The 138291-nt window shown below is 37.7% G+C and overlaps 16 protein-coding genes and 1 long non-coding RNA gene across 20 annotated transcripts in view; 9 read left to right on the plus strand and 8 right to left on the minus strand.

Annotated features, from left to right (window-relative positions):
* Positions 1–16230: 16230 nt before the first annotated feature.
* Positions 16231–23999, minus strand: LOC116287885 (uncharacterized). The gene is made up of 6 exons (XM_031694592.2): positions 23694–23999; positions 20939–21185; positions 19836–20036; positions 18829–18973; positions 17962–18056; positions 16231–17406 (listed from the first exon to the last, which is right to left on the minus strand). Exons 1-6 carry the CDS (start codon positions 23960–23962, stop codon positions 17308–17310), a joined length of 1056 nt encoding a protein of 351 aa, XP_031550452.2. The 5' UTR covers positions 23963–23999; the 3' UTR covers positions 16231–17307.
* Positions 24000–26327: 2328 nt separating this feature from the next.
* On the minus strand, positions 26328–34864 carry LOC116287880 (glutathione hydrolase 1 proenzyme). Its single transcript, XM_089025590.1, has 9 exons — positions 34797–34864; positions 32829–32911; positions 31116–31561; positions 30648–30846; positions 29826–30130; positions 29554–29690; positions 28750–28937; positions 27864–28104; positions 26328–26639 (listed from the first exon to the last, which is right to left on the minus strand). Exons 1-9 carry the CDS (start codon positions 34854–34856, stop codon positions 26373–26375), a joined length of 1926 nt encoding a protein of 641 aa, XP_088881716.1. The 5' UTR covers positions 34857–34864; the 3' UTR covers positions 26328–26372.
* A 1959-nt stretch (positions 34865–36823) lies between these two features.
* LOC116287875 (gametogenetin-binding protein 2) lies at positions 36824–47534 on the minus strand. Its single transcript, XM_089025591.1, has 16 exons — positions 47262–47534; positions 47055–47129; positions 46603–46712; positions 45614–45690; positions 44930–44996; positions 44115–44165; positions 43531–43578; positions 43398–43446; positions 42929–42990; positions 42244–42324; positions 41711–41833; positions 41338–41383; positions 40648–40776; positions 39307–39900; positions 38717–38824; positions 36824–37911 (listed from the first exon to the last, which is right to left on the minus strand). Exons 1-16 carry the CDS (start codon positions 47349–47351, stop codon positions 37714–37716), a joined length of 1908 nt encoding a protein of 635 aa, XP_088881717.1. The 5' UTR covers positions 47352–47534; the 3' UTR covers positions 36824–37713.
* A 1613-nt stretch (positions 47535–49147) lies between these two features.
* On the plus strand, positions 49148–51555 carry LOC116287897 (cytochrome P450 1A1-like). The gene has a single exon (XM_031694602.2). It carries the CDS (start codon positions 49506–49508, stop codon positions 51090–51092), a length of 1587 nt encoding a protein of 528 aa, XP_031550462.2. The 5' UTR covers positions 49148–49505; the 3' UTR covers positions 51093–51555.
* A 2726-nt stretch (positions 51556–54281) lies between these two features.
* LOC116287888 (ubiquitin carboxyl-terminal hydrolase 30-like) lies at positions 54282–61584 on the minus strand. The gene is made up of 12 exons (XM_089025592.1): positions 61414–61584; positions 60669–60727; positions 60330–60438; positions 59601–59701; positions 59006–59056; positions 58484–58531; positions 58055–58100; positions 57890–57978; positions 57252–57311; positions 56620–56769; positions 55891–56186; positions 54282–55457 (listed from the first exon to the last, which is right to left on the minus strand). Exons 1-12 carry the CDS (start codon positions 61517–61519, stop codon positions 55181–55183), a joined length of 1392 nt encoding a protein of 463 aa, XP_088881718.1. The 5' UTR covers positions 61520–61584; the 3' UTR covers positions 54282–55180.
* Positions 61585–62009: 425 nt separating this feature from the next.
* On the plus strand, positions 62010–65264 carry LOC116287887 (PRKR-interacting protein 1 homolog). Its single transcript, XM_031694594.2, has 6 exons — positions 62010–62136; positions 62280–62358; positions 63302–63402; positions 64157–64242; positions 64539–64600; positions 64825–65264. The coding sequence occupies exons 1-6, from the start codon at positions 62014–62016 to the stop codon at positions 64914–64916; spliced, it is 543 nt and encodes a 180-aa protein (XP_031550454.2). The 5' UTR covers positions 62010–62013; the 3' UTR covers positions 64917–65264.
* Positions 65265–65443: 179 nt separating this feature from the next.
* LOC116287896 (complement component 1 Q subcomponent-binding protein, mitochondrial) lies at positions 65444–71879 on the minus strand. Its single transcript, XM_031694601.2, has 7 exons — positions 71574–71879; positions 71051–71139; positions 70485–70537; positions 69971–70076; positions 67874–67918; positions 67010–67183; positions 65444–66483 (listed from the first exon to the last, which is right to left on the minus strand). Exons 1-7 carry the CDS (start codon positions 71779–71781, stop codon positions 66334–66336), a joined length of 825 nt encoding a protein of 274 aa, XP_031550461.2. The 5' UTR covers positions 71782–71879; the 3' UTR covers positions 65444–66333.
* A 560-nt stretch (positions 71880–72439) lies between these two features.
* On the plus strand, positions 72440–80082 carry LOC116287876 (serine/threonine-protein phosphatase PP1-gamma catalytic subunit A). The gene is made up of 8 exons (XM_031694582.2): positions 72440–72657; positions 72752–72883; positions 72989–73219; positions 73399–73503; positions 73609–73680; positions 76587–76738; positions 77325–77459; positions 77985–80082. Exons 1-8 carry the CDS (start codon positions 72603–72605, stop codon positions 78087–78089), a joined length of 987 nt encoding a protein of 328 aa, XP_031550442.1. The 5' UTR covers positions 72440–72602; the 3' UTR covers positions 78090–80082.
* A 659-nt stretch (positions 80083–80741) lies between these two features.
* Positions 80742–92273, minus strand: LOC116287886 (uncharacterized). Its single transcript, XM_031694593.2, has 13 exons — positions 92041–92273; positions 91570–91965; positions 89705–89848; positions 89356–89429; positions 89146–89226; positions 88661–88885; positions 87958–88033; positions 87313–87456; positions 86510–86678; positions 84817–85588; positions 83868–84342; positions 83404–83579; positions 80742–82428 (listed from the first exon to the last, which is right to left on the minus strand). Exons 1-13 carry the CDS (start codon positions 92057–92059, stop codon positions 82294–82296), a joined length of 2886 nt encoding a protein of 961 aa, XP_031550453.2. The 5' UTR covers positions 92060–92273; the 3' UTR covers positions 80742–82293.
* A 259-nt stretch (positions 92274–92532) lies between these two features.
* Positions 92533–96128, plus strand: LOC116287879 (2-methoxy-6-polyprenyl-1,4-benzoquinol methylase, mitochondrial). The gene is made up of 7 exons (XM_031694585.2): positions 92533–92708; positions 92971–93120; positions 94263–94421; positions 94806–94912; positions 95056–95144; positions 95215–95326; positions 95462–96128. Exons 1-7 carry the CDS (start codon positions 92615–92617, stop codon positions 95561–95563), a joined length of 813 nt encoding a protein of 270 aa, XP_031550445.2. The 5' UTR covers positions 92533–92614; the 3' UTR covers positions 95564–96128.
* Positions 96129–96271: 143 nt separating this feature from the next.
* On the minus strand, positions 96272–97085 carry LOC116287878 (dynein light chain LC6, flagellar outer arm). Its single transcript, XM_031694584.2, has 2 exons — positions 96934–97085; positions 96272–96781 (listed from the first exon to the last, which is right to left on the minus strand). Exon 2 carries the CDS (start codon positions 96779–96781, stop codon positions 96512–96514), a length of 270 nt encoding a protein of 89 aa, XP_031550444.2. The 5' UTR covers positions 96934–97085; the 3' UTR covers positions 96272–96511.
* A 2280-nt stretch (positions 97086–99365) lies between these two features.
* On the plus strand, positions 99366–102162 carry LOC116287873 (serine/arginine-rich splicing factor 1B). 3 transcript variants are annotated; one of them, XR_016118993.1, is made up of 5 exons: positions 99366–99642; positions 100051–100414; positions 100492–100655; positions 100966–101131; positions 101656–102162. XR_016118993.1 is itself a non-coding variant. In XM_089025593.1 (3 exons), the coding sequence occupies exons 1-3, from the start codon at positions 99470–99472 to the stop codon at positions 100720–100722; spliced, it is 768 nt and encodes a 255-aa protein (XP_088881719.1). In that variant the 5' UTR covers positions 99366–99469; the 3' UTR covers positions 100723–102162. The 3 variants fall into 3 exon arrangements, 1 of the variants encoding a protein (XP_088881719.1); XR_004196122.2 differs by having other exon boundaries at positions 100492–101131; XM_089025593.1 differs by having other exon boundaries at positions 100492–102162.
* Positions 102163–102557: 395 nt separating this feature from the next.
* LOC116287872 (serine/threonine/tyrosine-interacting-like protein 1) lies at positions 102558–107246 on the plus strand. Its single transcript, XM_031694579.2, has 10 exons — positions 102558–102714; positions 102814–102862; positions 102946–103007; positions 103121–103220; positions 103858–103929; positions 104521–104588; positions 105152–105297; positions 105892–106019; positions 106496–106611; positions 107023–107246. The coding sequence occupies exons 1-10, from the start codon at positions 102655–102657 to the stop codon at positions 107152–107154; spliced, it is 933 nt and encodes a 310-aa protein (XP_031550439.2). The 5' UTR covers positions 102558–102654; the 3' UTR covers positions 107155–107246.
* LOC116287874 (uncharacterized) lies at positions 104646–107768 on the minus strand. The gene is made up of 3 exons (XR_016118994.1): positions 107722–107768; positions 105172–105213; positions 104646–104897 (listed from the first exon to the last, which is right to left on the minus strand). It is a non-coding gene; the product is annotated as an uncharacterized LOC116287874 (long non-coding RNA).
* Positions 107769–107843: 75 nt separating this feature from the next.
* Positions 107844–114043, plus strand: LOC116287870 (malate dehydrogenase, mitochondrial). Its single transcript, XM_031694578.2, has 14 exons — positions 107844–108007; positions 108143–108263; positions 108483–108523; positions 108868–108958; positions 109724–109793; positions 110156–110195; positions 110498–110562; positions 110801–110861; positions 110956–111033; positions 111164–111262; positions 111605–111655; positions 112220–112321; positions 112959–113027; positions 113846–114043. The coding sequence occupies exons 1-14, from the start codon at positions 107927–107929 to the stop codon at positions 113900–113902; spliced, it is 1026 nt and encodes a 341-aa protein (XP_031550438.2). The 5' UTR covers positions 107844–107926; the 3' UTR covers positions 113903–114043.
* Positions 114044–115815: 1772 nt separating this feature from the next.
* LOC116287877 (uncharacterized) lies at positions 115816–125725 on the plus strand. 2 transcript variants are annotated; one of them, XM_089025594.1, is made up of 13 exons: positions 115816–116077; positions 116304–116395; positions 116580–116653; positions 116825–116917; positions 117423–117651; positions 117806–117902; positions 119105–119224; positions 119699–119883; positions 120035–120146; positions 120650–121026; positions 121802–122042; positions 122903–124672; positions 124828–125725. In XM_089025594.1, exons 1-13 carry the CDS (start codon positions 115987–115989, stop codon positions 125016–125018), a joined length of 3672 nt encoding a protein of 1223 aa, XP_088881720.1. In that variant the 5' UTR covers positions 115816–115986; the 3' UTR covers positions 125019–125725. The 2 variants fall into 2 exon arrangements, with proteins under 2 accessions (XP_088881720.1, XP_088881721.1); XM_089025595.1 differs by having other exon boundaries at positions 119702–119883.
* A 4510-nt stretch (positions 125726–130235) lies between these two features.
* The window catches only part of LOC116287864 (serine/threonine-protein kinase NLK), a 9975-nt gene continuing 1919 nt past the window's right edge, over positions 130236–138291 (plus strand). The window contains exons 1-14 of the mRNA XM_031694569.2: positions 130236–131203; positions 131281–131410; positions 131566–131621; positions 133142–133248; positions 134471–134556; positions 134908–134970; positions 135270–135333; positions 135405–135487; positions 135835–135942; positions 136141–136227; positions 136351–136474; positions 136893–136967; positions 137047–137137; positions 137373–138291. The exon at positions 137373–138291 is cut by the window's right edge and continues 1919 nt beyond it. Of these exons, the coding sequence (XP_031550429.2) occupies positions 131037–131203; positions 131281–131410; positions 131566–131621; positions 133142–133248; positions 134471–134556; positions 134908–134970; positions 135270–135333; positions 135405–135487; positions 135835–135942; positions 136141–136227; positions 136351–136474; positions 136893–136967; positions 137047–137137; positions 137373–137424 (1293 nt within the window). The 5' untranslated portion in view covers positions 130236–131036 and the 3' untranslated portion in view covers positions 137425–138291. The remainder of the gene's footprint in view (positions 131204–131280; positions 131411–131565; positions 131622–133141; positions 133249–134470; positions 134557–134907; positions 134971–135269; positions 135334–135404; positions 135488–135834; positions 135943–136140; positions 136228–136350; positions 136475–136892; positions 136968–137046; positions 137138–137372) is intronic.

Here is a 138291-nt window from a genome sequence, read left to right on the forward strand (position 1 = left end):
GGTGCCATAAACCCATTTCTACTATGACTGCCCTACCCCTGATACCAAATTATCAAGGCGGCGCGAATACTATCTTTACTTATCCCCAGTCGAGGACGCCTCGGGCGCCCGACGACGATAAGCCACCAGTAATACACAAGGATAAGATTAACCCTTCATCTTCTTCAGGAGTACCACTCCAATAGCGACGACCAAGATCCAAATGTTATTCCCCACGAACTTTAACAGTTCGCCGCCGGCCCTAAGTGCCAAGGAAACGACCGAACCCAGCAGCCCAGGAAGACCGGCTGCCATCTTTTTTCCCAAGTCCGTCAGCCCATTGCCTAATTTCTTTACGCCCGCGCCCGTAGCCTTAAGCGTGGATAGGATAACTCCTACTACGCTCGAAATAGCGACCGCAAATGCCAGTGGAACGCCATACTTCAAAAGGGCTCTTTTTACCTTTTCCTTGGTGGTAAGCCCCAATTCTCTTTCCAGGTTGTCCTTTTGCGCCTGTAATTCCGCAACTCTCTCCTGAAGGGCTTCTAATTCCCTTTGGGCAGCCTCCCTTTCTTCTTCGGTACGAGTTAGGTCCGCAATTATTTCCTGCTTTTCGGATATGTTTTTTTCCAGGTCTTCGATGGCCTGAGTTTTTTGCTGGATTTGCTCTTCTTTAATGTTGATTTCAGTAACTAACTGCCGCCGCTCCACCAAAGAACCCTCTATGGTGGTTTGTAATTTCCTAACTTCCTCCTGACTCATGTTTAGGTCCTGCAGAGCAAGGCGAAAAGCCTGTCGAGCTGTATCCCTTTCATCTAAAGCCTTTTCGGCTTCTCGTTTAATTTGCAGTATGCTTTCGTCTTTACTTTGACCCAGCCGCAACAATTGTTTTTTATAGCTTGACTCCCTTTCCTTTAGCGTTTTTTCTAACGCCGCCGTCGGAGCATGTGATTTCTTAGCCTCCTCCAACTCCCTTTCTGCTTTATCCCGATCACGTAAAGCCTGATCTAAGTGTTTCGTCATTTCTTCCATTCTTACGTCTCGTTGACTAAACTTCTTCTCAGCATTAGCAAGTAGTCGACTTTGCTTTTCGTACGCCGCCTCTTTTTCTTCCAGCGCCTTTTGCAGTTCGATAGCGCGCCTTTCTAGCGCAACCTTTTCATTCAGGGTTTGCAACCTTTCTAACATGCTCCTAGTAGCCTGCTGAAAGCCTTTTAATCTTGAGACGTCGCCCCTAACGTTGCCCTCCTCATCAAAGAGGGGTTGCGGTTTTGTCCAGCGGTCTTTGTCGGGAAATCTTAAGTCTTGGACGCTTATGAGGACTTTGTTTCCCTTTTCCGTAAGCTTTACGTCGTCAGCATCAAAGTTGTCGTAGCGCTGCGTTAGCTCTTGCATTGCCCACTCTACGGTTTCCCGCGCGGCTGCTTCGTCTGTGTTTTGAAGTTCCAAGTACTCGGGGACGGGGCTGCCGCGGTTCCTTGATTGCCACATGCGATTCAAGGCTGCCTTGAAGCTTTTCCACCTATTGCCATACTTGCTTATCAAGGCCATGTCGTAAAGCAAAGGCTTTGCCCCCGCGTTTTTAGTCCATTCATCAAATTCTTCATCGTTAATATCGACTTGGCCTTCTTCGGTAAGGGGGTCAAAATCCGTTCCTTCTACTTCCATTATATATGATAAGCTCAAAGTTAAATCCCAACGTATTACCTAAGCAGGTTGGCGGGCTGAAAGCGGAACGCACCTTTCACCGGGTCACCTTTACCCCTTCTAGCGCTAAGCCAGGGGAAACCCTGTATGTGGGCGTTCCCCGCCTAACGGATAACCTAGTATTGGTTCCTGGCACCCTGGCTTTAAGGTTCGACCTAGCGGTACAGTCAAGCCCCACAGATGAAAGGATTATCGTTAACAACGTGGGTCGCAACATTGTTTCTAAGATGCGCGTAAAGTTCGCCGGGGAATCCTTGCTGGACTTAAATAGGTACGATCTGTATACCACGTACAAAGACTTATGGTTGACAGCCTTTGACCGCGCGCAAAGGATAGAACAAGGAATTGGTAGTGTCATTCTACGTAAGGTTCGCACACCTACGAAAACGCAACCTACTGACGGCAGCGGAGAAACCGCAGTGGCAGACGCAAAGCGAATAAAGACAGCCTATGGTAGTAAGTATGTCATACCATTAGACTTTGAAGTAATCACGAATCACGGTGTCTATTACCCAAGACAGCTTGCCGAACTGCAGTTTGAAGTAACTTTAGCAGATGCTAATAACATCATTGGTGGGCTAAGCACTGCACTTACCACAACAACCCCATACTCTATTACCAACTTAGAATTACAGTACGAAACGGTGTACAGCGAAGAGCTGGCCCGTAGCGCTGGCATGGAGTACAGCTCTGGCAAGGCATTCCTTTACGACCACGTAGTGATGTATAAGACGTTTAGCTTCTTGGATAAGACGGATGAGGTTATCAACCAAAGCATTAACCTCCCCCGAAGAAGTCTCACGGGGTTGATGCTGGTGTTTGCCAAACCCTACGAAGCCGGTAAGCGCGACTCCGAGGCCTTTCACAACCCCAACATTACTAACGTGGGGGTCAACATAAACGGCGTTCCAAACAAGGTCTACTCCCAGGGGATAAAGCCCGCAGACGTGTACAGAGAGGCCATGCGCAAGTTTGGCGACCAAATTAGCCCTGAGGAATTCTTTAAGGACAAATATGCGCTGTGGATTGACATGCGCACCATTAACGACGAAGACCTACATGGTCAAGGCCTCCGTCTAGTAAATACGCAGGATGGCATAACATTGGAGATCAAACGCACCAAGAATGCCTCCGCGGGCGACGGTGATAAAATAAACTGCTACGTCTTCGTCGTGTCTGACGCGCAGTTAAGCGTAGAAATGAACCAATTGAAAAGCGTTGCCTACTAGGACGGCTGAGGAATGAAGTCGTCAATGTTAAAATATTTCTTGAATATACAATGCTTCGCGTATTTGAAAGCAACGGTACGAAACTGCAAGTCGTGCAAGGCGATAAATTGTACTTCAAAGCAAAGGAAGTAGCGGCCGCATTGGGCTACGAACGCCCAAAAGATGCAATTAAGGTGCACGTTCGCGATAAATACAAGGTAAGGCTTAGCGAACTTAGAATGGAGGTGAATCGCCTCCCTTCCAATTCACACCCACATTCCCTGTATGTGAACGAATCCGGATTGTATCAGTTGATATTCTCCTCGAAGATGGCAAAGGCAGAAGAATTCCAAGATTGGGTCCTCGAAGAAGTCCTACCCGCGTTGAGAAAGACGGGTAAATATGCGATGAACAAGCGCTTCGACGGTCCAAACAAGTTAGTATTCAAGATCGAAAATGAAGCCGACCTACACGCGAAGGTAGTCGACTACATACGTAGGTTTTACCCCGATTTCATCATAGCGCCGGGTCTTGGCGACCTTCAAGATTCAGACAGCAAGCGAATAACCTGCTGGCGAAAAGGCTACCAAGCCGGTCAACCCGACCTCTTAATCCTAAATGCGCATAAGAAATACCGCGGGTTGTGTATTGAGTTGAAAACCCCAAAAGGAAACGGCGTCTTATCCGCGAAGCAATCTAAGAAAATCTCACAGCTTGACGTAAATGGTTACCTAACGATGGTTAGCAACGATTACGACATCATCTGCCGTGCCCTGATGGATTACGCGGATGGCATTCGTATTCCCTGTAAGGGCTGTGTAAAGCGGTTTAAGTCCTACGCCACTTTGAAAACGCACCTAAAGATATTCCATAGGTATAATGAAGCTCAGCTTGACTCACTGGCGTGATCTCGTCCACGGCAAAGCATACGAAATAAAAAATTACGTCGTCTTCGAAGACATCGACCGTTTACGGTTAGTCCTCAAAGACTTAGAAGGCAAGGAATATTCCCTTTGGGCGCCGGATTGCGTGCGGTACGTAATTCAGGGCGAGGAATTCACCCACTTACGCAGCTATGGTAAGGTAAATGGCCGATGGAAGTTTGACATTGAAAGAACAGTCACTCCATCTCCTCTTTGTAGTTAAGCGCGTCTGCTAAAGTCCGCTGCGCTTTAGGATCCGCGGAGCACCAATGCCCCACAAAGGATCCTTCGGAGAATACCCTGTCGCAATGAAGGCAGGTGTATTTTTTTACGCGGCGGCTTACGAGGGGTAATGCAGTCGGCAGGTAGTTCGCAAGTAATACAGTCCATATATTGAAAGGGTAATTAGAATGCCTCCCAGAAAGGCAGCTGCGCTAGCATATACCTTTAAAAGGGGTCCTTATTTTTATTTATTATTATTAGATTATGCAAGCGCCCTTAAAAGGGGTCTTTATTTTTATTTATTATTATTAAATATCCTTAATTCATTATTATCGAATATTCTTAATAATAATAAATAAAAATAAGAACGGGATTTGAGACTCTTTGCACAAACCCTACTTTACTATCTTAGGTCCTTTCTAACTTCTACGGGCTTTCCTTGCCGCCTCATTGCCGGCATGCCAGGCCTCAAAGCGATCTAAGTACTCCTTAAAGCCGCCTTGGCCGTCATAGAGACACTGCCAAACATGTTGGTCACTTCTTTGACAGCCGCAGCGCTCACAAGTTGCCTCCCAATATTCTCTATCCTCCCACCTTACGCCTTCGACGCAGTCAAACTCCGCAAAGCGCTGGTCAATTTCCTTCTTCCGGCGCGTTAACTTCCTTTGGGTTTCCTTTGGGCAACATCGTGCAGCAACGTCGCCGTGTTCCTCACAGGCTACGCTCAGTAGGTCGTAATTGCCGCGGCATCGATGTCGATGCCATTCGTCGTTCTTGTCCTCCTCGCAGCGCTCACATACGTTCTTTAGGCAAACGCGGTTATCCACGTGGTAATCCAACATTTGCGCGCTGCTAAAGAGTCGATTACACTCCTTACAACGCCTTTCGCGTGCCTTCTTAGCGCATACCTTCTTTTCCAGGTGGTATTTTAACATTTGCTTGCTGCGGAACTCCTTGTTACACCGCTCACACTCCATATATAATAAGGATTTAATAACCCTTATATGGGATACCGCATAAAGTCCTTAATGGACTCTTTTGCCCCGGATACTATTTCAAAGAGTGTCTCAGAATGTTGACGTTTAGGTTAAATCTTTGTTAAGGATACCTGGAAACTATTTCAAAGAGTGTCTTAGAATGTTGACAATAAGGTTAAATCTTTGTTAAGTATATGTGGAAAGCCCGTAAGGATTAGTAGGCGGCTTAAAATAGTAAAGTAGGGTTCGTGCAAAGAGTCTCAAATCCCATTCTTATTTTTATTTATTATTATTAAGAATAATTAAGGATATTTAATAATAATAAATAAAAATAAGAACCCCTTTGAAGGGCACGTCTTAACAAAGATTTAACCTAAGCGTCAACATTCTGAGGCATTTTTTGGAATAGTTTCCACATATACTTAACAAAGATTTAACCTTATTGTCAACATTCTGAGACACTCTTTGAAATAGTTTCCAGGCATCCTTAACAAAGATTTAACCTTATTGTCAACATTCTACAGGGGATATCGCATGAAGTCCTTAACGGACTCCTTAGCCCACGTTGCCATCGTTATCAGCGCGCCAAACCGTTCTGCACGCTTCAGACCGCACATTTCATCGTACAACTCCTGCACGCGCTCTTTTAACCGGTCTATCTCCTCCCTTTGCATTTCTATGGTGTCTCTTTTATCTTTTGCGTCGGTGGCAATCCTTCTAACTACGTCCACTGGGTCCATCGTATATATAATGGATCCGAACCATATTCCCTGCAATGCTCTGATAGTAGGACCCACCGGCTGCGGAAAGACCCAGTTCGTCGTGGAGCAGCTATTAGGACCCTTTAGATACCGCTTCGACTACATAGTGCTATTATGCCCCACCTACGTGAATAACCGCACCTGGACGGGCATAGGAGTGAAAGATGACGACTTCTTTATAGATATCTTAGACCCTAACGAGTTATCCAGCCATTTGAAGTTCTGGCATAAGCAATTCCCTAAAGATACGCAGACGCTCCTCATATTGGATGACATTGCCTGCGGGGACGACGTAAAAAAGCGCACCTCCGAGCTCGTTAAGCTCGCCTTCAGCGGTAGACACGACAATATCAGCGTTTGGTTGCTTTCCCAGCAGCTTACCAGTGTCTCTAAGCCCTTCAGGGAAAACATAGGTTCACTTGTCGTATTTTATACTCCGAGCAAGTCTGACCTGGAAACCATCTTAAGCGACTACGGCGGTGAGATATCCAAGGAACAGTTACACGAATACATGCGGCATTTAAAAACGCACCAACATTCCAAGATGATCTTCTCTTTGAGGTTTCCGTATTCCATTAACATATATGGACATTGAGCAGCTCTTAGATGAAGTCCCCGCGCAGTTAGACGAAAGTAACCTTAAGGAACAACTTAACATCCTTGTGTCTTCGGGGAAGTGTAAAGAAATGATAGGCAAGGAACTTACCCATGAGCAAGTTAATAAGTTGTCAGAAGAGGAAGTTAAGAAGTTCCATAAGAGGTACGAGGCCGCCCTTGCAAGTAAGACCACGGACGCCGTAGCAGACTCCGCTATCCGACTTGCGACTAAATTGCTTGGACTTGCACTGCCCATAGACGACGTGGAGCAACTACAGAAGGACATAAGAGATGACTATGTCATATCCCAAGAACTTAAGATAACCTGCGGGTGGTTGTCTTTGAAGTGCGGTAAGTTAATGGCAGTCGCCTCTGCGGCACTTCACGTAGCTCAGCATGTCGACTTGAAGGAGGTACTGGTGTCTTGGAAGGACTTCAAGAAGGACAGAGAAGTCGAAAAGGTCTTCCAGGCGGCACTTGCTGAGGTACCTGATCAAGTCGCCTCAAGTACTTAGTCAAGTCGTTGTCAAGTCACCTCAAGTACTTAGTCAAGTCGTTGTCAAGTCACCTCAAGTACTTAGTCAAGTCGTTGTCAAGTCATTGCCAAGTCATTGTCAAGTCGTCATCAAGTTACTTGTCAAGTCCTTCAAGTCCCTTAATATAAGATGAGTGGCACCGAAGAACAACCACCCGTAGAAGATACCAAGATTACCAAGGCTAAATCTCCAGGCAGAGTCGCTGCCGGAAAGAAGCTCGCGGAGATGAATAAAAAGAACAAGGCAAAAAAGGAGGAAAAGGTGGAGGAAAAAGAAGAGGAATCCTTTATTAATCCTGGGTACGTCATCGGCGCGTTAGGAGTCATCATAGCTGCAGGCAGCCTTTACTTACAATGGCGGGCAGCAAAGCCAAAAGTAGAACCACCAACATATCACGCACCTGTGGAGCCGGCTGTTAGAAAAAGTAAGATCCCTGAAATGGAGTAAATTTATCACCCGCGGCGACCTAGATTTTCCTTCTCGCTTTGTAATATAATGTCAACCGCGTTATTGAAAACTGTTGAAGAAGCAGCTATCATTACTTCCATCGTTGCGGGTATTGGTTGGGTAGGTAAGAAAGTGCTCAAAGAAGACTTTACTGAAGACCCAAGCAAGAGCTTCGCTAATTTTGCTAAGATGACCGCTGCCGTAGGCGGGGCTATCATGGCAAAGAATTACCTACAGAAGGAAAAGTACATTCCTAATGTATAAATGGCTAGCTTAGTCGCAGGTGGAGTTATTGCAGCTTTAGCATTCACTGGAGCTAATTATGGTGGTCAGTATTTGGATAGATTAGTTAGAGGTGATCGCAGCGGAGATTTGGCCGCCGAAAGGAAAAGGCATGATTTAGCGCTGGAGAAATATCAGCGAGACGTGGCGGCTTGGAATGAAAAAAGACAAGCTTACAGGGATTGGTTGGACAAGAACTACCAAGACAAAATGCAGGTGGATAAGAACTTCGAAAATACAGACTACGCCTTTAAGCTCTATGCGCAAGCACACCCCGCGGCATTAACAGGGTTAAAAAGGCCTCAGTTTAAGGATTACTATCAGCCTTCTAAGAAACAAAAAGACAATGAATTGGTCTTTGTAGGAGTCGCAGGGCTGGCGGGAGGCGTAGCTTTGGCGTATCTGCTCTAACGAAGGGAACTGTGTTTCCTAAAATATATGATCGTCTTTTTGGAAAGCGATAAAAATAACTTTACCACTTATTTAAATCCCCCCATTAAAGCCCATAAGGTTCGGCTGGTTAGTTGCTCTTTGTACAATTCTTGGTATAACCTGATTAGGGGCATAGTCACTGAGCATACAGGAGGATCTAACTATCAAGCCGTATTGCTGCCCGATGGACATTATACGCCAATCACACTGGCCAAGGAATTAGCAAAACACGGTTATACTCTCACCACAGGATTGCCGCACGAAATGACCCTCAAACATAATATGTCAAATTATTCAATGACTTTTGGAAAGTCTGACCCATTGGGATCTTTATTATGTGCCTCGGGCAAGACGATTACCAACACAGCCATACCTGTGAAATGGAAAGTCGCATCCTCTTACGAAGTCTATTGCGATTTAGTCCATAGTTACGACAATGGAGGAAAGTCTTCTCTTATGTCCAAGTTTCTACCTCAGGGTAATCCATTTGACCTGGTAGAATACACTCCCATTTCTTTGAGCTATGACTTGTCTAATTTGGTAGAAAGCATAAACATCACCATTAAGGTGGACGGAAAGACGGTGGATTTTAACGGACGCAAGATCAATCTTGTCCTATCCTTCGCTTGAATCAAATTTATATAATGGGCCGCGTAGAGGATAAACTCAAGAGGATTTACTATGGGCCTGAAGGCTATTGGAAAGGAGCGTCGGCCATCAAGAAACTCGCGACCGCGGCCAGGGTATCAGATGAAACGGCTAAGAACTGGTTAAAAAAACAAACCCTCTGGCAGGTTTATCTTCCCGTGCCCAAGTACATTCCCAGGCCCAGCTTTACCGTAAATGCCCCCAATGAAGTTCATCAGGCGGATTTGCTTTTCTTACCGCATGACAAGGTGAGAAAAAAGACCTATAGGTACGCTTTGACCGTAGTTGATATCGCAAGCAGATACAAGGACGCCGAACCCATAACCAGCAAGGATTCTGGGGAAGTCGCAGAAGCCCTAGGTAGGATTTATAAGCGCGTCTTGAAATGGCCCAAGCTGCTGCAAGTGGATGCGGGGACAGAGTTTATGGGCGTGGTTACTAAGACCCTGAAAGACCACGACACCAAGATTAGGAGAGCTGAGGCAGAGTACCACAGGGGTCAGAGCATCGTCGAAAGATTCAATAAGACTCTGGCCGAGCGCCTCTTTGGGTACCAGTATTGGAAAGAGCTGGAAGATCCCTCCAAACGCAACAGGGAATGGACTCAGAGGCTCCCCCAGGTCGTCGCGGCTTTGAACAACGAGGCGGCCAGGGCTACGGGAATGAAACCCAGGGATGCCATAAAAAAGAAACACGTGGAACACAAGTCCTACGTCAGAAGTTCGAGGGCGGTCTTCCCCCATGAAAAAAAATTAGGTAATGTCACAGTCCGATATCTCTACGGACCGGGTGAATTAGAAGGAGGATCCAAAAGAGCTACGGATCCTAATTGGTCTTTGGAAACTTACCAGATCCGAAGCGTAATAGCTAAGAAGGGTCAGCCCATCTTGTATTATCTTCACGATGGCCCCACACGTGGGTTCGTCATGGAAGAACTGCTTATCGTGTGATGTCCGAATGCTATCGTATGCACTCCGTCATCACACATCCATCGCTTACCGTCAAATGCAGACAGCGACACCTTCTCCTGCGTGACGTTATGTATCTGATGACCATAGCTGCGCAGGCTGTTCATCTTATGCCGCTGTTCCTTGCGTGTTCGTAATACGTTGAGGTAGGACTCGTGCGTAATGTCCTTCTTAACCACGTACTTTTTTACGCCTTTAGCTTTCTTTTCTACGCCGTCTAACTTTAGCACGCTGTACATCTTTGGTTTCAGACCCACGTACTCTACTATGGGTTTTCCTAACATTTCGTCTTTCATCTTCCCAATTACCTTCTTATTCTTCGCAGAGTAAAGGAAGTGCTCCTTCGGGTAACCGCTGGTGTCGTACTCGTCTATGTCGGGGAGGCAGTCTTTGTAAACGTCTTCCGTTTGCACTTCTAGAATTAGGGAGTCGGTGTCTGTGTACAGGAGGCGACAGCGGTCTCCGTACTTTGGCTTAAGCTTATCGTAGTAGAACTCATACATAAGCAGCTTCGATAGATCCAGCACCGTAAAGCCTGTGTAAACGGGCTTGTTTAGTAAGAGGTTTGCCCTTTTCATGTGAATCACGTAGAAGTTCAGCATTTCTACGTATCTAACGAAGCCTGGCTGTGACACGTATGCTTCTGCTTCCTCTTTGGTGCTGACTATTTTTACGCTTACGCGCTTGCGGATGTTCTCCATTGTCTTTCCGAACACGCTGTTGTTCATCAGTTTGAAGAGGTTTTTCTCGAAGTCATTTTTCGCTGCGGTACGCTTTTGCGTGTTAAAGTCAATGTAGGGGCGCATCCAGGGTTCCTGCGTGAATTTTAGGACTCTGTGGATCTTCTCTACGCGCATTCCGTGTCGCACGTAGAACTGCAGGTTGCGGTAATGTACCACATACTTCTTCTTATCCATCAGGTTCATAGTTAGTTTCCTGTACGGTTTGTAACCAGGGCACATTTGCTTTTGCAGCGGACTTAGCTGCTTAAATGGTATCTCTATCGCTTCTGGTGCTAAGGGGAACTCATTGTGTTCGTCGTGCAGGCGCTCTGGGTACTCCAGATCCACTTCTAAAACGTAACCCTTGTCTTCCTCCTTTCCTACCTGCATGTAGAAGTCTATCGGCTTCACTGGATCCCATTCGAAGTCTCTCACAGGTAGGTACTGTGACATTGCCCAACCATAAAGGTTATTCGCATCCAGGTAGTAAATGTATGTGGTTGGTTTCTCTGGGTCGTGCTCTACTAAGGGGTTGTTTGCGCGGGCGTAACGTCGGCTGGGCCCGCATACGCCGCCACGAATACCGTCTTCCATAAACCGATACATGTCGTATTCCGTTAGGAGATCCAACTGCGCATTTGTCTTCTTTAACAAAGCACTCCAGCTGAGCCCAGGAGCCGTGTAGAAATTAGCGGGATCCAATCCGTAATATTCCATAGCCATCTTTCTGAAGCTTTGGAAAACATCTGCAAGCAGCACTACGTCAGACCTTAGGTAGATGTCGTGGTAGTCGCCCATGTTCTCACAGGAGTACTTTTCCCACACGTCTAACGCATGCTGGTACTCCTCATCCTTTATGCCGGACTCGTTTAGGGTGCTGTAGAAGCGATCTTTGGGTGGTAGGGACTCTTTGAATCGATCCCAGGAATCCATGTATTCGTATGGGTAGACTCCTTTCCTTTCCGCGCCATATTGACTGGAAATGGGAAAGTTGGTGTTATACTTTACGAGGTTTGCTAAGGAGTCCGCCATAAACTGCTGCGAATCTAAGAACTTTAGCTTACCCACAGTTACGGACATGTAGCGCTCTTTGTTGTTGGGTATGCATTTGACGTCGGAGCCGTCTGTTCCTTGTAGTAGCAAATGGGAGTCGTAACCGCGGAGGTTGTGAAAGAACACCGGAATCTCCATGTCTGGATTTACTTTGAAGTTTATATTGCATTTCCAATGAGCCGCTCCTCTGTATTTACCCGTGATGTGGCAGTGATCCCTAACCTTATCCACATAGAAATCCTCAACAAATGCTTTGTGGCAGTGAATGCAGTGCGTGGAGGGCTTTCCCGGCTTCTCACCTTTCTTAGCATACTTCCCGCATTTAAAATGAGCTTCTCCTAGATACTTTCCATCTTCATCCCACGCTTTCTTGGCTCGTCTTCCAAACTGAAGAAGCGTATGTTGGCAAATGTGGCATTTTTTTGCCTTGTTAAAAGCCTCCTGGTTCTCTTTGGTAAATTCCATCTTCTTTGGACGTCTTAATTGTTCTCTAATCTCCCCCTCCTCTTCTCGCAATGCTTCTAGAAACTCATTAGCTGCGTTCTTACCTCGGTAAATCACAGGAGGGTTTGCTTTACCGTCTGATTTGACTACTATGTAACCAAAGGAGCAGATCTCGTGTAATCCTACCTTATTCGTGGCGCCACGTTTCTGCTCTTCCTTATTTATCAACGCTTCGAAGTCTGCATATATCACGTAAGGCACTTGCATCTGCTTTTGATGGTCTGCGTATGAAAGCTCTTTGTTGGTGGGCATCTGGATCCGTTGCGCCACTTCTTCGACTCCGCGGCAGATCTCATCGTGTTTCTTTAGGGTATTTAAGGATGTAAATGACAGCAAGCAGCAGTCGCAGAAGTACTTTTTGCCTTTGTGCTTAGTATGTCTGTAGAATAGTCTGCTAATGTGTTTAACCCATGAGTAGTGTCCGCCGTGGTAGAATAAATGTACGCGCTCTCCTTTACTTTTTGACAGAACTAACGGTACTATCGTCTGCTCTCTGACTCCGTAAACGTTAATTGCTAGATCGTTTATTTCCTCAAATATGGGGATGTCTACCAACTGCATGGGAAATTCCACACCATCCCACTCTAAATCATCTGTGGGATACTTAGTTGTCCTACAGGGATCCTTCTCTGCTGGATACAGTGCAGACCTGATTGCCCACATAAAGCATCGATTGTCTTCATTCTTCACGTTTACAATAGCCTTCTTCCTTTCTACCCACGTTGGTAGCGGTACGTAACTCCCCCCTCGTATGGGTACGTACCTGGCTATACTTATCTCTATTCCTTCAACCTCCTCTACTGTCCAACCCGATCCTTCTTTCGTGTAGTTAGACAGCGACTCCATTATTGCTTCTAAGGCTTCACTGAGTGACCTATCCAGATTCGTGGATTCTAATATCACTAACGACTTTGATCGCAACATTGCTGTCGTCATTACCTCGTCTTTTGACAAACTTACTTCTACCATTATGCTCGCTTTCAGGGCTCCTAATTCTTCTATACCTTTTCGGAGAGTCCTTTTAACCTTCCTTTCTGACTGACGCCAAAACTGTCTAACGTCAATCTCACCGTTACCGGGTATTGTCACCGTGCTGAAGTTGCTTTGGGATTCCATCTATATAATAGGAAATATTTTATACCTAATACCAAGCACTTTTTAGGTCGTCGTAGTCGTACTCACAGTCCTGACAATGCCAAAACAATTTAACCTTAGTCTCAAACTTCTTACCACATCCACAATCATAACTGCTCATACACTTCGTCTTCATTTTCAAATGCTTTTTCAAATCCGCTTCTTTCTTAAAAGTTCTCTTACATTCTTCGCACTCCATATATAGACTAACATATTTAAGTGCGCTGTTGCCCTCAACCACACTTGGAGTGGGGGTCGTCCGTAGGTGGATTTTTGATACGGATCTTGCCCGTGTTGAGATTGCGCTGGAACCCCCATTCCCTATACTACTAATAGCTCATTCGAAAAAACTCCTAAAAATCTAGGTTATATCAACATTTTAGAAAAAGTTTATATTTCTAACACATGAAAAAATAGAATTTTGTAGGGATTTTTGTTCGACTTTATGAGAGTTTTTGAGAGCACCGAAACTACAAAATATGACAAATCAATGTATCTCTGTCTTTTTGTCGAAAATATCCATGTATTATTGTAGAATGATTGAAAAGCCTTCATTCGTGCAATCATATAGTCTGCAAATAACTATTATCTTATGAATCTTAATTTTTTCTAATCACTTCCGGTGGCGCAAGTTTTGCTCCAAAAGCTCGCGTGTAGGCTTCCATTAAATGCTGATTATCTCGAAAACAAGCTCGGGACACCCAATTTTTCATTCCAGATTTTGGAATCAGCATTAAATCTCAATTCGGAAAATCGAAGTTTTAAAAGAAGATTAAATTTTTTTCCAAAAGTAAACTGTCACCTTAAAACGGTTTCTTTTACATTGTTTCGTCTTTCGTATCCATTCACCCATCCAAGTATCCTTCATTCACAACTGATTCATTTACTTCAAGTCAAACTTGACCAATCAGAAAGCAACGAAAAACTTAGTTATCAGCAATCCTAGAAAACAACGATTGTGATTGGCTGAGGTCAATACGCCAATACTGATTTTTGCTCTTTCCTGATTGGTTAGTGTGTTCGCACAGTAAAAGTTTACGCGGGAACTGAAGTTTAAACATGATTTTTCAAAAATGAATTTTGTGTAAAGCCGCACTTTAAAAAGACGTTAGTAAATACACTGTGCTTTTAGAATTTGGTCGAATTTTTTTTCAATTTATAGTCATGCGTAACCAAGAAGGACAAATTTGTCTTCTTCGTTGCTTAGTTATCAGTTAGAGGCAAATCCTAGATTCACAACTGCTATGAAACTCAGAGTGGCTCGAAAGACAATGGAGATAAAGCCTTGTTAAAAAACATAGCAATTACTGGCAGAACTATACCGTATGACAAATGCATTAAGATGTTAGAAAAAAAGTAATACTTTTGATCGAGGCTTTCGCGTGACGATCACATATTGAAGTAATATATAATATATGTACTTAAGTAGTACAGTAATCTAAACGACGGATCTTATCATTTCAAGTGATGAAATATTTATTTGTAAGTGAATTTTCCATCCAAAATCATCATTCGTGTCCGAACGTACCTGGGTTCTGGTACTTTATACATTCCCCGGAAGCTTGTGAAATGGTCTTTGTAATCTCCAGGGACCCTAAAACCTATTTTGAATTGATTTTGGAACTAATTATGTGAAAATAATTTTTTGTTCATTCATTTTTACAAAGTCGTATATTTGTCAATTGTGAAACAAAACCGACCAGGTCTGGCAATAAAAACTTTTGCATGTTTCGAAAAACGCTCAATTTTACCTCAAAATTTGCATAGAATTACGAAATCTTTTGTCAGATTATAGAAAGGTAGTCAAAGTATAAGATATTAATTGGAGAAATTTTCAAAACAACGCTAATAAACGGTACTGAAAAACGAGATGCAAAGGTACGGAACTACCTTTCGTCAAAGAAAGATAGCGAACCTTTTACAAGATTTAATTTTCTATCGCTGTATCTTTTTTCAAGTGACTATGAAGAGGAATATCAAGTACAATTGGTAGTGATGAAAATTTCAGTTGTCATCGTTTTGAACAGTCATGAAAACCGGCTTCCATAGTGAAATATACTGACAAAAGGAAAGAGAAACCTGACCTTATTCTTGGAATTTATATCAAAATAATCTAAGTACTATATATTTGTAGGAAATTTCTGGTAATCTAGTTTTTGACACTTTTATTTATTGTTAACGAAAAGGATTAACATAACATTCTTAGCGACAAACTTTTGACAGACTTTGATACGTTTTGTTTTATCTAGCTTTTGTAAGTACTTATAGAACCTTATTCCGTTATACCAGCTAGCTCAAGGAAATGAGTATTGTAGCCATCAAAAAGCACTTAAACTCCAACTCCTTTATTGGAAAAAAATTAATTCTGAAAACGGTAGGAAATGGCCATTATTGGAGGCTAATTCTGACTTTGTAAGCTCAGTGTGATTTTAGTCAAAACAGTTTAAAGAAAATCCAAATATTTATCATATTTGTCATTAAGCACCAGTTGAATGAGAAGTGTTACGCGCACTAGAGCTCTAGTATACACCCGTTACGCTTTGTTTGCTATATTACCTCATTGAATCTAATCAGATTTGCTTAGCGCTAAGTCATCTTAGAAATGCATGCGGGGACACCGGCTGCATGGTTATGGGTTACCTGCTGCAAGTCTAGGTCTCTAAGAATCATTCAATAAGAGTAATGATTGCGTGATACTACATATAATCTTTTCTACTATTCTAAGTCAAATCCATGATCAATGCTGCGTTCTGATTGTATGAGCTACTACTAGGCTATAAAATATATCCTACTAGTAGCGAAAAGTGACCGCTTTGAAAACCAAAACATTAAATTTAACTTCAATTTAAAACTTGTTTGCATCTATATATTTGACGGACTAGTTGGATTTGACTAAAACAATTAGTCCTCTCGCCCTCATGGCCTATGAGTCATTGGCCCATTCGTGCTTGAGAACTAATTGCTAATTATCCTGCGAGCAGAGGTTGTTTTTCTTCCCCTCCGTAGAACTGAGCGGCAGGCTGTTTTCTTCCCCCGCTTACCTGAAGCCAGAATCTGGAGGACGGAGGGCAGAAAACTGCGCCTCTGTAAACAGGGTTATCTTTTCTTATGTACTTAGTAAGTCATACAATCAAAGTTACAATTGTTTATTTTTGAGCTAACTGGGACTAGCAGGAAGACTGATTATAGGTAGCCCCTTTCACACTCTTACTGCGCTGTTTGTACATCTTTTCATCTCTTATATTTTCCCGTCATTTTCGGAGGTTCATTCGAGGGAGGGCACATATTGACATACGGGATTCCTCGAAATCCTGTACCGAATTACCGGGGAGAGGTGGGAGAAAAACGAACTGCGGTGTAATCGCAGGGGGATTTCGCAGTCAAGATTTCGAGCGAATATCAGCAAGGCTCCGTAATCTACGGGATTTCTTGATATCATATGCTGACTGGGAAAGGTGGGAGAAAGATGAGTTGATGAGTGTAATGGCTCATCCCTTGATACAATTGATACGAGAGTCATCAGTGTTTTTTCTTATTCAAATGATTTAACGCCTTTCAGAGCCGCAAGTTGGCGTTAATTACGTCAAAAAAGAATAGATAAAAGTGATATTGAGACACGATGGTAAAAGTAATGGGGAATTTCACTACTTCTCGGAACAAATTCAGGAATTGCTTTGGTATTTTCTGGTCACATCACTTCAGATCAAAGTGTTGTTAAGGCAATTCAATCAAGCTCATAATTACTGAGTGACGTTTCTTCATCAACGTCTCTCTCACTCTGAACGGATTTTAAAAAAGTGGTTTTACTTAACCCACGTGAAATAGGTCCGAAGTCCATACGCCGATAAAAGAAATAAAAACCTTGCTTGCTGTGCTGTGTGCAGTTATAAAGCACTCGCGGATTAGCAGAACACTCGAAAAGTGTCAAGAACCACGCGTTTCACTACGTGTCATGCTTCTCTCAATACTTCTCTCGTGTTCTGACAACCCTCGCGTGCTCTATGACTGCACACAGCACGCGTGTGCGTAGTGTCATGGATCCGTGTCTATTTCTTCACTAAAATACCCATTACTCTAGCGCTTCTTGATTTTCCTTCAAAATATTTCTGGTTCTCCTGGTGATTTTGAAAGTTTAAAAACTCATTTTATCGGAACTGGATGTGGCCTTTCTTTTCAATAAGGATACCTGGCTTATAATATCAAGATTTCAAACTTTCTTTACTCCTGGTAGAACACAAAGCATTTCAAACAGCAGGTTGGCGCCATGTAGTGCTGTGATACCGTGAGGATCGTAGGGTGGGGAGACCTACGAAACAAATCACAAAGACAGGACACGTTTAACTATTTGAAGGGAATGAGGTTTGGAGACGAAGGCAAAGGGGAGGTTTGAGCGACTGCAAGGACTAGAGGGTATCATTGGTTTATACAAAAAAAAAAAAAAAATCTTAACATTTTATTGATACCGGGGTAACCTGAAACAATCAGAATCGAAATGGAATTTGGTTTGTTAGGCTTTGAAGAGGGAGGAAATAGACGAACCCCTAGGAAAATCCTCGAATAATGGTAACAAACTCTACTTGCATGTGATGTCGAGTCCACAAAGGTGAGAGGCGATTCCCTTGAAACTATGCAGGTTCAATACTTAGGCATTTTAAGTTAACAGAGGAGACACTGGAAGACACTTGATTGAACTCAAGCAAACCTTTGGACCCGAGGGAAGACTTGTGAGGGAGTCGCGCAGGCCCTAAACCGAACTCTGTGCAGAACTCTTAGCACCTCGTCTAACTACCTCATGATCATGATCATCTACTGCGTATAAAAAAGCTTACGAACGAAAGAATATAAGATATATAATATGTACCTCGACAAGATCACCTCCAACAACCTGTAATCCCTGGCAGCCACGAATAATTTCCAGTCCTTGGATGCTCGTTAAGCCGCCAATCTCAGGAGTTCCTAGCAAAAAAAAAAAAAAGAAAAAAAAAAAGACTTGAGAGTCGAAAATATATTCGAATTTGAAAAGTATGAGATTATGAGAGATTGGGACATCCTTTACACTTACTATAACGGTCCTAGAGTTGTTCTAGAGATATTTAAGAGCAAAATAATCAAAAAGAGAAATCTTGGGGTTTTTTAAAAAAATTGCGGCAGTCGGAGGGGCATTTTCAAAATTGAACACATTTGTCCAGAGATGAGGAACCATTATTTACTGCTGTGAATAGACACATTAGAGTCATCCCGGCGAGTTACGAAGTCTCAACCACGGCCCTGTTGTGCGAAGGGTGGATAGCGTTATCCGACGGATAAATCCTTATCTTATAATCCTTTTGGATAACAGCATCGACTTATAAGGATCAAAAGATAGGGATAAGGATTTGTCCGTCGAATAGCGCTATCGACCCTTTGTACAACCGGGCTCAGGTGTACGATTTTCCCGCCAAAACACGCGCGCGCACGTTTCATCTTTAGAGTTTTCCGCCACATCCACAGGATTCCCGCACGGCATGAATGAATTAAATTTTGACGCCAAGCTAAAGATGCGATGTGAAAAATAGTAACTCGTAGTCATATTCAAAGAAAAACTATGTAATAAATAAGAAATCATAATTATAATATAGGGAGGTTCAAGGTTTTTTAGTCAAAACCTTGTCCCCTCGCTACGATCCTGTGTCATTCTTTTCAATATCCTTTTGACAAAGTGAGTGAGTTAATAACGACACCAACTGACCTGTTCCCGGTGCAAAGGCAGGGTCAAGACCATCGATATCAAAAGAGATATACACGGGACCATCTCCCATCTGATCGCGCACTTCGGCCATCAGTGGTTCAAGTGACTTGTGCCAGCATTCGTTCGCCGGGACGATTCTGAATCCCTAGAAAATATAAAGCATTGAATAGACCTTCTAGTTTAGCTTCGTTGTATTTAAAGCGGGTATTTAAAGCTAATCAAAGCTACACAGAACAGAGAGAAGTCGAAACAGACGTGGAGTTCCTGAGGATCGAACTTTGGACCTCTAGCTCTGAAGGCCGCGCACTAACCAACTGAGCTACGCCTACTCCTGACCATGTGATGTTACTCTTGGTAGTTGATTCTTTCATGTGTAAATATTTTAACATGTTCGTTATAAAAGAACAATTTTCAAGGTAATGTCATGTGATCTGAATTGGTTCAACGTTTCTTTGTGCCATTTCTTAGCTAGAGGCTCTAGTTAAGGAATGGCACGTGATCTGAAATAGGGAAGCAGTACACCCAAGATTAAGAGGTCGATCCTCTCGTATTGTTAGTACCATTTTATGTGTTATTACTTGTTAGATCATCAAAACCTGCAAGGATTTCCGGTTTGTAATTGGATTTGTGCTCGTGGTTTGCCATCAGTTTTTTTGTGTGTCTGTCTTCTTATTTGCGATAAATTGCGTCACTCAGATTGTCAAAGTAGTAAGGATCCACGAGGCGTAGCTGACACCATAAACTATTCAGACACCAGCTTATTTATCAGTCCTTTTATTGACGATATAAAAATAGGCAATCAGCGCACGAAAAATGTGTATGTTATTGTAAAAAATGTCAATTGACATCGTTGTTAATGAACCCCGCATTTTTCTCATTCTTTTTGCACTATAAATGTATTCATGTTCCTGCAACCTCCATATAGAGCTGTAAACATGCTTGAGTATCTAAACCAACCAATCACAAAAGCAGTATATCTAAGCCAACCAATCAGAAAGCAGATGTACCTTGTCTATGGGATATTTATACAAATCACCATCGTACCATGGACCTCGTATTCCTATCTGGACAACACGTTTGCAGTCTAATAGACCTTCCTCAACTGCGCGATAAAATGGGCTGCCATGGAAGATTTCTTCGCCATACGCACTAGGACTGGTGTCAGAATGAGCATCCACATGTACAAGGCCAATTGGACCATACTTCTCCTAATAAGTCCAAGAATGTTATAGAAAACTATTAGAGATAATCAATAGCATTGTGACAAAAGATTAAAAAAGGTAAACAGTGAAAGAGTGCTCTCCACCACCCTCCCCTCCCCTCTCAAATTAGGTAGACTTTGATTGATTGATTGATTGATTTGCACAAGAATTAATAAGTTTACATTATGATTTACGAAAAATCACTCTTAAAAATTACAGGTCAAAGCCTACTTTTGCATTCCTTCACATTACTGTAAGTGCTGTGGTGGTTGGTTTAGCCCTGGACTTGCCATCATGTAAGTAGAGTAACTTTCTCCTGTGCTGCAAGAGTTTTTCTCTGGGTTCTCTGGTTTTCCCTTCTCAGCAAAAATCAACTTCTAATATAGTGTTTTCCACAGAAGAAGTTACAATTGTGCATCAAATTCAATGGGATCGAAATGCAAACAAGCAAAGCCAAGTGCATATAGTTCTTAATTTGTGGAAAAACTATGGTTTTACAACTGATATTTATCTTTTTTTCCTTGTAATCCAAGCCTTTGTTTACAAAGTTTGTCCACAAATCGATCCCACGATTCTTTGCGATTTGATCATGGAAGGAGGACCACAGGTTTCTTTGCAACATGCTATTAGGTGTTACCCTTGAAAAAATGAGGATGGATGGTTTATCGAAAGGAGGGCTTTAGCCACCCCACAGGGACAGATCCTGCATAAATATTAGGGGGGCTTGACCGAATTTTGCTTGACTTGTAAGTAATGGCTCATTTTACTGTAAATCCATTATTTTGATCAAATAAAATTATATATGGCTGAAGGTGGGGGGCTACAGCCCCCCCTTTGCCTTGCCCTGGATCTGCCCCTGTCCCCCTTTCTCATAATATCTACTCAAATTATGTATGCCAACTTGTTACCTTCATTGCTTGTAGGATAGGATAACTAATGGTATGATCACCACCCAAGATTAACGGTTTACATCCATTGGATATTATTTCAGCAACTTTATCTTTTATCAGTTTCACAGTTGATTTGATGCTGTAGGTGTTAACTGAGATATCACCAATATCTGCAACCATTAAAGATTCAAATGGGGCTGCTCCAGTCGCTGGATTATATGGACGAAGGAGTGAAGACTCAATTCTTATTTGACGTGGTCCAAACCTAACAACCAAAGGACAAATCAAGTTATGTACAAATTATGGTAAAACATGTAGTGGCTTTGCACCATCAGGTGATGGCAGCCATGACAGGAGGCAAGAACAATTAAATCTGGTCTCATCTAATTTGAAAGAATGAAACTAAAAAAGCCTTTTGGAGAATAAAAATTAAGACTACTTTAGAACAACTCAGATTGGGGATAATTTGGTCGGGAGTAGAAAACGAAAAACACTTTCTAGTTTGGTGTCCACTATATGACTCTCATAGAAATGATTTAAGAGAGTTCATAGAAAAAAACACCAGCATTAATTTCAACAATATGAGCGCTGACAGTCGTTTTTTGTTCTTAATCAATTCAAAATCAGTGGCTCTACAAAAAGTTATATCAGCATACATTCATCAATGTATGCTGATACGTGAAAACGAAATAAGAAAAATACCTAATACATAGTTTATATATATACCTGAGGGGGAGGGGGGTTGATAAGAGTAAGTGGAAATCCATTTATCGAAAGGAATGCCAATGTCAATAAAAGTGTAGTAAATAATGAAGGGAGTATCAACAGTTTGGGCATGGATTGCAGTGTCTATGACTATATTATGTATTATGCTTATCGTTTTTTCACAGGTTAAGTAAAACCATTCTAGAGTGATTTTACTTCATGACCCGAGAAACGAAGTTGTATAATAGACCCTTTGCATGTGATGCCAAAGGAGATCAATTTGAAGAACAAAACAATATAATTTTAATCTCCTGAGAATATTGGAACCAAGGGGATTAGTGAGCCAAAGTAAAACAGAATTGAATTAGTGTGTATCAAATTGAGCTAATCCTTGCAGTAACTTATATCAAGCAACTTATGCAGCTGCAAATTTAAAGACTCAAAAAAAATTCTGAGTAAGTAAATATTCCAAATAAAAGTCCTTAACTAGCCTTTAACTAAAGCAAACACATTAATATAGATAAGTTATAGTGCTTGGGAACGAGGTTATTCTGGGCGGAAGCCCTTGGAATAAAATTCGGAAAAAATTAATTTCCGACCTTGCTGGGAATCGAACCCACGACCTTCGGAATTGTACTACCGATGCTCTACCAGCTGAGCTAGAGGTCAGACTGAGAGCAGGTCGGGGTGAAATAGATGGTAGGTAGCGGTAAATATGATGCAAATATGAGAATATGTGGACCGCATGGCACTAATGAAATACATGAAGATATAGAAATATAGATAAGTTATAGTGCTTGGGAACGAGGTTATTCTGGGCGGAAGCCCTTGGAATTAAATTTATTCCAAGGGCTTCCGCCCGGAATAACCTCGTTCCCAAGCACTATAACTTATCTATATTTCTGTATCTTCATATAAACACATTAATAAATTAGTATTATATTGGCATTTGAGTACAAACACTAAAAGTGTGCAACATTTTCCACTATTTAGTAGTAAATAGTGCTAATTAAACAATAGAAAACGATAGTATTAGCATAATTTAGCAGTATTTAGTGGTATTTATGTTGTACACTTATAGTGTTTGTACTCTAGCTATTCATACGGTAGTATTCTATACCCGACACTAAAACATGTTCTCATTGGTTGCCGAAACATTAGAAGTCAGTCAACTGGAACGCACATGTTTCAACTCGGTGTTTACCACTTGGAAGTTCATTACGAACGTGTTTTATCGTGGAAAGAGAAAACACTCCACAGTGTCCAAACGTATTCAAATCTGCCTGTAATTCTTTCAGAAACGTTGATCCCTTGTTTAACACCATCGTTTCCAGTAAAATTGAATCGTCGTCAAATGTTAATTTTTTCAAAGTTCTGATGTGATCTTTTGAAGCATGCTCAACGGTTCCTTGCTGTTGATATCGTTTAACACTTCTTGAAACTGTTGAAGGATCTATCCTTAACCTTCGTCCAATATCTCTAATTGATGCATTCCCTGCAAGTTCAACTATTTGGTTCCTTAAATCCTGAGAGAGACTTTCCCCTTTTTTATAGCAGCGTCCAAATTGGTTGACAGAGAACATTGTTTACAGCGCGAATTCCAAGTGCCGTTGATCGAAGCGCGCCAAAACATGCGCGTTACAGCTAGTTACTGACTTCTAATGTGAGAACATGTGTCGGGTGTTGACGTTTAGGTGAAAACGACGGTAAGTAGGTTATCTACTCAAATTCAAATTTCGAGTAGTCGTCTAGTAGTCGTACCACGATAGCATAAAATAAACTATAATAAATATTTATGTGCACATGCTGATGATACATCGTTTTATCATCGTGACTAAAAAGTGAGACCACCCAAGCGAATTCGCTTCATGGTCTAGTAGTTAGGTTAGGGTTTGGGTTAGGGTTGGTGCCCAGTTCAATTCTTGGTGTTTTCACTTAATTTTTTTCTAAGTGAAGAGAACCAAAAAATTTCTAAGTCCCACTAGTGTGTTCGGAAACCTATGAACTACTTCGTTAACCCGTACACGATAAAAGTACCATTAAGTAAACGAAGTCACAGATCTCTCACCTTGTACCAACTTTATTCGATGCCCCAGTATCAAAAGGAATCCCTACGAAACAGGCATCTAGTCCCTCACACGTTTTTTCGTGCGGCAGTCTCATCATGGTAGCTATTCCACCAGCCCGTGGCATCTCGTCTGGAGTAAGTGGAAAGTTGAATTTCTTTGTCACTGGAGAACTCACTGAAATCCTTCGACAAAGATGCTTTGAAAATACAAATGATCTACTAATTGAGATAATCTTGTTCATATTCTTTGCCAACGCTAAGGAAGCCATGTTTTTTCTTTGTTTTTTAAATGGTCGTCTCGTCTAGTGTTGCGTGACGCGACGGACGTCAAAATCACATTTAATCCTAAGACAATCTCGTACACAGAGCATGCGTTTCTTCTGGCCTGCGGCGAAGAACGAGGGCTCTGGCATAATCCATTTTTTTGAGACCAGGATTTCTTGGACTTCCGGTATAACAGCGCATGCGTTCAAATACTTGCCAAAAATTAAAAATATTTTTTCCCCCAATTTTTAATTCGTGCTATAATTTTTAATTTGATTTTGAGTTCGATTTAATTTTTACTTCGCTTATTTTGATCGTTTATATCTCACTTTTCGAAAATTGCGCATGCGCCAAAATATGGATTATACCAGAGCCCTAGTTCTTCGCCGCAGGCTAGAAGAAACGAAGGCTCTGGGTACGAGATTGATCCTAAGACTCCTCTGCGCAGCCGCTTTGAGGCGCTTCCGGTTGTAGTACACTTCACTGGTTACTAGGCCCAGTCCAGTTTCTCGTGTTTATTTCGCTGCACAAAAAAGATTGGCTGGAACTGAAGATAACGGAAATAAATCAATCAATTATTCTTAATCAAATTTTAATTCATAAGATATGCAACATATAAAAAAATTAGAGACCTAGGACTGTCCATAACTAAAATGGAAACTAAAATGGATTGTTTTTTCTGCGGTCTCATAGTTAAGGTAGTTCCGGACCCTTGTTACTGCGCATCCATTTCGCGCATCTCGTTTTTTACCTTTTATTTGCGCTGTTTTGAAAATTGATTTAAATAATGTCAGAAGTTGAATCCTTTTCTATAACTTAACAAAGTATTTCGCTAATTCATGGAACTTTTAAAGAAAAAATGAAATGTTTTCAAAACATGCTTAGATTTTCATTGCCTGACTTGATCACTCTTTTGTTTCAAAACAACAAATTCATAGCTTTATAAAAATGAAGTAACAAAAAAAGAATTTGACATGTTATTCTCAAAATCAATTCGAAATACGTCTTAGATTCTCTGGAGATTACAAAGACGATTTGACATGTTTCAGACGGAGGTTAATGTACTAGAACGCAGTCCCGCGCGGACAGGATTCGTGTTTTTTGACCAAAAACTTGGATATAGTCGCTCATAGCTCGTCTATTAGTACGGTGACCCCCATTTTTTTTCTTTTCATTCGGAGCTAGATATCATATTCTTTGGATTTAGTGCGGAAAGAAAAAAATTAATAGTTAAAATTGTTATGAATTTTCAACATTTTTACAACTACACACGCATATGACTGCGCCGAATTACGAGCAATTTCGCTTCTAGAATTAACTTTTCACACTACTTGCAAAAGATTGGATGGATTTTTTATCTAGATATGTTTTCTAGACTCAACACCTATAGTTTAAAACAGTTTTCTGTTTTTCTTTGTTAAATCGATTCGAGTAATTCGAATTTATTAGAGGAGGCAGATTTTCGGCAAAAACGCGCGGAAAACTGAAAAATCCCTCCTTTTTGAAGCCTTATATCTCGATAACCAATACGGTGACCCCCTTCTCTTTTTTCATTATTTGAATACCCTAACAATGAACTTCAAATAACAGAATTTTTTTAAAAATTCATAGAAGAATTTTGAAGTTCCGGTACTACCTAAAGCATGCGTAAAAAGTCATTGGCTACCGTTAAATAATCAGTCACTTTGCTTCAAACCTGGAAAGGTGGTGTGATTATCAAAGATTTTAGCACTCAGTAACTTGCGTCGTTCAGCCCCAATGGACGCCTGCAAATGATGCTACGTTCTGCGGTTTTGCGAATATAAGATGGGGAAGGACCGCATTTCGCCTCTTCCCATCTCTTCTTAATTCGCAACACCGGAGACCTTTGAGCAGGCTAAGCACTCAGTGTCTTGCTGTCCTGTGCCTGCTCTGCATACACATTTTTTTATTTCCCACCTCTTGCTTCACCAATATCAAACAGAAGAGATAACTAGCTAAAAACTAGTGTTAGCTGCGTCGGTGTTTTCTAATGAAACAGTAATGATAAAAGGGTAAATTATACACCGTGAAAAGATGAAAAAACTTACTGACGTTTCGGACGCTAGTCGGAGTACTCCGACGAAGGACTAGCGTCCGAAACGTCAGTAAGTTTTTTCATCTTTTCACAGTGTATAATTTACCCTTTTATCATTACAATATCAAACAGTGAGTCCACCCCGTGAACAAAATACCAATATGTGAACGTTAGGATTGAATTATGTGTTACGAGGAAAAGTGTTAAAGCTAGGAAAAATCGATTCGAACATTCAAATTCCAATTGAAACTAATGCTAAATTCGAATTTGAAAATAAATTTCCAATGAAGTTCTTAAAGTATTTAAGAATACTCTAACGCAAACGGTTTATTCGTCAAAATGTAAAAACTTAAAATAAACTAAAACCCAGCAGCCCATGTGCCTTTTCTGGGGTCTCCTTTCCCATATAGCAATCCACTCTTGTCCTTAGCAACAGCCTGAACAACAGCGAAACCACTTATTTTCCTGACCGTGTGACCAAGCCTCTTTAGTCCATCGATGATGGCCTGGGGCATAGGGTATTGCTTGTCTATTCGGATGTACATGGGCATTAACTGATGGTGAAGTCTTGGATCTTCCACTGATTGGGTCAGGGTACGGTTAAACCATAGAAAATTCATTATAGCCTGTGTTGGGAATGCGACATATATAGTGTTAAGGAGTGGTATTTTTTAAGGATCAACCATGGGTTGGTAAGCACAAGTGGGGTAGCGGTAAGTTTGCTCGCCTCTGGCCTCTCGCCAATACGACCCGGGTTTCGATCCCCTCAAGGCTCGGTGTCGTATGTGAGTAGAGTTGTTTGTTGGTTCTCTCCTGTGCTTCGAGGGTTTTTCTGTGGGTTTTTTCGGTTTTCCTCCCTCTACAAAAATCAACTTCCAATTCGATCTATAATCGGTTGTCTTGGAATAGACCCTATTCGTGGTGTGACAATGTTTTCCCAATTGAACGTGACAAACCTCTAGGGGAATGAACAGCCATTGTTTTGAAACTCGTCGGGATATCATCGTTATTCCTTTCGTATCCTTTGGGATACTCATGAATTTTTCGAAGAGTAAAAGCAAAAGAAAGTGAATCCTCTGGAGGTTTGTCACGCTGAATTGGGAAAACATTGTCACACCACGAATAAGATCTATTGGGTCCTGTAAGGCTTTCCGTTGAATAAATATAAATAAATTGGTACCATATCTGCGCCCCTGAAAATATCATTCAAACAACGACAAATACATATTTACAGTGGAATCGTCTTCGCCACGAAGTCAATTTTGGCGGACGTCAAACAAGCTAACATTTTATCTTGAAAGTTTTGTGTTATCAGACGACATTGCCATGGAAACACTATGATTGACAGAAAATTGTATAAACCCGCACTTGTTCTTGAGAAGCATCAATGTCTATTTATACCACAGGGAGCCCAGCTGTACATAAACCAAATAAAACAATAAAGTATTCTGGGTTTCGTGTGTTAAGATTTGAAACCAGACGTTAATAATACGTCAAATTTCCGGTAATTGTACTACCGGTTTACCTTATATAGATGATAAAGACAAGAGTAAATTAAAAACGTCTGCGCATGCTCTGAATCCGTATAAGTAAATTTGACTTTCAAACATGCCTGATAAATTGGACTTCACAAAATGCCAAAACTTAGTGTCCATGGCTAAAACTTAACTCATATTGTGTTTGTTAATACAGTATCTTGGTCTGACAAAAGTATACTCTCGAACTTTTTTGTATACTTGGAGAAAACAAACATTTATTTTCTCACTCAGACTCTTCAAAATTCTTAGAAAACGTGCTGAAGTGCACGCATGCGCAAACGTTTTTCTCTAGTGTCGATGATAAAATCTTACCAGTGAGGTAGCAGTGGTGATTTTAGTTCCGCCGGCAGCTCCTGCAACCACTCGCACGTCGCCATTGTTGTCAACAATAATCGCAGGCGCAGACGATGACATTGGTCGTTTGCCTGGGACGATAAAATTCGCTGGAGATGGTTCAACACCGAACGCATTCTTTACTCCAGGAGTAGAGAAGTCATCCATTTCGTTATTAAAAATGATTCCAGTTCGAATTCCACGGTATCTACAGCCGAAGCTGAAACACAAAACATATCTTATGCGTGGTTTTGTGGCTTTGGGCTGGTTCATGGGTCCAACTACCCTTAGTTACCGTTGCTATGTCCAGTCAGCTCAACAAATTAGCTAGAGTATCTCAGAATACAAAACTATGATCGCAGAAAATTGGTTATAAATTATTTCAATCTTTTACTGTCTTTTGAAACAAAATTGCCTCGTAATCCTCGTAGTACTCTTTAAAACAGATACTGTGTAGTTGTTTGTGGGACAAGATTTTAATTCCACCTTAGATTCCCTAACATGACTAAAGATATTACATCTACTCTTGAGGGTGAAAGATTTGACAATTGTTTATCGGGGAATATTTACAGAGACGCGAGTCTTCGAGCCTGAGATGAATTATAGATGTTTAAGTATTTTTAACACAAGTGAATTCAATAAATAACGGAGAGTGAGATTGTTTTTTCCCCCAAATTGTATTTATCTCTGCAAGCGTCAAACATCTACAAACGAGCGTGCGCCTGCGCGTTATATTCGCCTATTTATTTACCTATAGGTGAATTTAACAGCATAAGACGGAAGGTCGTAATCAGTGAGTGCGCCGGATTTATTATTTAATTCACTTGTGTAAAAATACCAAAGACCAATTATTCCTTATACTTACTAAAGATTAATCGTTGTTGTGGCAGAAACAGCGTCCCCTTCAGGTGATATCAACGACAAGTGTGATGTGCCACCGTCACCTTTGGAATAAAAGTCCCCGTAGTATCTGTAGTCCGTGAATGTTTGATTGTCGTAAATCTTGTGGCGTAAAGCTTCTCCAAAGCTTGGGTCACTCGTGTTTCTCAATGTCTTTAAAAAAAGAAATGTTTGAATATAGATGAACAGGGACGTCCAGCGAGGGGGCGTAACACTCCCATCACGTTTTGACAAATATTTTTTCATATTTACTTTTGAGATTTAAAATAATGAACAGCTATGATCTAGTTAACGTTTAGAGTCAGCTTTTAACAGGTTATTGCAAATGGTGAAAGAACTCTGCATTTTTAAAACAACATTCAGTAGTTCAGATGACGATTGTTCACCTATTTTCATTTTCATAAGTGGACTTGAATGCGAGACTAACATGGAAATACAAAAGAAATGCCGCAAATTTCATAAAGAAAAAGTGTGATTTCTTTTGTATTTTCATGTTACCCTCACATTCGATCCTGGAGTATTTTTGAGAAGTGTTCTTTGTGAGAGAAACATGTACTTTAATAGGCAGTTTGCATGATGGCTTGGCGAGTTTTTTTCTTATTCAAATTTGTATTTCCTCATGAGAATAGTAAGACAATTGGTACCAATTAACTGAACAAAAAAAAAGTGTGCAAGGGATTGTGGTAGTGGTAGTAAATAAAGCTATAATGCAAGTAGCCTATTTTTAGCCAAAAGCAGAGCACTTGCAGTGCCTTTATTTGGTACTTACATCTGTCAAGTTCACGAAGTCTTGGTCTCCGAGTAAAGCCCGATAAGCATAAGCAAACTTAAAGGCTTCTACAATTCTGTGATAAGTTAGGATGGAACTGTTGACGTCCTTTCTGGCAGATGACGTCATATTATATCCTAATATGGTAAAATGATATTGATCGCGTTAGTTTATACAGTGAACAACATTTTGATCTGCCCTGCCCTGCCCTGCCCTGCCCTGCTCTGCTCTGCTCTGCTCTGCTTTGCTCTGCTCTGCTATTTATAGTGTACCTTTGAGTACGTTGAACACCAAGGACATGACAGCACCACTTCCAGGGGGAGGTATAGAGTGCAACTGATAATCCCCCAACGTTCCATGCAATGTCTTTCTGATCTTTACTCGATAGTTGTTCATGTCCTGTAGTGTTATGATTCCCCCTCCTGACTGCACGTCATGCACGATATCTTCTGCTAGTTTGCCCGAGTAAAAGCCTTCAGGGTCATCTCTTATGGATTCTAAGGTCTTGGCCAGTTTGGGTTGCTTTATTACTTCGCCAAGTTTTTTAAGTTCTCCGTTTTTGTTGACCAGCAGACCACTGCGATCGGGAATTAAAGGAAATGACTGAACGTATAATTGAACGTATGAATGAATGAATGAAAAGACGGACGGACGGACGGACGGACGGACGGACGGACGGACGGACGGACGGACGGACGGACGGACGGATGGATGGATGGATGGATGGATGGATGGATGGATAGATGGATGCATGCATGGATGCATGGATGAATGGATGAATGGATGCATGGATGCATGGATGCATGGATGCATGGATGCATGGATGCATGGATGCATGGATGCATGGATGCATGGATGCATGGATGCATGGATGCATGGATGCATGGATGCATGGATGCATGGATGCATGGATGCATGGATGCATGGATGCATGGATGCATGGATGCATGGATGCATGGATGCATGGATGCATGGATGCATGGATGCATGGATGCATGGATGCATGGATGCATGGATGTTTGGTAAGAAGTCTGTACATGAGTGGATAACATAAATGCTAAAACCTCGTCCATGATCATGATAATGATTATTACCTTAATCCAGGATCTTTTGTAATGTATTTCTTGACCGATGACCTGGTCATAGCATAATATGCATTGTCAGCTATTTGTATACCATTCGTTGCCAGATCGATGGATGGTTGGACGAGTTCTTTCCATGGCAGCCGGCCATATTTTTTCCAGGCAGCATAGAATCCTTTCACTTCGCCAGGAACTCCCGACGCAGATGGTCCTGAGGCAAGTAAGAAATGAAGCATCTTTTCATCAATAATTGGAAAACATTCTCTCCACAGAAAGGAAGGATTCTGTGCATATTTAGCGGCCATTGTCATCCCAAGTAGGAGGTGTGTGTGTGCACTTCCTACAACCCTACCCTAAACCAACCCCCACGACAAGTTGGCTTACTGTAGTTGTTTGAGTATCAGCTTGTTGTCCTGCATCTAATGGATGCGATTCCTTTCTACCTTGATTATGCTTTGAATATGTAAAGAGCTGGCTTACCTATTCGTGAATCAAGAGAGCTGTTAATATACATATTGATGCTGGCGTTTCCCGGCGCCTCTTCACGAAAGTCAAACACTTCGCTAGATTTGTTTTTACGATTGTACACTACCATAAATCCACCACCTCCAATCCCTGAAGAATGGATGTTCATGACACCAGTACAGAACAACGCGGCTACCGCCGAGTCTACCGCAGATCCATTCTTCTTCATGATATCTCGTCCGATCTCGGAACATTTGCCTACGTCTGCAGCTATTGCGGCTTGGCTGTAGGGTCCATCCGCGCCGGGTGGTGCGGTAGGAGGAGGCAATGGGCCAGCAGGGGATCCTGATGAGGCATCTTTCTTGGGTTCAAGTACAACGACTACCGTCACCACCACTGCAATGATAACTATGATGATGATCACTGCAATACCGATTAGTAGCCCTCTCTTTTTCCTGCTCCTGTATAAGGAAGCGGCATAACTTATCAGTTAAGAGAGAATTCTTTTCGTATTCAAGCAGTGAGCGCCAAAAACTTTTTTCTTGAAGAAAGGCTGTTGTGCAAGGCTAAAATCTTGTTATTCAGAAAGTTTAACTTGTTTGGAAGTGGAGATGACCGATGAAAGTGGAATCAAAGTGTTAACAAAAAAATTTCAAAGCAAAAATTTGATTCGAAAATGAGGTTTAGGCCTTCATTTACTTATTTCCCATATATTTTCTAGAAAAAGGACTGACAAAGCAACATTCTAACACAAATGCAACAAAACATCTTTGTACGATTGAAAATACCGCTTCAAACAGGCATTTTATGATAGTACATCAATTTCTAACTACTTAAAAAAGGTTTTGAGTGTTGACCCAAGACGAAAATTGGAATCAAAAAACTCATATGAAAGTCTAGTTTTTGGCGCTTTTTGCCATTATTGCTCATTATTGCCAAAAACATTTCCTCTTAATATGTAAAAATATCATATTCCTGCTTAGCCGGTAGTATAGGAGATTCATATAACTGAAACTAATGAGTATATGGCTAGTTGTGACTTGTCAAGCGTTATTTGTCTGACTGAATCTCTTCTTTCTGCTTATCTTTCAAGCATGGCATCGATTTGCATACATGCATCCAGAGTTCTGCGCTGCTGTTTTTAGAAGCGCATGCTCAAGGAGTCATAAAAATTGGTCATGGGTTGTAAAAATGGATAATATTTTGGTATGTTTGAGTTGGGATTAGTTTAACGCTATTTGCTCTTGTATATTTGAAAAATGAGCTTGATAAGAATAAAGCAATTATTACCACCCGTGATCTCACTTTTCGACTCCATGCACTTGGAGGAGTAGTAGCGCGGAACTCTTGTGCATATATTTCAAGAAATAAACCATTATTTTGTCTACGGCAAAGGTCGCGAAAATGGATTGTTAATCGGTCTGTGTTGTGTCGGTTGCACCACAATAATATCACTCTAAGCTGATAAACCTATGTTAAACTGATGAGCGCATTTAAACTCTTTATGAGAACATTAATCCCAGTCTGCCCAGTTATAGAATTCACGAATCTATTACGGTTATTATCATAACGGTGGGCGCGATACAAGAGACCAATATTTACGTTCCTTCATAAGAATGACGAGAACTTGATTAGACTTGTAACGTGTTGTAATGAGTACCAACTCAAAATAAACAAACATAATATGGATATATTCGTACCAGGTTTAAACTGTCTTAATCAACATACCTTCCAAATGTAAGTCCATCACTATGGTTTTTCTCTCCTTTATCGGTCTTAAGAACTTCCATATCAGCCGCGTTTAAACGAGTCTATAAACAAAGACAAATGAGCACTCAGTACACCGCAACTCAGTAACGATTCAACCCTCTAAAGCCCCTGTGATGCTACTAATCCTAAATGTCACTCCAAGATATTCGGTTACCAACGGTGCCGCAGGATTGATGAACCCCTTATGGGCCGCGGTATTTATAATCTGCTTCTCCCCTTGGGCCTGAAATTCAGGTTACGGTACTTAGAGAAAAGACTGGGTGGATGCACGCTGGCTGCTTGTCTATAACCAGTTTTACCAAGAAGAACTGAGCTTTGAGTAAGGATTTTTTTATTATTTGTACGTGGTCTTCAAAGAGATATGCATCTACGGGTGACGGAAAAACGAAGACCCGGGAAAACGAAGACGGAAGAACAGAAGACCGAAGACCCCGGAAAAACGAAGACCCCGGAAAAACGCAGACCCCGGAAAAACGAAGAAATAGTTGTTCGGAATGCTTTGCACAAGTGCATAGACTTGCGATAGTTTGAAACTATGACCAGACTTTTTTCAGTGGAAGTAGCGGGTAAAGAAAACTCATTGAAATTTAATTACTTTTGGCTGTCCGTGTGACTATCCACTAATTTAGTTAGGATTTTGTCTTCAAACTTGTCCAAACAAGAAAAAGGATTTAACATGAACTTATTTTTCAACATAGAATCTTTGAATTTCATGGACCACGAAATTCATCTGTCACCGCGGTGCATCAGGGTAAGTGGCAATGGGTCTTTCAATGCATCGTTCAAACTGATAAAGATCAACTTATGAATTAATGCCTTATGAGGTTTTTTTTCCATAATATAAATCATGTATTTTAAAAAGTTTTTTCTGGTTCTGGTTAAAGTATGAATACCGTCGGTCAATATCATATGTAAGGTTTAAACATAGTTAGGGACTGGTCATGAAGTATAGGGGGGGTGGGGGTTGGGAGCAAAATCAGAATAGAATCCGTGTTTTTGTTCTTGGCCCATTATAAAATGATGTTGAAAATCGTGATGACCAAAACCCAGTTTAGAAGCAAAATTGCAGGCCCACCCTTTTTAGTTGTCAAATTTTATCAACAGCCCACCCTTTTGAAGGAGTTCAAAATTATGTGACCCACCCCCTGATTTTGCATCCCACCCCCACCCCCCGGGTGCCGGGGGCTATGCTTCGACAAGTTTCTACCTGCAATTCAGTGTCCCGAGAACTATGAATTAAAGTGGAGACCATGGTTAATATTAACTATGTGGAGACAGAACTGTGACAGATGTCAATATATTGACTCATAGTTAATAGTAGATACGATAATAACTATGATTGAGTAGCCTTTCTCGTCTGTTTCTTCGGCGGGCTTCCGGCTTCGGAGACTGAGAGTGAGGGCGCCCAAGAAAGGGAAACAAAAGAAATACTTTGCGAAGGAGGCTATATTTTGACATGACGAATAACAAAGACTGGAAAGGTTTGGAATTTGACTGATTCATTGACTATTAAATACATTAGACCTACAAAACACATAAAGAATTTTTTGGGAAAAAATTAAAAACGAGAAAGAAAACATTATGAATGTATTACTAACTAGAGTGCATATATAACTCAAGCAAAATTGTACGAATTAGTGCAAAGTTTTGTAGGTTTACGGTCTACTGAGGTCTACTAAACTTACTAATTTGTGCCAGTTTCTGGAATTTCTTACGTTTTTCGCGGATACATTGAATGCATTCCAATGTTATCTTAATCAACGATGGGGAATGTTGTAATTTTTGCTGCGGAAACCGGAAATTGAATTATTTAGCGGTACGTAGTGCTCTCATCTCTGGGGTCTCGTGTCAGCATCACAGGTGAGTAGAGCTTGTTAGATCTCTCGCTCAAATTTGTGAACTACTGAATTTACTGTATTTCATCACCTTTCCACGCCTTGATAAAGTCCTCGATCTCTCCGCTGAAGTTGCGATCCTGTTATCCATGTCAATCTTCAATAAGCCTTTTCATAGTTTAAGAATTGATTCCACTGCGCATGCGATTTTATCCCGAATTTCTCACCTTCGTTTGTCTAAACCCTCTTTTGTTCTTAATTAAACAAAAGAAGGTGAGAAATTCGGGATAAAATCGCATGCGCAGTGGAATCAATTCTTAAACTATGAAAAGGCTTATACTGGTAGGGCATCTTGAATGACAACATCTAAGATTATAATGAAATAGAAAAGTTAACCTATGCAAGGCCTTGACAGATATGGTTCTCGTTATAGGCAGCGCAATTCCAGCACCTGTTCAAAATGTTTTTTTAATTGTATTATTATCATTTTCAATTTGCATATATTTCAAGAGGATTTGAAATGATGCAGTGCGTGTTACAGCGAATTAGGTGTTTTTCTGTGGACGTTCTTTCGTATTGAAATACGCGGGAATTCCGAAGTTAGAGCTTAAGTGTCAAATATTTACTTTAATACATCAAAAACCTCTTGAGAAGCTACACACACAAAAGGTAGGTCAAAGAGCAGTTCTTTATGACAGTAAAGTAAAAAAGAAAATAGAAAACTTACCTTAGGAAAAATTCAAACAAATGCCATAGTTAATGGAGCAGAATGGTTTGGAAACTCCATAGAACTATGCAAATACTTTTCTTGGTATGGATGCTGAACTAAGCTTCTTGTATTGCCATCTTTTCGTTTCCATTCCTAAAGCCCCGTTTACACTGGCGATTTTTGCGGCGATTTTTGCTGCAATTTTTGTGGTAATTTTCGGAAATATGAAATCTTTAGTCTCATCCTTTAAAAGAGACATTCGTCTAGGAAAATCTTGATATCCTGAAAAAAAACTTTACAAGTAAATTCTTTACCATTATTTATTAAGGACAATATCGAAAAAAAAAATCGCAGCAAAAATTGCTAGTGTAAATAGGGCTTAAGGCGGAAAGAAGATGCGCTGGCATTGCATTCGAGGAGTTTCACATCTTCCCATGAAAATGAAAGCCTACTTCTAGAATAAAAGTATTCCTTAAAGCCTGGTTTTTACTAGCGACGGAAGCAGAAGCGTAAGACGTCTTATGTTCCTGTGAAAATCAAAAAACGGAGACGTAAGCAGAAGCAGAACATCGACGGAAGCATAAGCAGAAGGAACGGAAGGTTTCCTTTTCCTTATGCTTCTGCTTCCGTCCTTACGTCGCTAGTGAAAACCAGATTCTTATGCTTACGTCGCCAACATGCAGAAGCACAAGGTGGTAAGCCAATCAAATTCTCGTACTCAGTCCTCTGCACTGGAAACTTCCTATTGTTCCTCTTATGCTTCCGCCACATTCATTTACACTAGAACATAACGATCTTATGCTTATGCTCATGCTTCTGCTTCCGTCGCTAGTGAAAACCAGCCTTAAATTTCCCTCCAAAGCAGGAATTTTTAATTATATTAAAGATTTATTACTCCAAAATAATTATCCCTTCCAGATGGAAGACAATAAAATTGCCAAGAACAGTTTTTTTTAAGTATGGCCCTGTCTAAAAAAGGAATCGAAATGTTTCCAAGATGGCAAAACTGTCAGGAAACATCGAGAAACTTGTTTACTCAACATCGGTTGGCCATGCGCACTTTCAAAATGACCCTTGACCTCCTCGTCCGCCATCTTGTTTTAACAAGATAGAGCGAGCGTTGCCAAGTAATGAAATTTTAGGAAAGTTGACTTTCGCTGCTAAAGGAAGAAACATCGGGACACATTGTTTCCAAGCGTCTTGGAAGCATAGAATGTTTCTGCCGCTCAACAGAAACATTTATTTGTAACACGCAGCAATGTTTCCCCATGATGCTAAACTTGGAAACATCGGGGAAACATGCGCGCGGTTAACATGTTTCTGCGTTTAGCCAGGGCCTACATTTCTCATTTTCGTGATCAAGTTTACCCAAACCCCTCCCGATTTCTAGCGATATCTAAAAACATCAGTTTCAAGTTTTTGATCAGTTTATTACTATTTTCCATTCTAGGGAATGGTACAACCATTCGAGAAGACTTTTGGAATCTCTAAGACTACGCGCACACACTGCACAGCGGTATCTCATCGGTGTGCTGCTGCTATATGTGTAATGTCACACATCTAATTACAATACAACTAGTTACCAAGCTACCAGCACTAAGGTAATTTTTTGACTCTGGTGAGCTTTGTCCTTTTAATCAGTATTTAGTTTTTTCAAACCCTTTTTGGTGATTAAGAACAAAATAGTTCACTCTTAAATATCGAAAATCAAATTGATGGGATATTGAATAAGACAAAAAAAAAAAAAAGAAAAAAAGAAAAAGAAAATAACTACACGAGTACAGCAAGCTGCGAAATGGTACGAACCAGTTGTGCAGGATACCATCAAAGTAAAGACAAAGCCATAAATAACTTGGTTTTCACGGGGAAAAAAGCAAGCGATGACAAAAACAACAAACTCAAGCTCAATGGAAAAAATTCGTTTTTCTTGGTTTGTGTTAACGTTTAAGTCAATGCATGACGTAAGCGAGAAGCATATGCATGACGACATCAACCAATCGGAAACACTCTGCACCAGTCCATTTTGGAATGCTCATAATTCCAAGATGACAGACCGAATGAGATAATCAATGATACTTTCTGCACATGCGCACGTTACTATACTTATGCCATTTACTTGTGAAAACCAGGCTATCAACATCAGGTAGCTGTGCTGACAACGTGCCGGGGAAAAAACCACTAATATTATTCAAAGCATTAAATCAAAACAAACGAAAATTATATTACAAAAATCAAAGTGAAGTAGCGCTATACGCATGCGTGATGATGAGATGCCACTGTGAATCCTGAAAGGTTAGAACTAATGTACTACAGCTATGTTTAACCCATTCATCTGATTCGTTACAGAGTCTGTTGCCTTCCGCGACATATTTTCGAATTTTTGCCGCAGTTTCTCCCGTAGCTCTTGCCGCTGCACTGTCACACTCCTGTGTGTGGCTTTGAACTGTAGGATATCCTGTTCTGATATACCGCTGTCATCGTCCGACGAACAGCAATGCTAAAAAATGTTCAAATATTTTATTATCAGATTGATAAATTAATAGTTAATTGACCATATATTTCAGAAGAATTTTTTGGGGGCTATTGCTTTTATTTTATTCCGCCCCCCGGGTTGAGCGAAGAACTCTCCCCCTCTCCAAAGCTTAAAATAGAGTTTTTGCACCATCACGTGTCGGCATCCATGCTTGATGGCAGGAACAGTACAATCGTTTTACATGAGAAAGAACGCAATTCCCAAGAGCAAGAGCAAAGGGATTTTATTGTTCTGCCAACTAACCACAATAAGTCCAAGCTGGTTTATGGGCGTGGGCATGTGATGGTTCAAAACCTCTATAGTCCCCTTCACAGTTTCCTACGCCATCTTGAAAGGTAACCGTGCCTGTAAAGCAAGAATGGCGGTGACCTTACAAAGATAAAGAGCTTTTTTTAACACCTTGGACAATAATTATTCACATATCCCTATCACTGCAAGCTCATCGTTCGTCTCGCTTCCATGCACAGGGACGGCTACCTTTCAAGATGTCGCAGGGAACTGTGAAGGAGACTATAGTGGCTTAGGGACGGACCATTAGATGAATAAGGGGGGTTGCGTAAATCCCCAAAAAATATTGAGCAAGAAGTTCACCTACGAAAAAAATATCGAGCAACCAGAAAAGAAAAATATCGAGCAAACAAAAAAGTGCATGCAGAGTTTGCTACGAAAAAATTAATTTTCTGCAACATAAATTTCTGCAACCTCCCTCCCTCCCCCCCACCCCGGTCATCTAATGGTTCATCCCTTACACGTATTACATGTGTATTACCTGAACACTAGAGTTAGTCCATCCCATGGATTGAAGAAGTTTCTTCTCCTCATCATCCATCCCTTCACAATCGTCCATTTGATGTTCTCCACAACCATTCGAGTGTTCCTGATATGAGAAGCACAGAACAGGACAATTAGTGTTGATCCTAGATAAGGTGGTTGGTTTTCACGTGGAGGCAAATCACCCACTCACATTGTAGAATGGACCAAATCCACTTAGGCTTAATAATAATGGAATGAAATGTTTTCTTTACTTCAAATCACGTGTCATTCCTTTGAGAAGAAGTTTTGGGGGGGGGGGGGGGGGGGGATAAAATGAAGAAGTAAAAAACAGAAAAAGATAGAAGCTTTTCTGTAAGACGAAAACTCTTGATGATCTGTACACGCAAAAATAACTTGGAATAAACTGATAATCAGTATTGTACAGATAAAAGCAGGTATAGTATAAATTCAATTAAGAAACCTTTTAATATGGGATAGTTTTTTGATTGGTTACCCCCCCCCCCCCCCCCCTCCAAGACGCAAGACATTATGGGGATGTGAAAGTAGAGAATAGTTTATTACTTGATGACGATGTTTCGTACTAACCTTCTCTTTTTCTTTCGCTCCTTTCTTCTTTTTCCCTTTCTTCTTCTTCTTGCCATTTTTATTACTCGTCGGACTAACAGACAAACAATCAGAGCAAAATTCATCTTCCTGTTCTGTCCGGGATATCTCACCAAGGTGTGTCTTATCCCCTGTACAGGTCGTCCCGTTCCGATGATCCCGCTCGCCGCACCAAGGATTCGTCTTGCCAACATAACCACAGTCTCCATTCCTGTACACCGACCACGAGTCTTGTCTTCGTTTCCTTATGCTACAGTCCATGTCCTCACAGCTACATGGAGTGTCCACGCTGTCGCCGTCATCTTCGTCCTCACAGCTTCCCTCCTGTTCATGGCTGTATATATCTTCACAGACGTCGCCATTTTCTTTGGGAAGAGCGGGCTTGCTTTCTTGTTCTTCGCTCGTTTCAGTGACTGCCTCACGAGATTCTGTCAAACACTTGCACTTTTCGATTCTCCTGGCTTTCTTCTTGAGTCGTTTTTGTTCTCGTTTGAGTTCTTTCATCCGTTCTGCTATAGATATTTCCTCGACCACTTGTTCTAGCCTGGAGATACCTAGCTTCTTCTCAACAGCAACCTGTGAGACGGTAGAAGTTGACAAGCTATTAAAAAGCCATATATTCCTGGCAGCCCCCTCCCCCCAACTTTTAATAAGCTGTCGTGGAATGACAGTCGTGACAAAATATAAGATAATTAGCTAAAATATAATATTAATATACCAAACATGAAAAAATTCCAAACATGAAAAAATTCAAAGTCTTTTGTGTCACATAGTATACAAAGTCTATTCTTAAAAAGGTTATGGGTGTCAAAGGAGATGGCGATAGGTCATTCCAAGATGGAAACGAATGGGCACACACCTAAACACGAATAAAACGTTTAAAATGGTTTCGTCGAGTAATGAACGACACTGGATTTCTTGTCTTGACACTAACTTCCATTTTCTTCACGAAAATTATAATACCAAACCCCAGTCATTCAAACTTTTTTCTAGATTTTGAGATACTGCTCAGTGGCTCTCTTATAAAGAATGAGGTAGTATTATTCGACTAATGGTGCTAATATTGATGGTTTGCTAGCATTCCCAACAGAGTCAAAAGACAAAAACATGGCGGCCATTTTGGTGCCGTTAACAATGGATGCTAATGAAAAATCTTTTGTTAAATGGTACCAACGCAATGATAACGTGCAATCGAAGAATAGTTGGCTTTGACAACAATTCAAATATTTTGTATTCTCATACTGCCCTTGGGTTTGAAATAACCTATTATCTAGTTCCTTTGGCTCCGATAACCTTTTCGAACTGCGGGTATGTCATTTTGACCTCAAAGGTTTTTCTCAAAGCATCAACACCAAGATAAAACAACATTTGCCAAGTTTGCTCCTCTGCTCTTAGCTTCTGCCACAGTCTGTGTAATCTCTCCCATAAATGAGTACCAAGACAAGTTAGAACCTGATAGGAAATAATACCCGGTTAGTGGAATGGTTAATGATGGATAACTAACTAAAATAATTCTTGGTGTACATTTGACATCATAGCCACCGTATTGGGGATCTTAATCAGCTGATAAAAGTCTTTGAATCTCATTATCTGCTCCACATAGAGGTCAAACGCTAGCCACCATGTGCTGTTAGCCAGAAAGAAATCTATTGAAAACTTCTGGATTCAGCTGATGATCATTCCACACGAGAAAGAAAATAATGTCAAGTGTAACCCAGTAATGGGTTGTCTTAAACGAAAGATTTTGTTCTTGATTTTGTTCTGTGGATCCAGGTTTACTTTGCTATTAACTGTCATTGCTAACATTTTTATACGTTACCAAAACGAGAAAAAATGACAAATAGGATGGCTACACTAAATATACGACAGTGTGATATACTACTACTCCCAGAATTCCTTGCTATCTTACTTTTACCTTAATCACTGAAATATCAAAAAACTAAAGAAATGGATAAAAGATTAGGCCTACAGCTAGTTTGGTCTAATGAGAGAGCAAGAGAGAAATGGACATACCTCTTCTTGTGCAATATCTAATGTCTTCGCATGCCTCTCCCTTCTTCTGTACAAAAACAAAATGTTTAACAGGCATTAGCAAGAATCCAATGCATAACATCCACATGATTTTATGATTATGATTACACATCGCCAGCCAGGTGATTTCGAATCTAGGAGCACAATGCTTTGTTTTTAACTCTTAATGTTTTATTTGTTACAGTGAAAATTTCTAAGTATTTTCTATTATTTCTTGTCAAAACAATATACTTTCCACCAACAAGAATGAAAAATATTATTTCCAACAGATATTTGGTGAATCCTTCTGCAGAGCACTTAATGCCAGATGGAGTTGGAATCCAGGAGTTGATTCTAAGACAAAACCATGACATACCCTCCAGCTATTTCAGGTTCTGCTCTTCCTATCAGATGAGCAATGAAATCTGTATCACACAGGACGTGGATGTGACGCTCTTGTGGACAGCTCTTTAATCCATCATACAATGTTGGGCAAAACCTATTTCAAAATCATAATGGCTTAGTAGTTAAAAATCAAGGATGGAGTAGTGATAGTGAAGTCACCCCTCACCTCTGGGGTCTCTAGTTCAATTTAAGGACTTCACATCACATGTCAATAAAATTTGTTTGGTCTCTACCTTGATCTGAATTATTATCTGGATTTTTGAATTAGCTATACAGTGACTTGGATCAGCCCAGATTTTTTTTGGAGGTTCAATAAAAACTAATCTTTGTTTAAATTTAAATCCAACTTTACCACTCTTAAATCCAACTTTACCAACTTTACCAAACAACTCTACTCACATACGATGCTGAGCCCAGGAGGGCTCGCACCTGGGTTGCATAGTTAGAGGCAAGTGAACTTATTGCTATGCCAACCTGTGCTTATAAACTAATCAATCGACATACCCTTTTTCACTTGGTCCATCTAAATCCCCTGCTAAAATACTGTATGCTCTCAGCACCTTGGACTTGCATTCTGAACAAAATCTATAGGAGAAAAAATGCCAATCAAATTACTGGCCATGACGGTCAGATTGGGGTTGACAGGTTGTCTAGCTTTGTCCATCTTGTAAAAGAAGACCACCTTCCCGTCTACACCATCGTATGATGAAGACTAGCAGTAGCAGTCGAAGCCTTGTGGTCGTCCCAACTGCCACAATAGTGTGACAAATGAATAAGTATAATCTTTGTCTTTCATAGTTATCAAAATAGAGTAGTGCTCACACACCAGGCTTTGAACAACTGGGTTTAGTGGGTGCTATTGGTGGTAGCATATTTGACTTAGGGATGAACAATTAGATAATTGAGGGGGTGGGGTGGGTAAATCAAAAAAAATATGGAGCAAGCACTTTCCCTGCGAAAAGAATATCATGCAACCTCTCCTTTCAGTAAAGAAATATTGAGGAAACAAAACAAAAAATGTGCGCAGAGCTTGTTAAAAAACAAAAATGTGTAACAACATAATTCCTGAAATCTTGCCTTAATTATCTAACTGTCCATCCCTTATCGCTGTAATTTAATACTATATTTCTTCTAGTATACTCAAGCAATGTGATAAATGATTTGTATAGTTACAGAACAGCTCACACACCTGTGTTTCCGTAGGTAATGCTCTAGAGTATCAAGAAGAGCATCTGAATCAATTAAAACAACCTAAAGATATAAGAAGTTCAATATTATACAGATATCAAAACAGAAATCATGCATTAAACAAAAGTATATAATATATATTATATAGTTTGGACTAAAAAATGCATGGTCTGCATAAGTTTCAAGCACACTTTACTGTGTGGTCAAGAGCTTCCTAAAAATAGATTAGCACGCATACACAATACAATGCATGGGACCCCAACATGTCCCCGGATTCACTTCACTTGTGTTGACAAGGGCTTCCTAAATATCTATTAGCACCCATAACACAATGCTTCAGGGACCCAGGACATGGATCACAGGACCAAAGTTGAAAAATCCAAGTGCTATCATTGTCATAACTGCATGTTTCATCTTCAACTTTGCAGCTGAATATGAAGTTGGGTAAATATAACCATAAAATACTGTACCTCATCTCGGCATTCTTGAGAAAGAAGATCCCATACATCCATCCAACTTCTATAAAGCAATAACACTTACTCAGTAAATGATTATAATTTTGCCAAGGTAATTAGCTGAGGGTATACAGGAGCAAAAACATACCCTGATGGTCTAGACTTGTGAGTTTCCAAGGAATGTAAGGGACATCTCCTAAAAGAGAAAATATTAATCTAGATTAAACAAATGAAAACACTTAGTAAAGTCACAATGACGTAGGGGTTAGGATTCCTGCTTTTGCATGGAAGTTCCTGGGTTTTATAATCCCAGACAAGGCACTAAGAATAGATTGAAAACTTGGTTCTCTACATTAGGGACTGTGAATCCTTTGTGAATCCATTGTTTTTACATTTATACTCCTTTCAATATTCAGCCGCTATTTTGGCAAAGGGTCTAGTTTCATGCTAACCCTATCTATCATTTTTGGTTGTACCACTTGTACAATAGATACAAAAAGCAAGATATACATGACCCTGCTATATCTTCCTGGCCCTGGTTGTACGAAGGGTGGATAGCACTATCTGATGGATAAATTCTTATTCAGTGGATAAAGTGATGCTGTTATACAATACATTTATTCAGTGGATAAGAATTATCCATTGGATAGTGCTATCCACCCTTCATACAATAAGGCCCAGTGTATTGTCTGATGACCATGATATCTAAATGATAGTATACATCAGACTGACCTGTTTCTTCTACTTTTTGGAATAGCCTCAACCAATTCATTCAACCTAGACCTGATACAGAAACAATAGAATTTCAACATGATAATGATTGATGATTTACAATAGCAACCTTTCTATATAGATATAATTGTGACACTGCTAGATTGCTTTTTTAGTGCAATTTACAATCATGAAAGATGGTTAGTATGAGGTGTAGTATGAGGAGTGTCATATCAATAAACATGATATGAATTATTAGGAACTCCTCTTATGCAAAGTATTTTAATTTATTACACTTTTAGGGTCAATATCAGTGTGGTAAAGCCGTAAATAACAACCATATCAGTGAAGTGATACGATATCACTTCACGGTGAACTGGAAATTGTAAATTTTATCAACACTAAATGTGTAATAATTAAATTATCACATGTTAAGAGCCTGATATCTTTTTTATTCACTTGTTTTCCATATAATATGGAAACTTGTGAATAAAAATGGTATCAAGCTCTTAACATGTGATAATCACTGATGAAATATCTATTTTCCTCTACTACTTAAAAGTAATATCTTCATATGTGAAGGAGATATTACATAATATCTTCAAAATGAAAATAACACCATTAGTTAGAATTCTGAAGAATCGATAATTACATATTAAACAGAATACTACATGGCCTCTAAGAGATACAGAATTTAACTTCTTGTGATATTTTCCCGTTCACTGCGCTGACTCGTAACATATCAAAGATAACATCTGTACCACTACTTGGCCACGTAATATCCTCTATACATTTGATGCCACCAGCCAAGACAATAAAAACTACTTCTCACTTACCCATGTGTGTAGAACAATGCATATACTAACTTGGGGTCGCGAAGAAAATAATCACTAACTGTCAAGACTGAAATTGAAACGTAAACAAAGAAAATAAATTGTCATTTTTAATTATAAAAAAGGTCAATTATAAAAAACTAGTATGAAAATTGTTAAAGCAAAAATAGAATGGCTAATCTGGTAGACCTAAGAGGAAAAAATGTTTATTTTAAGTTTTGGCTTGCTAATGTTGTTAATGTAAGCTTGAGCTAGTTTGTACTCTTTACAATGTTTGTCATTTCTCACAAACAGAATTTACAATAGACCTGTCCTGAATTCCTTAACTGGTCACAAAATGATGGTTTCAAGTTTGGGGTTAAACTTGATGAATAAAAGAATCAAGTTCAATCTCGACTTGAAACCATTGTTTTGTGGTCAGTCAAGCGAATTCAGGATAGGTCTATTGATAGACATATATATATGATATAATTATTATTATGACAAATGTATACTGTTATGTTTTCTCAAAATAATTACAACGAAGGTCAATTGTACACGTATCACACAAAATGTATGATTGTCATTACTTCACATTGTATTCATCTTTCAGGGAATATAGGATTCTATTCAGATGCAAAGAACTGGAGTTGAACTTACTAAATCTTTGGGAAAAATATTGTCAAAATATTTGCATGTGTTACATACTTCCTGATGTTGTGATGATTAGCGGTTCAAGTGCTCGCTGACCAGATTTCACTAGTTGGTTGCACAACCTCTCAACACTGTTATAAGATGATGTGAATATCAATAAATGAGAAGAGTATAATAAATGAAATAGGATATATATAATACACTGGCATACCATGGAATGACAAATAAGACATTCTATACAATTAATTGAAATATTGCGACCAATTTGAATAACTATTGTGCTGCACTGACTAGCCTCATGTTTACTTGAAAACATACAAGCATTTACACATGTATGAGAGGCCTCGTCAGCACAGAATAGAATAGTTATTCAAATTGGTCGCTTTTTTTATTCCTTATAAAATACATCTAGGTTTTAATGCCTGATGGGAAGGAATAGAGACATGCTATCCATTCTATAACAGCTTTCTGGCATTCTGATCGGTTGTTTGTGGAAATAGCTTTATTCTTGGTTTGCAATCAATCCCAAGAGAGCACAATAGGAAAAGGGATGTCTGCCATGTTGGAAGATATAACAAAAGAATTCATTGAAAAATCTTTTGTCAAATTCTTCCAACATGGCGGCTATGACGTCTTTTGCAATCGAAGAATATCAGGAAATAAGAACAAAGAAGACATTGGTAACGAAATCTGAGAAAAAACTATACTAAATTGGAAAATGTGTAATCTTTAAACACATTCAAAATCATGTCTGCTACCATCAGTGTTGTTGGAGGAAGTGAATATTATGTAAAGGAATGACAAAACTGATATTTAAGAATTCAGTTTTATCACCACAAGTTTTAAGACATAATATGAAAGCCTAGACATGGGGAGTGTTTTAATCAGTGATTGTTGACAATTTCACTCATAGACAGGTTGAATGAGTAACTAATGTTGTTAGCATCAATTATTGATCTTATATCTATAAACAACGTGAAAAGGATGTGATAACCTATGTTTGAATTTTTCAAGAAAATCACATAAATCTAAAGACTTCTTACCTTCTACGACAGCCCACACAAGGCACAGAGTGTGAAAGCAACGAAAATACATCTTTTTGACGAACCATAAGAGCAAAAACCAACTCCTCGCTATCCAAGCATTCGTATCTCTGAAAGATGAATAAATAATCTTCAAATGTCAAAGCAGTGATTTTCCACAAACAAAAATTTTCTCTACCCAAATTTCAGATAAAAAAAAGCTTCTAGATATAAGACAATATGATGGTAAAGCTCGTTGTTGAAGATAATTGTATGCTGGTATAACATTATTTTTAAGTAGACGTCTAGTTTCTAACTTTTCAATATTGGCGCCCAAAGTGAAACTTTCGTCTCTGACAAACAGTCTCACAGACGATCGAAGAGGCAAAAAGTGCCTCTAGCATTGGGCAAAGGTTCTATATATTCTATATCCTCGAAGTTCACATGCCCTTCATAAACTAACTAATTATTACCTTCAAAAAATCTTGGATTTGGTTTTCGCTGACATTGCAAGAAGATATCACGTTTTCCGGAATTTCCATAACCATCTAAAGAGGAAAGGAATTCAAAATTATATGCCTTGGTTTCTATCTAAAAACTGCGCAAAAATGAGCCAATACTCACTCCTATGACTGCAAATATATATAAAATAGTCAAGGTATTTAAATATGAAGAATTACCGTAAGATTTTCTTCGATTACTAAAGGGATCTGGCGACGTTCGAAAGCAAAATCCATCTCATCTCGACACACAGCAACAAGTTTAGCCATTTTTTAAGTTGACTTTCTGCTTAAATTCTCATCAATGTAGTCCACAGAGTTGATGGTTGGTTCACAAATTTTCCATAAATAAGGTATTTTTTGTGGCTGGGTTCGATATATTTGAATTATGGAGGAATATTTCGAGTAAACACAGAATTTCCTTCCCTTTTTACTCCTACACTTTCTCTTCACTGGACCCCACTGCGCATGACCAATAACACCCAGAGGGCTTTGCCATCCTCGTACCCAGAGCTCCTCGGCTTCGTTCCTGAGCTCTGGGTACGAGAATGTGGGAAAGAAAGAAAGAAAGAAAGAAGAAAGAAAGAAAGAAAGAAAGAAAGAAAGAAAGAATAATTCCTGAAACCTTTCAGAGAATTTCCTTACTGTCGTGATAAATCATAAGGTATTCTTTTGATTTCAAATATGTCTTCCTTTGCTATAATAATGACCTTCCCATTCCATCGCATACCCCAAAAAAGGAAAAAATACTTAGAAGAAGTAAAGACACAGTAAAAGGAGAAGACAAAGTAGTAGTAGAAGAAGAAAACAAACAACAAATGCAAAGAACATGGCTGTTCACTCAGTGCTCAACCTCCCCCACTCCACTCTCTAAGTAGCCATAGCAGCTATGCATATGAGTGAGAGTTCTACTTTTTACGACGATTGCGGCAACGCACAGCTGCAGAAAAAAAGATTGCGAACTGTTTTGGTATGTTACACTAGAAATTTTTATCTTGCAAGTTGCGAGGAACACCTAGTGCAACGCTTTTGAAGGCTAAAAGCGGTTCAAGTTACTGTGGCCATATGTCGTCGCCGGGTCAACAATAAAAAATGGGGAAATAAAAATATGAAGAAAAAAAATCTCTGCCGTTTAACCTCTTTATAGATATCCTGCTACTTGTGGAGCATTAGCACTTCGTTCTCGATCTGCTTACTTGTCATCATATATTTATAATAGCCTCGTCTTCGCGTACCCTTGCCCTTGGCATTACTCGTGTCAATATTTACCGTCTCCAAATATATATATCCTTGTATGCACGACTTGTTTGCACGGTACGAGTGCTTATTCATAAACCCTATTTCTTGTGCTTGACAGAAGCAAGCTCGTGCAATGATATAAGGATGTTTATTTTATCCAAAACTGGTCTAAAAAGAAAGTCTAAAAGGCAACTATATTAGGCGTGTTGATGCGGAACTAACACTATTGAATATACATGAAGAGTTTTATAGCAAAACAACAACTTGGTTAAGCCTCAGTAATGTTTGAAATGCATGCAAAGTTTGACTTTGTATGAATTCAAGCTTTTCTTCTGTCCGTCGTTATGATCTTTCTTTCAAAGACCTGCTTCTAGAGATTTGTTAAAGTACAAGGAGTATATATGTTTTTAAGACTGCCAGCCAGTTCCCAAATTTCTATTTTGATAATTTTTAATTATTTATAGCAAAGTAACTACTATATTCATAGTTTTAATGTAGAAAACTGCCTTGGAGAGATGTGAAGTGCTTCCATCGTCATCGAACTAGGATCACTGCTATCGTGTAAAACCAGTTGTTTCATAACATTATTCTGACATCCAGGCGACTCCTCCTCCTTGGCCAGTACCCATGTTTGTTCCTATGTAGGTTTCTTTCCCAAATTCATATATTTTTATTGCTAAAATCTGAGCTTTGATAGTTCAGGCTTTGCTCGACCGATTCATAACTTATATGGACTGGAAGTGTGAGAGAGTGGAAAACAAGGGCTTGTGGACCCAACAACACGAAACCAAGGTCATACTCAGTAAGGTCAAGGTCGTTGTGCAAATTTCCTTTGACCAAGGACTAGAAAACAATACAAATTGCATGTAAATGAGATTTTTTTCAAAACCTTGGACTTAATAACGCAATCAAGCAAGCAAGGACTGACCACGGTCAATGAACGAGTTGGTTGGTCACCTCATCGTGTTGTGAAATCAATAGACTCCGGGCAGCGCAATCGGATTGTCATTGTTCCGAGAGACAGTCGATGCTACAAGGTACTCAGTGACTTCTGCATGCCTCGCTACAAGGTGACATCAGGTGTTAACGTGGGAGGTATCTAAACTAAAGTTAAAAACTTAACTTGACAAGTGAATCAGCAGCCTCCTAGGGAAAAGAACAATGTTGATTCATAGTTAGACCAAAATGATTACCTCGAATTCAGTGCAAAAACTTTTACTGTTCCTTCCGTCTGTTTCTACAACGACCTTTATCATTTCCATTTTCACTTTGTTAGCTATCGCGTTATTCTTCAAACGTAGAAAACAGCAAAAGAGCCTCAATATACCAGGCCCCTGCAATCTTCCTTTCATTGGATGCATGTTTTTGTTTCGGTGGTCCAAGTCTCCTCACAAGACTCTAGCCAATCTTGCTTGGATCTATGGAAACGTGTATTGCCTGAATTTAGGAGAAACCAAGGTTGTAGTGGTCAATTCTTCTGATGCTGTTAAGGAAGCGCTTTATCAGAGAGGAAGTGACTTTTCAGGGCGACCTGCACTGTTTTCATTTGGTCTTTGGGCAACGGGAGAGAAATCCTTCATGTTCAAAGACTACAGTCTAGACTTCTCAAACTTAAAATACAAAGCTGAAATATCGATGCAGGAAATTTCGAACGACGAAGAATTCTTAACCACGAGGAGTTCAAAAGCCGTGGGGTCATTAAACAACAGTTTTGAATATTTTGCTCAGCAGAACAGCATTTTTGACCCAGAAAAGAGCATCAAACATGTTATTGCAGATTTCGTAATGGATACCGTATTCGGGCCGGATATTTCTCGCTGGTTTTATCACGAGGCTCGCTTGGTTTTGGATGAAGTTTCTTGTGCTTTTGCGAAGGCAGCACACGTTGGAGCCTGTGTGGATTTCGTTCCTTGGATGCGCTACGTAACGAGGAAGACACTGACAAAGACGCGCTCCCAAGTTGGCCAACTGCGTGCGTTTGTGCGCAAAATATACCGTCTTCATCAGCAATCTCTATTGCAAGAACGCAACAAAAAGATCAGTCTTGCTTATTGTCTGCGTTCTGCCGACAAAGGACATCGTACAGCACCCACTTCTTTTGAAAGCAACGCAAACTCGGTTATAGATGATGACACAATTGTGTTTCTCTTGACTGATGTTATGTTCTGCGCGTACGAGAAGCTGTCAACATCTTTTCGCTGGTGTGTCGCGCGTATAGCAGCCAGTAGGCGCTTACAGCGTGATATTCAAGACAAGATAGACGAAGATTTCAATAATGAAAGTGAAATTAGGACTAATAGAAGACTGTCATTGCTTAGTGCAGCTGTAGATGAAACACTCAGAACAGCTTGTATCATGCCTTTTGGAATCCCGCGCAAAACTACAAGAGATACAACTCTAGAGGGATACTTCATCCCAAAGAATACTGTAATACTTTTTAATTTGTGGAGTTGCTGTCATGACTCAAAGCGCTTTTCGAATCCCCTAAAATTTGATCCATATCGTTATAAAAATGATACACACAACAACGTAAAACTCTCTTCACATTGTGCCTTTTCTGGTGGGGAGCGCAAATGCTTAGGAGATCATTTTTCGAGAAGGTTCTTAGTTGCTTTGATGGCTGGTGTTTTACGGAAGTTTGAACTAGAGTTAGTGACTCCAGGCCCTGACAAGAGCCTAGAAGGCACATATGCATTGACTTTACGACCTAAAAACTATACCATTTGCGTTAGGAAAAGAAGACAAAAGAATGGGAATATAGAGAATATATGAGAGAAGATAATGTCGGTCATAGTATGATTATTAGTGAAGGTAGCATGTTCGTGTAGTCTTGTTTTGATCCAAAAACTCTTAATCAAATAAATGTTTTAGAATAAACATTATTATCCACTGTGTTTGACCACTCATTCGAGAAGTTCGATTGATGTAGGAGCTTGACCTTGGGCATTAAATAGCGTAGTGACTTTATGAATTTTTCTTTGTACGTCAGTCAAAGATTTTACTACTAAATAGGAAATATTATTTCCACATCTTTGAATTATGACAATTTAATTTGTCTTCACAAAATTTAAATTATAGTCTTGAAAAAATTACTTCGTGGAAGCCAACTTAATTTAAAGCTGGGAACCTGAAGACAAAGAAATAACCTTTTGAGTCATATAAGTCAGTAACTTTAGAAATGCTTGTCGTTCAAAATTAAGTTGAGTTAATAAAATTAAATTGAGTAAAATGTTAAGGTGTCGAAAGGTCATCAAAATGACTCAAAAATGAGTCTTTTTTTACGGCTAAAATTTAGGATCAAAATTAATTACTGGGTTGCCTGTGGCCGCGAGCCCAGTCTAAAAATGAGTTGCGTGTCACGGCTCCGTATTTTCCTGCGTACCTTTGCGGAATATGATACGGAGATCTTGTGAAAAGTTTGTATGTAGTGTTTAAAATCTAACACCGGGATCCCAACGGAGAATATATGGGGTAGCTTGCGGACCTTGTTTTAAGTCATTTTTATTTGTAGATTCTCATTCCTCTTCACTGATTCTCAGATTTAATAATGCTAGCTCTATGAACGATTATAGAAAGCCCAAAAAGGTTTGTTCGTGTTTAAGTTTGGTTTCTGTTATCGTATGGATTGGGCTGGAATTTTAAAAATGTAACTGACGGCGATTTAGTATTTTGAAATTCTTGACCGGCTGCTGGTCATTTAAACACTCCTTCATTTATTTTTTTCAGGGATTTTTTTTCTGCTAGATCTCAATTTGGACGGATTCGGGTAGACAGAAATGGGTTACATAAAGATAGAAAAGTTTCACTATTTTACATTCTATCATTAAAAAAAAGGAGCAAAAGCGCGATTAGGTATAATATTTAGGTCACCCATCCAGGTGCTAACCCTCCTCAGACGACTTTGACCTGAGTATCTTGAACGACAACGATTTATCCACTGGACCACGGTTCCAGATGAATCAGCATAACAATGGCCGTGAAAACAATGCACCGAATAGACTAAACTTTTTAACAGTATTTTTTCAACCGATTCCGTGCGTGGCAGAGATGCAAGGGATTAGCCGATATGGTCTGGGGGCCGGCTGGTCTCTCCCCTGATGCTTCGGCTAGAACATTTTCTTGCGTAATTCGTACACCCAAGGGCAGAAGGATTTAATCGCCGTCAGGTCCGAAGTCCATACGACGCCTCAGCTCTGCGGATGTCTCGGGGGTATGGCAAAGTTGAATCGATTTTTTCCCCGAATTTCTGTCTGTGGGTTCGAACCCCATCGTATCCACGTAAGATTTTTCTTCTTTTTCTTCCATTTTTTTAATATTAGATTTAAATCTTCAACAAAAAAAGCAATATTTTTAGGGGGAAAATGTATTCCTAGTTGCTGCTTATAAGTCTGTATAAAATCGATCAGTCGTTATCAGACATTTAAGCAATATCGATCGACGAAAAGTAGAGCTATGGTTTCCTGGAATTGGTGGCAAAGGTTGCTGACAACTAGCATTATTTGAATGCATAACGCAAAACTGTTTATTTCACAGCCTAAAAAAGGACAAAATCCTGCAATCATTTTTATATTACGTGAAGAACACCTTTAGGGAGAATATATTTTTAGACGAATTAAACAAAATGATCCTTTTCTGTGAAGCATTCGGTTATCTTTTGGCTATCATTGTAAACTAGGCCTCTGTGCCATGACACAGGCAACCCAGTGAATGCCTATATAGGGCATCTTGTTTATTCAAGTGCTGTAATATCAAAGTCATTCAATGCACACGCTTTACTTAACATTAATTAATTAATCAATTAGTTATTTCGACAAGTTGTTTTTCAGTCGAAGAACATTCTAGAAAAAATACTAGACTTTACTCAAGGTCACCAACAATTGAACTAATTAATTAATATGGTGAGAAAGATCAGTTTATGTAAACTATGTAAACATGCAGATTTTTTTTGTTGATTCTTGTTTAGTTTTCGTTGTTCAGTTTTTCAATTGACTATTAAAGTTTATTATTGAGTGTCTTCTTTCCTGCAGTAATAAATAATTCGAGCATATATTATATTTGGTAACGTAAACTCTTGGCAAGACATTTCAGTCCAATGATTTCTTGAAAATTTCATTGTCATATGCGTACCACGTGACCATACAAACAAAGATTTACGTAGTTATGAAAAATTAATTTGGCCGACGATACGCTATACGCATATCATTTTGACCTCTTTACCCATCACCCTGTTCCATAATGAATAGTCCCTAAACTGCAAGACAGTGATGAGATAGAGCGCATGCAGTAAACTGAACCATGAAATAAAACCGAAGTTGATACTGACAAATAGTAGATACTTAGTGACTAACAGTTGCTATCACTCAACCAGAACATTTATTAAACAAAAGACAAATGGTCTCTTGTGTATTTGTCTTTGTGTAATGAATGTTCTGGTTGATTGATAGCAACTATTAGTCACTAAATAGCTACTATTTATGCTACTATCAACTTCGTTTTTATTTCATGGACAAATAGTAGATACTTAGTGACTAACAGTTGCTATCACTCAACCAGAACATTTATTAAACAAAAGACAAATGGTCTCTTGTGTAATTTTCTTTCTATGTTCTGGTTGGGTGACAGCAACTATTAGTCACTAAATAGCTACTATTTATGCTACTATCAACTTCGTTTTTATTTCATGGTTTTACTGCATGCGCTCTATCATGATAAGACATCACCTTTCATCTTTCTTTTTCCTCAAACGTAATTTCTGTCCAAAGAATTTTCTGCATCATTTACTCTTAAGCTATACGAAGCATATTACAAAAAATTTGTGTTGAATATGACATGCGTGGTTCCAAAACCAGGTTTTAACCATTCTCATACCCAGAGCCTGCGTTTGTTCTGGTCTGCGGCGTAGAACTTGGGCTCTAGCATAATCCATTTTTGGCGCATGCGCAATTAACCCGCTTTACTAGCTTTGATTCAAGATTCATTGGTTGTAACTTTAATATCAAGCAAGAGATCATGGTCTCTTGTATCATGGAACCTCCGCTAGCAGAGTAATTAATTTCTTAATCACATAAGGATCAAGCACTGGATTACTTAATAATATTTACAATAGCTGAATAAAATCCAACTTAATAAAAAATTATCCCGACAATATAATATTAGCGATGACTTTATATAAAACTGGCGTACTTTATCCCTAGCAACGAACAAGCACCTGTAATATTTAGGCCCTTGATTATCTAGGGTCACGAATGCTTGGGGCATGATCGATCAGGGACATTATTAAACAGGTCCCAGGGCCCAGTTGTTCAAAGCCCGATTAGTGCTAATCCTGGGTTAACTCTTAATATTTACCTATAGAGTTAATCCTGGATTAGCGCTAATCCAGCTTTGAACAACCCGGCCCAGGCTTCTCATTAGTCAAGAGTATCAGGAGGGTTCGACATGACGTAAACCATTTTGCCCTTAACCGACAGCCAGACATTTGCTGTTGGTCTTTTGAATGGGACCAGTTGAAGCGGTTTTTGAACTTCCACTCTAACTGGAAGTAAAGTAATAAAAGGAACAAATTTGCGAAGTTCACGCCACTTTCCTGTATCTATTTGTCAATACAAGCCATACCTCTTGAATATTAAAACCATAAATTTGGTTATTAGTATTACTGAGGACTATTTTTCCCTACGCGAAAAGGAGTTGGATATTCTTTCCAATATTTATTCTGATGTCTTTCATTGCCATCATAAATGTTCCTTAGAAATTCTCATTTCCAAAGAAAGTAAAACCACTAGGATTCCCATGATTTTGTCACTTGACTCAGTTGCCGGGAAAGTCAAATTAAATGTGCCTATATATGTATAATATATATATCAAAGTACAATATTCTTGAATGATTCTTCAGCAATGCTTTCCACCATGGGTTCAAAATCAAATCCCGCGGGACATCGTTCGTAGTATAACATGTACGGGTTACGCGCTAAGACTTCTTCTAAAGTTATAGTATCAACGAAGGAGTCAGAGGTGTACAGCCAAACCCCAGGCTTTGAGCTGTTAGGAGGTTCAAATCTACGATAGGTGACGTAATGACCATCACTGACGTCACCAAGATGGGTGGTGACAGCTGTCAATCTATAAACTGTACGTGTCCTGAGAGAACAAAAATGGGAAATAGAAGTAGTGAGAATAAAAACGGGAAACAACTCAGTGATTGGCACAAAGGACATTTGAGAAAGTAATTTGAAGTAATAATGGTGTACCAAGAAGTGTCAGTTGCAAACGCCTTTTCTGTATGTTATGCCATAGAACCAATCGGCTAACGTGTTGCTAACGTGTTACCACCCAATTCAAACCTTCTGGGAATAGAAGCGTTTGTCTCTACGAATTCAACTCTGAAACCAAAATATGACAAACAATGAAACTTATTCCCAGAAGGTTTGAATTGGGTGGTAACGTACATAGCAACACGTTAGCCGATTAGGTCTATTGGTCAGAAAATCGGATTTCTCAATGGCGAGCGCTTCCCTCACCTCAAGGTCCTGTCATCTCTGCTCAGTGACCTACTGTGTTGTGTACAGCTTACCTTGTCTCAGAGTTCTGCCTGCTGAAAGAGAACGACGACAAAATACTACTACTCATCAAGCTACTCAGATCTGCTTTCAGGTCGTTCGTTGGAGTTCTGCATCCTTCTGGTGTACTAGCTCCAGAATATGAGAAGCTTGACAACCTTAATCTTCGCGGGCTTTGGGTACCGGGCATGTACATAAAAGGCGCCAGATTTAGGAACTCAGGGTATTTAACTTGGGCATGGTTTTTGTAGGGAATGCCGTCAGAGTGCCAGTATGTTCGCTGTATGTGAATACAAAGACACTGGGGGACCTAGAAAAGACCAAAAAACTCGTATAAAAGTTTCATACACCTGTGTCCTTCTATTCTCTTCTGTCCTTCCTTCTCTCATTCTTTCTTCAATGCTTCCTTTCTTCTAAATCGCCTCTTCCATCAAAGACTCTCTCTTCCTTTCTTGCTTTCTTTCTTCCTTCTTTCCTTCCTTCCTTTCTTCCTTCCTGCCTTCCTTTCTTTCTCTCTCCCGTTCTTTTTCTAAATTTTATTCTGTATGTATCTACGCACAAATACTCTATATCTTTTTTTTTGGGAGGGGGGGGGGGGGGGGGGGCGTGGCTAGAAGGCGTTTAAAGGGCCACTCAACAACGCATGCAAGATAACATATGAACCTAACTCTACCTCTAAAAAATCAATAATTTAAGAAATCGGTCAATTGAAAAAAACAATGGTTCAAGGTTTTATGCCTTACTTTGCCAAGCGTGAGGCGCTTTACAAACATTGATTTTGTGTCCTGATGTTTAGAATCGCTTGCATCTTGTGAGCATCCTTTACACTTTACGGAATCCACCGTCTCTGAACACACAAACTGTCGAAGCAGATCTTCCAGGGTAAAATTAATCTAGCAAGGTAAGAGGTCATAAGATTAGTGAAGTGGCAGAAAATATGGTACGTTTGAGAGTAAGAGCCAGCTTTCGTTTTGCTAAAGTTTGAAACATAGGGTACATAGTCCAGAGAGACTGAAATAAAGAAGGAAGGAAGGAAGGAAAGAAGGAAGGAAGGAAGGAAGGAAGGAAGAAAGAAAAAAAGGAAAAAAAGAAAGAAAGAAAGAAAACCCAGAAAAAAAGAATACAGAATCCCTCCCTCCCTCCAGAAGACATAGCTCCTCCGCACCGCCTCCCTCCTCCTCCCTCCCTCCCCAACCCCCTCCCTCCCGCAGAAAGAAAGGTGAACAGTAATCAAAACAGACACCTATGAACATCTGAGTCTCTGTATTGGGGAGATTTAGCAATGAATATCTGCGTGATCTGTGTAAAATATAGTACTATACAATTGCAAAGAGAGAGACAGTCCAACTTTTCCTCAAGCGAGTCATACGTTTACCTGTGGTACTGAAGGTAGACTGAGTGACAGACTGTCACATCCATCAAATTTGACAGGACACTGAAATATGCCAGAGGTAATTAATTTGATGGGTAAGAACAAAGAACAAGAAAGAAATGAACAAGAAATACAATATTGCAGCACTGATGTATGTTTTAGAAATATTAGGACTGGTATAAGTGTGTGCCGTCCTTACAGGAAATAATTAATATTGATTGCATTGCACGCTGAGATTAGTGTCCAATCTAAGAAAGGTCAACTGGCTGTTCACGTTCTGCCTTCTTGGTAAATAGCATCATATTAATAAAACAGAGGATCAGAGATAACTACGCTGTGAAGGTGATAACACCTTATATTCCTAAATTATCATCTTCATCATCATCATCATCATCATCACTATCATCACCATGATCATCATCATGATCTTAACGATCATGATCATCATGATCATCATGATCACTATCATCATCACTATCATCATGATCAACATCATTATCATCACCATCACTTTCATTTTCATCATCATTATCATCATCATCATCATCACTATCATCATCAACATCATCATCATCACTTTCATCATCATCACCAGCAATACGACGTGAAAGTGATGTAGTAATTGATATTCAATTTTTTACCTTTGTAGCACATGTTTTGCAAACAAGCTGACTTGCTAAAAGACCTCGAAAAGGACTACGACGTCTAGAACAATGCCCTACAAGAGGAACTGGAAAAAAAGATTAAAACAAATAAAAATGGATTTAAAAACATTATATCCATGATATATGCTAATAAATACATACTATGATTTCTGTGGGCTGCAGAACCATTGGTACTATCTTTTTCTTTCTAAAACGAAAGAGATTGATCAACAGTTTAAAATGATATAAAAAGACATCAATAGATATATTTCTTTTCAAGCATAATGTCTTTCTATTTCCGACCAAGTGTCATTCCCTTGAGAAGAATATTCTTTGTTTGAGTTGTATCCATATTCATGTGTCTTTAGCTCAATTAGCTCTGCTATTTCTAAATGGCTGGCACCCATCCACATATTTTTTCCCTTTTCTAATAATGTAATTTTAAAGAGTGCTAAAAAAAGAAAAGATGCTTCTTCTTGTGCTCAACTATTAAACAAAGAAATGATATTCTTGTGAATGACATGTGGTCTAAAATGGGAAAAAAATTACTCCTTAATAAAAGGAAAAATACATTGAGCAATTGTTGGTTACCTCAAAAGATGAAACACTTCGTAGATCCAGGACTGCTGGAAGCTCTCCCTACAGGAAGAGTGATGATAAACTTAATATAACTTTTTTCTGATGGTTTCTTATTTACCATGAAATGACACCAGGATGTCATGAGGTGTAACTGAGTGGCTACGTAACTAATTTTGACTAACTCTGATGTTATATTGTCAGTGGTAAATGAGAGGACATACACTGCTAAGCCATCGGAAATTTGATTTTTACTTTTAAAAAAACAGCCAAAGTCTCGCTTTCATTTTTAAAATTCCACATGACTCCCACATATGGAGAACGGTCCATACTGAAGTGAGGAAATAGAAGTCAAAGAGATTATATCCAACTATTGAAATATAAGGAGAAAATATCTATCAAATATACATGAGGGTCTTATCCTTCACTGGACTTGCCACAGTAAATTAAGTGAACAGATGCCTTTTGCTACACTTCTATTTTATAGTGGAAAGTTTTTAAGGCATATCATGGTATCCTCTTACTTGTAAAACTTACGATTTCATCATCTAACGATGAAAAAAGAACTTGGAAAAATTCATGGGCATCCTGTTAAAAGATAAAGAGATACGCGTAAATCAAGAATGTGCAAAGGATGACAAATATAAAAAACTTGTATACTAAGAGACTCCAGTGAAGTTGAAAGCCTTAAGTATGCTTAACAGTTTACTCAGTGCATCTAAAGTTTAATTCACTATTTAGCAATAAGTCCTTGAGCCCAAATGGGCTTAGTCCAGAAGCTGGCCTGTCTTTTGCTGCGCCCAACAAAAGCACAGTGTTCAAAGAAGGGGCCAGCATCTGGACTAGAATGGGCTATGAGTCAATAGCCCATGAGGCCAAATTGTTTTGTGTTTAGTCAAATCCAACTAGTTGTTCAAATATATAGATGCAAATTAATGTTTTTGTTTCAAAAGCTGGTTCTTTTCTCTACTATGAGAACATAACTTATAGCCTAGTAGTACGTAACTCATACAATCGGAACACAGTATTTATAATAGACAACTAGTTGGATTTGAGTAGTATACTAGATTCATGATGGTCTGAAAGTTGTGGCTGACAGCTGATTAACAAAAATAACCCAAACGTGACTGACCTGCTGATCTGGTTCTATTACCCATCCATGACGACGTAATGCTTGTATAACAGGAGTGGCTGTCAAGCCTGTGTCATCCTCATACCACTCTGTGTTGAGCTCTAAAAACAGATAAAAATTATTTAAAAAATAATAAAGAATAATAAAGAATGATAAAGAAAGGGATGGATGAATAAATGAAGAGCTGAATTGATACACAAATGAATGAATGGAAAATAAATAGATAGATTACTTGCTTTGAAAATGTGAGATGAGGGAAAATGGTGGAAAGAATGAATAAGTGAATGGTTAAGTGAATAAATGAACAATAGAATGAATGAATGAAAGAGAATTAAATGAATTTATGGGAAAACTAGATGAAATGAATGAGTGAATGGACTGAAGAATGACTGAAAGGATGAATGAGTAAATGAATGAACGAAACGAATAAATGAATGAATGAATGAATGGATGAATGAATGAATGAATGGATGGATGGAGAATCAAAAGACAGATTTTTCTTAACCAACCTCCTATTATTTACATGACATTTGAGTGTTTTAAAAAGAGAGACATTTGAGTGTTTCAAAAGATGGATAGAAGGATGGATGGAAGGTCTGGCAGAAGGAAGTATTGATGGAGGCAGGGAGAGGATGGGGAATTTAAAAGACCTTAAAGTACAAATGAATTTGAGTCAAGGTTACTCAGCTATTGATTTTATGCTTTGGTTAATCATTTTATTTATAATACCTTTCATAAGCTCTCCCATCACTTGCCCAAGTTTGACTTTCTCATCTTCAGTACAGTTCCAGCTGTAGCTCTCAAGCCATGATACAAAGGATGATAATGATGCCAAACCCTGGAAAGACACATAGCTATTAAGCTAAAGATTATCATCCTCATAATCAGTCAGGATCGAGTACAATATAGGTTTATTTATTATTTGAGTAATGGGAACACATTTTCTTAGGTTAGTAGAAAATGTTCTTAGAAAATTGCAAAATAATGCATTAAAAAAACACTAAAAATGCAATCTATTAAATGTTTTAGGCGTATACTTTAAGCTTTGACCATATAAGACTGAATTACCTGAAAAACAGAGTTCATGAAGCATGTATTTCCAAGATTATGCATTCCAGCACACAGACCTACAAAAAGATCGATATACATGTGCACTAAGATGTGAGGATTAATTCCTCTAAAAAGACAAGTCAAGTACAGCATTAAAGTAATCTGTCTACTAGAAAAACTAACAATATGTCACATTCAAGTATTATTCATAACAAGAATATTGATCCTTGGCAAACAAAATTGATTAAAACGTAAAAATCACTGTTTTTAGGATTGAATTTTAAAATGGAAAAATCAAGGGGAATTAGCCTTTCAAAACCTCGGTAGAAACACATATGTAAATTATGAATTTCAAGTTCAAAACATGTACAACACAAGTGGTTTCTGCTTCATGGTTCTAGTATAAAAAATGAAAGTATCTTAAAGGAAAGTGTGAATAATTCAAAATCATCATTTTCACATCTCCTAACTATTTTTCTCTTTAAGGTTTACCATAAATCTGTATTCCAATATCTATATATGGCCACTATATATATCTTAAATATTTTATAAAAAAAAGAGAGGGTATATTCGAGTATGGTCAAAAATAAAGTAAAAAACGACTTGGATTTATGATCCAAATTGAGATAACCCTAAAAAGTGAATATTCAACCAAGATTTGCATTCCAAAACAGCTGAATTTTCCTAGAAATCTAATTTTGTGTCCTCCAAGATTTCATGTAAAACGCATTTTGCCCAATGTTTTTACCACAAAGTAATTTACCTTTCTTATTTCGTTTTCTTTCGGGATTCGTTGGTCCAAAATAGATGTAGAATCCTGCAGCAACAGCAGCAGCAGCCACACACACACTGGCCGCCTTGCTCTCCATATTTTGGTTTTATCGTGGGAGAACAGATCAGAATATTTGATTAGTACTGTACTGAGGACCAGAACAAAGGAAACCCAACAGACAATATCCGGACATCCTTGTTAAAAACCTTCAAAATTATCACATAGTAAAAACAATGATTCAGAGAATACCAAAATGACAATTAAAAGTATCTTTCTTAACGATTTTCTCTCTTTTTCTTATTTTCATAAACATAACATAGGTTTTTCAAATGCTAAAAAGGGATCCCTGTGGTTTTCATCAAAGGAACCCCAAGGGCGACGAAACTGGCGATATCCGTACAACATCATAAAACTTTCAAAACTATGACAAGATAAAAACGAGTAGTTAGGGTAGCGAAAACTTAAATTAAATTACAAGATCTTCTCTCTATTTCTAATTTTCTTATAAATAACATCGGTTTTTGAAATGCTAGGGTGGGATCCCTGTGGTTATTAAAAATGCTGAGGTACTGAGGATAGTACGAATTCAAAATGGCGGACGAAGGTAAAAAAGAAAAGAAAGAAAAGAAAGACAAGGAAAGCTCCAGACCTATCGTACCAAAAACAGCGCTAGAGATCCAGAGATTACAGTATGAAAGACTAATGAAAGATCCAGTGAGTGATTTTGCAATACTGTTCGAAATAAGTTTACATCTTGAAGAAGTTCCTTAGATTCTTAATGACATAGTAGTTCATTCAAAAACGAGTTTCTTTACAAATATATACGACTTAATTTACGATTTTGTTTCCATTTGTAGGATAAGAATGTTAATTTACCAGAAAAGCCCAAAGATTGGAAGCCGACAGATCCAAAAGATTTTGTTAGATTTGTGATGGGTTAGTTTTGAAGAAAAAAAAAATTCAGCTTATTAGCCTAAAACTTACAGTGCAACTCACTCTCAAGAGAACCAATTAAAATGTAGAATGAAAACAATGCATTCCAACTTTGGGTAGTGGTGCCAATCAGAAACCTAGACTGCACAAGAACATTGTAATTTGACCCTGATGTTGCATGTGAACAATTGGATAGCTAATCATCATTTTCTCGTGGGAAGAAAAAGATATGTTGAAAGGCTATTGTTTTCTGCTGCTTTCTGATTGGCTCCACTTCCCAAAGTTGGTATTGTTTTCATTCTACAATTTGATTGGTTTTCACTGTCTCAGTGGCCCCCATTATATCACTCGCTCTGTAAGTTTACATTTGAACTTTAACCAGACTCCTTCAGTCAATTTGACGTGTGACACTCCCTTAAGGTGCAATAATACGTGCAACGAAATCATGCAACTTGTCATGCAACATTGTTTACTTTGCAAATTGCAGAGCAAATGTTGCAACAAATAAAGTTTTGACTTCGAACAGCAATGAAATTTTGTTGTGCATTGAGTGGAAATACAAGCAATATCTGCCCTGCAACTTGTAACGTAACAATGTTTTGCATCAAGATGCATGTTGCTTTTAGTTATATGAGATTCCTGTGTTTCCATTTCAAAGCAAACCCAAATATCAACTGTTGGATGACAACAGGACTAAATTAAATGTTGATTTCCCAATTCAATTTTCATATATTCCAGTTCCTGGAAAACTTCCATTAACTTCTTTTTTCCATTCCCAGTGAAATGAATCCTATTTCCAGTGTTTTAAATCCTGTTTTTCAGCACAAAAATATGCAAGTTCAAGCTAGGTCACATGGGTGACTACTCTCAGAATTGCAGAATATCTTTGGCTATATTTTGCTGATTGTTTTTGTATGATTGATTAATTTTGGGGTTGGTTTTAAAGGATCAAGTGCTGGAGCTGGAAGTGGAGAGTTCCATGTATATCGGGCTACAAGAAGAAGGGAAAACAATAGGATAGAATATCTGGAAAAACAAGCCAAGCAGGTCAGTTTGTCATTTTAGACTCTACTGTGTGTTTTAAAATTACAGAGTAAGGTAACAGAAGTACTTTATGATTTACCATGGTAGTATCCTTAGACCATCCAGGTCTAGTCTATTGAAGTTGAACTTTTTTTAGAGAGTACTGTATGCTTGGCAATTGCAAGAGGCGAACAGGCCTAGGTTAAAATCATTTCAGCCTGGACAGGACTTCTACATACTTCTACGATGTACCAAAGTCATAATTTTACACTAAATTCACAATTTCTAGGGCTCCAATTATTTATTTTGCTCATGTTCTGTCTCTCACGCTTGCTTACTCTCTCCTTTTTCGCTCATTATGAATAAGGTGTGAATTCCTTTATGTTTAGATCTGTATAGGGGTGGGTTGCTCTCAGTTCAGCCTGGCTAGGGTTTCTCATACAGATGTTTCAAAAAATGTTGAAGGGGTGAATGGCAAATGGCAATCCATGATTGATGATTGCACGAATGAAAGGCACAGTGGGAATGCATCAAAACTCAAATCAAGGCTCTTAAATGGTTTTGTAAATATCTTAACAATAACATCTGTGTTATTGACAAGAATAATGATACGAAATAAAAGTCGTACCAGCTATTCTTGCATCTTGGAATCTCCTATCACTTATTGCCTATTGCTTATTAACTATCACGGTTCACCCCTTCAACTTTTTTTGAAATAGCTGTATTTACAGTAGCTGTGTGGTAAAGGTTTGAGGTTACACATTTATTTCCAACACAGGATGAACTTCAGCAAGAATATCAGAAAAAACTTGACAAAAATAAAGAAATAGCGGAAGAGAGAACAGCCAAAAAAAGAGCCAAAAGGTACAAAAGGGATATCTATTAATATGTGTACTAGACCTCTTTACCTAGGGCAGAATGTCTTTCCATTTCAGACCGCATGTCATTTCTTAGAGTATAATTTCTTTGTTTAACTTTTGTGCATGAGAAGACACATGAATATAGATACAACTCTAACAAAGAATCTTATTCCCAAGAGTCACAATGATAGCTGTCTAAATTTTGTAATTTTTAAATTTTTTCACATTAAAAACTTTTATTTTTGTTTGAAAAGTTTAATTCCTAAATTTGAAAGCTACATTAATTGTATTCTTACCTAGGCAAAGAAAAAAGCAAAAGAAACAGCTTGCCAAGAAAATGAAACAAAATGCAAGCAAAGAAGGTAAGTGTGTTAGGGGGATTCCATTTATCCTACAAAAGAAAATTATTGTTATAACTAATGTCATAAATTTGAATAAAAAGAGAAAAAAGAAAAATTAGAATACTTATTTTTTTAAAACAACTATTCGGTTTTGTTTTGATCAATCAAATGCAATCACTATCTGTTTGACATGTTGGATGCGAGGGCATGTCAGTATTAAAGTAGTTGTTTTTATCTTTATTTAGATACAAAAGAACAAGAGCAAAGTAGTGAAGAAGAAGAAGAAAAAGAGGAGGAAGAAGAGCCCCATTTTGTGATCAATAGAGCTGATAGCTGACACCTCTGCTGCTGTAAATTCACATTTCGTTTCCAAAATTTGTAAATAGAAAAAGTACTTACAGTGCAGACAGACTAACAAGAAACATCTGTACAACATTAAGATGAAAATGAAATATACATGTAGCAACTCAAGAGAGAGCAAAATCAGCATCATCTTGACCTCAGGCAAACGATCTCTAATTCTCATGGTTGTTGATAATATCTAAGCTTTTTCCCAGATATATAATGAGATTAAGGCTTCATTTCTTGGTCCGGATTGGTTCAAGTTGGACTTCACTTTGATTCCTTTGTTTTCAAACTATGTCTTGATAATCTCATTTTATTAATAAAGAAACTTTTAAAACCATATTTTGTTAATTATTTGTTATACCTTTACAATAATCAACTTGTTCCAATGTATTTGAGTACTTTAAATTTTTAAAAATCAAAGATTTTATTGAAAAGGCAATCCCTTAACAATCAAAAAAATAGGCCCAGGTGAAATTTCACATGAGCCATATGCATTGAAAGCAATGGATAACAAGGTGGTTTTTAAAATTTTATTTGGTTTGGTTTATACAAAGTATAACATTTGTATTTGGACTTGGTTATTATTTCTCTTCTACTTCAATGTTCTCCTTATGTTTATGCAACCCAGACACTGGGCAGATAAGAGAAGCATCAGAACAAAGTTTTCTCATGCTTTGGCTTATGTCCTTCACTCAACATCCTGAAAATTCAACTCTTTTAAGCTCAGGTCAAATGTTGAACTTCACATGAGCCAAACCTAATTGATACAATGGATAATAAGGCTGTCTTGTTTGATGTCATTAAGTTTGGCTCATGTTAGGCTCGATGTTTGAGAGGAGCCTTGATTGACAGGTGCCAAAAATCCAGACATCTGGAAACTGCTTCCCTAGGATGCAGAGACTCGCACTTCAGTGCTTCTTGGTTTCATTGTTGCCTAGGAAACTGTTTAATAATCCATCAGGTCAGTTTATAGGTTGCGTTAAAACTATAGTATTTCCTTATGATGTGAGGGAACTCTTAAAAAGTATTCATGTTCCAAGTCAGTAACTTAGAGATGTGTGAACTCTATCTGAACCTATAGGCTTCAGGCAATCAAACTTATTACAAATGTTATGAATGGAACCAAATGATCTAGCAAACATGTTGATCTCGACTTTACTAGGTCACAGAAAACATTCATTCAAGGAGAACGTTTGATGCTATAACAGTAAAATTATAATTTACTGGCTCTTTCTTGGTGTTGCAAGGAACCTGAGGCATGAAGACAATACCATAGCCAAGGATAATAAATTTGGAGTTAAAGCTCTAGCCTGCAAGACAAAAACCCTAATCCAGAATACAATAAAGCTTGCTACACCAAGAAAGAGACCCGGTTCACTTTATTAGTACTGTCCAGGGAAGGCTTCTTAGTTTTGTTTGATAAATCCATGAAGGTCTTGTAAAAACTTAATGTAATGCTGATGTTCCAATGCTGTGCTGTATTCTAGCAACCAATGGGCAAACGGGTCGTCAACCCCTCTCTCGGACAACATGTTTAGAAGCATTGTATAGAGATTCTGAAAAAAATGAGAGCAAATGAGAGCAAATTCAAGTGAGGGCTGTTAAAAACGAGAGGAAATTGAAGGTTTGAATCAACTGTTAAGCAAAAAATATATGGTACTCTAGGGAATGACATGGTCGGAAATACACTAAACCTAAAGGGTTTTATTGAGTTAATCAATCAATTGGTCATGAACTATCAATTGATGACTATGATCTAATAATCACTAGACATTCACTAGGGATCTTAGGTTCCAAGACTGGAGCAGGGAAGGTGACATCAGACGATTATGACGTGATGTTTTCAAAATGGTTTTTCATGCTCCCTTCATTGTCTTTGCTTTCCTCACTAGAATGTAAGTTGGTGCCTCTTTAAATCGTAGGAAGAACAGTGCACTTGAAAAACAGTTTTGATAATGTGCTTGAATTATTGCTCAACATCACTGTCCTTGCTTCCTTCATTGTTCTAAAGGTCCCTACTGATAGGCTGACAGCGGTTTTCATCATCATCATCATCACTATAACACAGAATCATTTACTCACTGGGTCAAAGTTTTCTGTTTCTGCAGCATACAGACTCTTCGTTTCTGCTTCTTCAGAACTCTTAAGGACAGTAACATTGACAATCTGAAAAAGTTCCTCTTCTTCATTCTCTGCACCTTCAGCTTTGGGAAGAACACCTTGGTTGTATTCACAGGCAAATCGCAGGGTCTGTCCCTTTAAGATGATTGTTATTAATAGCTGAATCAGCTGAGGGTGGTCAGTTTACAATCATGACAGGTGGTTAGTAATGAGGTGTAGACACTGAGGGTGGTCAGTTTACAATCTAGAGAGATGGTTAGTAATGAGGTGTAGACACTGAGGGTGGTCAGTTTACAATCATGAGAGGTGGTTAGTAATGAGGTGTAGACACTGAGGGTGTTCAGTTTACAATCATGAGAGGTGGTTAGTAATGAGGTGTAGCCACTGAGGGTGTTCAGTTTACAATCATGAGAAGTGGTTAATAATGAGGTGTAGGCACTGAGGGTGGTCAGTTTACAATCTAGAGAGATGGTTAGTAATGAGGTGTAGACACTGAGGGTTGTCAGTTTACAATCATGAGAGATGGTTAGTAATGAGGTGTAGACACTGAGGGTGGTCAGTTTACAATCATGAGAGGTGGTTAGTAATGAGGTGTAGACACTGAGGGTGGTCAGTTTACAATCTTGAGAGATGGTTAGTAATGAGGTGTAGACACTGAGGGTGGTCAGTTTACAATCATGAGAGGTGGTTAGTAATGAGGTTCAGACACTGAGGGTGGTCAATACCAGGTTTTTACATCCTTTCAAAACTGATTAGTAAAGATGAAGCAGCAATAAAGTGAAGCAATAAAATTGCTTGTCAAAGAAATGTTGGAGCTTTACTTACTGTACTCTTGATGATATCAACATTGAAATATGGATACGACACAATCTGAAAATGATAATAACACAGAATTCATTTGGAGTAGGGAGCGTCTGAGTAGTATATGAGAGTATAGAGAGAGAGAGAGAGAGGGAGGGAGGAAGGGAGGACACAAGGAAGAGAGACAGTGAAGTTCATTTCCAGGCTGTTAGGACACTCAAACCAAGTTTTTCCAGATTATTCTTCACTGAACTTTAAGGTGGCTCGACCCCCTCACGCTTGACCGCTACCTTCCACTTTTGGAATGCTAATGCATAAACGTCTTTTATCCGATTGCAAATCTTTTTTGCACATAAGTCACATAAAGATTGAATTAATATTTGATGCAGTTTTTTATGAGATCGGACGTCATAACACGTGATTATGATGAAATATTTGATTTCGTTAAGAAAATAATTTTAGCCTTGCAGAGCGTTCAACACTAAAATGCTTCGTACCACATAATTATATACTAGATGCCTCCATTTGTGGGGATTTTTGAAAAAATCTATCTACCTAATAATGAGATATTTGAGATTATTTAAATATAGTGCATAATCTACTTCAAAACTAAACAATGGATTTCATACGGCCGAAATTAATATTTCAGAGCTATATATTCACAAAAGTTATTGCTCATTTAGTTTCACTCTGTATCTAGTTTTAAAAGGAACATTTTGAAGGTAATCGACTTATGCGATTTTGTGAAAACGTAGAGTGCAGAAGACGGGGTAAACATTTGATGCGCACTTTTCATCGCAGTTTTCTAGTCAATCTTACTAGATCTTCCATTATTCTAAAATTCGCTGATCATTTCTCTCAAAATTACGTCAGGATACAAATTTGAACTTAAACTAATATTACATAAAATTGCAAGACTATTGAACTCATTTAAAGCGATCTCAAGCGAATGAGAAATACAGAAAACATTGATCGTTTCCCAACGATTTGATGCTCTGGGAATTCTATTGTTTGCTAATGACCATAACACCAAATTCTTTCGCACCATGCACTTTCTCATCTCGCTTGGCTGCTTTCTGATTTACTCCTGAAGTATGGTTCTTTATCTAAACTCAAAAGTCTTGCTCGCTTCTTTCTTGAAGTTTTCATTTGAGGCATGTTCGCCGATTCTATTCACTCACACTGACAAAGTACATCATGACAAACGTCCCACGTTTGAATAAAAAAAAACAACTGTTTGTTACCAAACTTCGGGGGTAAATCGGAAAGCAGCCAAGCGAGATGAGACCGTGCATGGTGCGAAAGAATTTGGTGTTATGATCATTAGCAAACAATAGAATTCCCAGAGCATCAAATCGTTGGGAAAGGGAAAATGTTTTCTGTATTTCTCGTTCGCTTTAGATCGCTTTAAATGAGTTCAATAGTCTTGCAATTTTGTGTAAAATTAGTTTAAGTTCAAATTTGTATCCTGACGTAATTTTGAGAGAAATGATCAGCGAATTTTAGAATAATGGAAGATCTAGTAAGATTGACTAGAAAACTGCGATGAAAAGTGCGCATCAAACGTTTACCCCGTCTTCTGCACTCTACGTTTTCACAAAATCGCATAAGTCGATTACCTTCAAAATGTTCCTTTTAAAACTAGATACAGAGTAAAACTAAATGAGCAATGACTTTTGTGAATATATAGCTCTGAAATATTAATTTCGGCCGTATGAAATCCATTGTTTAGTTTTGAAGTAGATTATGCACTATATTTAAATAATCTCAAATATCTCATTATTAGGTAGATAGATTTTTTCAAAAATCCCTACAAATGGAGGCATCCAGTATATAATTATGTGGTACGAAGCATTTTAGTGTTGAACGCTCTGCAAGGCTAAATTTATTTTCTAAACGAAAACAAATATTTCATCATAATCACGTGTTATGACGTCCGATCTCACTAAAAATTGCATCAAATATTAATTCAATCTTTATGTGACTTATGTGCAAAAAAGATTTGCAATCGGATAAAAGACGTTTATGCACTAGCGTTCCAAAAGTGGAAGGTAGCGGTCAAGCGTGAGGGGGTTGAGCCACCTTAAATAAGTTCTACATTGCTTAGTATACATCACTTACATCTCCTGCAACTTGTGCTTCATCCTTTTCATTATCTGATTCATTTTCACTGACATAAGCTTCATCTTCATTGACATTTTGGTTTAAGTCAAAATTCACTACAATTCTATTGAACAAGAACGATATTGTTAAAACAACAAAAATGGTCATTGGCTTTGTATATTTTCAAGGCTACAGTAAAATTTTGGTTCAGTACTTTTCTTAGTGTCAATAATAGCCTATTGGTACTCAACCAATAGGAATTTTGCATAATGGCATCATTTGACTCCTACTACCATAATAAGGCTTCACAAATTTTCTATCTTATTTAAATTTGTATTTCCTCATTAGAATAGTAAGACAATTGGTGCCAATTAACTGAACAAAAGAAAGTGTGCAAGGGAGTCTGGTAGTGTGGTAGTCAATGACACTATCATGCAAAAATTCTATTAGAGTTTTAGTTAATGTGAGTTGGAATCCAATGGGCAGCTTGCAACTACTGTGTTTGCATATTATCATTGAATACACTATTTACCTTTCGCCGTTGAATTCCCGTTCTAGACTGACACTTGTGCCATCAATATTTGCCTGGAAATGTAATTCCATTATTGAAATGTAAGTTTTTGGAAGATGAATTTGTAATTCAGATAGGACAAAGCAGTTTAGCAATGGCTGGCACAAATAGTGTAAAGCTATAGTAGTGTAGTGTAGTAGTGGCCAAAATTCCCTACATCTAGGAAAAAAATCAATGTGTAGTTCCAGAAATTATCCATACCCCCTCCCCCCTGCCCCCACAGAGGAATTTTAAATTTCAGAGATTTGGAAGGGCCAGAGAAAAAACGATATCATAGAAATTGTATGGAAGAAAATTGGAATTTCTGGGGTTGGGAGGGGTCTTTAGAAAATCCTCCCTGGGGGAGGGTATGGATAATTTCTGGAATTATGCATTATCATAAAATTCTTGAGTACAATAAGGGACTGGTCAAGATCACCTGGAGAAGGGGGGGTTGAAGGATTTTGGTGGTAACATGTTTAAGATTCATCAATCTTTAAACATTAAAGGCATTTCTGCACCCTTTTTTGGCCAGCAAACAAGTATACCTTAAATAAATTTGCTTTTGGAACATCTTTTGCAGACTCTTTCTCAAATTTTATCTCATCATTCAGAAACCCTAAAAGATCACTGTCTCCTGAGAACGAAGGACAAAATATTACAGCATTAATATTTTGATATTGTTTTGGTTTTAATAAGTTTAGAGTAAATATATAAAAGTAATCTGAAAGTAAGGAAATATGTTTTTCTTGAATTTGTTTGATTGACCATGACACAATAATTCCGAGTCAAAGTTGGACTTGATAAAATGGAGTAAATTAATATATGAAAAAATCAAGTCTAACATCGTGAGAATGCCACAAACCCTTATCATGTTATCAATTACAACTTTTTGGATGACGTAAGAGTATATTGAGAGTCAAATGACAAAGACATGCAGCCATGTTGTTGTTCACAATATTTTGCAAAGTTGTCTGTAGACACATATGTCAGCATAGTGTTGAGACATGTACAGCTTTCAACACAACAAATCATCACTTCTGTTGCTACCAAGTAAGAATATCTACCTACCCTGAGTAAGTTTATGAGCCCCACAAGCACAGATTTTAGAGCAGGCACAAGCAGTCTGAAGAAATGGTTTCTGAGATACTGCACGTGTAGTTGCTGACAAACCAGAGAACACTGACCACAGTCTTGTATTAGTACTAGGACGACCAATAAGGTTTCTACATGACAATACAGCACGAGTTGCTCGACTGGCTACTACTCTTGATAGCATGGCTGGAGATCAGGGGAATACAATTGGGAGAAAAACTAGAAAAAGTATGAAATTATTTTGCAAAGGTTTTTAGATCCTCGTGTGATGTTAGTTCCCAAATGCTCTCTTCGTAAGACAAGGCTTGGCTACTAACTTGCACAGGAAGCCCACCAATTTTAAATCTTCCTTCTTAAAATTTTACCAAATCCCTCCGATTCCAAAAATAGGTGTTCATAAACAAAAATGCCTAGGGAAAGTTAAAGAGTGCAAAAAAGTGGAAGTATCTTTAATAGGGCGTGGTCTTCGTTTTAAAAGTGGGAGAAAGTAGGACGTTGGTGGACGAGGTTCAATTTCGGATTCATATTATCTTTACATTTCTTTAATCGCTTTCAGTTTTCAAGAACTGAATTCGAAAGTTTGTATGAAAAAGATAAAATAATATTTTTGATTTTATTTTTTTCTTAAATTTTTCAAATAGGACATCTGTAATATTTAATCAAATTCTTATCTTAGCTGTGTTAAGAATTTTAGGGTTTTGACAAAATTCAAAGTCTCTAAATATTTTCCAAAGCAAAAAATATTAAATACTCCAGATTCCTTCATTCCGCATTCATCTATTCCATTCCATTCCACACTTCACTGACTTCTGTCAAATCGTTATAAACCGTTATGACGTCAGAGGGTCAGTAAACCGGTAGCTCCGGCAGCTTATATTTGAGACCGCCATCTTTGTCACTTACATATGCAAAGACAATCCTGTTCCATCCGACGCTAGGATTGCCTGTGGATAGACTTTGATAATATCATTAGCAACTAGATACAACACAGAAACTTCCTAGGGAATGGCTGACACAGAAAAATTAAATGTTGATAGTATTATAGGTCGACTTTTAGAAGGTAAATTTCGCAACCAGTGTATTCTTCGGTCTTACTCTGAATAGAGTTATGTCACTTCTTTACTGAATGTTTGATCATGTTATCTTATTTGCAGTTCGAGGGTCTCGGCCTGGGAAGAATGTCCAACTTACTGAAGCAGAAATCCGAGGACTGTGTTTGAAATCAAGAGAAATATTCCTAAGTCAACCAATCCTTCTGGAACTCGAAGCACCCCTCAAAATCTGTGGTGTGTAAACGAAAGTGCAAAACTGTGAATTATCGTTTTTTAATATTTGAATGCATTTACTCTTTGTCGATGTGTCGTTGTTTATTGTTTCTCTATCTACCGCAGGAGATATCCACGGACAGTATTACGATCTTCTGCGACTCTTCGAATACGGTGGATTTCCTCCAGAATCGAACTATCTCTTCCTTGGCGATTATGTCGACAGAGGCAAACAGTCCCTGGAAACCATATGTCTTCTCTTAGCCTACAAAATCAAGTATCCAGAGAATTTCTTCCTTCTTCGAGGCAACCACGAATGTGCTAGTATCAACCGTATCTACGGATTTTACGATGAATGTATGTATATGGATATAAACGTACTCCTTCAACTAGTTTGACAAATGATGCCCACTCCCATACTCAGAGACCGCAGGAAATTATCTATCCAAACCTTTAATACTTATTATTTCGTTTATCCCTGAAATTGTGTAATTGTTTGGTGGGATTTTAGGATTAATACTCTGGTCTGTTTATAGGCAAACGCCGGTACAATATCAAGTTATGGAAAACTTTCACTGATTGTTTCAACTGTCTCCCTGTTTCTGCGATCTTAGATGAGAAAATTTTTTGCTGTCATGGAGGTAAAATAACGATCATTGAAACAATGATTTATTGTTTCTACTTAATTTCTGTTCTCAATCGAGAAAAGCTATAACATTAACTTGTTCTTTTTGATATAATTTTAGGTCTTTCCCCCGATCTTCAGTCGATGGAACAGATTCGAAGAATAATGCGTCCTACAGACGTACCAGATCAAGGTACGTACAGTAAATTGCGTACAATAAACAACCTTCTTTCCTCCCCACTATCTTCCAAATTAATTGACGTCATGTCAAATAAGAGAGTGGTTTTTAACCTTTTTTAAAGTGTATTTCGGCCTATCCTACGACATTGGATGAAAAATATGTCGCTCTTTACTATAATTTACACATCAAAGCAAAATGGGGTTTGTTATCGAGTTGTTTACGGAGAGATATCGCCCTGACTATTTGAACGACTTAAGTATTTGGCAAAAATGTAGTTTTATTTGCATCACCAGTCGTGTTAAAAATCAATACTTTCGAAAGGAAGCGAGGAATAATGGTTTTTATAAATTTTTTTGCACATTTCTTTATGTCTATTCAAAAAATTGCAAAATTTTCGAAGGTCCTCTTCAATGCATTATTAATGTCCACTTAACGATGTTATCGAAAAGTACACTGAATCAATCATAAACTGCCCTATTTGGCTTTTTTTCTTCTTTTTCTTCTGTCCAGTATCGAGTTATGAACCTAACTATTCGAAACTAGTTCTTTATGTTGGAAAGCTCAAGCTAGTAAATTCTAGCCTACCTACCATATTACGAGCGAATTTTTTTCCAAATTGTTTACGATCAAATCAATAGATGTGTAAACTTTTCCTCAGGGTGAAAACAGATTTTGAATTTTTCCTACCTCCTGTAGGGTTAATATGCTTTGCCAAATCTACTTTTGTTTGACCAGGAAATAGCACATCAGTTATAAGTATGATCAAAAATGATTCCTCCAGCTTGTGGAGTATGATTAATATTCAAAACATCCAATAAATAACTGCTTTATTAATTCTTTTACTTTGTTGTAAAGTGATGTAAAATTGTTTACTTCCTCTTTTTTGGTAACTATTTGGAATAATACACTTTCCTCAAGGAACTGTACAATTCACTGACCTTAGTCTCGACTCTACAATATAAATAAATGAATATGATTAATACACCCTTCGTAGGGAACTGTAAACTTCACTTGTCTTAGTCTTGACTATACGTACTGGCAAGTCCAGGACATTTTGAGGGGGTGACGGTTACCTAATAAGGCATCACATAGTGTCCTTTTTAGGTCTAAACTTATCTTTTATTCTTAATATTTTAAAGAATTAAAATAATGCACCAAAAACATTTTTGTATTATTTTTAAAGTGCCTATAACTCTTCCGAAAATATTCTCAGTATTGATTCTACATGGGGTAAACTGTTAAATGACCCCTCATCCCCAAAAAAATGTCATAGTTCGAGAGCAGCTTCTTGAAGTTATAAGGTTTTTCCATGTCATATGACTGTGACGTATGAGGAGGCATTTATTTTTATTTGTTGTTCCTTGTTACTATGTAAAAACTAATACTATTAATATTGAGAATATTGTCAGAAAGCTTATAGGCACTTTAAACTTCAAAGGGGGTAACTAGCTGCCTAATTCACCCCTACCCTCTAGATCTGCCTGTGCTATATATGCCATTCAAAGAAGAATATCTTTTTACGATCAGATTCCAAGGTTGGCGAACTTCGTAACAATGTTTGAAGTTTACCAACAAACTTTGGAGCTTCAGAACAAACTTCAGAATCTGATCATCAAAAGATATGTGAAAGTACCCATAATGGAGCTCCCAATTTTCCTGTTCTAAATGTTCACTAGAGAAGAACTCCTATCTAGAGTAAAAAGGAAATGTAGAAATGCAAGTAGAATGGATATCAAAATCATTAGTTTTTATAGTAATCTTTATTCTAAGAAAAAGATTGCTGTGGTCTGTGTTCTGTGCCTAACATTGTTTGGAAAATGGGGACATATCTTAGTAATCATTTTACAGCATGTTTTGAAAAAGTGTATTAATGATCTGAATTTGCTTTTCTCTTGATGACTGAAAATTGGCATCAGAAACCTGCAAAGAACTTTCTTCCTACGTACAAAAATATCATAATGATTTCTTAAAAGCAAAACAATCTTACTCCATCAAATTTCCTATTATCTTTGGCCCTTATTGAGAACCCTAAAAACTATTTAGTGCTGACGTAGATCAGTGTGTTTTTCCTGATGATGAATTTTGTACATTTATATTTTGCTGGCAATTAGTTGAACTTGACAATTGGTTTTTTTGTTAATTGGCCATCTGGAATAGGTTTTTGTTCTTGCATAATTTTTTTAATAGTTGTTTTTATTAGTTTTTTTAATCATATTTGAGTATAATGTGACTTCCAAATGAGCATTTTGAGCTTCTCTGTTGAGAGATTTTGGTAGTGTGTATCAGTCTAAATTTCAATTTGATCTTTGAGGAGGCCTTGTGCTGATGTAGATAAGCCAGGACATTGTTTCAAGTTTTGATAAAATTGATTTTAAAATCAATGTTTGCACTGCAGGAATATTAATGACTTTCTATTTGAAATTATTTTGATAGATAGATACATCTGTGAATTTTGAAAATATGGCATCTAAAAAATATAATAAACAGTAACTTAATTAACTAAGAAATATAAATATGGGAAAGCTTTTCAGCAATAGTTTTTATCAACTTCAGTTGTACATTTGTATTGTGGAAAATTTCCCTTTGATATATTGAGTTTTTAATAAACTCATTTCTAAAAGTAAAAATGTGTCAAAAGCTAATGAGATTTGATTAGAAATCTTGAAAAATATTGTGGCTTGAAAAGATATATAATTAATAGTTTGTCAAAAAAATTTTCAAACACTGAACCAAGGACATAGATTATCAAGTGTTTATTCATTTTCTTGAACTTTGAAATTCCTTTGTGGGCAGTTTATTCTTGTCATTATTGACCAAAAGATATAAAGTTTATTGAATAAGCATAATTTAAGATTGCAGTATTTTGTAATCTATTTGTACAATTTTCAAAAATGTTCTTATCATATCTTTGTTTTTAGGTCTTCTCTGTGATCTTCTATGGTCAGATCCTGACAAAGATGTCCAGGGATGGGGGGAAAATGACAGAGGTGTCTCATTTACATTTGGCCCAGACATTGTAGCCAAGTTTCTACATAAACACGATTTAGACCTTATATGCAGAGCACATCAGGTAAGGTCTTGTTTCTATATCATTCAATGTTTGGAAGAGGAAAATGACTTGCATTTAACACAGTTTTCTATCACCACCCTGGCTTATCAAGTTGAGCATTAGTTTATTGTACGGAAAGTTGTGGATTCAAACCCTAGCTCAAACATTGTCCAGGATCTTAAAATAATAATGTCAAAGTGCTGCCTTTATAATTACATCTACAAATAGTTATTTACATTATTATTATTATTATTGAATAGTTATACCTCCATTGGGTTTGAATGATCTTGTTGATGGCCCATCTCTTACAGTTACAGTGCAACTACTGTAACCAGGGCCAATTGAACAGCTAGACATGAGACATGCCGAGACATGCTGCTTTCTGATAGCCTCCACTTCCCAAAGTTGGAATATATTGTTTTTATATTACAATGTGATTGGTTCTCACAGTCTAAGTGGCCCTGGTTATAGCTTTCGCACTGTAAGAGATATTCTAATAACTTTATCAACACTGAGCAGTTACATGTCCCTATATAAATATATAAAATTTAGAAATAGATAATGAAGGGATGATTATTAATGTTCTGAATGTTCAATTATACCTTAGGTTGTAGAAGATGGATATGAATTCTTTGCAAAACGTCAACTAGTAACATTATTTTCTGCACCAAACTACTGCGGTGAATTTGATAATGCTGGTGCAATGATGAGCGTAGATGAAACATTAATGTGCTCCTTTCAGGTCAGTACTTCTTTGATTTTAAATATATAACTCTATATAAACTCTATATAAAATTATATAAAGGTTAATTGGTAGACCAAAGGTGAATCCCACTTATATTGGGCATATAAACGAAACATGAATTTAAAATTTCTACTTGTGTTGCTTACTAATGGTATTTTCAGTGGATGTGCTTGCTTAAAACTGCTGCTACGGATCTCACCGAACTGTGGAGACATGTCAAAAATTTGTCTCACTACCACACCCTAATTCCTTCACTGACATGCCTACTTTTGTCACTGTCTCGGATCCAGCACATTGCCAGGAAGGTATTCACTGTAATACATGTAACAAAAGTAGGCGTGACAGTAGACGAATTAGGGTGTGGTAGAGAGACAAATTTGTGACGTTAGTTCTGTAGTATACAGGCCCTGGGAATCACAAAAATCGATCAGTCACAAAATTATTAATGAAAGTAGTAATAAATTAACAAAGTAAAACAGTGCTCAAACACTAATAACCATGATATTGGACCAATATTTTCAGATCCTTAAACCAGCTGACAAGAAGAAATTCCCATATGGCGGACTTAATTCTGGGCGCCCGGTAACCCCACCTCGAGGACAACAGGCCAAAGCCAAAAAGAAATAGAAGTATTGCCCTTCACATGCGATTCCCTTTGTGTAATATAAAAGAACTCTTCTTTGTAAATCATTTGGAATATTCTTTCAACCATGAAATCAACTATAATAGACATCTACAATACATTTCCAATTCACGTCCGTATGATATAACAGTGTACAAAGAAAACACCTACCTCTTGGAATGATTTATCAGATGCTCAATACCCCAGATATTATTATTATTATAACATTAGTCATAGTTTTCAAGGGACTAGCAGTGTAACAAGTAATAAAATATGTAAATAGTTTATTACAATTGCTGGGGGAATTATTACTATAATCTGTTTCAGTCGGTGAAAGTTTCTAGAATATAACCTGTGTATTTGATATCCTTTGAAATATTTTATTTACAATTGTGAGGGTTATTTTCTTGTTGGTCAACATTGAAATGTTTGATTTATTTAGCCTCAGAACTTAAAATTTAAAGTCTTAAGGTTTGGTTTTACAGGCAGAAAAAAACAAGCATTTGAACATGCCAACAGTATTATCTATATTAATTTCCATTGAACCAACTATTCACATTCATTGCTTTTCACACTAGATGATATTCCGCAGCCTCTATGAGAGTTTAATCTTATTACGTTAGAGTATAACAAGTTTGCTGTCATGAAAAGTAGAAAGTTCCTGTCTTGTGAAACATCAAAATTATTATTGCTTCAAAAGTGATAATAAAAAAGAGTAGAGTACATGCAGTAAAACCATTAAAGCCCAGGTTTGTACTGACAAATAGTAGCTATTTAATGACCAATAGTTGCTATCACTCAACCAGAACTTTCGTTACACAAAGACAAATACACAAGAGACCATTTTTGTCTTTAGTGTAATGAATGTTCTTGTTGATTGATAGCAATGGTTGCTATTAGTCACTAAGTACCTAATATTTGTCAGCATCCATTTTGTTTTTTTATTCATGGTTTTGCTGAGTGCACTATTCTTTAGATCACTTTTAAATTGTTGCAAAACATATTGCATAATTTTTTTGGTTGATACCACACCTTAAACATAATGAAATAAGATTTTATCCTTCTTGGAGGCTTTGAAATATCATGTATATTTAAAATATAATTATTGATGGATCGCATTTCCAATAACAAAGTACTCGATACAACCAATTTTAGAGATATATTTTGGTTAACACTTAATGAACACTGTATTTATATTGTGTTTCATTAATAATTATATATTAAATAATCCTCGGTTTTGGCATAGAATTTTTTAAATATTGTATGTATGTATTATTTTTCAACTCATCTTTATTTTGCTTTTAGTTTAAGATTATTAAACAGATTTGTGCAGTAACAGAAACAGAATTTAAAGAGATTCTACTTAATTTTGAATCTCGATTACAAGAAAAAATGTTTTTGATAACAGACTGTAATCCTAAATTTCGACTATTCTGTCATTGCTGAAGTCCTTGATGTCAAAACAGTGGTTTTGAAAATTGGACTGACAATGAAACCATTTCTAACACTCCTTTTTATCATGGATCATTTTATAGATCCATGGTATCTTGTAACTCGTGGTGTGCGACTAAATTCCAAGTATTGGAAATGTGAAATGGATATTATGCAGTCGACAGAATGTCAAAAAAATAACCCCCAGTTTTAGCATATGTGCAAGACAAACTTAATGCATATTGTGTTATTTTTTTGTGTGTTTTTATTTTTGTTTATTAGTGTAAGCAAAAGCACTAGAATTACATTGTCTTCTCTAAAGGCTTTCCTCTCTAGAATACACCTTTGGTAAGCTGTCAAATTGAGAATATAAGTTGCTTCTTTCCAATTATATGCATTCATCACAGTCTTGGCTACATCACTGACAGGGATTCCTAGCACAAAAAGAGAGAAACCCCTTTAGAGAAAGCTGAACCTGTAGGCCTTAAATCTATCATCCTAATACTATTATTTGTACAGTCATATATATGAGTTAATGTAATTGATTAAAGTTTTACCTTAAAGTGGCTTGCTATCTGTCTTCGTCAGCAAATCAAGAGGTTTTGCACCATCACGAGATGGCAGGAACAATACAATCATTTTACATGAGAAAAAATTCAATTCTTGAGAGCAAAGGTATTTTATTGTTTTGCCATCTAACCTCAGGCAGCCCAAGCTGTATTAATGGTGCCAGCACGTGATGATGCAAAACCTCTATAGTAGTAATATGTAACTTTCTAGTAGGGATTTTCCTCCCTTTTGGGTTCATCACAATAAGGTTACTGGGGCTAAATAAAAGTTCTTATTCTCATGGGAATAAACAATATCCATGGTGCTGAAACTTTTAGGGATTCGTTATGGAGCACATTAGAAAAAATAATGAAAATCCTAGGATTTATAGTGGTTTTATTTGGCCTGTCAAACAAATTTGTATGATTTATAGTGGCTGAGTTCAAGTAAAAAAAAAAAAAAAATGGAAATTATTTTACGAAGGAAAATCACTAATTGTATTAATTTTGCGATCAATTAGATGAATGCAAGATGTTCACTTCTTAGAGAGAGTCTTGCATCATGGGATGTTCTAATAACTGAAACAAGTTGCCTTTTTGTTGAGGGAAATCCTTGCACAACCGCATTATATTCAATAAAGTTTACAAAGTAATGTGAGAACATTGCAACAGCATATCTCATGAGAAGGATGTGTAACTTTATTACATCAATAACTTAATGTACTACATCTGTCATTTTGTACTGGTCCCGGTTGTACGACGAGTGGATAGCTCCATCACAAATCTTATCCAGTAAAATTTATTGGATAACATTGAGTTATCCACTGGATGTGGGTTTATCTGTCCGATAGTGCTATCAACCCTTCTAAGAACTGAGCCCTGGTGTTTAGTGAGCCAGTATGCATTTTATGGTCCTCACTTTTACATTAGACTACTACTAATACCTTAATATAATATAAATACTTTATAAATTTTAATATACTATATATACATGTCATACGAAGAGCATGATTTCATCGATACAAAAGATCTACAAGATAAATAAGTTAGTTGTACAAACGAGGTGCATTCTGGTCTAGCTTGGGTACAAACATTACCATATAAGACATCAAACAAAAGACTACCTAATCTAGACCAGAATGCATTACAATTGCTATATAAATATCACATAGAAACCTGCATGCTAGAAAATATATGAATTTTACCAACATTATAGTAGAGGTCATGCTTGTACTTCTCAGCCAGACTCGGTGGTAATAAATTATCCAAAATCCACAGAGAACTGGTGAGTTAGAAAGTTTTGAGAGAATAGTGTATTTATAAATACGAGTAGGTTTTTAGATCCCACATGGTGGAATCTATTAGCACACGAGGCATCATGGATTGCAGTGCATTCATTTAGGTATAGAAGAGTGGGAAGTTTTATGTATGCTGCAATGTCTAGGCCAATCGAAACGAATGAAAAAGAGAGAATGAAAGAAAGAAAATACCGAGAGTACATCCAGACTATTAGCCAATCCAAGGTTGAGGGGAAAGCTCTGCTTTTTTTTGGGGAGGGGGGGAAGGGATAAAATAGACGCCATCTTGGAATTATTTTTTTCAAAACAGTCCCTTAATGCATTACAATGCTTACTCGACCCCGATAACAAGCTGCAAGGCCGATTTGAATACGAAACGAGAAACTGAAATCCGTGTTTAGGATATTTGTGGAGGATTAATAAATACACAATGTCATTGTGAAGCTTTTGCTTTCAATCAGCAGGAAGCATTACCAAATATGCTAACCAATCAGGTCATTCCTTATGGTTATTCTGGCACGGAATGAGTCCAAGGTAGTCCATAGTCAAGCTTCTGATGCATCTTTTTCCTCAACTTTAGAATGGATAATAAAATGCTTGAGAGCTCTGTCTTGTCATAGCACCCTGTAAACCAATGTCTTTTAGGGTTTTGGATGTAGTTTTTTCTTTGGCGGCTTCTGCAGATCTTTACTTCTGATCCAAGAGAACAACAGAGTGCATACCGTGAACCAAATCCATGAACATTAAAAAAAAAAAAATCCACAAATTTGCACTAATTAGTGAGTACAGTAGACCTCATTAAACCGTAGACCTACAAAACTCTGCAATAATTTGAAGGAATTTGCAAGTCAACTTTTTCACTGATATAAAGTATGCACTCTAGTATTGAAGGGCTTTCCAACATCACTTGATATAGATGTAGGGGATCTACTTTATCTTTGAGGAGGGTGAGGCATGGGTCCACCATGCAGACTGAAGGCTGTCATCTGAGGACTTTTGGATCTTGGCATCGTATTTCCCATGATTCCCCCATTCTTCCCTGTGGGCGGTCCCCTAATCATCATTTCCTATGGCATGTCAAAATACAGACAGTTTGTTAGGAGAACCTTAGGAATGTCACCTATAATGCTTTAGATGGGTTCTAATCTCTGTCAAGCTTGAGGGGAGGGTGGAGAATGCGTGTTCTCCAGTTTTGAGTTCTCTGTTGCTCAGTGTTAGCCTCGATTTTGTGTAGAATATTCATGTATTCCAGTGAAGATCCATGGAATTTCAAAGCGTTTGTATTCTTAAAGTTATACATTCTTTACTTAACCGTTGGTATTTGGTTTGGCTATTACGATAAAATACGGTACGAGTAACTACAAATATCCCATTCTGATACGAAAACCGTTAAATCTGGATTTCATTATAAGCATGCATATGATAACTGTTGGTCTTTCGACAAACTGTGATCATGTACGCATGCAGGATAAGATCGCTAAAGGTAGCAAATGTTTAAACACAGCATATATGTTTAGCGTTTTTATCCCTCCCTTAAACATACTATCCAACAACTCCTCGCAAAAAAACTGACTGTAATTAAAAAAGGACGTTAATGAATGGACAACCATGGAAACGTTCGCATGCATTGGCCGGGATATAGGGTTATGTAGTGCGCACAAGCACCCACTGACTTTTCTTCTCAGGACCCTGCACTCAAGACGACGGTGCAAATAGATTAACAACGTCCATGGGCTAAAGATGCCTTAGCCAGAGTTTTTACATTTTGCATGATGAAAGTACTTTACATCATACTAGAAGTGAATTGAGAAATACGTAAAAAGGATTTGCGCTAACAATGTCCATGAACGTCCTTAATATATTTTTTGTTTAAGTGCTGTCGTCTTTAAGCCCGGAAAAGCTAGAGCTGCTGTGCGCAAAAGAATTGAACTGCTCGAGCAGTGTTCTTGATTAAGTTTCTTCGTAGAATCTGTCTGCAAACACCAGCAGTAAACCAGATTAGGTAGAGCTATGTATGAAACACGTTTCTTTTCTCTACTCACAGTATTCCTTAATAATGCCTGGTTTTGGTTAACATATCCTGAGGCACCTCCATACAAGTCTCGTTCCTCTCCTTGAGCTCTCCCTCCAGGTGGTGTTGGATGGTACAAGGGTTTTGTCATGACGTCGCGACTTGAGTTCCAGGGTGGCTCGGGTGTTCTTGGTCGATCAAGACCACCTATAAAAACCAGTGAAAAGAATGTCACTATTATATATAGTAATATTATATATAGCAGCTGTTATATATAGTAATCACAACCGCGCTGGGCATCAGAACAAGGAATTTTGTACTGATTCGCAGACCGTCTTAACCAGATATAAATTAGGCTGTACGCAGGCTAACCTTAGGAGCGCGACCAGGCGATGCGAGCTCACGTTTCATGCAAGTACCCAACATCGGTTGTCTGTGCCTTAAATCCGCACTTTGACAGAGCAATGGGAGGAATGGCACACTTTCGTTCATTACCTCTTTCGTTGTACACTTCAAATTCTTCCGAAGATCTGTAAGGAGGTTGAGGGCCAAATCGAGGTGATTCAGGAGAACCCCTTCTTAGGAGCCCTAAGCTTGCATGCTCCCATGGGCCTGGCTTTGTAACGATCCCGTTCATCCCTCCGAGCTTCGAAGGACCAGGACCAGGACCAAGCGGAGACATCGAGGGAGGCTCCAGAGGTGCAATGACGCCAAGGGGAGGAGTAACAGGAGGCCGAGAAGAAGATTCTTGGTGCAAAGAATCTTTCTTCTTTTTTTCTTTTTTCTTTTTTGGCTTTTTTTCTGTGGTTTCTGATATTAGTTCTGGTTGGGAGGATGTTCCTTGGTGTTGAGATTCGTGGTGGATTTGACGAGGACTTTTAGGGGGGTGGGGTGGTTGTTGCACGGATGGTTCATTGGGTGGAGGAGCAGGGTAAACCAGTTGTCCAGTCCCTTTCGCTATTACATTAACCTGAAAACGATCAAGAGTATAATCAGTGCAAGTGTGTTATGGTCCCGCATGTACACTTCCCACAAATCGATGGTTCTTAATTTTCTGATAAAACGAGCGCACAAAATAATTTTTGCAAAACAAGAGTCAAAATCAGTCAAATTTTTATTTTGCAGAAATAAAATTTGCATTTCGCGCCAAAAATGACTGCGCCCAATTTTGAAAAACCGATAGACCTAATCGGCTAACGTGTTGCTATAAACGTTTCCACCCAATTCAAACCACATGGGACTAAGTTTCATAGGTTGTTCGTTATATTTTGGCTTCACAGTTGAATTCGTAGAGATAAACGCTTCTATTCCCAGAAGGTTTGAATTGGGTGGTAACGTACATAGCAACACGTTAGCCGATTAGGTCTATTGGTAAATTTGGCGCGAAACAAAGATGAAAATCTCAGTCCCGCCAGCAATTTGCCTTGTACGATTAACGACTCACCTTCCGCTCAGGACTGGATGATGGTTGACCATAATCTCTATCATCCAATACTTCTTCATGTATATCACGTGTGTCATTAAATAACCCATTATCGTTGTCGCTGCCGATGCTGGATACGCTCATCTCCACACTAACACTACAATTATCTGCATGGTCAAGCTCGCTCTTCGCGCTAGATGCACTTCCACGTCCCTCCGCCAAATGAGAACTTGAGTACCCAAAGTTTTCTTCTTCTTCGTGTTTGTCGCCGCAATCAATCTCAAGAACGTCGTCGTTCAAATCTAAAGCGTCAGCATTGGCTTGTAAGTCATCGATATCTCCAATCAAGACAACGGTACCGTCCTCAGTGCGCAGGTCAAAAGAGGCAGCTCTCAACAAATCCTGTTGAACCGGTTCCTCCTGGATCCCATCCTGTCGCATCAGTAAACTCTGTCGTCGAACTGGAGCCTGCTTTTCCTTGCTATCTGAGCCACTGCTGCACTCTGGGCTTTGAATCTCTCGTTTTTGTTGAAGTTCTTCTTCATCTTTCTCGTAATTTTTATGCCCAAGTTTTGCTGGTGCAGATTGCTTTCTCGACCTTCTTGGTTGAGGTTTAGGTGGTTCTAATTGCGTACTCGTTACTTCTGATTTACGCCTGTTAGAAGAGTCTACCTTGTAAAATATCGCATTGTCCTCTTCACCAGTTCTATGGTTTTCTCTCGCTTCTGTGCAAGATTGGTCGTCGATGACTTCAGACGCCGGCGGAGCGGATGGAGAAATCTTTCGACTGCGGCTGTAAAATATATCGTAATAAATCAATTTTAAATACGAATGTTTCGAAAGAAACAGCAAAAGACAACGAAGACACCAAGTCCTATCCTTCTTGCAAATGAAGATCTTTATATCATATTTGCAAATAGTTCGACTTCAAATTCTTCTCTCATAAGAACGATAAACTAGTTTTTAATAAAACGCGTGGAGTCGTCAACTTGGAGGACGTCAATCGAAGTGTTTCATGAGAGTGTCAGGAAACACAAACTTTTCAAGGGCACGTGAATGTTGAATGTCATGGAAACGCCTTGATCGACTTTTGGCCACCAAAACCACTAATTTTATTTATTTATCTATTTATTTATTTTGTTTCAACAACTCTGTTTCAAAGTCTTTACCTAACTTATCGATAGCACGCACGGAATCATGGTCGCAACAAAGTAGGTTTTGATGGACGTCAATCAAGAGGTTTCCATGACATTCCGGCACAGGCACGTGCTCTTGAAAACTTCGTGTTATTCCACACACTTTGATTGACGTCCACCAAAATCCTATTTCACTTGCGGCAACGGCGAATTGTACGATTCCACAAGTGCTGTTGAGAAGTACTGTAAAGAAAATAATGCATATATCGATCTTTGAAACATGGTGGGAAGCACGGTTGGCGTAGCGGTGAGAGCGATCGCTTCTCCAATGTGACCAGGGTTCCAGTCCCGCCTGGCTCGGTGTGGTATGTGAGTAGAGTTGTTTGTTGGTTTTCTTCTGTGCTTCGAGAGTTTTTTCTCCGGGTTCTCCGGTTTTTCTCCCTCCACAAAAATCAACTCATAAATTCCAATTTGATCATGGAACGAAGGCCACGGGTTTGTTAGCCACTGGCTTTTCACTAGCTTTAAGCGCTACCCTCATAAAACCAACAAGGACGATAGAAATATATATTACCAACCTTGTTTCATCAGACGTATCTAAATGTGGACTCGTATTGTTGTTTTGGTCTGAATACAGTTTCTGGTACTGTGGATTCAGACTAAGCACCATCATACAGTAGTATAAATGCTTGTTTTCAATGATGTTCACAGGAGTAAGGCCATTGTTATCCCGTGCAGAAAGATCAGCTGAAAGAAATGGTATATCAAAGTATAAAGCACAGTTGAACTTGTTATGCAAGGTGTTTAAACGGGTTCGCGCTTCAGTTTGACAATGTAAACCTAGAGATCTAAGTAAACTTTCCGTCGGTGCAATGTAGTGCAATACCATTCATGAGGCCCGGAAGCACGATGAGCAATGTTCTATGCCCGCATGAAGCCACGAATTGCATCTGCGCCCGTTGCAAAATTATAGGATAAAGGTCTACTTCTGCAGTCTTGAGCGCAACTACTAACAAAAACACTGTCTGCAAAATAAAATTGTATCATTTTGGTGTACCACTGGTCAAATTTGTTTAGCGTTCCTTTGAAAAAAGTCTTCCTAAATGTTGTTGGGCACAACGATGCATGCACGCAATACCCAGCTAGTTGCACTGTGTATTAGGGCATCAAGTGACAGAGATGCATGTTGCTCGTATTGCCACTCCTCGCAAGCACAATAACTTTTTTAAGTCGTTGAAAATATACAGAGGCTTTCCTTCTCGTGCATGGTTGGAAATGGAATATGCTTTCTGTCAACCTTAAACTTGATAGTAAACTATGGCCTTACAAGTATAGCAAATTCGTAGTATTATCTCCCTAAAATCTCATATATTAAACTTACCACCTCTCTCGAGTAGAAACATGAGAATTTCCGCGTGGCCGCACAGAGCAGCAAGATGAAGAGGTGTCCTTCCCTTACTGTCTGTCATGGAAAGACACTCATCTCCACAGACATCTAAAACAAGCTGACACGCCGGTAAAACACCTGAAGTGGTGAATTAATAAACGTGACACGGTTTTATCACCTTCTCAATTGCGTCAAAAGACCGTTGTATTATAATAAAAATGATGATGATGATGATAATAATAATAACAATAATAACAATCGCGTTTATCTAGGGAGGGTGACACGTGACAGTTGCCAACCTAGCACTAATAAACTTTTGACCCTCTATATTTGACGTCTCTGAGTGAGACAGGACCGCAATTTTACGTAGTCATCCGAGCCACTTGCAGTTATATCTAGAGCAAAGGCAGCACCTTCTACTTACAAATTATAAGAGAGTGAGTGTGAGTCCAGCTATGGCGGTTTGAACGCATGACTTCTCACACGACAGATCGGTGCCCCAACCGAGCTAACCGTTGCGAAGGTAGAGGTACTAAAGCATGTTGCTAATTAGGGGGTGGGAACAATTTTTTCCCCCAGAGCCATGTGGCACGAACAAGGAATGATGTGATTACAAAAAGGTTCATATGGAATGGTTACCTTGTTCTGCTGCAGTATGGAGAATGTTCTTTTTCTCGTTGTCATATAGTATTCCTGATTCCTTTGTAAGTAGCACCTAGGAAAATGATAGGATGGGGATCAAAATGTGTGTCATCATCATTATCATTGTAATTGTACATCATTAATATCATTTGCAGCATCATTGTTATCACTATCATCTTCCTTCACCTTCACTGCTACTATCACTACATCACTACCATCACCATAATCATCACTATCATCTTCGTTCGTCTCCACTATTACTATCCTTATCATCACTACATCACTACCATCACCATCTTTATCATTACCACAATAACCATCACTACAAGCATCAATCACTTCAACTATTATCATCATTAACCTCTAACACCATACTCATCTCTACCTGCACCATCTTCATCATTATCCCTCCACATCCTGTCAACCATCATTGTCATTTGTGGCATCATATCTATTCTTTTACTGAATAACTATTTTGAATCATTACTATCAAGTTCCTCACTATCATGTGCCTTACTATCACTATCATCAACATCAGCAACACCAGCACCCTGAGCATTATCTTAAACATCTGCAGTGATCATAATCATCATCATCAACATTAGTACCCTGATTTGAGACTTATCTAAAATGCACAATAACAATAACTCTTCAATCTTCCTGTAGGCTTCTTCACGTTAATCAATGACACCGACCTTACCTTCAGACATTCTGTTGACCCAGTCTTGTTGACTGCCCAATGCACAACAGTCCTTCCTTTCAAGTCTGTCTCTTCATACAGGGCTTCATCACAAGGATCAACTCTACTGAGAGCTGACTGAAGAACAGTCAGATTCTTCAGCTGATCAAAATGACATGCCCACATGGCTGGAGTCAACCCTTCACAATCACTGACTCTGATATTAGCACCATGTTGCAATAAAAGCTGGAATTTGAAAATTTTCATGGAAATTAGTTGACCAAATTTCATTACATCATCAATTATTTCAACATTGAAAATATTTGTTAGTTCATTGTACCATCTACTCAGGGCCAAAGAGCAGAATTTTTACTGGGGGAGGGGGGCAAGAGGTCTAGCCTTGCTAATTAGCGAGGTTAGACCCAGAGAGGGAGGGCCTAACTGCAGCCATTACAATTTTATTCGTTGGTTTCCTTTTTTAAATTTATTATGCTTGTTAGAAGTACCTTGAGGTTATCTACTGAGGGGTTAGCCGCGGCCCAATGTAGTGCTGTGCGGCCTTCGTTGTCCTCTATGGAACATGATGCCTAAAGGGTGCATACAAAACTTTTTTAAACAAACAGAATAATTACAAAAGTAAAAACTTAAAAACTTTTTGATCCTTTTGAGTATAATTGTAATTTTAGAATTACTGGTAGTATTGATAAAAGAATCACCTTATTTCGTAGCAATAACTTCAGTGCTGTGGTGTTGTTCTCATGTGTAGCAACATGAAGGGCAGTAGAATAATCTTAAAGTAAACAACAACCAATAAAGTGATACCTGTAGTATGCCAACCCCTTATTAAATAAGTGGACACCCTTATTAAATGGACAGCTAGTTAAATGGAACCAAAAACTTTTGTTCCATATTTCTTGTAAAACAAAAATCTATTCAGCATACACCCTATATTAAGCAAACACCAGGTAACATCCTGAAAGTGTCTATTTAATAGATCAGTACCCTTGTATTAGGACAGTAAACATGGACTCTATGCTTATTAGTTAACATTTTTAAGACATTTACCATTGGCTTGGTGGTCTGGATCAATCTGTGTTTTTTCCAGAATTAGTTCGAGGCACTCTATATGTGCTGGTGTGTTGCCGTGAACAGCATACATCAATCCATTCCTGCCCAAACCATCCAATGAATTATTAGCAGCTTCTGGTTCTGAATTCATATAAAACAAGTAAAAAATAATTAAATTAATCTTAACAGTAGTTGAGCAGTGAAATTTTGTATTGACATTAATGCCCCTAGAAATGGTATTTCCTACATTTTTAGGTTTCTATTCCTGAGGAAATGGATACACATAGTAACCCCCTCCCCCCTCCCCAGAAAAAAAACATAATTAGAAATCAGTTACCATGCACTGCTGCTACAGAGGGTAAGGCCACCTGCTAACACCTTTGCACCAGCTATACAAGTTAGGTAGAAATACCATGATAACATCACATAAAGGATGTATGTATGCATGACTGACACTTAAATGGGTTTTGAGCATTGGATAGCACTTGGTTCCTATGGTTACTATGAAATGTGGATGCCCACAAAATTCCTGCCCCAAATTAAAAAAAATTAAGAACATTTAATGAAAAGGGGGAAAAATTGGGTAGAAATCAAATCAGTGACTTAGACTGAGGAGTCTTTAACACTAAAATGGCTTTTTAGGTATATTTAGTGTTTTGATTAAATAATGCTTGGTTACTTTAAACTGTAGACTATAGATTTTCTTTCCTATGTATCTTTGCTAATAGAAGTGGGTTCATCATATCTTATGACAGATTTGAGATTGACATTTAAATGGCTTCCTTATCTCAGCATTTCGATTGAATAGTTCTTTTTACCTTTTGTTGAACAAACAACATGCAAGTTGAGTAACTTGAGTGCTGCCGAGTATCTCAGCACAATTAATCAAAAAAAAATTTTTATTAATTATGAACACTAAACAATTATTAAAAAAAGAAGAAGGCAAAGACATCATTGAAATATCTAGAAAAAAGCTTATGAAAATATCTTGAAATTATTACGAAATTTTAAACTGAAAGGCAATATTAATATTATATTAATTTCTGAAATATTCATTGTCAAATTTTCAATGGAACTTTGAATGAAATATGAATTATAAAAGAGTTTTCAATTAACAAATTAGTCGTACGAGCTACTGTATATAGTAGTATTTTAACTTTTAGCGAAAAACCTGATAATTAAGAACCTTGAGTGCATTTCCTGTTAAAATGAGTAAGAATAAAACAGGAGGCATGAAGATGTTTGATAGTATTGTTTACTAGGAAAGTCTCTTATTCTTTTCGAATTTCAACAGGAAACTAGGTGTCGGAGAATGACAAAACCTGACGGAAAACAATGTAGTTAAATTATTCAATTCTCGTCGAAACAAGAATATCTAATATATGAAAGTTTTTAAGGGTAAAATGTCATAAATAGAGCGCGGAATTAAGAAAAAAATTGTCATAAACAGAGAGCAAAGAAGAAATATATAGCAAAAGAACTACGTTTATTGAAGAGTATAAAGTTTGTTGACAAAGCTCTTAGTAATAATGCAGGATGAATCAAAATTATAAAAAGTTTTGAATCCCAAGAAAATTAATTAAAGACTGACATAAAAAAGGTACAACAGTAAAAATAAGGCAAATGCTTTGATCGAAAAATCTTTTTTATCGGAAATTATTACTGTCAACATATCTGGTTTTTCTATTATCAACAAGTAATAAAAAGATGAAGTATATATGCTGGTCCTTTTAAAGTAATTACATTAAACTTAGGAAATAAAAATTAAGTTTGTACAATTTTTAACGACCTTTCGGACTGCACGAAAGATCATAAAAGGTTTTATTTGATTCATAAATAAAGGAGGATTTTTAAGCTCTTACCTTCATCGATCAGTGCCTTGAGTACTTCGATATCACCTGTTTTAGCGGCTTGCAAGAAAGGAGATATCGAACAGAACTCTGAGGTACCCAAACTTGCTGATAATTTTGGTGATTCGAGATTATACCATTTCCATTCAAACTGGTTCTGCACACCACAGGCAGGCGATACAGGGCTAACTGCTCCACAACTGTTAGTAAAAAGCAATGTACCGCTAAGGGATCGATGTTCGGAGCCCGAAGACACCTTATTCGAATGACTGCGAGTCCGTAATGTTTTATAGTATCTTTGAGTATAAAGAAGAGCCAAGTTCAACGCGTCTCGTAAAACTGCCGTTCCTTCCTCACAGGCTAGTTTGACTAAGAATTCTTGTACTTGCTGAGCGATCTTTTGGAAATCTAAATAAGTAGATAAAAATAGCAATGGAATAAAGATACGCATTTGACAAGATATAGATGACAATATTGACCTACCTCTCTTTTTTAGCGCCATTCTTGTAGGTCTTGAGTTGTTGTCGTTTTTCCCCGCGAAATTTCGTCCACTTGGAATTTACTAGAAGGACTCGACTACTTTTCCAGTCTTAGCGTATTTAACGTAGACTGATGGCAAAACATAACTATCGTTAGAGAAGACCCACAGATGCATGGACATTGTTGCTATAGCGTTGCCGTGAGCCCAGAGGCACTTGGCCAAATTAATGGGTTTCCTTTCCACGGGCCAAAACAAACCTACTGAAGCATACCGGGAGCACAGGAGGCCCATACATGCAAATAAATCACACTAGAAAATTTCCGAAAAATTTAATAGCCGATAATTGACAAAATAAAACAAACGAAGGTAAAATATCTTACATGCGGCTAAAATGTACTTGGAATATTATGATACGTACATTTTTAGGCATTATTTTTCTTTGCTTTAAAAAGATTGTTTTGGGCTTCCTGTGTTTAGACTTATTCCAAGATGGCGGCCAGCATAAGAAGAAATGTCTTCAAAACTGCGCAGTTTTTTAAGAATTGTGTATTCTGTGGAAGGACGTCAAGTGCTTTTATGCGACAGAGATGGTTCTCTAATGAACATGCTCAACAGGATACTACGCATTTTGGGTATGAGACGGTAACAGAGGAGGAAAAAACCGAAAAAGGTATAAAAATTATATAATTTTTTATGTTGTCTTCATTTAGATTTTATTTGAATATTATTCAAATAAAATCTTGAAATTGTGTTAATCTTCAAGATGTAATAATTTTTTGTTAACTTGAATGAAATGAAAACTCATTTGCTCATTCTCTGAAAGAAAATCATTGATTAATTATTTTTTATTAAAATTTTTTTAAAAGTATACGTTAAGTTAATTAAAGCTTAAGTAATGCACAGGGTTCCTGATTTTCCGTTTTCCCCTCCAGTATATAAGGTATTCGAGAATGTAGCAACATCATATGACCTGATGAATGATGCAATGAGTTTTGGAATCCATAGAATATGGAAAGATAAATTCATGAAAGTACTGAACCCACCTCCAGGTACACAGCTCTTGGATGTCGCAGGAGGAACTGGTGAGAAATATGGTCATAGCAACCTATCCAGCTGAGCAGTGAATGCGGTGCGCAAAGCATGAGTGAACGAAATGACAGGCCTTTCAATATTTCTGCTTCTTTTAGGCACGCCTATTATATTTTAGCCAAAAGAAAACAGAAAAATAATATGCAAAAGTTGGCTTACATTAGCCTGTTAATGAGGGCCAGCAGCAAAACATCTAAACTCGCTGTGATTGGCTGTAAAAGAATTCACTGCTCAACTGGATGTTTGACACTAAGAGTCTTATTAATAAAATTTATGTAGACAGACAAGCAGTAAAAAGACCCTTTTAACTTCAGCATACTGGGCAAACAGCCACCATGATAGTAATCGTAGTTGTCTAGTTCTAATGGATCAGTGTTTGATGACCAAAAAGAAAACGAACTGTAAGAAGAATTGGTGTTTCAAAAAGTGGTCCATGGTCCTGTTACTTCTCATTTCTTTGAAAATCTTTTTTTTGTCATTTACTGTTTTCCTACCTCCACAAATCCCAACTAGCTAAATCTCAAATATTTGACCTCTCTGTTAGCTGTGCTCTTACTTTGATGGTTAGCACTTATCACGTCAGCTGAAAGAACCTATTGGATAATAATACAATAGAATGGGGCAGTAACACAATAGATTTGTTCTATTATTTGACAATCGAAGATCCTTTTGGTCTATGTGAATGAGTGCTAACATCAGTGAAAGGGTGCTAACATTGTTTCAGGGTTTACAGTGCAGACACTTGAACCATGAACACTTCAAGTTTTTTTTCTACATTTTTTCCTTATTACTATCCAACCACAGCTCTCAGTAGAAACAAAGGAATCAAGCATTTTATAGGCACCATCCATTCACAACAAACGATGGATGTTTTATTTTTAGCTCACTCCATGTGAACTAATGAACTGCAAGACATGTATTAAAACATAGTAAAAAACCTTGAAGTGTCTGCACAGTAATGACATTTGAAGGTTATACTTGAGAATTTTATCATATTCCCAGCAAGAGAGTGATATGTGCTCTGAAATTGGGGAAAAATACTAATGTCTGATCTCAAACTTGGTCCATTACACATGTCCCATAGAGAGATCCACTTAAGTGTCATAGTCTAATTGATTGTCTTGGAATTTTTCAGGTGATATTGCTTTTAGATTTTTAAAATATGTCAATAGACAGAGAAGTAGAACTTATCAACCTTCAAAAGAAAGAGAATCTTGGGTTACAGTTTGTGACATTAATAAATATATGTTGGAAGTTGGAAAACAAAAAGCCAACAAACTGAATTTTACATCAGGTAAATACATTTGCAAGAACAGTATTCATTTTGAGTACTTTGAGCAGAGATTCTTATTCTTCCCCCTCGAAAGGCTGGCTGAGTGTCAGGCTGGTGAGGGAGAAAAATAGCCCTGCTCTGAAACAATCGTTTTTCATGTTGTGCAGCACCACAGTTTTCTTAGTGTGTGACCTTTTTCTGGACCTACTGCAGTCAAAGAGTCCAGGTAAAAATAAAAAGCAGTTACAAATACTTTTCCCAAAGCAGGGTAGTATATAGTTACTTTCCCTGGAATTCCTATGGAAAAAGTAGTTTTTTTATTGTAAACTGAGAGTGTTTTTGTTTTGTAGTAAGATAAAATTGAACCATATATCTATTGATGCAGAATTCTGTTGTCGTTAACAGGACTGTCATGGGTAGCTGGTGATGCACAGAATCTTCCTGCAAAAGACAACTCTTTTGATGCTTATACAATTGCCTTTGGCATTAGAAATGTTACCAGAATACAAGAGGTTGGTAAAAACAGATATGAATTTCCATGGGATGGGGTTGGTCATCCGAGTAGGGCACCTTGTTGTACTTCATAAATTGGGTAGTGGGTAACTTCTGCAACTTTTATTAGTATTAATTTTATTTTTTTGAAATATTCTTGCAGGCTTTAGAGGAAGCATATAGAGTTCTTCGTCCTGGAGGAAGATTCCTGTGTTTGGAATTTAGTGAAGTAAAAAACCCAGTAATTTCAAGGTATTATTGCATATTGATTTATATGTTTTAAGAATGTTTGATGTGATACTTTCACTGTTTTTTCCCCCAGGGTTTATGACAAATACTCATTCAATGCAATCCCAGTTATGGGCCAGGTACTGGCAGCAGACTGGAAGTCATACCAATATTTAGTGGAAAGCATTCGACAGTTTCCAAACCAGGTAACTATACATTAACTTAGAAGAAATTTTGGCCTCCCTTTACCCTACTACAGCACCTAAGATTTTCTGGAATTGACACTAAGAATATTGCTGCATGGAAATTCTCATCTTAACAAAAATTACTTTTGTTTTCAGGAAGAGTTTGCTGGAATGATAGAAGATGCTGGATTTAGAAGTGTCACCTATGAAAACTTAAATATTGGTGTTGCAGCTATTCACTCAGGGTTCAAGCTGTAAATTTATTAGATTCCTTGCTTGTTTTTGAACGGAAAGTAATGCAAGCAATTTCAATAAGATAATAAATATATGAAAATCTCAATGTAAGCAACAGTGCAATGGAATGAGATTTTTAAAATGAAAATGCAAGCCAATGACTGTATGAAGTTTTATTTTATGCAGTTTTCTGTATAAACCTTAAATAAAAAAATGAAATAAATCTTTTTTACTATCATTTTTGTCAGGGTATGGTGGTCCTTTCAAAGTCAAGTTGTAGCTAAGTGACATCATACCACTATGTAATAACTTGTGCAATGAAAATATTGTCTAGATATTTGAGCATGCAGACCATTATCATTTAGTAATGTACCTATCAATGTGAAGCAACAGGTGGGGGACTCTGGGGGAATTGACATTATTCAATACCCACAAATTTGGGAATTTGACTTGAAAAAACTGGAAATTAAACTTATGTACTGAGGGTGGATATTTGACTTTCATTAGTGTTGCCTGGTGATGAGGACTGTCAAAATCCCCTGGGGTCGTCCCCCCCCTCAGAGGCTTAATGTGATAGGTGCATAATCCCCACCCTGGGGCCTCACATTGATCCAGCCCTCCCTGGGGCTTAACATTGATAGGTGCATAATTCAGTCCCCCCAGCAGGGGCTTAACATTAATAGGTGCGATAGGTGCAATAACATCAAAGATAAAAGACCACAGAAACCTCCATAGCAACAGCTATTAATTTATTTATAATCAAATATGTGAATAAGTATGAATATAACTAAGTTTTTTAATATAAATTATTTTACATCTGCTTTGAGTATTAGGCGAAAAACAATACAATTTGGGCAAAAAACTTAAAAATATATTCACAAAACTAACACTGAAATAGCATTACCACCACTGCACTTTGTTTGGCTACGAAGCTATGGAGCTTGTTAAAAGAATATTTCTATCAATGGTGATTTATCCGGACTTGAAAAGAAGGATGGCAACTTGCCCAAGGTAGAAGTAGATAAAGTGCTTAGTTTCGTGAGTGACATACGAGCCAAAGTTCCTTCCTACGATACAATGCCACGTTGGGTTGTACTTCTTGTCAAACTCCTTTTTGACAAAAGCAGCAATGTCTTTTTCGATGTTGAATTTCTCAATAGCTTGGGTTGCGCATTCGATGGCGTCTTGCTGCATGTCCTCGGACATATCTGCGTTTTTTATTACGGCTTTTCTTTCTGTCATCTATCGAGAAACAAGAAAAACTTTGAATACTTTGAATTCTGGCGCTCCTGGGCGCAGACCAGAAATGACATGAATCAGCAGATCCCGAGAAAAAGCGCCTCTCTTGGATTAAAAATGCTGTTTTAAAGCAAAAGAACGGGCAAGAAACTCACCTTGTCTAAGAACAAGTCTCCACAGTTACTACAATACTTCGCCACAGATGAAACTGTACAGTTTGAGTCCTAAACACACCAACTTTCGCAACGCTTATAACTCGCCACAAAATTGGCTTTTGGTTAAAGAAATGAATTTGATTGGTAATAGGTAGGGTTTGAATGATTCTGATTGGACAGTTACCGTAACATTCTTCGGAGTCCTATAACAGAAGAATGTGCGCGCCTAAACATATCTCCGTAGCAACACATCATTTGCATATGAGCGAAAGTATTGCCGCTAAAAAGCGATTTTTTAAAAAAAATGACCAGAGTATTTCTCCGTAGTAACACATCATTTGCATAATGGGCGAAAGTATTGCCGCTAAAAAGCGATTTTTTTAAAAAAATGACCAGAATATTGTCGATGTAAAAATCGGAAAATAATATGGATATCATGTTCAGTATTTTTGTTTGTTGATTTTACTTCCACAAATTTATTATTTATCACTAAATTTTATAAATTTTAACTTAAATTTTTATTTCTTTTAAACTTGCTTCCAACCCCTTGCAACTAACTTATCTTTTCGCCACGATTCAGTCCACATGATTTATACAGCTAGGAGCTCGGCAGCTGCAGGTGGAACTCCTAAACAATCGTTATAGGATGCCGAAACATTTTACCATTAGCTGAACAATCCCTTCCATAATATCATAGTTAGGACCAATAAGACTGACGAATCTTTTGTACTTGCGCGCCACCACGCCAAAATAAAGGGTGAGCCTATCATTTATATATTATAAAACGATTATGAATTTTAATGTTTTTAACGAAAAGAGGAAGATCTAGTTTTCTCCATAAACGGTAATACATACAAAAGATAAATTGCTACAGTTTGGATAAAACAAAAAATTATGCATGTAGCATTTTCATGTAGCATGTATGCATGTAGTCGTTTTCATATGTTTGTCTTCATGTCGGATACTGAGAAAGCCGTAATCGAAAATAGGATATTGCAGCAAGGGAAATTCAACATCGAAAAAGAAATTGCTGATTTTGTCAAGCCGGAGAAAGTGCAACCCAAAGTTGTCAGTTGTAGGAAGGAACTTTGGCTAGCGTAACTCACGACTAATCATTTTTCTACTTCGGCTTGGGCAAGTTGCCCATCCTTCACTATATCAGTTTGAGTTCGGATAATAAATGGTCCGGAAAGTCCAAGGATTGAATTGATCAAGGAAAATGACAGATAATGAATATTCTTTTAAAATGGGACATAAATGTATTACGAATTATTATATAGTTAGGATAGTACGCACGCGCTGATTGGTCGAAAACTGTGCTTAAATTGTGAACGGAGCACTGTGCTGACGCCAACCGCGCGCGCAGTTCTGCTAGATCCTGCAACCATTTTTCTTTTAGCGTAAGTAAATTCAATACCAAAATAAAATTAATAACTATATAATAAAACAAATAAAAAAGCTTTTTCCATGTTCCGTTCTGTAATAAAGCACTTAGGAAGCTCGTTAAGCACTCGCCTACAGCTCGGCTTCCCCTTGCACTTCTTCCATGCTTACGCCTCTTCCTGGCGTGATATTTTACTGAAAGGAGCATGGAAAAAGCTGTTTTATTTCTTAAATAGGATTTATTAGAGTAGCATTAAGGGACGGAGAACGGCTGCAAAGACTACATCATAATCCTTTTGCTCTAGAAAAATTCGTTAAGGTTTTGAAAACTTGAATTTAAGTTTATAAATTAAAACATTTACGAAATCTTGTTACCAAGGTCAAGCCCTTGAAAATATTTTATATAGTGAGAAATATTCGGATTCCATCTTGGGTTTGGCATATGACATAGAGCATGAATTAAGATCACGTGGTTCTGATACATCCAATTGGATCCACGTTTTTAAAATGAACACAGCTGTGCGCTGGAATTAGGGATGGACCTTTAGATAATTGATGGGGGGGGGGGGGGGTTGCAGGAATTTTGGTCGCATGATATTATTTTTTTGGCTCAACCCTTGCACGTTATTTTTTTGCGTACAGTTAGATAACTTTCTTGTAGTAGAAGAGCTTACGCGATATTTTTTTGAGGTTTAAGTGCTTGCTCGATATTTTTTGGGGGATTTACGAAACCCCCCCCCCCCTCCCTCCCCTTCAACTATCTAATGGTCTGTCCCTTGAAAGAATTCGTTAGCTAATTAGTTGTTTTTGCTGCGCGCCGATTCCAATAAAACTTGGCTTCAGCCCTGGTAGACCATTTTGAGGACGGTGATATACGAAAGTATGATCTTCGAGAAAAAAGTAAACCAACAATAGTTCTTAAATATGTATTAATTTTTGGAGTTTGTCCTATTATTAAAATAATTGCAATAAAGTATCTATATTTGGGCTACCTGTGTGACCCTTGTCAAACGATAAGGTCCCCCCCAATCAAGGGCCACGTGGTTTTACTTTAAAAAGGGACGCCATATTTGTTTGAGAAGCTTGTCTATTCATAGCGTCGAAATTACATTTTTTATCTCTTAGGAATCTTGATTTTTCACTGTTTAACAAAATGAATCGAAGTAATAACAACGACTGCAGAGTTTATGTTGGAAATTTGCCTCAAGATATTCGCGAAAAAGACTTAGAAAATATCTTTTATAAGTACGGTCACATCGCTGAGATCGACCTCAAGAACCGTCGTGGTGGACCACCTTTTGCATTTGTTGAGTTTGAGGATCCAAGGTAAGTGATCTACTTAATATATTTACTTTTAGGGATTCTAATTTGTTTTCTGAATGTTTGAAAAAACTTTTCACGTATTTGTAATCGTGTCTTTTGATCTTTTCATAACTTGTTTCGCTTTTCTCAAGCATTTCGCTTTTGCTTTGAGTTGTGGAATGTGGATTGAAAGCTCCAAAATGATTTTCGCAACAGTGGTTGGATCAAAGCATACAATCATTGGAGGATTCTTTCTTCAGTTTATAAACTCTCAAGCTAAGTTATTTGAATTTAGAAGGTGTATATCAGGTGAAATCAACTAAAGGGGAAAGATGCCTTTGAAGTTTTAAAAGTTTTAGATATCTTCACAGTCTTGTATACGTTTAGATGCACCATAATTTAACTCCTGTTTATTATCTTTTTTTTATACAGAGATGCAGATGATGCTGTAAGGGGTAAAGATGGTTATGAGTTTGAAGGATTCCGAATCAGGGTGGAGTTTCCTAGAGGTGGTAGAGGGGGAGGAAGTAGTGGTGGTGGCGGCGGTGGGGGCAGGAGTGGATTTTCTAGTCGAGGAAGGGGACCCCCACCACGCAGGTCAGACTTTCGGGTCCATGTTTCTGGGCTTCCACCAACTGGAAGTTGGCAAGATCTGAAAGACCACATGAGGGAAGCTGGTGATGTACTCTTCACAGATGTATTTAAGGATGGAACAGGTGTGGTGGAGTATGCTCGTTATGATGACATGAAGTATGCCTTAAAAAACTTGGATGATTCAAAATTCAGGTCACATGAGGTTAGTATACAAAAACATGGAGTTTGGGCTCTTTGATTGGTAATTGCTATAAAATGAATCCTTTACTTATCATTCAGGGTGAGGTTTCATATGTTCGGGTAAAGAGCGACAACATGTCCCGCAGCAAATCAAGGAGTCGCTCACCAAGACGATCACGCAGCAAATCCAGATCACCTTCAAGATCTAAATCAAAAAGTCCCACAAGAAGAAGAATGAGATCATATTCAAAATCTCCCAGAAGGTCAGAAAGTCCAAGACGTTCCTACAGTCCTCGTCGATCCAGATCCCATTCAAGCAGCCGTTCATAAACTCTTTTACAACTCTTAGTCTCGATTTAACTCTAGTTATGTTTGTCAGCTTTGCGTATTATTTGTTAGTACCTTTTCTTACCAATAATATGTAGAGTATATCTGTGATTTTGAATCTGAGAGTTCAGTTTCTTAAATTTCCTCTCACAGGAGAAGAAAGGTAACCATTCCCTGAGAGGTTTACTTTGATGTTTTGTACAAAGTTTAAACATCCTTTCACCTGCTCATTACCTTGTTTTATAGATAACCAAAGGATTGCTAATCTATTTGGTAAGGCATGCTCAAGTGTCTTAGGACAAAGTTAAGACAAACAGGAGCTTGACTTGCTCCATGATCAGAAACGGAAAAGGATCACCTTAACAAGGGATTCATAGGAGGGAGACATTTGGATCACAAACCCTGGAATATGGTATGCATAGGTCATCTTACCTATGTAGCCTTGATTAATAACTAGAAGTACTTAGGTCTATGACTCTCAATCAATTTCTGTAACAAATTTTGTATCATTGATAGCCTCATTTAGGCTAGTTTTAATTCATTATGATCTATAGATATTTGCAAAACAATAGAATGAGAAGATTAAGGTACTGATATATTGGGCAATTCATTATCCTTGCTAAGTTGTAGTACATGAGAAATGCATAAATAGTGAAGGGAAATCACATAACTCTAAAGTCCTTATAAAATTATCCTAACAGCCTTTTTTGCTTTTTAATGCAGCCTTATTTTTCGTTAAGTTATTACATTCAAATAAATAAGTACTGGAGCACTATATATTGCCCCTTAAGGAAGTTCTTTTCTACTGCACTTGGTTTTGATATTATAAAGTTTTCTGTATCTATTCCATTGTGGTTTAGATTGTAATTACTAATATATAAGTCTTGCTCACCCTTGATTGTTCCCCGTTTTGACGACTTCACTTATCTTGTGCAGATAAAGGATTGCATAAATCATTGGAAGGGAACAGGATCAATCAATCAATACTGTGATGATGGATATCCTAGGATTTCTTTTTTTGGATTTTAGCAAGTTGGAAAGGATCGGTTTCATTGGCGCTTGGCCATGGTGAATCCTTCTTGCCTACTTGAGTGGGATATATCAGGATTGAAGCAAACAATCAGGAGGGATTTCATTAAAGGTGGTATGATTGAAATTGGTTTCAAAGTCTGGATTTTCTTTTTCTTAAAATGATGCCATTAAAAATGGAACATACCACATTTTATTAACAAGATACTTATTATTTACTTATTATAGCTCTTCATTGATTGTGCTGAGCTGTTTATCAAAAGTGTTAGGATCATAGTTGTGTGATAAATTACTAGGAACCTTCTAGTAGTTTGTGTGATATTGAACTTTGCAGTTAGTGTGTGATTGTATGTTTTATGCTAATAACTTTTTTTGCAGCTTTATATATATTCAATAAAAGAATTCAAACTATTACTCAAGTGTACTGTGTTGTTGATTACTATAGGCCTTTTGCACTATCAGGTTATATGACCTTGATCCCTTTAAATGATCAAGCGGTTGTGCAGTAATGAGATACAGAAATGAAAAGAGCTTTGGTTTTGTGGGTGAAAAAAACTTGTGAACTTCTTCACAAGTAAAAAATATATAAACCCTGAGATTAGATGAGACCCTACAATCTAGTCCAGGAGTTCAACCATTGATTCCCCTAACCATGCAATCTAACGTGGGCTAAGCTGATGTAATAGTACATATTCATAACAGAACTAGACGTGTCACTGAAATGCTTGAAGATTTATTGAACGCGAGGCTTTCCTTTGGGCTACCTGTGGTAAGTACTTGAGTTTCTGGTTCTTACTGGCCAGCGGAAGTAGCCCATCTTAGCAACAGAAAACAAATCCAAGTGAAAATGAGCATCCGATCTGAGAAAAAGACTTTCTGACCTTAATTTAAAACAATATTTTAACCATGTCATCCTCTGGAATTGTCCTTTTCGAACCCTCCGAGCTTTACAACTTGTTGAACCAGGTACAATAAGCTTTTTTTTCTTTTTCGCAGTTATTTAACTACTTTGTGTCTTTTTTTGCCGCATTTACTAAAAAACTCAATTTTCTCATTCACTAAAAGTCGTTCCAACATCCTCGACTCAGCGATCCCAACTACTTGCTTTTACTCGGTGAGTTCCCAAGTATTCAGTATATTTAACTTTTATAAACTTAGCGATGCACTCTCATATAATCAACATGTTTTGACCACCAGATACTAGGAAGAGACATGATTATAGCGAGAGTCATGTTGTTACAGCAAAGTATGCACCGCGGGTGAGTTAGTACCATCAGTAAGACGACTTTTGGTAAGAAAGTCAATATCAGCAATTGGATAGTCAAAAAATAAACAGCTGATAGTTAATTTGGTTGTTCATTGCTATATCTAGAATGACATAGGAGCGTTCACAGTACCAGAGGATGCAGAGCTGGAGACTAAAGTGAATGTTGTCCTTTATGACAGCAATACAAGCACAACTAAAGATAAAGGTAAACAGCAATCATTACGAAGTTTGTGATATTTGATTTATTGCTTTACCTACTGCCTTTTCAATTTTTTTATTAGAACTTGCATGGCCAAGAATTGATTTTTTGATTTGCTGTCACAACAGTACTGACTATTGTCAGTCAAATAATTCATTACTGATGTTTTCGATATTATGCCAATTAAGACATTTCAACATCTTGTTGTGAATTTTTTCATACTGCTGGCGTCACTGTCATGAACATTAAAGGTACCAACTGATTACTTTTTAAATAACAGCAGCGAAAAAGCAAATTTTAGTGTGCAGCTTGTGACTCCTAAGTTTACAGAATATTAAAAACCGCAGTAAAGTACAGCTTTCATATTCTTACATCTATTGATATCTATTGGTGCATTTGATTGGTGGTAAAGTCAATCTGAAAAATGTGTGCAGGCTTATTACTAGCTATCACCTGTTCTTTCAAATATATGGTATTATTATAATGACTAAAGATTCCAATTAATTGTCTTTGCACTTGTGTCGTAAGTGGTAATCATGGTCTAACGTGTGCATTACTTAAAAAAATGATTTGCTTCAAAGTGATTTCACTTAAAAATAAACCTACGAAGAAAATAAGCTGGATATTCCCTGCTTTTTTTCAGGAAGTACTGCTTTATCTTGTGCCAAATTGTTATGGGAAATGGGTAGCAAAAATCCTGTCAAAGTTTTAAAAGGTATGGTATTTTTTATTTATCCATTTTTTTTCTTTTCTCTTTTTCTTGGCCTTATTCATCATTTGTCTATTATTAGTATATGTAATAGGACTCCATGCTGTCCAATTAAGAAATAATTGGACAAGGAAAATTCCGAGGACTGACATAAATAATTGGATGAGGCCATAGGCCGAGTCCAATTTGGCAGTCAGAGGAATTTTTCGAGTCTAATTATTTCTTGATAGGCAGCTATATATATCCCCAATCAAGAAATAATTAGACTCGAAAAATTCCTCTGACTGCGAAATAGGACTCGGCCTACGGCCTCATTCAATTTTGTCAGTCCTCGAAATTTCCTCGTCCAATTATTTCTTAATTGGACAGCATGGAGTCCTATTACATATTATACTAATAGCCATTTCATGGGGGGAAATTGGTCAAGCTGGCATTGCAGTGCATCGTGGGACTGTTTAATGGTATGAAATAGGTGCCATTTTGGAAATATGTCCCCTAAAAAAGTCCCAAAATTCACTGCAATGCTTACTCATCCCAGTTTTTTCCTAACCTTTGAATGGCTAATTATTATCTTTATCTGTGTGTTATTTTTTCTAGGTGGCTATGAGTTGTTTTCTGCACTTTATCCATTCTTGAGGACACAGAAAATCATTTATATGCCAAGGGTAATTATCCACTTATTTATTCTCAGGTTAATAAATGACTGTATAATTCAACATTTTAAACCTTCTTGGGATTTTTATGATAAGCCAGGTACCAAGTAGATCTAATTACTATGTATGTAATACTATTATGCTGGCTACCCACTTGTTTATCATAGGAATTCCTTTCTTAATCCAGACCCTTACCGGAGATCTCAAATATTTGTTCCAATTAGTTAACTTTTCTTCAGTATTTTGCAAACTGATGATTTCTTACTGTGTGTTTTATTGCCATTTTCGAGAGCTACGAACTCAGAAGTTATACGCTGCACACTGAAATTCAGTAAAAAAAGCAGTAAAAAACAACTTCACAACAAGCCGTTGAAATGTCGGAGTTTCGCAGAATATCGAAAACCATGATAGTAAGGCAGTTATTATTGGTAGGTTGAAGGCGGGTAGTCAATAGATTAACAGTGAGCTTTTGGCCTACAACCTACTGACACTGATTTACAACAATTTTTTATGTATTACCATTTAACTATCACTATTAAAATCTGACTGATTAAATATTCAACCTTTTCAATTAGGAGCTGGATGTGATTCTTACCTATCCATTGGAAGTTCTTCCAAGCTTTTTATATGTTGGTACCTATGAACAGTCACAAAAGAAAGAAATCACTAAACATCTAAAGCTTAAAGCCCATGTCAATGTTTCTATGGAAACTGATAAAGTGTAAGTAAACACTCTTGAAATTTCTATTATCCTGGTTTTATGGTATATTTGTTGAAATTAATTTGTAATTCTCCTTTAATTAATAAATATTTACAGACCAGGTTTTCTGGGTAGTGAGACAGTAGATTATTGTAACCAGCCAGTCTGAGTCAACAAGATTTGTGTTTTATTTTAGCATTACTGTGATTTTCTATTTCTGCAAACTTGGTAGTTGAAAGCTGCACACTGAAATTTGCTTTTTTGCTTCCGTCAATCAAAAATAATCAGTTGGTACCTTTTATGTTCTTCACTGGCAGCAGTAAAAAGCCAATTTCACAACAAGCCATTGGAATGTCTGAGTTCACAGAATATCAAAAACCACAGTTATGCAAACCTAAATTACTGCAAGAGAAAAAGTATACTGCAGGCTATATTACCACTACTAACAAATCTATTGCTCATGTTTGTGGTATCCTTTTTTTTGCTTGCAAAAATGATAGTCCTACAGGAAAAGGAGTGAACCTCAGTGGGTAGAGTCTAGGGGGTATCTGGTCTAGGGTGAGGTTTATAATTATTTGAAAATGAAAATTTTTGCATCTATTTGCCTTCACTTAGGTTATCTGTTGACTCCACAAAACTTGGAGTGAATGATAAGAAAGTAAGCCAGTTGCTTAACATTCCAGTGGAAGATAGCAATGATGCAGACCTATACTCTTATTTCCAAGATGCGGCCAATTTTATTGGTAAGACTTGTATATGTATAACATTCCCGCCCACGGAGGAAATTGAAAATTCAGGGGAGGGGGTCAGAGAAAGAACTAAATTACAGAGTTTGCATGAAGAAAATTGGAAGTTCCTGGGGGTGGGGGTGCCCTTTTACAAATTCCCTCTGTGCTATATGGTAGGGTAGTGGATATTTCTGGAATGAGACAATATGTACATTTATCCTTTATTATTGTATCTTTGTATCAAATATTGCATCCCATCTAAACTCCAATTTTAATTTCCCTTGACTAATCTAGATATTTTAAAAATGTCTTGCATTGGTTGATTGTCAGGATTCATGGCTGCCTTGACCCTTAAATATAATAATACCCTAAGCTGGCATTACAATGATTCATATGAAAAACTTGAGTTACAGAAAATAGAATTCTTTGGGGATATGAAAGAAAGGTGTTCAAATCTAAAAAATTGATTATAGAAAACATCATTTTTACAGATGACCACAAAACTGACGATGGACAAGGTGTTCTAATATACTCTACTCTTGGCATCAGTAGATGTATTACTATTGCTGTGGCCTACATCATGTGGCATAAGAAGATTTCATTAAAGGTATCAAAATATTTGTGATAAAATGTAGATCATCTTAGGAAATAAGCTTGGGGTAGCAGTTAAGTCACTTCAAGGCCCTTCCCTCTGGGTTCTTGAATTTGATTCCTGGAATTGCCATCACATGTGAGTTAAGCTAGAGTGTCGTATGTCAGGGCCCGGCCGTACGATGCGTGAATATGCGCTATCTGGTGGATAAATCTTATCCAGTGAAGTAGAAACCTAAATGTAATCACTGATGTTCTGAAAACAGGTCTTGCCCCCACCCCACCCCCACCCCATCCCTGATGCAAAATCCTGGCTACACCCATGTACATCTTTTCCATTGATTGCAGACCAAAAATGCTAAAAAATTATTATAATCTGAATTTGAGAAATTCAAATTTAAAGTGTCACTGTTTTATGTTTCTCTAGGATGCCTACAAGCATTTGCTGAAGTGTAAAGAAAACATGCAACCAACCCGAGGCTTCATTGTTCAGCTTGCAAAGTGGGAAGACAAGCTGTTTGGAAAAGCCATCACTGACATTAGTGAACCAAATTATTGACCTAAAAAATATTCTTTTATTCTTGTAAATATCGATTGTTGATGGTCGTAATGATATTTTATCAAATTGTTGTACAAAGAGAGTGGTGTAGTGGAAAATAAAAATATTTTTTAATGGTAATAAAGTAATTTATGTCATAGGTTGCTATTAGGTATATCTATTCTCAATTCAACAAGCTTTATGATAGTTTCCTACACAGAAGTTCTTAGTGTCTGTCACTCAACCTTTCCCTCCCCATGAACGTTCCCTGGGAGGGAAACATTGCGTGACAGACACTAAAAAAGTCTACTGAGATTTTGTTTCATAATGTGTTCTTTAAAAAAAGAAAACTAGGAATTATTAAATATGTACTGTGGGGCTTGCCAACCCTAAGTTTTTTACAATAGTTTCACTTGGCTGAAACTTCACAAAGGAGAGGGGCATGGACACTCCTTCAATCCCCCTCCCCACAAGATCCACCACTTTATCTAACTCTTGAATTCCAACTCCTATCCCTCCAAAATGTTTAATAATCAGTCACTTCGTGATGTTGGTTCCCCTAAAAGTTAAAAAGAGTTAAAAGTTTACCTGTCAATCTTATCTTGACTGTTCATCATATCCGGTGACGCGTGACTCGATCGTGTGACGTCTGTTTAAATGCGCCATCGATAAATAAATGCGGCTTTACCCTCTCTTGAGCATGCGTTCAAGCCTTTCTTCCGTTGAATGCCGGTGCAGGAGTCAAAGGTTTTGTACCTTGTCTTAAAAATACCCTCTTTAAATATATTTTTAAATGCTTTCTAGAGCAGTAATACGTCCACAGGGAGTAACTACCCTTGCTAGACTCTCTCGGCAGTTTTCTTCAACTACTCAGGTAAGACAGCCTCGACAAAAACCGTTTTGATCACCGAACAGGTTCAATTTTTTTGCAACAGTTTTGCCGGTTCTGGTTTAAATTTTAGCTTTATAAACCCTTTGTTGATTCTTTATTATTGGTTTTATACTGTAGAGGCAGTCAAAGGTAGCTGTTCTAGGTGCTGCTGGTGGTATTGGTCAGCCTATGTCGCTTCTCTTGAAGCAATCTCCTCTTGTTAGTCATCTTGCCTTGTACGACATCGTCAACACTCCAGGTACGAATGTGCAAATTTTATGTACATATTCACTCACGTCTTTTCACGCGAGGACATTTGGTAACGGGTTTTTTAAGCACAAAGAGTAAGCTAAAGAATTTTTAAGTGGGTGATGGGTAGCTTAGATGAGACTAAGCTTACAGTATTTATATTGACAAATAATTAAGTAACGTTTCCTTTACTGAAACTAATGTTACGTTTCCTGGATATTTTTTTAAGGTGTTGCTGCTGATCTGAGTCACATTTCGACCAGAGCTAAGGTTAGACTTCATTTATCCCAAATTTTTAATATTCTATTTGTTTCATAGTGAAACTGACCCACAGTCGTTGGCATATAAAAATGAAACGAATACTAAAAATACTAAACGTCTGTAAAGTTGTCAATTTTCAACTTGAGTTTTCTCGGCCGATATAACACCTGACGTAATGAATCTTCGTAAGATTACTAAAGTAAAGGAGCTCTTTCTAGTGCTGTTATTTGTTTTTTAATTATTTAACTCATTTCAGTTTTTGGTCGCCTCTTTGGCAAAGGGTCTTTTGCCCTGTAGGTTGCACTAGACTCAATACTCCTACGATGAACATTAAGTACACCTTAACTTTGTAGGTGTCCAGCCATCAAGGCCCAGATGAGCTCAAAAATGCTCTAGAAGGATGTGACGTTGTGGCTATCCCAGCTGGTGTACCTAGAAAACCTGGTAAGACCATTGTAAAAAGACTATTGTTATCTTGTATTCTTAGTCAGGATACCCAAATTTTATGGTGTCAGTTGTTTCAACCTGGTGTACAAATGGTTACTTGTGCATGCCAGGCAAATGCTTTGGGGTAACCTAAGATAGATTAGCGTACCTAGGGAGTAGTGACAACTTAGCCTCAGTAAATATTTCCCGATATTCACTTCGCCTCTGGTGAATAATTATTAAATAGTATAATATTCTACCCTATGTATTGTTATCAATGAGGTATGAGGCATCCACTCTGGTCTGGAACAATGCCCAGGTAACCCAGAGTGTAATGTTTTTATCCCGCTTGCTCGCGGGTGAGGCGGGTGGGTCGACGTATGTAGTCTTCCCGTTAATTTGACATTTTTTTGACATTTTATTGTTTTCAATTAATACAAAAATATTTACACTTTTACCTGCAAAGCAGCTTAAAGCTATTCTAGGCAGGTTGAATGAAGTGGCACCAGAGGGACCAAGCTTCCCTTTATATATACTCTATTTGCATATTACAATTCCCTAGGGTATTCATCATAATATTCACAATGACTGAATAGTGGAAAGAGGAACACATGATAGCATACAACACACTCCAGGCTCACTTCCTATATATATAACGTTTTAAGCACACAATTCTCAACTTGCATGTTGGTTTTAGCAGAGTGAGGAAAGCGAGTGAACCCAGAGAAAACCATAGATACTTTTATGTTTTCTCATAAACTGAGGAAAAAACTGCTTTTTTAGGCATGACCCGTGACGATCTTTTCAACACCAATGCTTCTATCGTCCAGAACCTTGCAGAAGCCTGTGCCAAGTAAGTGGTTATCTCAGCTGCTCTATCTTCAAATAGACAATTTAATGGTATGGCGGCCATGTTGAATTATGGGATACTGGGGCAAATATAGAAAAGTTAAGCATACAGAGTGGCAGGGCTATCTTTTCAAATAAAACATTCTCATTAAAAAGCATAAAGTTATATAAAAAGACACTCTGACAGCTTTGCAGAGCAGTCTATAAATTTCCCAATATTTCCCCCCACTGCATTTTATAATGGCTTAATTAAAACATAAAGTTAATTAGAATTCAAGATGGCCCCTGTGTTGGCAAAAAGCTCTATTTAATACCCCAAGTTGCATTACAATAACATGACAGTTAATTCAAATATCTCTTATCTAGGTATTGTCCGAAGGCTATTATCTGTATCATTTCCAATCCTGTAAGTATGAACTCCATTATTTTATGTCATTACTTATAGAAAATATTTATCCTATTCAGAACTAACCAACTGAGCAGGTATTAGCATATCTCAGCTCTAGAGTTGTTCACCATACTTCAAAACTAGTTTTTGGGGGAGGAGAGGGAGATGATCACATCACATAGCTTACTTCAGTTTTCGATATTCAGTTATTATTGAGTGGAAAGAGTATTTTTAATAACATATTGTTTTTCCATCATAAATACCTAATTCTATTAAATATTATATTTTTATATTATATATTATATATTTTTTGGTCTTAGGTGAATTCAACTGTTCCAATTGCAAGTGAAGTGTACAAGAAAGCTGGAGTCTATGATCCAAACAGGCAAGAATGATTAATTTTTGTTAGATGCAATCTGACAGCATCACACAACTTCCACATTTCATTATGGGATAGGTCCAGAAAATATCCATACCCCTTCCACGGGCAGCATCGACTTTTTGCCACTATCAATTTTGTCACTATCATTATAACTGCCACTTATATCACTACTGTCTCTATAACCACCACCACACTATCTTTTTGGATACTTTTATTTGAACTATTTCCCTTTGAATTATAGAATTTTGGGCGTCACAACTCTGGATATTGTGCGTGCTAATGCTTTTGTGGCTGAGGCAAAGGTAATTGGTTTTAATGATTCATTTCTAATACTTAAAAAATCTTAGGGTGTAAATCAGCAATGTATCTTATAAGTGATATATATTTTTCTTCCAGGGACTTGACGTAAATGATGTCAGCGTGCCTGTTATTGGCGGACACTCTGGTGTGACTATACTACCACTCCTATCACAGGTAACTGGACTAGCCATTCAGCTGTGAGACATTCAGAAAGATTGTCAAGTGACATTATAAATTATTACCATCTACGATTTTAAAATCAAAGTTTGAGTCTCTAAATTACATAGTATTTATGTCTTTTTAGACCACACCGAAAATGTCTTTTACTCAAGAAGAGACTGAAAAACTAACAGACCGAATTCAGAATGCAGGCACAGAAGTAGTCAATGCCAAGGCTGGTGCCGTAAGTATCATAAAAACACATGTATAGGTATTTATTTTGAAATTATGATAGAATACACTTCATCACATTTTCTTGAACTCCTATTTAATGCCCCTAAGGACACTTGAGAAATTTTCAAGAGCATTTATTTTTAGCGTGAAAAGAAATGCTCATTATACCGACTTTTATAAAGACCAAGATACTACCATTATAACTAAAGCAATATGAAAGAATAAGCCTTAATTTCCAACCACACTCAAAATGTTGGCCCTTTTTAAAGTTAGCTTTACCTATCAAAGTTTTCCCATTTTTATGACAACACACAAAAAAGGATTTGACTTGATTTCTGTATAAATTTTTTAGGGATCTGCCACTCTTTCTATGGCTTTCGCTGGCAACCAATTCATTGCCTCTGTAAGTATGAAATGTTAATAAGTATTCACACAAAGTAAAGCTACAGTTCTTGTGGAGTACCAGGTGCTTTTAACACACACTATTTAATACATAAAAGAAGATGGACCTGTCTTTTAGGGCTAACAGTAATTTTTTTCCATGGCCGGTTGTTTCTAAGTCTAGATAGCGCTATCCGGTGGATAAATCCTTATCCAGTGGATAAGTTGATGCTGTAATCAAATAAATTTATTCACTGGATAAGGTTTATCCACCGGATAGTGCTATCCAGGCTTCGTACAACCGGGCCCAGAAGAATAAAAAGGAAATACTTTCTTTCAAATTTCAGGGTCACCCTACCTTCACCTCAAAGGCATCCAAATGATTTATTTGCTTTTTTAAAATTATTACTTACAGTCTAATGATTTTTGTGTCGTACAGTTTATTCATACTTATTTTTTACTCGCAAAAGAAAAGCATGCCATACACAAGTGCCTTCATTGGAAGTTACAGATTTATAGTGTCACATACAATTAGGGTTGAATGGAGTTCATAACTAGGTGATGATGTCTCTTTTTTATTATACAGGTTCTTGAAGCAATGAGTGGGAAGTCTGGTGTAATTCAGTGTGCATTTGTAAAATCAGATGTCACTGATGCTCCCTACTTTGCCACACCTATTGAACTTGGGGTATGTATTATGATTCATGCGTAGGAGAATATATTATAATATATTATTTTATTGCAGTTGCATGACTTAATCAAATTATTGCACTGTCAGAATTTAATGACTTTGATTCTCCTTCCCTAAAATACACTTAATTCTAGTAATATTAATAATATTTTATAACCACCACTCCCCATACGGGGCTCTTCCATGAGGTTCCCTCCACACGCACTACCACTACGTTCTATATTTACAACATACAACACTCAACTCACATGTTGATTTTTATGGAGGGAGGAAACTGGAGAACCTGGAGAAAACCCTCATAGCATAGGAAAGAACAACACATCAAACAAACTCAATTCACATGTGGCGACCGCAGGGCTCGAACCAGCAACCCGACCCGTTGAACTCACAGCGGTGAAAGACGACGCGAACACCACCCATGCTACCTATGCTACCCATGCTTCCAAGTTGATCCGTAAATTAGACATGCCCTGAAGTTGGGTATCAATAAATTTGAAAGTTTTTTGTTTGAACCTTAAGAAAGAGGATTGCAGTTAAGTCCTAGTTTAAAGCTATAAAAGAGCAAATGTGAGAATTTTGAATTTAGTTGCTTTTTTTGTTTTTGCTTGAATTATGTTATGCTTTCATTTTACAGAAAGATGGAGTTACTAAGAATCTTGGAATGGGACAGTTGTCTGAATATGAAACCAAAAAAATGGAAGAGGTAAGGTTTTGTCAACTTTGGTCATTGGTTCTTAACTTCTAAAGTGTTTGAGAAGCACCAATTAGGAGCAGCCTTAACTTATATGGGAGGCCATCATCCTCCCTCTGAGCTAGCCAGACACATTATCATGTTATTGAAAAAGATTGTCAATTGTTGTCACCAAAGAAATAAAAGTGATAGAGCTATAGCCCCAACTCCCCCTCCCTCTCCACTGTCCACTGTCCATCCTACAAAATGAAAACCATTTCTGGAATTTCTTGCTATGATTTTGTTTTCAAGATTCTATTTATCATATCTGCTTTGACAGCAGTAAAATCCATACAAAATCGTTGTCGGGTTCAGAAACATAGAACATAGAAGCTGAGACCGAAATGGCACAATAAGATGCATGATGTGACCGGCGACTCGTGACATCATCCAATGTTTTTATACGAGTTTGGCATTCTAAGCCGACTGCATGGATGGCACTAAAATGAATAACTTATAATATAATTATGTCATGTGCCATTTGGTCTCAGCTCTCATGTTCTATGTTTCTGAACCCGACAAAGATTCTTCAATTGAGTGTATATATATATATTATATGACCGTGAATCTTAGAGCCTGGACACTAGCAAATCGAGCAATCTGATTGGATAGATCGCATCGCGGACTGGTTTAGATTCTCCGGTATTAACCGGTCCGATCGCGTATTAATCTTACGGCGAAAACATTTTGTCCTTTTCAATGAAAAGTGGTCATATAATAAAACTCTTATCAACCGAGCTTGGTCGGTCTGTAATAATACATATTAACATATCTATTATTTTTCATTAAAGGTTCTTTCAGAGTTAAAGAAAAACATTGCCAAAGGAGAAGCATTTGTCCAAAAGTGAATGGATATTTAAAAAGAAAGTGTGAACAAACTGAAAATTCAGTATTACCATATTTTATGTAAAAGAGAATTGTCGATTGAGTCGTTAGACTGTGTGCTGGTCATTTTTAATAATTGCACAAATAAATTTAAAACTTCTTTAGTTTTTGATTGCTTGATGAATAAAGGGGATTTGAACCCAATAAAACAGTACCGAGAGCTATCACATGTACTATTAGAGCTTTAGTGCATTCCTTATGCTCTGGGCGAAGTGGGTTGAAAAGTTAGCGTTTTAATCATTCCCTTAGCTCTCCCAATAAACCTTTGAAATTACGATATCAAGGCATAATGGCAACATCCATACCCGTGTGATTTGACCCCCAATCTCTCCTTTACTAACCTCCCTTTAAGGGCGGATCCAGCCAAAATGTTACGGGGAGGGGGGGGGGGGGGGCTAATTGAGTTTCTTCCGTCAACGCAACGGAAAACAATATAAAAAAGCATCGTTTTTTCTGCTGAAGGGAGGGCTTCAGACGTCCCCTTTGCCCCCCCCCCTGGATCTGCCCTTGCACTCCCCCCGACACACACACCCCTTAGAATTCTAATCCACCTCTACGGGGTTATATATTGTGTATTTTCTAGAGATGCACACACGTTCTGATTCACACTAAGAATTCTTAGAGGTTTTTTTGTAAATGTATTTTTATTTGATTGTGTGGATGTAAACTGACTTCTACCTCCGAGTATTATCTATTTCTTTAAGGACATTAATCAAGTCCTCGCGTTTTCGTAATTTGTGGGTATGTACAATTATTTGACACGGGAAATTTTACATTTGTGGTAAAATTGCAAGGGGTACGTGCGTCTCGTAATTACGTAACATTTTGACCAACTCACTGACATGTATCAGGGGAAAATTACTTATTTTAGTCTTTAATTTTAATTATTAATTTTCCCCTGCATGTATCATATGAGTGCAAACAATTAATCCGTGAAACACTAATTACTAAATAGTACAAAAGAGTGCTAATTAAACAATAGAAAACAATAGAATTTGCAAGAAATTGTGCTATTTAGTATTACTAAAGTTTCACGGTTATATTGTTTGCACTCTATATCGTGGTAATTAAGAGGACATGCCACTCTAAACCATCGGAAATTTGTTAAAGTTCTATGGAAGACAGTTTCAACATTGAGTCTCTTTGATAACACAAATGTTGCAAATATGTAAGCATAAGTAGGGTCATCATATTTATGTAACAATGTCTAAAAACTGAACAAAAGAAAAGTGTGCAAGGGAGTCTGGTATAGTGGAGGTATGACTCCATCGCAAACGTCTCGGAGGGTATAGCGTAATACCCTCCGATGTACAAACATTTGTAAAGTTGTCAATTTTTAACTTAAGTTTTCTCGGCCGATATAACACCTGGTGGTAGGGTAACTAAAGTAAAGGTGCTCTTTCCAGTGCTGGTAGTGGTTTTTCACTTAGTTTACTACTAGTAATTTTACTTCGATTTTAAGGCCGCCATTTTGGCATAGGAGGGTGAGCTAAGCCCTCCCTCGCCCCAATTAAAAAAACGCACCGTTGGCCTTAACTTTCGTTTTTGGCCCAGTTTCATCGCATCATTAGTCAAGCTTACTTGTGATAAAAATAAGAATATCAAAGAAAAAAAAAAGAATCTCAAGCAAAATATAAAAAGAAATTGGAAACTTTTAAAAGTGTTATGCTTAATCCACGAAAAAAATATTTGTCTTGAAAGGAATGGTACCAAATATTCCTCTGATGCTCATTAAGCCATAAATTATTTCACTTAGCCCAACACTAAGAATTTATTTGGATAAATATTAATCTATATTTAATATTAATCTTTAACCTTGGGATCGAGGTTTCGAGTTGCGCCTGCGCGTTGCGACACCATAAATAGAAAGCCTGAATATTTTTTTGGTGTTTTTCAAACATGGCTGCCTGATGCAGTGCAAAAGATTGCTTGGATTATTCACTTGTTACGCTTTGCTATCTACTCTTCCACTCAGAACACTAACTTAACTACTAACCAAACTACTATTGACGAGGCTCCTTGAATTTTCTCCCTCGTAAGAGGCGAAATGGAAGTAGAGGAGCCTTCGGAAAAGGTTGAAACTGCGAATGCACGCGGAGAGTGTGAACCAAAGACCATCAACGAAACACCGAAACAAGGTAAAAAAAAAACAAAAAACAAGAGAGAACCAATTCTTTGACGTACACGATATAAATTAAAATTGTTTTTGAAACTGCGGGGTGTGTTTTTAAGTTAGAAAATAAGGCGAAAGATAAGTTGACTGCTTTGTTAAATGTCACTTCCTAAAATAGCCATTGAGTTCGTCCTCTTTATACATTTTTCTGCAAGTATCTCTTCATTCATTCTCTATATTTAATTCTAAAGTTATTAAAAATGGAGACCAAGAAGAAGAGGAGAAAGAAGAAAACAGCAAAGCAGAACCAAAGAGGACACGTGTAAAATATTCGTACTCTTTGGTTAGTACTTTCACTAAATTTTTGTTCTTTGAATAATGAGGTTATACAATTGCACTTTCCTCAAGTTTTATCTGTAGGTCGAATATATAAATAATATTCATCCACTTAAGTATTTATTAGAGCGTCTAGGATTTTAATTTCCTGTAATTCTAATATGAAAAATATTTTGTTTTTTAATTTTTAGGAAGATTTGAATGGATTGAAAGATTCCCCAGCTTCTCAAGCCTGGCCTGCGTTTATTGAAGAAGATTGTATAAAGTAAGTTCCTACATTATCATTTTTCATTTAGAGAAAATAATATAGATTTCTTGCTTCATAAACTTATTAAGCTAAATTTTGAAATTTAGTATTCCAAGTTAGTCAAGTTTGAATAATTGTCAAGTTATTGTTGTTCTCATTTTTCATTTTTCCTTTTATTCTTTCTTTCAGAAATGGTGTTTGGGACCCAGAGCTATGGCACCATACCCCAGCCAGTGCAAAGCGCTGTGCATCTCCTGTGGATGATATCAAGCGTCAAATCATGTAATTTACTAAGTTTTAATCAAATAGAGAGAATAAGAGAAAAGTTTTAATCATGTGATAGACAATGGGTAGAATAATATGTGACCACTTTTTTTCACAAAATATTTTGTAAAGACTTGCCTTTCCCAAAACTAAAGATTTTTAAAAAAATTTGTTAACTGGGCTCTTTCTTCCTCCTTCCTTCCTTTCTTTCTTTCTTTCTCTCTCTTTCTTTCTTTCTTCATCTTTTTCTTTTTCTTTGGCTCATTGTTTCTTCATTTCTTTGTTTGTTTGATTGTTTGTTTCTTTGTTTCTTTCCTTTTTCCTTTATTCTTTCTCTCTTTAATTCTTTTATTATTTCTCTATCCTTATTCCTTTCTTTCTGTTTTTTCCTTTTTTCCTGAATCCAGTTTCTTTGCATAAGGCAAACACAATTATTGGTTTATTTTTACTCTTCTGAGACAAGAATGTTTATATGCCAAACTCATTTTGTTAAATATGACCACATTTTCTTTCACATAAACAGAAAGGAAGATGGCATTGTTCTCAGCCCACAGCGTCAGAGCTTTGGACAAGGTTGCCATGTCCCACAGAGTGCTCCAGAAAGGGGCTTGCAGCAGGAAAGGACTAAAAACATGCTGAGTAGAACTCTTGAGAGAGATCCCAGAGATGGTAGAAATAGGCTGACTGGTCGTGTTGGGAGAGGATCAAGATCTATGGATTATAGAGTTAACCCAAGAGAAAGACCGACTAGGGTAAGAATGAAAATGTATTTTAATTCTTTACTTGGGCTGTAATCATAAATATCATAAGTGAGCAAGGTCCAATAACAGTTTTCCTCTAAGGTCTCTAAGATGAGATGCTTTTGAGCAAACTATTAAGCTTGATTGTTATGCTATTGATCAATAGAATGGTGACCTTAGACAAACCAGTCCATGGGAGAGAGACAGAAATGACAAGGATTATAAAAGAACCAAGGAAGAAGATGGTTACAGTTACAAGAAAGGTGAGCTGAGTATCTCTACTAGTATATGGGACCACAGATATTCAAATTGTTTTTTTTTTTGTGCATTAAGCACCCGGCAACATTCCATTGGTATACTAGCTGTGGTCATAATGAATTTTTCCGTGGTTATTAATGTGGGTAATGTGAGGAGGTCTCATTCACTAGTAACCTTTTTGGAACACTATGCCAAGCCAACCTCATTGGTGGCGCTGAGGGTGGCCACTGCCAGGGTTTGTTACACCCTCAGTGGTTCTTTTATGTCCCCAAATTAGAGTCGGGACCACCATTTAACGTGGTAATCCAAGCCACCAAGGATTCAAAGTCCCCAATGTACAGAGCCAAGGTTTTTATGCCTTAGGAATATTACCCCTCAGTCAGGGCTTGGACCACTGACCTCTGAAGTGAAAATCAGAAGTGCTAACCACTGCACCACCAAGCCCTCCATTCCAAATTTATTGAAATCTAAATAATCCATGTTTGGGATTTTTTAAAAGAGTAACAAAATTATTGTAAACCTTAAGAAACCCCTAAGAGTAAAACTAGGAGGAAGACTACGCAAACTCTGATCACATGATGCAGAATGTTTAGGAATGAACCTCTTTAGCTTGGGCATAATGTTTACCCAGACCACACATTATTCCCTTGAGAATAAGATTCTTAGGAGTAGTATCCATATTCATGTGTCTTCTCATGTGCAACCATTACCACTCTTTTCACTGCTACTCGAGACAACAGTCACAACAGGGAAACATGGCAATACACTCTTTTCACTGCTACTCGAGACAACAGTCGCAACAGGGAAATATGGCAATTAACACTCTTTTCACTGCTACTCGATACAACATTCGCAACAGGGAAACGGGGCAATACACTGCCGCCAATCAGAGAATATAAAGGTACAGACCAATTTCTCTGTCGCAACTGTTGTCTTGATCAGCGTGTAGCAATGAAAAGAGTGGTAAACAAAGAAATGATACTCTAGGGAATGACACATGGTCTGAAATGGGCAAAACATAATGCCCAAAATAAAGAGGTCTTTCATCACTTCTTGATTCTCCCTTCTATTTTAATAATGCATCATGAGAAAATAACAATATAATATTATGAGATGAGATGAGGTTGCTGATAATATTATGGTAAGTAGGGAAAGGGTAAAAACATTTGTTGTAAATGAAACAATAATCATCGGTTTACCTGTTTAGGTAAAAAGAGATACGAAAATATAGAACCTGAACCAGAGTGGATGACATATGGACCAACAAGCCAACTAGAGACCATTGAACTTGGTGGATTTGACAGGGAAGAGATGTTTGGAAAAAGAAGTACGTATAATCTTATTTTTTTTCCATTTCAATAATGATATATTGTAATATATGGCAGATTTTACACTCAATATCTTCACTAGTAAGGATATGGAAAATATATCACTGAGGTCCCGGATGTTAAGTCTTTATGAAAAATATGAGTAGCATAATTTCCCAGTAAAACACTAATGTCTATATGATAAATATGATTACGCACAATATGTGCAGAAATATCAGAAATATCTATATAGTAATATTAACAGTGGGTAGCCATGATATAGTGCATTATACAGATGTGTCTCTTAACTGATTGATGTAGCCACACAACTTAATTTGTTATTATCCTATCATTGCCCTTTTTCCTCCAGAAAAAATAGACTTCTAAATTCCAATTAGAATTTCAGTGGATAAAAAGCCACTCTGTGGAATCGCAGTACTATACATTTAATTCATTTATTATAATCATTTTTTAAACCAATTTTTTCGTTATAGAAGGTAAGACCGGGTCATTCACTGGAAGTGATGATGCACCAAAAGCAAACAAGAAGGAAAAGGTGGAAAATAAAAATAAAAAGAACAAAGAGACCTTGGATGACCAAGAGGAAGGAAAAGATGAGAAGGATTTTGATATCAACCAGTTTTTCGTATCAGATGCCTTCTCACAGTTCTCTGATGTGGTGAGTTAGAGTTCAAACACTATTAGCCATTCTGAGGTTAAGTAAAAAACTGAATCAAGTTGGCATTGCAGTTAACTTTGGAACTGTCGTAAGGGAAGATAAGACAGACCCTCAGCCTTAAAGTATTAATAGTACATTTTTCCTTTTTTAGCTTGAGAAAAGTAACAGCAATGCAAGTCGTTTCTGTCAGTTTTTTGGTGTTGATGAAAGAAAAGATGGAAGCAGAAGATCTTCAGCAGCTGAGGAGTTACTGGAATATTCAGGTACATTTCTTCTTGTATCTAGACATTTCCATCTTTAAGAATACAAATAAACCTTTAAAGACTTAGTGTTTGTAATGTTGTAAGTTGTGCTTTACCATTTAGTATTTGTGAATATTTAGACACTGAAACAAGGCTAAGTAAGTCTGAGTAAAGGAGCCTGTAACCAAGGAATACCGTTATGATTTGGAACTTGGGATAGGTCTATTACCTTTACCTTTTTTAACTTTGCCTTTTGTTGTTTAACAGACCTTATTTGAGGTGTGACAATGTTTTCCCGATTGGACGTGAGAAACCTCTAGGAGAATGAACAGCTATTGTTTTAAAACTTGTCAGGATATCATTGTCATTCCTTTCTTATCCTTTGGGATGCTCATTAATTTTTTTCGAAGAATAAATCAAAACAAAATGAATCCTCTGGAGGTTTGTCATGCTGAATTGGGAAAACATTGTCACACACTAATAAGGCCTATTAAGTGGTTGATCTTAATCTTGATTGATTACAGGCTTGTCAAGTGCAAGTCCTAGTACACCACGAACACCATCACCCAACCAGGGATTTATGTTTACTCCCATCAAACCAGTGGATGCCAGCACTGAACCAGAAAATCTTGCAGAAATGCTTGAAAAGACCAAGATCGACATGAAGCCATTGCTGGAGACTGTAATGTCATCTGGGAAGACTGACAAGGAGAGAGTGAAGGGGCAGATTCGATTGGAGGATATTGAGAAAACAGTTGAGAATGACAAGCAAGGTGAAGAGCCTGTCAAGAAAGAAGATTCTCAGAAAAAGGATAATGATGGTCAAGATATGTCTGCATTCTTCAAGCTTGTAGAGACCATGGCAACTTCAGGAAACTTGCCTGAGAAACCACAGCCAGTGGTCAGTCAAACATTTCTCTTTTTTAGGGGGAACTCAGATTCAAATGTTATTAGCCCTTCTGAGGTTTAGTGGAAACAATTTGGGGACACCATTTGTCTTTGTTTTGAAGGTTTTAGCTTTTTGAATTGAGTCACATTTGCTTTGGTTTTCAGTCTGTTTTTTAAGAGAATGGAAAAAATGGCATCCCTTAACATCTCCATGATTCATCAAGTGTCCTATGCATTCCCACTTTTCCATGTAAACTCAGAAAGGCCAATAACTTGATACCAATATAGCTTCCTGTGAGATTTTGTACTCAGTTTCTGGACTCAATATTATTTGTTTAGAGTGTTTGTTTGGTCCACCTCAATTTTAGGGTTTTCTCTGGGTTCTCAAGTATTCCTCCCTCAGTTAAACCTAACAAGCTAAATTCCAACTTGATTTGGAGCTAGTCATCACCTGACTTGTTGTACATAAGTCCAAAGGGTTCAATTTCAGGGTTCAATAAAATTGAAATTTGGTGTCTGTACCTTGAATCTATGTATGTCACATTCCAAATTGGCTCTTTGAAAAGCTCGAATACATTCCAAGGTGCTGTGTCTAACTGATAAACACAAGCTATACAAGTTTGTAGCAGCTTGTTGAAATTTGAATTTATTTTCAATTTCATTAACGGAAAATCTTAAAGGACCAAAAATCCAATGATGAACTTGATTAATGCAGTCTTAGGGGGACATGCTTCATTTCCTTTGAATAAAGGTTTTAAATTAATATATGGTCCTTTTTTCTTTCAAAGATCCCTGGACTACCAAGTCGTCTTCTTCCAAGGCCTCCTTCTCCAAAAACGAATCGGCCATCTCGTACTCCATCACCTCAACAGAAGTTCCGAACATCTCCATCACCCACAGAAATACTGCAGCACATGATGCAGGGTCATCAGATCCCTTCACCTTCAGCTATACCATCACCTCCTCAGGTGGTACCACAACTGGATAGACCGTATTCACCCTATGGAACCCCTGTGCACAGGTCTCTTGGTGAGTAAAACCGCTCATGAATTCCAAATGTTTGACCACTTTTAGAGTATTTGTAAGAAATGCCACCAACTGTGGTAAATGAGTACACAATGCAAAACTATTATCAAGTAAACTTCTCTGACGATACAGCGGCCATCTTGGATCACAAGACATAATGGGGTGTCCAGGGGCAAATAAAGCTTTGTTACAGTAACAATGTTGATTGAAACAGCTCACCACAAGAAAATACAAGAAAAGATAAATTAAGATGGCCTTCACCTTTACGCATAAAAGAAAGACAAACACACGAAACTCTATATATTTTCTATCATCTTTGTTTTGTTTTGTCCCCTGATAAGATGGCTGATGCATCATTGAAGCAGTCCATTGGTTGTTTTGTGAAAACACAAGTAATAGGAATAAATAAGAATGGGAATTTAACAATGGTTCCACAGAGTGGCTCTACTTCCATTGAATTCCAATTGCTATTTAGAAGTCAATTTTTGAGAAGGGAGGAAAACTGGCAAACTTGGAGAAAAACCTTGAAGCACAGGAGAGAGCCAGCAAGCAACTCTGCTTATATATGACAAATACAAACCCAGGTCCTCCCGGTGAGAGGCAGTTGCTAACACATCCTGAAGTCCTCTCACTCCTAAAGAAACTACAAAAGAATCATAATTTTTCCTTTGAAATTAATGTCTTAGATATTCTTGCTATATTCCTGAGCTTGTGAGACAAATAGTAGAAATTAACAGGAGTTGGAACCATAAATCCACCACACACTTTTAACTAATAATAAGGAGGAAATAATATCCTAAAAAAATAGGGTTTTATTAAATATTGATAAATAACTTATAATATTATTTGTAATTTGTTTTTAGAAATGCTGCGAAGGTCCCCTTCACCACTCAGCTCCATGTACAACCAACCAAAAAGCTACTCACCTCTCTTGACGCCAGATGCCTTTATGATGTCATCAGTAATGCACCCATATCCACCAATGAGAGGCAGCCCTTCACGCCAGTACATTGATAAACCACACTTTGAATTACCCAATGAACAGCCAGAAAAGCCATCTTACAGGATTCCAAGGCCTATGCCCAATCCTAATAATGCTGGATCAGTTAAAACAACACAAAAGAGTCAAACATCTGCATTGAAAGACTTGGCTTTCATGCCGACTTCAGTGCTACAGAAAATTAAGAAGGATCAAATGACACCCAAATCTAAAACAGACACTGATGAGTCTAAGAAAGATAAGATAGAAAATGGTGTCAAAGATTCCAGTAGAAATGTAGCTGCAGACAAAAACACGAAACAATCTGTACTGCCGTCATCTTCAAGAGTACCAGAGCAATACCCACCAGGAAAAGAAGAAATAAAGAGCATGTTCCAACCTTTTAGCCATGAGGCAACACTATTGAAACCAACGGCTTTCAAGCCATACTCAGGGATGTCGCCAGGTTCTGTCTCACCCTTGAGATCAGGTATCCATTCAGAACCTCATTCACCTGTTGCATCAAGAACATCAGCATCGCCAAGTCAGAACAGGCTACCTATGACAAGCTTGGCACCAGTAACTCCTCAGCGACCACCCCATGCTGAGCACCACCTAATATCTAATCAACAGTTACATTTCCATCATTTGAGGAATGGCCCCACATCCAGGGCAGATGAATTTCAGGGGAATGAGAGAGCAATTAAAAGTGTTATGCAAGAGAAACGATCTCTAGGGAATATTCCAGTGAAGGTTCCAGATGAAATTTTCCATTTGAGAATGCAAAAAGAGAAGAGTGATCGTCATGCAAGGCAAGATCATGAACAACAACGGCAACTGCAACAAGCCATACAACAGCATCAACAACAGCAACAGAAGCAATCTCTAGGGAACATTGATAGGGGTATTGCAAACAGCCATGAAGCAAATGTTCCAGATGAGCTTTTCCATTTGAGAATGCAAAAAGAAATTAGTGATCGTCATGCAAGGCAAGATCATGAACAACAACGGCAGCTTCAACAAGCCATACAACAGCATCAGCAACAGCAACAGAAGCAATCTCTAGGGAACGTTGATAGGGGTATTGCAAACAGCCATGAAGGAAAGGTTCCAGATGAGCTTTTCCATTTGAGAATGCAAAAAGAAATGAGTGATCGAAGGCAAGATCATGAACAACAACGGCAACTGCAACAAGCCATACAACAGCATCAGCAACAACAGCAGCAGCAACTCAGGAGAGAGATTCACAACCTCAACCAAATGTACAGGAACAGACCAACACCTCCTCATATGATGGGTGGACGGGTCTCGCCATCAACGCTACGATCACCTGGACTACCCCGTACCCCTTACAACACCCCACTACAAAACATGCACCCACAGGGGAAACAGGGGGTCCACCCAGCTATGATGCGATCACCTGTACCTTCTCCTTACCTAAGGATGATGCCTCCTAGGAACCCTAGTATGCCCATGCCGTCACAAGCTGCTGTCATGCAGATGATGCAGCAGCATCCTTCCATGATGTATGGACCAGGCCATACTCCAATGCCTGGCCACCATGGTTATGGACCAATGAATCCTCCCATGGTGCCTCCAGCATCAAATTATCCAGTTCCAAGACACCCAGGCTTGATGCACCATCAAGGAAAAGGTTTGTTGCTTGATTGTTTATAAAGCTGCCATTTTGTTGTCACAAAGGGGGGGCTCTTGCCCCCTTGGCCCCTCTTGCCTTTGCTGCTGTAGGCATTAGGTGCTTTTAAATATTATGACTAAGATTTACTATTAATACCATCTCATTACCTTCAGTTCCTAGTAATATGCCACAGCATCAAGATCCTAACCCTAGAGTATCACCAAGTGACAATGTACTGGCCAAATGGTTTAGTGAAGACATCCTGAGAAGCACTCAGGGAAAGACCCCAAGTGTGCATGACAAGAAAGTCATGTCAGTTGAAGACCTAGAACGTCAACAGGCAATGTTCGCAGCTATGACCTAATAGGAATTACTGCCTAATCTTGCATACTGTATATAGTAAGTAGACTTCCCAATGAAGAATGTATACTCTAGCAGGTCATGTGATCACTACTGCTTTATTGGATGGAAAATGTTAACATACTAAAAACTAAAGCTGACTGCACTGTTTCTATTTCTAAATTATTTCTTACGTATAGTGTTATGATATCTTTCTTACATTTCATTTTGGTGGTGATCCTGTGATCTGCATTTAACCATACTTGAGATTCCTCATTCCTCAAGGGATTTTGCACAGTCACGTTCTATCACCCATGTTGGAGGACACAACAGCAACACATTTAGAAAAGAATTAGTACTCTCTTTTTTATTCTATTATCCAACATGACTGGCAGCCAGTGATTGTGCAAAACTCTGTTTTTTTCTCATTTGAAGCAAAACCAGGAATCTTCCTTTCATAAAAAACAACCATAAACTTAACCTGCATGGCATTATGGGTATTGGCAAAATTTTGTTGACGTCAGTAAATTTGCCCCCATGATGCTAAGCGTGAGTTTGTCTCTCGTCTTACTTTGAACCCTCAAAGACTGAATTCTTTCTGCCTTACCTCATGCAGGCCCTGTAGGTTGTGACATCCATATGTATATATATACTCATGGTTGACAGAAATTGATCATAGTTTAAACAAAATCTGTAAAAAGAACAAAATGTACAAAAAAGAAAGTCTATGTATGTCGTTTGTAAATCTGTTCGTTTGTTTCCAGCTTATGCTCTATACCCTAGGGTGGGGGGGGGGGGGGTGGTTGGGTTGGATTTTTTGAACTTTTTCCAATTAAAAATTTTTTTAGATTATTAGCTATTCTGAAGTTGATAAAAATCGTGGTCGAGTGCACAAAATGGATGCCATTTTGAAAATTTGTGGTGTAAATAAAACAGTCGCTGTTCATTAACTGATATGCCAATTTTCCTTATCCTCTGAATGCCTAATATACTCTGTTTACTGCAATTATCATAAACATACAAACTCTGATTCTGCGAGCTGCACGATGAAATTTAGTTTTTTGCTGCCATCAATCAAACCTAATCAGTCGGTGCCTTTCATTTTTTTTGACTGGCGGAGACAGAGTTCGCGTGTAAATTGCAGTAAGTTACATATATATTGGCATACAAATCTAGTATATAAAGATTTATATAAAAACATTTCATGTCCAATAACACATCCCTGTAATGTTGGTTTTCATAGCTACCGTGTTGGTTGGAGTTAAAAAAATAATTTGTTATATATCAACCAACATGGCTGCCATAGCTATTAATTCATTCCCTTGTGAATGATTACAATATGTCCTGTACCCTCCCCCCCCCCCCCCCCCCACAAGGGTCTTACTTCTTACTTACGTATTGTGCATGTTATTCATGATTACTAACCTAATATAACTAATCACCAACTTGACTGACAAGTTTATAGTTTATCATACGTTTATAGATGTTTTTAAGAGTGAAGTTTTGCCGCCAGAGGTAGAATTAAGTAAGCAGATATTGGCCAGCAGGTTGTGTGATTCTTTGCGCCATATTGGACTTGTTGTGAGTCGCTTGCACCATTATAGACAAAGAAACAAAGAATAAAGATTCAAGTAAAAGAAGAATATGGAAATTTTGTCACCCAGACTTTGAAACATCTCGAGATTTTCAAATATGGCGGAAAGAGATCACGTGGCCTGTAGTGCCTATTTACAGTTTCGTATAAATTTCAACTTAACTTTTTGATGATATTGGAATCGTGTGTGTGTGTGTGATGTTCGTGTTGTGTGACATGTTGTGGATAGACCTACCTCTGTATGAAACAATCATTGTAGTTTGTTACAAACATGACTATTAATTTATGAAAACAAATAAACATTCTTTCATCTTTTGAGTAACCTGCTGTGATTTGCGTAAATCCGCAGAGCCCGCGTTCTTCATTGTCAGTTTTGTTCCTGGTTCATTAAGATTAGAAGGGATGAAGTCTCCGCAGAGGGATTCATACCAAAAAAACAAATAACAAGCATATTTTCTGTGTGAACCGCTTTGGTAAAACTTTTTGATGGAAACGCAATTTGCTTTTGCGTCGTGTTGGAAGAATTTTCTTATTAGTTGCGTGTGTTTGTTTGTTAGGTAATGTGAACTCGAATATCTTTTTCTCCCCTTGACAAGATGGAATCTCAAGAAGCCTTGTGTTCTGTTATGTCCATCGGCCGCCTGGTGGCTAACAGATTTCTCAAGTATACATTAAATATCACGAAAAATAACCACGCTCAGCTATCTGGGATACTTGTCTGATGTACTGATAATGCGCACTCGAGGTCGAAGCGCGCAAAGAATTGTACGCATGAACAGTTTTTGTTTCCACATTAAACAGCTTTTTAAATGCCGTCCTATGCCGCCCTAGATCGGTCTTTTAAAAGTTGGTGCGCCGTCTTGAATGGTAACCGTGCCTGGGCATCGAAGGGAGAACGGCGGTAACCTTGCAATGATAAAGACATGAATAATGTTTAGGTCTCCATCACGGAACCGGAAAATTGTGAAAAAAGCGCTTCCTTTCTGAACCAATAAAAACCCAACCGAAGTACATCCGTCCAATTAATCGGACTTGGTCAACTCGGAAGTCAATATCTTGACATCAACCAGGGTATCGTGCTTTCTCCACCACGTAGTGGTCAAAGAAGGTAAGTCGGTGTCAAAAGCAGAGAGAAAGGTTGAGAGAAAAGGCGCGCTTGTGGTATCTGATGACTAAGCACGAACATCGTCCTGGATTTAACAGAAGTCATTATAAGTATTACCTGGACTGATAAGGAAAAAGGCGCAGAATACACAACAGAGATAGGCCATGATGCTGCACGCGTTCGACTATATTGGTCGGTATTTTCTTCTGTACGTAATAGCTTGGTTTTTTCCCATGTTGAAAATGAAATCATATTTTTACCCAACTTATTGTTTTTATTTCTATGTCTTTGAAAGAAAAACTGCTTTGCGTGCAGTTCGAAAACGGAACAATAACGAATAAATGTCAAAAGTTAGTGAGAAGTTTACTTTTTAAGTGCGAAATAATCAGCTTTTGAATCGAAGCATAACAATCCACCACTTCATTTTCGCACGTATAAAAACAAGAGCGCAACACTTCAAGATATTTGCAAGTAATCCAGACCCATGATGCTTCAAATTGAAATACCAAGTTTATTCCAGAAGAAATAAAGCCTTTCGTAAAAGTATTGACGGAAAGGAGAAATTTCCGGGTTACGTTTTCGTACATGGGGAAGAACGTGACGCGCTCTATCAACAAATGTCAATTGAAATGCAAATTCGATAATTGCACGCAATCGTGACGTTTCCGGCGCTGGCGCACGAATAAAGACATGCTAAAATAACATTTGTGTACATTAAGAAAGTGGGCCAAGAATGAACGGAACCCGCTGCTTTTGATAACCTTCTTTCAAGAATTTCCGTGACAAAATTTGCCCTGTTTAAGTGGCGCAGAGGATCATAGTGTAAACCTCTAGAAAAACTAGCATGTATTACTTTTCTGATTTTCTTTAAGTTAAAGTCGGGAGTTTCCATCACCTCACTTTTATTTCTGTTTTCAAGATCAATAAACGACTTTCATAACTCAGTCTTTTCAGATAGAGAAAATGAAGCCTTTTTACCAGAAACTATTAATGCTATCCGAGAAAATACTTCACGAAAACTATTTCCAGAAAAGTTTGTAGAATTTGACTGCATACCAAAGAAGTTATGAAAGAACGAAAATAGAGAGTTTTGTACGTATTTATCATTGGAAGCCTTGGTGGCCTCGTTTTGGTGCATTTTCAAAACTTCAAATGCTCACATCTTGTAAAGGATTTATCAATTTAAGTAGAAACTCACACGCCTTATCTAAATCAACAAGATCAATGATTTAAAAGGGTTTTCACTCCAAAAACATTGATTTTTAATGTTTATGCAAATTAGCACTACACGTAACAGGACCACAGGGTTGAAAGTCTCACGTAAAAACTGATACCCTTCCCCCTCCCCCCCCCCCCTTCCCCCACCCAAAGTAAATTTTCGTCAAAGGGGAAGGGAAAGTCAGTCGCATTTACTCTCTTCAAACTTTGATGAAACAAAGCTTCTATAAAGAAAAGCAATCAGGAAGTTATTTCTTCAAGTTTATTTTATCATATTTAATAGATATATGTGTGTGTATTTTGAAGCTATATTTCTTTACTTTTTATCATTTTATTTATCCTTTTTGGGGGGTTTATCACTATTGGTCTATCAAGAATGATTCTATAGCTCAAATTGCTAATGGTAAACGTACCGCGGTCCGCTATAGATTGACAAATATACAGTTAATTATTTTCACGATATAGCTTTATTCCTGTAGGGGGTATTCTGGTGTTGGATTGATTACCATCAACAATCAATAGTTTATCACGCAATCCGGTAAAAACGACACCGAAATCGCGTGAACTGACGCTTTTTTCTTCATTTCTTTTGTTTGTTATCTCCCCTGCCAGGCACTGATACCATATTCTATTGAGATAAATTTTCGTTGCGATTTGTTGTTTATATCCGTATGTGGACGACGTTTTACATTCTGTCACACGATCATTTCCTCTATCTCATCCATCCCCCCAGTCAATCCTACAAACATAAAATAAATTTTTCAACTTTTTAATTTCCCCTTGATAAAGACTTTGGTAATCTTTCGCGTTTATCAGGCTTCGCCAAGATCTGAATTGTTTTTCCTCCAATTTGAATTAATAATCCAAACACTTGTTGAATCCTTCATTCATAAAAAAAAATTATAACCGAAAAATAACTACAGAAGAAAGAGAAAACGTAATGAAACTTCGATTGAATGAATGATTCCAAACTGACGAAATTATAATTTTAGATGTGAGTAGGTTTGGCCAAGTTGAAATGAGCCGTTTTATACCATTGAAAGAGTTGATCCAACTAGAAGATTCTGATATGACTGGATTTTTTCTTCCGCGCGTGACCTTGGCTTGCGTCAGGCGTCCATTCAGGAAAAGTACTATCATTGAATGTTATACTGAACAGCACCAATAAATTGCTTAATACTTCTTGCATCCATATTGACACCAACGCATTGTTATCATAACGTATATAGCGTGAGTGACTTTGTCTGTATTACGGGAAAGGGCAATATTGTAAAAGCTTTGATATTGGCTTTGTAGCTTTTTACAAAAGATATATGCTCTGAACAGCCATATTTAGAGTTATTTCAAAAAAGGGTAGTCTTACCCTGTGTTTTTATTTGAATATGATAGAGAATACACGAAAGTTGATAATGTACGAATGATAGAGGGGCTAATTTAAAAAGTATTCATATTTCTCGACCCTCTCAAGTTTGACGTCAGTACCTTTGTCAAAGTCACGAACAATTTTGCAAAATTATGGATTTTGTTCAAGTGTATACCTGACGTCGATGGCTCCTGACATGCGCTGAATTCAAAAGACTGCTTTTAATTTCCGAATATAAATATGAGATCTCATGCCTGGCGGCAATATAGTTATCAATCAGATACCCCGACCCTAGTGTCATGAAACATCACGAAAGTTCCTTAAACCCAACTCACTAGGTAAACTACGTGAATACGGTAACGAAGGGAGGTTTTTAAGATAAAGGGGATCACGTTCCTTTTAAAAAATCGTAAAAAGGGTGTCATTTTTTCGTTTGCGTGTCTAACGTGATCGTTCGAGTGTTTCGTGACGTGACCTCAAATTACCCAGAGTTCGTCTGTGGTGTTTGTATTGCGTGACGCAAGCGCAGTAAAGGCGCTGCCACATGTGCGTTGTTCCAAAGTTCGAACAAGAAGCACAGAGGGACAAGAAGCCGGTTATGGACGCTTGAAAATCACTTCCAAACCTGAATACTACCAAACCGAGCGCCCTGTACCCTACTACGATCTTCCTAGTTGCTGGTATTGCAACTTTGAACTACCATGAGGTCGTGTGAATGGTTTTAAAGGCTGTTTAAAAGAGTATGGATCGGGTTTAGTGCTTGATGGCTTTGTGCAAGAGTCGTTGTAGCGGGTTCATGGCTCTCCCTACAACTCACTCCCAACGAACACCCGTCTTTAACAACAACAGACATTATGCTCCACAGCAGATGCAGCAACAAGGAAACCACCCAGACAGACCCATAGGATATGGGGCTTTTGGGGTAGTTTGGTTAGTATTTCCCGAGAATTATATCCTGTGGGTTTGAATTATCGAGGGTGAATATTTTCGCGTCATGTCTCACTCAGGTCAGTGACAGATCCTCGCAATGGCAAAAGAGTGGCTTTGAAGAAAATTCCCAAGGTCTTTGAGAGTATTACATCCTGTCGAAGAGCCTATCGTGAACTACGAATGTTATCCACCTTCAAACACGATAATGTAAGTCGTATCCATTGTGTATGAACTATTTTCTGGCTGTGTTTATGGTGTCATTAAAATGTAAAACCAGAAAGGGAGACGAGAGGGGAGCTTTGCTTGGACAAGACTTCCGCGCATAGCATTTACTTCTTCCTTATTTTTCTTTCTGTTTCCAGGTACTATCGGCAGTAGATATAGTCCATCCTGGCCACATCGATCTATTCAATGAGATGTATCCTAAATATCTAAGAGTTTAGTTGGTAGATAAATTTAATATTGTAGCGTGACATGCTCTCAGAACTATGAATTCAAAGCGCATAGGAGGGGCGGCTTTCTTCATATGGCGACCTCTATTCTACTCGACTTACATGTAATAAGTCCTTCGTCTTTCTCTTTGGAGGGGATATTTTCAACCCTTTATGCGACAAAAATCATTTATGGCGTTCAGCTTTGGTTTGTGTTTATGTCTATGTAACTGTGGCGTCCTCGAAGCTTCGATATTCGAAGGGCGCCCGACTCTCCACTGGTTTTGGGGGAATATTTATGGATATTAAAAAAGCAAAGCATTTTTGTGGTTTCGAAAGCATTCGTGGCGTTCTCCTTGAAATTCCTTCATTTTACTTGAAATTTAAGCTTGCTTTTAATATTTTACTGGCAAAAATAAAAGCTTTTCGTAGCGTCACCTGTTGAACATGAATAGTCTGCTATAGAATGTCATATTAGCATAAAATAAAGAACTTGAAAAATCGCTTTCAAAATAGCGGTGTGTTTTGACTTACTACAAGAGGAATTCGAATACACCTCTAGTTCTTTATAATTCCATTTTAGTGGTGTTGAAGATAAAGAGAAAAGATAGCGAAGAAATTTATGAAATACAACGTTCTCTTTAGATGTAAAACTTCCGGCCAAGTTCCTTTGTGATGTTCATAACAATGAATGGACCAACAAAATATTAATGTTACTCATTCAAAAATATTTCATTCTGCCATAAATAGCACTGTTTTTGCCTACTTCTTTCAACTTATATTTAGTCGGTTTCGAGTAATATATACAACTATCTCTCTAGGGTTGATATTATTTATAATGCGAACTTGTTGTCAAAGAAACCCAATTCAGCGCCTAGTATTTAATATAGCCAGATGTCATTTCTTATGTATCAGCTGATGAGCAGATCTGTAGTGTAAAGGAGGCTTTACTATAGGAGTTGTATTTTGTTATTTCAAATGTCACACGATTATTTGATAAATTCATTTTTTTTAATCAAAAAATATTTTTTAAAGTTATCTAGTACTATATTTTACGTTTTAATTCGCGGAATCTTTAGGATGAATGATCTGATTTTTGATGGGTGTCTTCTAATGTCTGAACTACAGCCTCTTTACATAATAATAATAACGGTATATGTTAGGTACAGGAGGATTAATAAGCTGTGATTAAACATTAGCATTTATGTAGGTAACCATTCATAAATGGTTTAAACCAGAAAGCATATATTGAACCAAGAACAAATCCAAAGCTAAATTTTTTTATAAAACTCCTTGGCTTTTAGTTTTCCAAAAATTCAAGTTTAAGTCCTTAAGTTAACATAAAACATTTGTGTAAAGTATGAAGGAAGAAAAGTAAAACATAATAAATGTTTTGAATGCATACCATTCCAATCATTTTATAAATATTTGAGGTGCACCAAGCCCTAAGAAAAGACAGGGCTTTTGCTATGAATACTACTTCTTTTCTCCTTAACTTTGATTTAAGTTATGTTGTTTCTGAGTTGATGCAGTCTGATCTCCATAAAATCATCGTATCTCCACAACCACTCACAGCAGATCACGTTAAAGTTTTTCTATATCAAATTTTACGAGGTAAGTTACTTTTTCTTCATTACATTCTACAAATTCCTATTAGTTAGTATTTACTATAAGCGATATATTTACCATTAGTTAATAATGGACCCTTCTCAAAAGTATCATGCACATGGATACCAGGTTAACATGGAAATACAAATACTTTTCTCAATGGAATTTGTGGCATTTCTTTTGAATTTCCATGTTAACCTCGCATTCAAGGCAATTTTAAGAAGGATCCATTGTTGATTTTTTGATTTCTAACAATTTGAATACTACATTTAATAATTTTTTTCTAGTCTACTATAATTTATTTTACTATGATAGCTTACCTTTTGATTGCTTTTGAGCAAAAAATTCTTAGGGAAATTTTGTTTTACCATAATTTAAAGAAAAAAATTTCCATTCATTTTGAAGACAAAGCTTTCAAATTTCTAAAGGTTGCTGGTGGTAATTAAGTCCCGGGGGGGTACTCCGCCAGAATTTGGGTAGGGGTGTTCCGCTGGGATTCTGAAAGGGGTACCCTGTTTATGACAAAAAAAATTGTATTTGTAGACCCTGTTTATGACAAAAGATATAATTAATTGCACTGAGTTCCTGTTTCAATATCATGTCATCTCACGTATCATTTTTTTACGACCATGGTAACCAGTTTCAGTCAATATGAAAGTAGAAATCCTGAATATGACAAGAAACTCAGGAAGAATTTGGACCTTGAGTGAAATTGCATACCCTGTTTATGACAAGAAGCTCAAAAAACCATACCCTGTTCAGCGGATCATCCCCATATAGATCATATATGGGAGTACCCCCCCGGGAATTAAGTCTATTTTGGTCTTGAGAAGAAATTTTGTCTTTACATGTACATAAATTACCCTGTTGAATATACAAAACATTAATAGTTTTACTGGGATGTGGGAGCCACACAGGCTATGTTTTGAGAAATAATTTTCCAAATTTACCATTTGTAATAATGCTAAAACACTCACAATAATAAAACTAAATTCTTATATTCAAAAGTAAGAGAAGCACAACTCATATCAGTAGGCGCATGCTTTCAGAGAGAAAAATGACGACCACAAAAAAGAAAATTGGGACTGTAAATATGCACTTCAAAATTAAAGTTGCTGGAGTCTTTTCAGAGGACAAAATTAAAGTATCTGTGATTATGTAATAAAATGTAAACTGATATATTCTTTGCATGTAACCTAATATTGGATGTTTCTTTCTGTTATTCCAGGAGTCAAATATCTTCACTCATCAGGAATCATACATCGCGACATCAAACCTGGAAATTTATTAGTTAATAGTAATTGTCTCTTAAAGGTAAATAAAATCTGTGCTATGGGTGTGTTAAACTAGTGTTGTTCCAAGGGTGTGTTGATTGTGAAGGACCTGATTCCTATGACTAGGGCCATGTTTACATAAATGAAGGGATGGTCCAGTGTAACAAGTCATTTTGTTCAACCAGAAATTTATTAATGCAGTAGTACCTCTATTAAAAATGCCTTACCTGGTGTCAGGTTAATAAGGGGAGTGGTATAACGGAGCTAAAACTAATTAGGCTGGTAATCAGGGCTGGAGATTGGCCATTATTTTAAGACTTAGTTTCTTAATGTAGCAAAAATATCCAAAACATTCTACTTATTTTCTTCTTAATCCATTCTATTCTTTTAGATATGTGATTTTGGTTTAGCACGCATGGAGGAGCCCAATGAAAGTATTGTGATGACACAAGAGGTAAATACACTATTTCTAGATTATTTTACAATAATGGTTAAACTCGACTTCATGTTCAAAATCAAGGTAAAACATGTGAGGCCCTATCTAAAACTTTTTGATGGTTGTGGGCTTTCAGTCCACATGTAAACGATTAAAATGCTCACTTTAAATGCATAGTTTCAAAAAACCTGTTTACATCTTCTCTTGTAGATTATTCTATTGATAATAATACAAATAATTATAAAAAAGATTCCCAACGCATCACTAGCTAGGTACATTTTATTTTAATACTCCAATTTTCTTTTCAAACATTTTAGGTTGTGACCCAGTATTACAGAGCTCCAGAACTGCTATCAGGAGCCACATACTATACCCAAGCAGGTAATAAAAAGTTGTGTACTAAGAAAAAACAGTGCCTTGGTTAACTTACATACAATTTGTCTGATTAACAGTGGATATATGGTCAGTGGGTTGCATTTTTGCTGAGCTTTTGAGCAGAAAAATTTTGTTTCAAGCAGAAAGCCCAGTCCAGCAGGTAAGCAGTTTTTGGAATTCTTCATTCTACTTCTATAAAAATCAAAATGATTGAGTGACAGGAGCGTAGCCAAGAGTTTCCCAAGGGGGAGTACCAAATTTTAAAAAAACGCCATTTTGTCTGTGACTCCAAAATGCTGAACTAAAAATGTTTTTGAAAATTAGCATATAAATTCAAAAATTCTGCCATTTTGTTGCCACGAAGGGGTTGCCTGGCCTCCCTTGCCTATGTCCCTGGGTGACTTGCATTGATTGAATGAGTTTTTCTATCATGTAGCTTTATCAATCAATCATGTGTGTGTATACATATATATATATATTAAGCAGTTAATATTCTTTTGGCTGTAGCTTAACCTTATAATAGACTTATTGGGAACACCAAGCTTAGAAGATCTTGCCAAAGCTGGTGCCAGTGATGGAGCGACTAAATACATCCTACAGAGACCACACAAACAAGTAAGCGAATGTACTATAAAAACTTTGTATGATGTATGTCATACTTTTGGTTTGAGCATTTTTATTATTGTTTTAAGTAGTGAGAGTTTGAGGGTGTGGCTTGTATGTAAGGTACGGTTTGGGGAACATGGTACATATTGTATTTATTTGTATTGCTATATATTAATGATATAATAATAGTTAATATTTCCCTTGTAGCCTTCACTTGCCACCCTGTACAACTTATCTAACCAGGCCACACATGAAGCTGTTCATTTACTGTGCCGAATGCTAGTTTTTGATCCTGTAAGTCATGAATGCATTTTAATTTATGTACAAGAGAGGCTGAGATAAAATTCTTTCAGCTGTTGTGGGTGTACTATTGTGGGTTTACTGATTTACCGGACATGATGACTATTAATCTTTCAGAGCAAAAGAATGACTTGTACAGATGCACTATCCCATCCATACTTAGACGAAGGAAGATTGCGTTACCACACATGCATGTGCCCATGTTGTCACAACATGCCCAGAGGAAGGCAATATGTTTCTGGTGAGAACTCAGATTTTAAATTTATACATATAGAAAAGAAAAAGACTGTGTTAATGGGAAGTCTTGCATTTTTTATGTACTCAAAAAAGGAGAGAAGACAAAGTATTGGTTTATATCAACGGGTGTATACACCTATTACAATAGATGTTGTCATCGCTGATAGGTCATTCTGACATGGGAGTGTTCTTGACAAGAATAAGAAGCAGAAACAAGTCATTCCAGAGATTGTTGGATCTTGGAATGACCTTTGTCCTATTGCCTTTGACAACGTATATTGCAACTCAATAGATCCAATCACAGTTATTTCAACCCAGAGAATGTTTTATTCCCTTGAGTATTATTTCACTCACTTACCAGAGATGTGCCACAAACAAAACAAAAAACACAACTAATAACCCGTAACTTTTCCTCAATTCAGAATTTGAGCCTGCAAATCCCAAGCTATTTGATGACAGTTATGAGGTGAATCTGAACACAATCCCAAGGGTAAAAGGTTAGTATTCCCTAACATAAGAGCTTTTGCTGTAATCTATAAAATGGTTTTATTAATGTGTTGTATCTTTATGTTTCAGAATCTGTTTATAAATTTATTTTGGAGAGGCAGAAAAACTCTGTTCCACTGTGTATAAATATGGCATCACCATCATACAAGAGTTTTCAGAGGTAAATAGACAACTTGAAAAATTTTTAATGATCTTTTTTGGGATAGATTTTAAGGAATCAGCAGTTTGATTAACAACCATTAAAAAACACTCCCCAGTCCCCTTTTCCCTCCCCCCCCCCCCCCCCCCCCCCCACGAAAAACACTATTTTGTCCTGACAACAAATGATTTTATCATTTTGCACATTTTATTTTTGCCATTGATGTACTAATATTTATGTCTTGGTTGTTTTGTAGATCTGGGGTTGCACCTCAGCCAGACAAGGCCGGCTCTCCACAACTGTGGTAACAATTTCCAACCTGTTGACAACTTAATTACTGAAAGGTCTTGAAATTTCCAGCTTCTGAATAGATCTCAGCTGCCTCAAATGTTACTGATTAATCATCTTCTCTTACTGTGCAATTATTATTATTATTCTATTCTCTTAGCTTCTTAGATTAGATACACAAGTATCATCTTTTAGTCCAGTGCATCAAATGTGATCGTGCCAATACAAGTTTTAAGATTATCGCTAAGTTTTTCATGTTTATTTCCATTCTTTTTGCTCAAGAGAAAAGAAAATTCTTACTCGTTTGTGCTAATTGGGCTTACTGTGCTTGGATGTACAGTGCTACAAGGATGGGTGTGGATGTGTAGAAAATGTTTTAGGATACCAAACCTTTTTAAAACCAAAGGTGGGAGAGGGAAAGGATGGATTGATTGGCCAGACAGGACTTTCAATGAATTCTAAGCTGATAGAAAGCACAAATACATTGAATGCTGTTTGTTGGCTTAATTCTGTCCCATTTCATGATATTCACGATCCATCCCAGATGTGCACAAAGTCAGATTCATCCAAATTTTTAAAGTGATAAGTCGTCATCCACAAAATATTCATACCATCACCACAAACTTGATGTAGATACTGGCTAGTTTTGAGAAAAGACTTTCATGAAATTGATAGGCATTTTAATGACAATGGAAATTGAATCGACCGCAACTCAACAATTTATTCTCTACTCACCTTATACTGTTGCAGTATAGTTTGCATATATGAATGGTTCGAAGCCTGCAATAGTATTAAGTTACAAAGGTGTGCAATTCTGAAGTCATTGTTTAAGATGTCTTAGCGATATCTTAAAAAATATCGCCAGTTACTCCATATTACCAATTTCT

This window comes from Actinia tenebrosa, unplaced genomic scaffold (genome assembly GCF_029948245.1).
Source record: "Actinia tenebrosa isolate PJP-AT-01 unplaced genomic scaffold, QUT_ActTen_1.0 PGA_scaffold0__85_contigs__length_37466705, whole genome shotgun sequence".
Classification (NCBI taxonomy): domain Eukaryota; kingdom Metazoa; phylum Cnidaria; class Anthozoa; order Actiniaria; family Actiniidae; genus Actinia; species Actinia tenebrosa.

Excerpts from the sequence above, each read along its gene's own strand:
- LOC116287885 (XM_031694592.2), bottom strand. The coding sequence starts at position 23,962 with ATGGCTTCCTTAGCGTTGGCAAAGAATATGAACAAGATTATCTCAATT. Across the intron at positions 18,057-18,828 it reads TGCCTTTGCACCGGGAACAG|GAACTCCTGAGATTGGCGGC; the intron begins GTCAGTTGGTGT and ends TTTTTTTGCTAG. Across the intron at positions 17,407-17,961 it reads TTGGAGGTGATCTTGTCGAG|GTCTCCCCACCCTACGATCC; the intron begins GTACATATTATA and ends TTTGTTTCGTAG.
- LOC116287880 (XM_089025590.1), bottom strand. The coding sequence starts at position 34,856 with ATGGATAACAGGATCGCAACTTCAGCGGAGAGATCGAGGACTTTATCA. Across the intron at positions 32,912-34,796 it reads CTTTATCAAGGCGTGGAAAG|ACTCGTTTAAACGCGGCTGA; the intron begins GTGATGAAATAC and ends CTTTGTTTATAG. Across the intron at positions 29,691-29,825 it reads GGTGTTCAACGTACTCAAAG|GATATAATATGACGTCATCT; the intron begins GTACACTATAAA and ends TTACCATATTAG.
- LOC116287875 (XM_089025591.1), bottom strand. The coding sequence starts at position 47,351 with ATGGCTAAACTTGTTGCTGTGTGTCGAGATGAGATGGATTTTGCTTTC. Across the intron at positions 41,834-42,243 it reads GATGGACCAAGTGAAAAAGG|GTTTTGCCCAACATTGTATG; the intron begins GTATGTCGATTG and ends ATTTTGAAATAG. Across the intron at positions 40,777-41,337 it reads TAGATATTGCACAAGAAGAG|GTTCTAACTTGTCTTGGTAC; the intron begins GTATGTCCATTT and ends ATTTCCTATCAG.
- LOC116287897 (XM_031694602.2), top strand. The coding sequence starts at position 49,506 with ATGATTACCTCGAATTCAGTGCAAAAACTTTTACTGTTCCTTCCGTCT.
- LOC116287888 (XM_089025592.1), bottom strand. The coding sequence starts at position 61,519 with ATGGAGAGCAAGGCGGCCAGTGTGTGTGTGGCTGCTGCTGCTGTTGCT. Across the intron at positions 59,702-60,329 it reads GATGGGAGAGCTTATGAAAG|AGCTCAACACAGAGTGGTAT; the intron begins GTATTATAAATA and ends ATCTGTTTTTAG. Across the intron at positions 57,312-57,889 it reads GCAAAACATGTGCTACAAAG|TGTCCTGTCAAATTTGATGG; the intron begins GTAAAAAATTGA and ends GGCATATTTCAG.
- LOC116287887 (XM_031694594.2), top strand. The coding sequence starts at position 62,014 with ATGGCGGACGAAGGTAAAAAAGAAAAGAAAGAAAAGAAAGACAAGGAA. Across the intron at positions 62,137-62,279 it reads AAAGACTAATGAAAGATCCA|GATAAGAATGTTAATTTACC; the intron begins GTGAGTGATTTT and ends TTCCATTTGTAG. Across the intron at positions 64,601-64,824 it reads ACAAAATGCAAGCAAAGAAG|ATACAAAAGAACAAGAGCAA; the intron begins GTAAGTGTGTTA and ends ATCTTTATTTAG.
- LOC116287896 (XM_031694601.2), bottom strand. The coding sequence starts at position 71,781 with ATGCTATCAAGAGTAGTAGCCAGTCGAGCAACTCGTGCTGTATTGTCA. Across the intron at positions 71,140-71,573 it reads GGCTCATAAACTTACTCAGG|GAGACAGTGATCTTTTAGGG; the intron begins GTAGGTAGATAT and ends CTTCGTTCTCAG. Across the intron at positions 67,184-67,873 it reads TTGATATCATCAAGAGTACA|GGACAGACCCTGCGATTTGC; the intron begins GTAAGTAAAGCT and ends ATCATCTTAAAG.
- LOC116287876 (XM_031694582.2), top strand. The coding sequence starts at position 72,603 with ATGGCTGACACAGAAAAATTAAATGTTGATAGTATTATAGGTCGACTT. Across the intron at positions 72,884-72,988 it reads AGCACCCCTCAAAATCTGTG|GAGATATCCACGGACAGTAT; the intron begins GTGTGTAAACGA and ends TATCTACCGCAG. Across the intron at positions 73,504-73,608 it reads AATTTTTTGCTGTCATGGAG|GTCTTTCCCCCGATCTTCAG; the intron begins GTAAAATAACGA and ends ATATAATTTTAG.
- LOC116287886 (XM_031694593.2), bottom strand. Across the intron at positions 85,589-86,509 it reads GATACGTCTGATGAAACAAG|CCGCAGTCGAAAGATTTCTC; the intron begins GTTGGTAATATA and ends TATATTTTACAG. Across the intron at positions 83,580-83,867 it reads TGAAGTGTACAACGAAAGAG|GTGGTCTTGATCGACCAAGA; the intron begins GTAATGAACGAA and ends TGGTTTTTATAG.
- LOC116287879 (XM_031694585.2), top strand. The coding sequence starts at position 92,615 with ATGCGACAGAGATGGTTCTCTAATGAACATGCTCAACAGGATACTACG. Across the intron at positions 94,913-95,055 it reads ATGTTACCAGAATACAAGAG|GCTTTAGAGGAAGCATATAG; the intron begins GTTGGTAAAAAC and ends ATATTCTTGCAG. Across the intron at positions 95,327-95,461 it reads TTCGACAGTTTCCAAACCAG|GAAGAGTTTGCTGGAATGAT; the intron begins GTAACTATACAT and ends TTTTGTTTTCAG.
- LOC116287878 (XM_031694584.2), bottom strand. The coding sequence starts at position 96,781 with ATGACAGAAAGAAAAGCCGTAATAAAAAACGCAGATATGTCCGAGGAC.
- LOC116287873 (XM_089025593.1), top strand. The coding sequence starts at position 99,470 with ATGAATCGAAGTAATAACAACGACTGCAGAGTTTATGTTGGAAATTTG. Across the intron at positions 99,643-100,050 it reads GTTGAGTTTGAGGATCCAAG|AGATGCAGATGATGCTGTAA; the intron begins GTAAGTGATCTA and ends TTTTTTATACAG. Across the intron at positions 100,415-100,491 it reads CAAAATTCAGGTCACATGAG|GGTGAGGTTTCATATGTTCG; the intron begins GTTAGTATACAA and ends CTTATCATTCAG.
- LOC116287872 (XM_031694579.2), top strand. The coding sequence starts at position 102,655 with ATGTCATCCTCTGGAATTGTCCTTTTCGAACCCTCCGAGCTTTACAAC. Across the intron at positions 106,020-106,495 it reads AGATGCGGCCAATTTTATTG|ATGACCACAAAACTGACGAT; the intron begins GTAAGACTTGTA and ends TCATTTTTACAG. Across the intron at positions 106,612-107,022 it reads ATAAGAAGATTTCATTAAAG|GATGCCTACAAGCATTTGCT; the intron begins GTATCAAAATAT and ends ATGTTTCTCTAG.
- LOC116287870 (XM_031694578.2), top strand. The coding sequence starts at position 107,927 with ATGCTTTCTAGAGCAGTAATACGTCCACAGGGAGTAACTACCCTTGCT. Across the intron at positions 108,008-108,142 it reads AGTTTTCTTCAACTACTCAG|AGGCAGTCAAAGGTAGCTGT; the intron begins GTAAGACAGCCT and ends TTTATACTGTAG. Across the intron at positions 112,322-112,958 it reads CCACACCTATTGAACTTGGG|AAAGATGGAGTTACTAAGAA; the intron begins GTATGTATTATG and ends TTCATTTTACAG.
- LOC116287877 (XM_089025594.1), top strand. The coding sequence starts at position 115,987 with ATGGAAGTAGAGGAGCCTTCGGAAAAGGTTGAAACTGCGAATGCACGC. Across the intron at positions 116,078-116,303 it reads CAACGAAACACCGAAACAAG|TTATTAAAAATGGAGACCAA; the intron begins GTAAAAAAAAAA and ends TTAATTCTAAAG. Across the intron at positions 120,147-120,649 it reads GGAGTTACTGGAATATTCAG|GCTTGTCAAGTGCAAGTCCT; the intron begins GTACATTTCTTC and ends GATTGATTACAG.